Source organism: Heptranchias perlo, chromosome 7 (genome assembly GCF_035084215.1).
Source record: "Heptranchias perlo isolate sHepPer1 chromosome 7, sHepPer1.hap1, whole genome shotgun sequence".
NCBI classification, from domain to species: Eukaryota; Metazoa; Chordata; class Chondrichthyes; order Hexanchiformes; family Hexanchidae; genus Heptranchias; species Heptranchias perlo.
In genome coordinates this window covers 70962316-71093661 of record NC_090331.1, presented here as the reverse complement: position 1 = coordinate 71093661, position 131346 = coordinate 70962316, and the positions used below count along the sequence as shown (strand labels likewise).

Here is a 131346-nt window from a genome sequence, read left to right as displayed (position 1 = left end):
GACCTAAGGCACTTCACTGAAGAGTAATCAGACAAAAGCAACACTGAGAAGAGGATATTAGGAGGGGTGACTAACAGCTTGGTCAAAAGGGTGGCTTTTAAGAAAGAGGAAGGCGCAAAGGCAGAGGGGTGTAGGGAGAATATTTCAAAGCTTAGAGCCTAGACAATTGAAGGCACAGCCTCCAAGGGTGGGGGCGAATGGATTTTGAGATGGACAAGAAGCCAGAGTTGGTGGAACACCAAGTTTTCAGGGGGATGCAGGGCTGGAGAAGGTTACAGAGATGGGGAGGGATGCAGTCATGAGTGGATTATCCGAAGATTATCTGTGATCTGTACTGACTAAATGTACAGAAGAAGGGAGGAAGAAATTGCATTTATGTAGAACCTGCCCTTTTCAAAACACAACCAACTTTTGAAGTGCAGTAAGCAAAAACAGCAGCCAAGTCCCACAAATAAATGACCATATAATCTTTGGTGGGTTTTTTTTATTCGTTCATGGGATGTGGGCCTCGCTGGCGAGGCTGGCATTTATTGCCCATCCCTAATTGCCCTTGAGAAGGTGGTGGTGAGCCACCTTCTTGAACCGCTGCAATCCGTGTGGTGAAGGTTCTCCCACAGTGCTGTTAGGAAGGGAGTTCCAGGATTTTGACCCAGTGACTATGAAGAAAGAGTGATATATGTCCAAATCGGGATGGTGTGTGACTTGGAGGGGAACATGCAGGTGGTGTTCCCATGTACCTGCTGCTCTTGTCCTTTGAGGGTTGAGAGGAATATTGGCCAGGTCAATTCCTGTTCTTCAAATAGTGCCTTTGGATCCTTTTCAATCACCTGAGCAGATAGGCGGAGCATCTCATCTATTAGGCAGCACTCCCTCAAAGCTGCACTGAGGTGTCAGCCCAGGTTATAAAGTAAGTCTTTAGTGGCCCCTGAATGCATAGACTTTTGAGTCAAGAGGTGAAAGTGCTACCAACTGAGCTAAGCTGACACTGCCACTTAAAACCCAGTAGTACTAATTGTGCAAATTAAGGATCCCGAAACCTCTGCTCTTGCCAAGCTGCACTTGTGTTTTCTAGGCTTGGCTAAGTGGAGTATGTTTGTACAGAAAAGAGTGCACTCTCCATAGTAGGTAGATGAAAACTATATGGTTTTCTAAGTTGTTTGGTTTGGAGGCTAATATGTATGATAGGTTTATGCACATGTCAGTCACCTGGAGGACAAATAAAATCCACTTATAGACTGGCCTCATGTCCATGACTATGGGTAGGACACAAATCTAACAATACAACTGGCACCTTCTACTACTTAACCTTCAACAACTGATAAACCTAATAAGATTTTCTTCTTAGTCCCTAATTACTGGATTAAATAATCCACCTGAGTGCTGCTATTCATGCTTGGCAAGCCATATGGACCAGTGCTTGTAATTTCCACAAGGGTTCTCTGATGGAAGATTGGCACAAAAGGGCTAAAAACGGCTGTTTGCACCATTTCGCCAATGTTTCTGGCAAAGTTGTGGTGTGAGATTGGCAGATATTCTGCACCCCACCCTGCAATGAGAAGATCCTAAATTCAATCTGCTAAGTCAGATGATCTCAGCTAAGGGAGCAATTAGGATTGACCTGTGTCCTTGACCTACTGAAGGGAAACATTAACCAGCATTTGCTGTCCTTGCTGAAAAGCATATGTGGAAATTGATGGGAACAGGGTTTGGCTTTGTTGTGATACCGTCCACAGACAAATAGCCTACTTGCATTCACTGTCTAGGTTCACACATGAAGTATAATTACATGGGTCAGGTACTAAAGTGCCTGTGGAACTGTCCTCTTATCATGAGTCAGTATCTGCCAGAGACAGGAAAACACTGGAATTGTTTTAAATGTTACTGTGCTTGTATTATTAATCTGTGGTCTTATGGTATTATGAGACAGCAGTCATGTGCACAATATACTTGGAAGGATTTCCCCAGTCACTGTATCTGTTCTATCTGTTCATCAACATCCACTTGACAGAAGTTTCAGTGACCTGGAAGTGACATTGATTAACTTTTGACCCTGGACATATCTTAAAGCCACTAACAGGAGCATTAAGATCAGCCTTCCAATCTTTACCACTAACTGATGCACATTATATACAGTCTGATTGATTTTATACAACTAAAGCCACTGTAAAATGGATGTTAATGTGTTGGATTTATCTTCCTGACATAAAGATTATTTAAATGCTGAATGGAAACAGGAGGAGATCAGGAGTTACATCATCAATTCTCGCTATCTTCACTAGTTTGATTATCTAATTCCAGCTCGGGTCAGCTTAAAGCTTTGAAGGAGGTTCGGGTTATCAAAGAATCAGTCTGTCTTTCATCTCAATACATTGGGCCAGTGACATCAGAAAGTTTTCTGTAAGCGATACGATTGTATCACTGATGGTATATTTTTAGTATTCAGTCATTTTTGGGTTTTAACCCCATATGTACCATGGCATATTTTTCTTGTGCTCCATATCTCAGATCACTCTAATAGGCAAGGCATGACACCCCATGAATCAAACTGTCCCTTCACCTGTCCAATATGAAGACAATCTGTAGCCATCCCAGGGATCAAACTGAAAACCCTCATTACTATATTTTGACTCCTGGTTATATCACATGCCCTCATATGATTATCCATAATTTTAGAAGGCTATTCTAATTTTAGAATAAATCCAATTAATGGATAAGTGATCAGAAACAATGACACTAGATTTACAGACTTAACTATCCTTCCACAGAAAATATAAAAATAGCAGTTGTGTCTGCTGTACTAAACTGTGATGTAAACTGGATCAGACACAAAGTCCCTGAATGGTAACCTTTACACAGTGTTTTGCTGCTTACCATACATGGAGTCTCTCTGGCCTATCTCTCTCTGGTGGTTTCAGAATGACTGCTCAGTTTGAACAAGACAAGCTGAGAAATATTTTTCAAAAAAATGATAGGGACAAACAAAATTTACATTTCAATTTCTCTAACTGTCTAGGTCCAGTCGAAATGTGACGGAATCCTGGCAATGTTGAGGTCCAGACCATTTTCCAGCCCCCCCTCTTCTCCCACCACCGCACGCACCCCCACCCCGACCTCCACCTCCTCCCACCCCGACCTCCACCTCCCCTAGCCGTAACTGCTGCATATGTCCTCTCCAGCCACAGCAATCTCCAGGCCTAAGAGATTGCTCACAAGTTAGACTATCCTGCCTGAGGATACTCCATTTATCCTTCTCTCCTATCTTGAACAAGGGTGCTACATCGGCACTGTCCTGTCCCATAGCACAATTTGCATATTTCTATGAATTTTGGCAATGAACACTAAGAACAAAACATTCACAAATGACATGATGACGCATTACAGTGGATAGGCACTTAGAGTCTTGAAGGTTTAGAGAAGAACATCTGCCTGTGTGTTTAGAGGTCAGAAGCTCCTATCTGTTTCACTCCCTAGCTGCAGTAATGCAGGTGTCACTTACCATGCAAGCTACAAGTGACGTATTAGCTGGATACAGTGTCCATAAATGGATGTCTCAACAGAGCAGTTAAAAATGGACATCACTCCTACTTACTGTCTCTCATGTTCCCTTTTGTTACAGATGCAAACGTCCCTGGGTTTAATCAAATCCAAACCAGGCTTGTACTTTTCACCTCGATTTCTTTGTTCTAAAGTCCAGGAGGACTGTGCTAACCCAGTGGAGATTATAAAAAGATTAAATCTGTAACCTCTTAACAGCAAGTGACACAAATAGACTAAGTGTGTTAGGTGTACATTGAACCATTTATAACAACTTGCATTTAAAAGAACACAGGTCACCTATAGGTCAGATTTGTCTTGCTTAACATCTTATGGTTCAAGCACCCTTTCGGGATGATCTGCAAAGTATCTTCAGCAATAATAAAACACCGTGCAAAGCCCTAAGATAATTATTGCATTATATTTAGGATCTGATTAAATTGACTTTCAGGCACCTGACTGGTAGCACAAGCCAGAGGGTTAAGCCAACCCTAGAGTTTAGCACTGGTTTGCCTTTGCTTGGAGGCTTCCAACCACGGCATCACAAAGACAAATCAATCTGGCCCACAGATACCAGCCATAACACTCTCTACTGTATGTGACCTGGATCACACTGTAAGATTGACACATACTTAAGTTGTGTGAGAGCAGATTAAAATTTTCTTCTGCATTGCTGTAGTGTTACATGTTCAATTTTTATTTTTAAATCAAGTTTCTTTAAGAATGAAATATAGTTTCACTGTACTTTACTGTTGCTTGGGGGAGGACCATAGGTTTCTATGGAAGGATAAGCAGGATGAGCTGAATTGTCTCCGTCACCTGTATTGATCCACTGCGATCTCAATATCCTGAACAGTTTGCTGCATTGTTGTGATCATATAGCGCTGTGGGTAAAATTTGCAATCCGAACTGGTCTGAAGGTAAGTGATTAAATCCAAGGATGAATGATGCAGAAAACAATCAACTGTGTGCCACATTCCCCCTCACACTTTCCATGTTACACAGCTAAGTTGTTCACTATTTTTCTTAAAGTGTAAAAACTTGTGATCGGCTCATCACTATTACTTAAGGGGAGGTAAACAAAGCTGTACCTCTACATGTTTGCACATCATTATTACATCATTAATAACTTGTAAGCTTTAAAAGATGTGGGCCTAGAAATTGCATCTAAGGCCTGAAGGTCCAAAATGGCCAGCCGGAAGTGAGGACAAGAGGCATCCTTTACCCACGCCTGAAGCAGGTGTTTGGCTCTTTGCCTGCTTGAGGTCACCTCTCCAAGGTTGCCCTGAGGCAGCCCCCGCTATCTCAGCGAAACCAGCCCTAGAGATCGCCCACAACAAAGAAGATTGAATGTAACCTGAATGTAAACACTCTTGCTCCTCCCAACCCCACATTTATCCGGTCCTGATTGCCACCGCTCCTGTTCCCTCGAACCCCCCCCCCCCCCCGCCCCCCGCCCAGCCTCCTCTCTCAACCCCCGATCGCCCACGCTCCTGGCAATGAGATCCCCGACAGCTCAATCTTCCACTCCTGGCACCTACAACACTAGGCCCCCCCGATCTCCCAACCCCAGCCGCACAACCCCCAGCCCCCATGACTCCAGACCCCGTGATCCCAACCCCCGCCCTCCACGACTCCAGTACCCCCGATCCCAACCCCTGACCCATGCCCACGTCCCCACAATGTCTTACCGGCCCCATCCCTGACCCGACCTCGGACCCATTTATTCCTCCGGGCTTCGGTGGCGGTGCAGAACTGGTTCTGTTACAATGACGGCCGAGGCCCAATATCTGGGGAGCCTTGGACCTCTGCAAAGATGGCTGCTTCCGAATTTCTGGGCCGTGATGCTATTGTTGAATTTATACAAGACATTGGTTAGGCCACTGTTGGAATATTACGTGCAGTGTTGGATACTCCATTAGAGGAATTGTATTAGAGTACAATGAATGATGCCATGAATTAGAGGTTATAGTTACGTAAAACACTCAAACATTAGGAACAGATAAGGTTAAGAGTAGATATAATAGAAGTTTTCAAAATTAGGAACAGTTTTGAGAGGGCAAATAGTAAAAGTTTGTTTCCATTGGTTGGTGAATTGGTAACAAGGGGGCATAAACTCAAGATTATCAATAGAACAAAGGGGAAAATTAGAAGAATATTTTTCATACAGTAGATTATAAGGACACTGAATGCTTTGTCACACGTGTCTATTTTGGCAGAGACCATAAACATCATTTAAAAAAGAATGGGATGAGAATTCAAAAAGGGAGAATATAAAAGGATACAAAGAAAAGTCAAAGAAAATGGATTACAGTGGACAGCTGTATCACCAGCACAAGCATGATGGGCTCGATGGGCTCAATGGCCTTTTTCTGTGCTGTAATTTCTATGATTTTATAATCTGAACAGATAACCTAGATATTCTTGCAAATGGAGGTAATCTGATACTTAGTGGTTGTCTGTCAGCATTTATCAAAGCTTAAAACTATGCATTATTCTAATAAGTTATTTTTATTAGCTGGTAAACAACTTTGCTTTATCATATCTTTCTTATTTGACCAGGATTACAATTTCTTGACAGAGTATTTTAGCAAAGGTATTAACAATCATTATGCATCAAAGGCAAATCAGTGGATGCCAAGGGGGAAAAGTGTGAGAGGGAAGAGTTAGGCAGGGGCAAAAGAATCTACAAAAAAGGGTTTTTCAAAAAGATCTGTCCACTGCTTATGATTTGTCATGCTGCTTGTTCAACATCCAGTGTTGGATGAGCAGAAATTGCCTCCAATTAAATATTGAGAAGACTGAATCCATTGTCATCAGCCCCTGCCACCAACTCCATTCCCTAGCCACCGATTCCATCCCCATTCCTGGCCATTGTCTGAGGCTGAATTAGACTGTTTATAACTTTGGCATCCTATTTGATTCTGAGCTGAGTTCCCCACCCCTCACTAAAACCACCTACTTCCACCTCTGTAACATTGCCCGACTCTGCCCCGCCTCAGTCCATCTGCTGCTGAAATCCTCATCCACGCCTTTGTTACCTCAAAACCCAACTACTCCAATGCTCTTGTGGCCAGCCTCCCATCTTTCACCCTCCATAAACTTGAGCTCATCCTGCTGCCCATATCCTAACTTGCACCCAGTCCCATTCTCCTATCGCCCCTGTGCTCGCTGACCTACTTTGGCTCCTGGTCCGGCAATGCCTCAAATTTAAAATTCTCATCCTATGTTCAAATCCCTCCACAGCCTCACCCCTTCCTATCTCTGTAATCTCCACCAGCCCTACAATCCTCTGAGAACTCTGCATTCCTCCAATTCTGGCCTCTTGTGCATCCCAGATTTCCATCGCCCCTGGCAATGCGTTCAGCTGTCTAGGCCCCAAGCTGTGGAAATCCCTCTTTAAACTTGTCCGCCCCTCTACCTCTCTCTCCCCTCCTTTAAAACGCTCCTTAAAACCTATCTATTTGACCAAGCTTTTGGTCACCTGTCCTAATATCTCATGTGGCTCGGTGACAAATTTTGTCTGATAACACTCTTGTGAAGTGCCTTGGGATGTTTTACCATGTTAAAGGTGCTGTATAAATGGAAGTTGTTGTTGTTGGTTTTGAGAAGATTTTTGAAAGCAGAGCGTAGGTGTATAGGGGCTGAGGGAGCAGCTACTGATGATGGAATGGGGACAGGGAATAAGAAAGGAAACTAGTTAGAACAAAAGTCTGTAATATATTTTTGTGTATTGAGAAATGAATGTTATGCTTGCACCAGGCTCATATATCCAACACTATAAGTGCCAAAAATTGTCAGTTACTCTGTGTAAGAGCAGCTTATGATCCTTGACATTTTGGATTCCAATCCTGTTTTTACACAGGTGAACAAACACTGAAACAGGAGCTGCAGTTTGATCTGACTTGGGTCCACTCTCCTTTTCTGGTTAGTTTTAAATTTCCACTTTCCATCACAACATTCAGAATCTGAACTGTTCTCTCACATCTACCAATCCTAACAGACTGAAGGACTTACAACTTATATGAATGTTTAGAGAATGTCTTGTTTCCTCCCGTCAAAATTGATGTGACTGCTATAGTATGACCTCACTTCATTTCGAGTGGCCATTATTATAAATGTCGTGTTAACATGCCATGCGTTTATTTTACAATCCTAGTCATAAAAGGTTTGGAAATCTTTTTTGATTGTTTGCCAATCACTCAGTATGAGTGGTTAGCCCAATATAACAAAGAACTATCACTAAACAAAAACTGAAGACAGTAAAAAGTGGAGCAGAAGGCCTGTTGGTGCGATCAGTATAATAGTCTAAGATCAGTCGGCTAATGGTTTTGCTCCCATATTGTTTGTTTTAATCAAGGACATGTTGTTTGTAAGGGATTAATCTGGTTTAACTATGTTGTAGGGATGAACTAAATCCAGTCCACATATCTGGGTAAATGCAAATGTTGGCCCAATTGATCTGACCCAATGTGAACTGAGAGCTCTTCTCCGGTCGTGCGGGGATTTTCTTCAAGAGATTTGAAACTAAACCAAGTTCTAAGAAAAAACTTGATGCTCAGCCAAGTTTCACTTGTGTTAAGTTTAGTGCTTGGCAGTTATTAGGTTTGATAGGCTTGATGAAGTCTCAGTTAAGATTGGATTGAGTTGAACTGAATATCTGAATCCAAAGTGATTTGCTTCTCCTCTGCTTGGAATGAAAGTGTCCCTCACCATCTGTCTAAGACAGAGACTCATCACTGACACGCAAGCAATCGAGGTTCATAGCAACCGATACAGCAAAGCAATGGAACCGGAGATGTTGCAAGAAAACGATCTGCACATTGTAGATAAGATTTTGTTTTTAAAAAAGGACTTTCACCACGTTACAGTACGAAGTCATATAAACCAGAAGGTGCCAGGTTTAACTCCTGATTAATGCTGAATTAACTGATCCCAGTCAGAGCAGCAGTTGGAGGTGCTACAATTGGTCTTACTGCCCCCGGATTGGGAGGAGATAAATCAACCAAAGTACCTGCTCCTGAATGGTATTTAGTGACTGCTACTGGATAGTCTGCATGTGTGATTGTAGGGTGTGAACAGGAGCGGGGTTGGCAGTGATTCCCTGCATAGTTAAAAAGCCTGCTGAATTTCACTTGCCAGGAAAGGCAGACTGCGCCTGTGGAACTGCACCCCTGCAAGAGTCAGCACCTTCCAGGGAACAAAATGTAAATGACCATTTCCCATTAACATGAAGCGTGACAGTGACAATAGTCAACTGACAGAAGAGTAGGTGACATTAATGACATAAGTCCTTACATAGTGCAGCAAAAAAAATTACATCACACAGCTGTTCCTGAAGATGGATATTAGAAAGCAAAGACACTGATGTTGCATTTATATTATAAAAAAGTGGTTCGTATAGAAGTTGGAACCACTTCCTTTTAAAAAGTCAAAACTGCCAGCATTTTCTATTTTTATTTCAGATTTTCAACATTTGCAGTTTCCCTTTATGTTTTCCTTTTAAAAAAAATCTGGGATCAAACATAAACTGGTGGTTCAATTCAAATCTACATCCCAATCAAACACATATTTGAACAAATCCCACAAGATGTTCGCACTTGAACTGAATAGCTTGGCCCCTTCTTTGGACATCAGGCACAGACAAACTGACTAAAATCTTTAACAGCTGCATCAAGTTAAGCTGGAACATATTTCTGTGCCCGAGGTTGGTTTTTAGCCTCTTAAGTAGCATGACAGAATTAATAAAGCTAACACCATGCTAAATTTTAAACAAAAGTGCTTACATTTTAGTCACGTATTAACATCGATCTCTGACCTGAGACCTCACTCTGAATTGGCAATAGACCAACATATTCTTATAAGAATAATCTTCCAAGTCTCTACAGTTCAGTTTTAACTCTTCAGCAATAGTGCCAACTTGATTTTAGTCCTACATTGCACAGGCAGTGCCCTTGAGTTGTGACAAACACAGTAGGATGCGTGACTCAACAGCTTCTGCCAGCATGAAGAGCAGACTAAGCTTATGAAATAGTGGAGAGCTGCAGCAACATCTTAATGTTTTTTCTCCCTAGGAACACAGGTTTCAAAACATAGCCAAGGCCAATGCTACAAATGTTCTAAAGGTGTTCCTGTATTTTGCAAGAAAAACATACCCAAATTGGAACAAATAGGAAAAACTCCAGTTCCACAGGGTCTAGGAGTCCAAATGCTTTTATCAGATTTCAAAATAGTTGCCAGAAATGACACTACAGGTTGCATGTGCCACGCAAAAGGCATCACGCATTCATTAAGACTCGAGCAGACTTGAAAGGACACAGGGGGTAATTTTCAACTTTGGGTGGTAACCTGGCAGAGCGGATCGCTCGCTCAATAGAATGGAAATCGGTCCGAATCGGCAAGGGGCAACGAATGACTTTGCTAGTTTAATGCCCGGGCGGTGAAGTTGTAAATTACTTCCATTGTCTTCATGAGAAAATGATTCGAACATACGAACTATGACGGACAAGGAAAGACCCAATGGTCCATCCAGCCTGTCCCACACGACTGCGATGCCTCGTGCATCACCATATATAGACTCCCCATCCCACCAGAAAGCCATATGATCTCCTGGGAGAGGTGAAAAAAAGATTAAAAACTCAGACCAATTAGGGGGAAAAAATCTGGAAAATTCCTTTCCGACCTCCTTAGGCAATCAAAACTAGTCCAGGAGACTAGTGCTTTTACACAAGTTATTTTTTGTTTGCTCGTGAACATTTGACAATATATAGCAATTTCCATCAAAACACGACTTCATGTCACTTGTACAGGATATCGTCAAGACAAAAATCATGTATGGATTGTTTAACATCTCCCACCAAAAAAGCTTGCAAAATCACAAGACATATGCCCTTTAATATTTTTTATGAAGTTTTGTAAAATATTCATTCAATGTTTTTCTTGGGGTTTTTTTTCCCTTTATGGGCAAATATACGAAAAGTAATGGGAAAACAATCAAGGACTAACAGGAACCACAAGGAGAAGCTACAATGGTTTGCCAGACCAATCCTGATCCGGGAGCAAAGGCCTGACAAGGAGGGATGTCAATGGGCTAATGTCAATGAAGGTAGCTCCAAATTCTCATTGTTTTAGAATGTGTACTAAGCTTTGGATTCCTACTGAGGATGAGGATATGTTCTAAGCAGGAATGGTTCCATATATAAGAACATAAGAAATAGGAGCAGGAGTAGGCCAATTGGCCCTTCGAGCCTGCTCCGCCATTTAATAAGATCATGGCTGATCTGATCCTAACCTCAAATCTAAATTCATGTCCAATTTCCTGCCCGCTCCCCGTAACCCCTAATTCCCTTCACTTTTAGGAAACTGTCTATTTCTGCTTTGAATTTATTCAATGATGTAGCTTCCACAGCTTCCTGGGGCAGCAAATTCCACAGACCTACCACCCTCTGAGTGAAGAAGTTTCCCCTCATCTCAGTTTTGAAGGAGCAGCCCCTTATTCTAAGATTATGCCCCCTAGTTCTAGTTTCACCCATCCTTGGGAACATCCTCACCGCATCCACCCGATCAAGCCCCTTCACAATCTTATATGTTTCAATAAGATCGCCTCTCATTCTTCTGAACTCCAATGAGTAGAGTCCCAATCTACTCAACCGCTCCACATATGTCCGCCCCCTCATCCCCGGGATTAACCGAGTGAACCTTCTTTGTACTGCCTCGAGAGCAAGTATGTCTTTTCTTAAGTGTGGAGACCAAAATTGTATGCAGTATTCCAGGTGCGGTCTCACCAATACCTTATATAACTGCAGCAATACCTCCCTGTTTTTATATTCTATCCCCTTAGCGATAAATGCCAACATTCCGTTGGCCTTCTTGATCACCTGCTGCACCTGCATACTAACTTTTTGATTTTCTTGCACTAGGACCCCCAGATCCCTTTGTACTGCAGTACTTTCCAGTCTCTTGCCATCAAGAAAATAACTTGCTCTCTGGTTTTTCCTGCCAAAGTGCATAACCTCACACTTTCCAATATTGTATTTCATCTGCCAAATCTCCACCCACTCACCCAGCCTGTCTATATCCCCCTGCAGGTTTTTTATGTCCTCCTCACTCTCTACTTTCCCTCCCATCTTTGTATCATCTGCAAACTTCGATATGTTGCACTCGGTCCCCTCCTCCAAATTGTTAATATAGATCGTAAAGAGTTGGGGACCCAGCACCAACCCCTGCGGAACACCACTGGCTACTGGTTGCCAGTCCGAGAATGAACCATTTATCCCAATTGGAGAACTGCATTTGGATTTACGTCTTTTAAGTCAAATTGTGGGAGAAGAAGAAACCCGTTCTCCAAAATACAAAAAAGAATTTGTGAAACAAAAAAAAAACTGTAATACCAGGAAAATCAAAATTTTAAAAAAGGAAAAATTACATTGGTTTGAAATAGAAGTAGGAATTCTCAGATATTATGGAAAACACAAAGTTAAGCTCCACAATAATTAAAAAGATTGAAAAAAAGAATCTAAATCCTAGAAACTAGACAAAAGATTAAAGATTCTGCAAAATAAAAAATATTGAAGTTGCCAAGTTCATAAACAGCTTTAAATTTTCTCTACTCCACCTTCTGTGGCAGAACTCACCAGATCGTCCTCGGGTCCTGTTTGTCATCCTGAACATAATTTTTTTTTTAAATCCAGTAATTTCACTTGAATCCATTGGGGATCATTTTCATCTTCAACGCCACAAGTCACCCGCCCGTTATAGAAACGGCCCGATTTAATTTCCATTAAAATCAACGGAAACAAAAATCAGGCAGTTTCTATAACGGGCGGACAATCCGCCCCACTAGTTTACCGCCCAAGTGGTGAAAGGTGAAAATGACCTCCATTGTGTCTTTCTCTCAATTTTCTCCTCACGGTTCCGCAGGTGTCAGATGACAATGGTAGCTGGCCCACATGGTCATTATTTAAAGGTAAGCCCTGGCAATGAGTGTCATCAGGTAATTCAACCCAGTGGGGGTGCCTCACAGCCTAGCTGATCTTAACTTCACCTGATGTCCACGCACTTCCATTCGGGATCATTGGACAGCGATCAGAAGTCAGTAATGATAAGATTGATAGGAGTGTTAGGATCAACCCTGGTTGATTTTACTCTCCTTAATTCAGGAGTTTTGAGCCCAATTACTGCGCTTCTGTTGTCACCATGGCTAAGTTCAGCTAACTCAGTATAGGAAGGGGGTCAAAACTTAGATTTTCCTGATCTATACAGCTCAGACAACAGGAAATCCTTTTTGTTCCATTTTTAATATTGTAAAATAAGCAGATCTGTAAATATCTAAGTAGAGTATAACACAGACAGAAAATTAGAACAAAACAGTCCCTTTCTCATCAATTTTAATGATATTGTTTTTTATGACTATTAAAAATAACTTGAAAGCCCCCGTGCTGGCATAATGGGCAAAGGCACTGGGCAATGCAGCACCAAGGCATAGAGACAGAAGATTCCACTTTCAATTCTGGCCCAGAGTTAAGTAATTTCAGTTTCGGAGAAGGTAGATATGCTACAACTGGCCTCTGTGCCCCTTCGCTAGGGAGCTGAAAGATCAGCCAGGGTTTCTGCTTTTACTACCTATCAAGTGATTCCTGCTGGAAAGTGCGGGAATACTGTATTATATTTTTCCACATCCTTTGTTTATCACCACTGGCTTGTGCCTCAATCTTCCATCACCGTAAGTGAGCTCACGCCTTAATTTGTGCTGTGTGCCTCCACTGACTGTTCTGCTCCTACCCAAAGCCACCAAGTGCGACACCAGAAATACCTATGATTCTTGACACAAACAGTAAACTTCCAAAACAGTTTTAAAATTTCTTGTCAATATCTTGGTCATGCACGATTTGCCCTCTTTTTCTGAACTTTGATTGGCCTGGTTGTAAGATTATATATAAACACTGTAATGGTCTGTAAATTCTAGGTATGCAGCACATATTTTTGATTGTTAATATTTGAAGAAAAAAACAAAGACTAACCGTAGCTCAGAATCTTACACAGAATTAATGTATATATAAGGATGCACCGCAACTGAAAATATATATCACTGCACAAAAGGAAGAGTATATTATCAAGTCAATTAGTCATGGAACATACAGTTTTAAGCAACACAGTCATTCTTAAAGATCACAAATTATTAATCTACTGGAATGCGTGGGAGGAGGGATGTTTGAGTTAATATGTTTCTATATTCAGTTTTAATAAGCTTTGTAGAAAAGATTTGTTTCCCTTGTTATAATTAAGAATAAGAGTGGTGTACTTAAACTCCCAATTATATTGGTGAGATGTTTAGAATGTTTGCAGATGATATTGTTGCCTTTATGATGCAACTCTGAATACACATTCTGACAGTGCAATCTCTCAACTCTCTCCCACGCTATAACACCATCCAGCTGATGACTTGTGGTCCAACCTTGCAGGAATAAGTGCCAAAGATGACAGAAGGTACCACCCACACAAGGCATTCTATGAATGAAATAGTCCAACGAAGATGTAACAGGTTTCAATGCGTCACTATTTATTAACTTATTGATTTAAAAAAGTATGGTCCTGCCAACAATCTAAAGTTTTACAAACATTACTTTACTGTGACTCATTTTCCTAATAATCCTTGACAAATCCTGGGACATAAGTACTATACACACCTCCACCAGTTTTGAAACAGCATCATGAGAATACAGTGCTTGAGTTTTAAGCACCAATCCTGTTTTACTCTAACAGGGTGACATGGAGGAGGTAAGTACAAACCTAATTCATTTAAGCCTTTTCAGCCATAGTTTTACAATATTATATCTTATTAGCTATTTACCATAAAAGGCAGCACTTTTACAGTCACTATTATTTTTGGCAAATATGAATCATGGATTTTCCAGCTTTTTTAATGTTGTATCATCTCAACTGTAAATGTGGTGTTAAATAAGTTACTGTATACATTGAGTTTGATCACAGGAAGGCCTTTTTGTAAGTCTGGGGACCAATATTGAGGGAATCAAAATATGAGGTGCATGTGAACCAAGAATTGTTATCACTGCACTGGGCTTCAATCAAAGCGTTATCCCATGTTAATCCATGTGTGACAGCTGCACAAGCTGGACTATTATTTCACACAAGAATAAATGAAAAGTCAAGGACAAGAAAAGGCCATTTGACCCATCAAAAGACTCCTAATATCTTAACTCTTCCAATACAGCATCCAGCTGCATTCTTAATGTCCCTAATGTCTTTGCCTCCACTATTCTGACTGCCAAATTATTCCAGTTATTTATCACCCTTTGAATAAATTCTTCTTAATGTTGGTTTTAAATTCAGTTTTCACTCATTTAAGTTCACGCCCTCTGGCCCTACTATCTTGACTTACTTTAAGGTAATACTCTGAGTTTACTTTGGCCCTGAAATGACACCAAGGGATGCAAGTATATGAATGCTTAAAGCTTTTGGTTGAAATTCCTGTCTCCACTATTTCAGCAGAGACATTAATCCATTTAGTTTAAACAGACTGAAATAATGGTGAGAGGAATTTCAGACAAATACATTGAATGTTTGTCAGCTAATAGCCTGCAGCCTAACGTCAAACCTTTGTCTATATCATTCTGTACAGCTCATTGAGATTCCTCCTTTAACTTCCTTTTTTCCTCCTTTACACTTGGGATCAGCCTTCGTAGCTCGTCTGTGCACTCCCTCTAATTATTGTATATGCTTTGTGCAGAGTGATGAACAGAACTGAACATTGTATTCCAAATCACACCTCACCAGTGCACCACAAGGCCAGAGTATAATCTCTAGAGACTTGCAGTCTTTTGTTCTGGTTATATACCCACGACTCTAATAGCTTTTTAATTCAATCAAAGTAGGAAGCAAGCACTGTTAAATGCCAAATAATATCAGGGTAGAAATCGCTCGGAGAGGCCAACCAACACTTCTCACCACTCCATAGATTTATACTAACCCACAAACTTACCGCAGTCTTTTCTTCGGGCACTTTCTCGAATAGGAAACGGAGAAGAGCCCAGCATCAGTTCAGGCAAAGCTAGGACCCTGGGAGAAGTGAGAGGATCGATCTCTCTCCTCAACCAACCAGATCGCAGCATTCTTGACAGCTGTGTTCACTGTCTCTGCAGGCTTGGAACGTTAAACCAGGAAGTGAAAGGTACAACATTTTAAATCAATCAATGTAAAAACAGTTATAGACAGTGGAAAAAGGGTAAGAAATAATTTAATTAAATAAGAGACACAGAAGGGAAAAGTATAAAAAAAGTAATTCTTTAATTTTTTTTTTAATTACCAGAAACTATTAAAATAAGAAGTAATGAGACTCCACATATTTAGAAGTTAATTTTTAGTTGTTTGGCAATCATTAAGACTTACGCGCTGTTAAAACTTAGTTTAGACCTGTATTTTTAAGTGTACCTGTTTGGTGGTGTAATTTGTTACTTTCCAGCTGGGCAGATAAGCAAGTTGGCCCTTTTTTAATGATTTCTCTGATTGCAGCGTGCGATGGCCCTTTAATTTGAAGCTGTCATATCGCCGGCGAACCACCAGGAGCAAGTTCCGGAATTCCATGTTTCACTGAGCATGTGCGAACACCAGAACCTGCTCCTCCATTTCGTCATTAACAACGGAGAGCGCTGTTGAGCTCGCAAGTGATTTCTGCCCCATTGTTGTATTACCTACTCTTCATTAACCGATACTAAATATCCCCAAAAGCCCAATTAATGTTTTTTAGATTACATCATTCATTCTTTCAGACTAAATGTCCCCAAAACACACTACTGACGGAGGTCCTACATTCAGTGTTGTCAGTTATTCTATAGAATAATTCAAAAAAGTGAAAAAGAGAGAATAATGGGTGATTACAATTGAATAACAACCTGACTTCCTCATCTGAACTCCAAAATTACAGCCTTGAAATCATTTTTTGGTATCTATTGCAATTGATTCCAGTACACACACGAACACCAGTGGAGCTGCTCACAGTAAGTTAAAAGCATATGGTCTCTTTTACCTGTCTCTACAACTTGCATTTATATAGCGCCCTTAACATAGTAAAACGCCCCAAGGTATTTGATGTTCAATCATTCATGAAGGCATTCTTGTTTTCTGACATCCACTCCTCAAAGGATTTTGCCTTAGGATTTAACATTAACGTTAGGTCCTTGTTGCGATCAGGTTGTTTCATATAAAACTGGAACATTTTGGAACGTTCTTGTGCTCCTGGAAAATTCTTCTCGTAATCTTTGGCCGATATCTGAAATAATAACAGAAATTCTTTACCTCTATTCAAATCCATGCATGGTCCCCTCTCCAAGAAAGCTGTGCTGTACTTACAACCAATGTTAAATTAATACTGCACAACCCTGGATTTGAGCATTAATAGGACAAAGAATCTGTCACTAACAGTAACAAATTGCATTTATAAACTGGCTAAAGACAAGACGGTGTTTTAATAAAACAATTACATATATGTCAAATATGTTTTTTAGAAAAATAAATCAATGTTTGAATGTACTCTGATTCAATAGGATAATATAAAGCAGCTCTTCAGGCCTTCATGGTAACATGAATACCCCAGTTACATGGCAGATCTATTGATGAAATCCAGGCTTGTACCTGAAGCTGGACTGCATCAAACTACTATTGTACACATGCTCTGGGTTACACAACTGAGCAATCAACAGCTATTTGAATCAAGCTGTTTACATAAGTTCGGTTCAAATTACACAGTTTACTGTTGCTTTGAAGGAGCGTGGTTGCACGGATAAAAAGTCTTGCTAGACACTTTGCAATGATGATACACAGAAGTGGTGCTGAGATACAGTCGATAGGATGTTGGGGCCACATTAACCTAGCTGCTTTTGTATTAACAGGCTTAGAATCATAGAATGATACAGCAAAGGAGGAGAAGACCATTCGGCCCATCGTGCCTGTGCCACCTCTTTGAAAGAGCTATCCAATTAGTCCCATTCCCCTGTCCTTTCCCCATAGCCGTGCAAATTTTTCTTCAAGTATTTATCTAATTCCCTTTTGAAAGTTATTATTGAACCTGCTTCCACACCCTTTCAGGCAGTACATTCCAGGTCATCATAACTCGCTACATGAAGAAAATTCTCCTCATCTCACCTTAAAGCTTCAAATGTGACAGAAGCTGGATTAATTCATACCCCACTTACCTTACAGGGCTGTTTCCAACACCAAGTATGCTGCCAGAGGCAACACTGCAGTGCAAAGGGTAGCAATGCCAATCTCCTGGGGTGGTAGTTCCATTCTCTACTTTCAGAGGAAAACTGCCTTTGGCAGCAATGGTAAATTGACTCTCTACAGACAGACAATGCAGTTTGCACATTGCTGGCCTCTACTGACATTCCCTCAACACTGATACAGGGCGCTCATGTTCTAAATCTATACCCCAAGAAGTGGTAGCATGTGGATAGAAGTCCACAATTCCCCAGACAGATCCTAGCCCTGCCAGAAGTAAGGGAGGAGCAGACAGTGAGTGCTGGGTATTTCTCCTAGGGAGCAAGGTTCAGTCAGCATATTCCGACAGGGACAGTGTATTCAATCATATCCGAAAGCACACAATTAAAATTGATTTTATTTATTTAAAATATATACTTATTGATTTCGAAGTGTAACTCAAGCAGCAAGCTACACTGACTTTGGCTAATTTATACCAGAGGGCTTTCTAGAAACTCAGAGCTTGTGAGTTAAATCCCACCACAGCAAGTTGTGGGATAGCACCAGAAAAAAACAAGTGATTCACCAATGTCCTTCAGGGAAGGGACTTTGTCACCTCTACCCAGTGTGGCCTACATGTGACTCCAGTCCCAAAATATGTGGATGATTCTTAATGCCCTCTGAAGTGGCCTAGCAAATTACCCGGGTTGTACGCAATCACTACAAGTTCACTAAGAAGTTAAAAATCAGATGGACCTATCAGCAACAATCCAGGCATTGTATCAGGGTAAGACTAAGGCAATCTCAGCCAAGTCAACCCTGCAACGTCCTCCTCACTAACATCTGGGGGTGGTGCCCAAGTTGGGAGAGCTGTCCCATAGACTAGTCATGCCTGACATAGTCGTACTTATAGAACTATATCTATTAGCTAACATTCCAGACTCCTCCAGCACTCTTATTGGGTTGGTCCTGTTCCACCAGCAATCTCATGGCTTCAAGTCAAACAAGGTTAAGGAAAACTTCTGCTGATTCCCACCTACCACCTACCACCCACCCCCCCAACCCCACCAATTGATGAATCAATACTCCTCCAGATTGAACACCACTTGGAGGAAATGAGAGCACAGAATGTATTGTGGATGGGGATTTAACATCCATCAAGAGTGGCTCAATATTGCTATCACTGACCATGTTGACTATAGCTGCCAGACTGGGCCTATGGCAGATACATCTGTCCACGATAGCGCTGATAGAGGGACTACCCCACAGTCCTTGTGAAGACAAACTCTCGTCTCCACTGAAAGGACTTCCTCCATGTGTACCAGCCCTAAATTGGGGATCCATGAGGCACCGTGGCTCATCAGCAGCAGCAGAATTGTATACCAACAGCAGCAGATGTAGACAGAGCTAAGCGATCCGATAATCAACAAATCAGGATAAAGCTCTACAGAGTCAAGAACGGTGATGGACAACCAGGCAATTAACAGGAGGAAGTTGCTCTATGAACATCCCTATCCTCAACCATGGTGAAGCCCAGCACGTGAAGGTAAGAGACATGGCTGAAGTGTTTGCAAGCATCTTCAGCCAAACTTTACGAGTGGATGATCCTATTCGGCCTCCTCCCGAGATCCTCACCAGCATTGGTACCAGTATACCAGAGTCATTTGGTTCACTCCACATGGGATTAAGAAGCAACTGAGAGCACTGGACACAGCAAAGGTTATGGCTCCTGACAACATCCAGTTGTAGTACTCAAGACCTGTGCACCAGAGCTAGCCACTCCCCTAGCCAACCTGTTCCAGTATAGCTATGATAGCCGACAATATGGAAGATTACCCAGGAATGTCCTACCCATAAAAGACAGGGTAAATCTAACCTAGCTAATAACCACTCTATCAACCTCCACCCAGTCATCAGTAAAGTGATAGAAGGAGTCATCAATAGCGCCATCAAGCAACATCTACTCACAATAATCTGCTCACCAACACTCAGATTAGATTCTACTAGAACCACTTTGCTCCAGACCTCATCACAGCGTTGATCTACACATGGATGCAGCAGTGGAATGCCAGAGGACAGGTGAGAGTAGCTGCTCTTGACATTCAATTAAGTTTGGCACCAAGGAGCCCAAGCAAAATCGACCTCAATGGGGGTCAAAGCTGATTGAGTCACACTGATTGTTGAAGGCCTGTCATTAAAGTCCCAGGATATCACTGTATGTATTCTTCAGGGAAGCGTCTTCAGCTGCTTCATGAATGATACTCCCTCTGTCATAATGTCAAGAGTGGGGCTGTTCACTGATGATTGCACACTGTTCAGCTCCATTCACAACTCCTCAGCTAATGAAGCAGCCGATGTTATCCTACAGTAGAACCTAGATAATGTCTGGGCTTGGACTGACAAATGGCAGGTAACATTCGCACCCCACATAAGTGCCAAGTAATAACCATTTCAAACAAGAGAAAGTCTAGCCATCTCCCCATGACCTTCAGTGGAACCACCATCGCTGAGTATCAACACCATGACTACAAAGGCATCGTAGAGGCTGGACATTTTGTGACAAGTAGCTCACTTCCTGACCTCTGAAAGCCTATCCGCCATCTACAAGATTCAAGTCAGAAGTGTGATGGAGTGCTCACCACTTGCCGGGATGGGTACAGCCACACCAACACTTAAGAAGCTTGACACCATCCAGGACAGAGTAGGTTCACTTGATTAGTGCCCCTACCACTGAATTCAACATCCACCTCCTCCATCATTGGCACACTGTGGCTGCAGTATGTATGATGTACAGGAATGCACTGCAGTAACTCACCAAGATTACGTAACGGCCCATCCATATCCCGTAACTTCTGCCACTGTGAAAGACAAGAGCAGCAATGCCATGGGAACACCAAGTTTCCCTCCAAGTCATACACAATCCTGATATGGATACATATCGCTGTTCCTTCATTGTTGCTGGGCCAATACCCTGGTTTTCCCTACCTAACACCACTGTGGGAGCACCACCACCACCACCACAAGGACTGTAGCCAGTGTAAGGAGAAGGCCCAGCACCACCTACTCAATAAATGATGGATAATAAATGAGGCCTTGCCAGCATCGCCATATCTTGAGAACAAATATTTTTAAAAATCCAAACCTGTTACAACGTTAGGCATCACCAGGAAATTTTCTCTTCAAATAAACAAATTTAATTCTGACTTTGAACGTTAGTGTTTGTCTAGATCAGAGGTGTCTCAGCTTTTGGTACTCATGGGCCGCAAAATGCATACCTGCTCATCATACCTGCAGAGCTATGGGGAAAGAGCAGGGGTGTAAGACTTATTGGATAGATCTTTCAAAGAGCCGACACAGGCACGATGGGCCAAATGGCCTCCTTCTGTGTTGTATGATTCTATGTTCTTTTAATTTGCTTAGAACTCAAGTTTCTAACAGATCTTGATGATCTGATTTAGGATTTATCCACAACTGAGGCCAAAAATAGCTCTTTCCAAATTGCCAGGCCCACAACATTCAAACAGGACAAACCAGCAAATAAAAAATATAAGTGCAAACAGAACTGAATTGCCTGGGCCTCGACAATCACATGTTGTCAATGGACTGCAGTTTGGGCACTCTGGTCTAGATGCTCTTTATTACTATTGACCATTTAGCTTAGAAAGATTTCTACTAACCTTAGAGTCTCTGATTGTTTTCCCAGTGTGTTGGGACATGATTGCAGCATACTCCTCAATCGTAAGTTTGTCAGTGCTCAGGCCTATCTCCTTCCCAATATACTCCTCAGGGCTTTTCAAGATGGTCAGCACAACTCCACCTAAATCTCTGACTGACATCCCATCCATTGGAACTCCTTCCATTGGAATGTCTAGAAAATAATAATTCAATCACTTGGGATAGATAACAATAGTCAGTTTGATAACAGACACATTCAAAGGCTTCACAGGTATTAATAACAAATCTAACACCACCTAAAGAACTGCTGTCATCTGTTTACTTTCAAACTGTTCTCTGCAGTCTGATAGTATTCACCAGGATTTAAATTAGACTTTTTTTAAACATTAGCAGAAACTGAAATAAAAGAATCAGCAAATACAATCAATTAGTAAAAATTTTTTCATAGTATCATAGTATGGTACAGCACAGGAGGAGGCCATTCGGCTCATCGTGCCCGTGCCAGCTCTTTGAAAGAGCAATCCAATTCGTCCCATTCTCCTGCTTTTTCGCCATAGCTATGCAAGTTTTTTCCCTTCAAGTTTTTATCCAATTCCCTTTTGAAAGCTATTATTGAATCTGCTTCCACCACCCTTTCAGGTAGTGGATTCCAGATCATTACAACTCGTTGCCTAAAAAAATGTTTCCTCATGTGGCTTCTGGCTCTTTTGCCGATCACCTTAAATCTGTGTCCTCTAGTTACCGACCCTTCTGCCACTGGATAGAGTTTCTCCTTATTTACTCTGTCAAAGCCGTTCATGATTTTGAACACCTCTATCAAATCTCCCCTTAACCTTCTCTGTTCTAGGGAGAACAACCCCAGCTTCATATAACTGTCTCTCCATATAACTGAAGTCCCTGATCCCTGGTACCATTGTAGTAAATCTCTTCTGTACCCTCTCTAAGTCCTTGACATCCATCCTAAAGTGTGGTGCCCAGAATTGAACACAATACTCCAGCTGAGGCCTAACCAGTGTTTTACAAAGGTTTAGCATAACTTCCTTGCTTTTGTACTCTATGCCTCTATTAATAAAGCCCAGGATCCAATATGCCTTTTTAACAGCCTTCTTAAAGATTTCTATACATACACCCCCTGGTCTCTCTGTTCCTGCACTCCCTTTAAAACTGTACCATTTAGTTTATATTGCCTCTCCTCATTCTTCCTACCAAAATGTATCATTTCACATTTCTCTGCGTTAAATTTCATCTGCCAGTCTGTCTATGTCCTCTTGAAGTTTGTTACTATCCTCCGCATTCTTTACTACATTTCCGAGTTTTGTGTCATCTGCAAACTTTGAAATTATGCCTTCTATACTTCCATAAAGAACTTAACTCTCACTTAGCTATAAATGATTTCTCCTATTCAGCACTATTACAGTGAAACCTTGTTTGAAACAAGGCTTGGTAAAGTGAAATACTAGTGTCAGTTCTACTTGTTGCTCAGTAACTCCATTTCACAGATAGGTATCTTCACCTTGTTTCTATTGACTCTTCCCACAGGTTTTCAATATGGATTCTCAATACACCTTAACTGGAAGAATGGAATCAGCATTGGTATAAATCCACATTAGGAACATAAGGACATAAATCAACATCAACAACAAATCAGAAAATCTCCGAATTGAAGTTCTTATGGTATTGAGATAGAGGATCAGCCATGATTATATTGAATGGTGGAGCAGGCTCGAATGGCTGAATGGCCTACTCCTGCTCCTATTTTCTATGTTTCACATTAGAAAGTCAAAAGACTTATCACTTAAGTTTAGCTCAGGGGTAAGTGCACCACAGATCGGGATTGTGTTTGGTTCAATCCTGGCCATTACTAAGTTGGTTGATCTCAGCCAGTGCAGCAGTTAGGATTCTAAAATTGGCTTTATTGCCCCTAGCTAGAGCGGAAAAACCAGCCAGGGTTCTTGTTCCTGATTGTATCCAACGTCTCCTGAAGGAGCATATGTAAGTGTGGATGCCTGGTGAGGACGGGACTGTCTGGGGCGTCATGCCCTCCATAATCGAATAGGCTGTCAACATACACGGTCTAGACTCGCACATAAAGAACACCACTTAGGTGACCATGATGTGGAGATGCCGGTGATGGACTGGGGTGAACAAATGTAAGGAATCTTACAACACCAGGTTATAGTCCAACAATTTTATTTTAAAATCACAAGCTTTCGGAGATTATCCCCTTCGTCAGGTGAATGCCATTCACCTGACGAAGGGGATAATCTCCGAAAGCTTGTGATTTTAAAATAAAATTGTTGGACTATAACCTGGTGTTGTAAGATTCCTTACATTTGACCACTTAGATGAGGTACAGGAGAGCTGTTGGCTCCCATGGAATCGTAACCCAAGAAGAATCCATGGTTTCAGGAGAGGGGGAGGAAAACTGGGGAAAAAAGGAGCAAACTAATTCAAATTCTCTTTATTGCCCTGAGCAGAACAGAGTATTTACTTATAATATAAACCATATAGTTGTTGTAAAAGAACATTTTAGGCTTTCCATCAACTTACCTAAAACATAACAGCCTTTGTCTGATTTAACAGGTTTAAACACATTAAGGAAATTTTCAAAGTAGCCAGGCATTCTAACACTTGTCATGGGAGCACCAAGTTCCCTGAAGTACTCTTCTATCTCTCCCTTCCCATCAAAATGTGGCACATCCAGCTTGCCATCGGTCAGCTTTTTAACATTCTCAAGTCCACTGAATACAAGATGCTTCACTCCAAGGTAACTGGAAATGTCAGCTACTTTTTTACCCTGACAAAGAAAAATAGCAAAACATTACTTAAAGTATCAGTAGTCCATAAATTAAAATCATTCGTAATGGTCCAGAAAATCAATGGCCCAGGAGAGTCCCAGGTTCCATCCCTGGTCTGTGCCGAGTTAGCTGATCTCAGTTGTGATGGTCATGGTAGCCTGATCTGGGCAGGGGGAAAAATTAAACACGGTTCCCACTCCTGATTGCTTTCCAGTTGCCAATCTGGAAGTGCACATATGGGGCATCAGGTGAAGACTGGATCAAATTTAGATTTAATGTCTTCCAAGGTCAAGTAATCTTCCGACACGGATAGCCCTGCGGTCCCGCACATGAAGAATTGTTACTTAAGTGAGTGACCACACAATATGCAACTGTACCCAGTGTGACTCAACACCTTCATGAAAGGTCAGAGCGCATTGAGAAAAGAAAGAATTACTCATATAAAGACGATTTAAGGTATTGCTGTATAACTTCATAAATGAAAATAATTAACAAATCATACACTGAATATCTTTATGACAAGGCCTTAAACCAGTCATTCGAGTTGCAGGGCTGACAACAATAGAAAATCTCAGCAATACCTTATCATCTCTGGAAACAGCATTCTATACTTCTAGTAATGTACTCACAAAATCTCTTTTTCATTTTTCTTCTACAAAACTTTATGTTTGCTGAAACTAATTGCACACATAATAAATTACAATTGCTTTGTAGCGAGCTCCCAATTTCAGCTGTGCCATATGGGGAGAAATCAGAACATAAACCAAGGATTTTCATGTAGAGAGTGAGAGGGATAATCAGAGACCACAATTCATCCCAAACTTCCTAGCAGTTGCCTAGTTCCTACTCTCTAGAATTCCCTCCCTAAACCTCTCTGTTCCTCGACCTCCCTCTCCTTTTTAAAAAAACCTTTTCAAAATCCATCTCTTCCACTAAGCTTTCAATCACCCCTTTTAACCTCTTCCTTCCTGGCTCAGCATTAATTTTCCTTATACCCAATTGTAAAGTACCTTGGTGCGTTCTTAATGTTAAAACCATTATATAAATCTATATTGTTGTTACTGTTGAAGAGTGGCATTGGCACCCTTCATTGGAAAAGGCCTAAGATTAAGCCTTTCTTCTCCGCGTTTGGTAAAATCTGAAGAAAACAAAGTTGAGTGGGAGAAAAATAAAAATGTAAAAAAAAGTCACCAAAAATTAAAGAATAAAGTTCAGAGATGAAAGTAAGATATTTTTGGATTCTAATTTTATTTTTATAATATTCAGAATTAACAAAGCATCATTGTTACAGATGGTAAACAGGTTTATGTGTACACTTCAAATTCTGCTATGGTATTTCAGTAATCTGCGGGTGAAATCTAAACTGAATCAATACAACAGTGATGTGGCCATAGATTCTGCCTACTCTCTAGAGAATTTATTCCATGGATGGTAGTCAAAGATCCTTCCAGAACAACAGAATTAAGGCTAAGAGAGAATAAAGTTTTGACAACCTTAGTTTTGCTGAGCTATGTAGTTCTATTTTCTGAGCTCTAGACTGGAGCAAGTTTGGTGCTGGTTCCTTTGACACTAGTGTCCATATGGATTTGCATATATTTCCATTTCATCTCTATTTGCAACAAATGTACAGAGAACAATTTTGATTTTTTTTCAATAATACTTTGATAATGACATATATTCACAGTGTACATTGAATTGTATATACCACGCATTGTGATAATGGGTAGGTTTTGCTGAGTGATCAGGGTTACAGGCAGCCCTCGGAACTGGCAATGATGCTAGTGTGTAATGCTATCTCATCTGCCTTGTCAAAGCCCAGTGGGTTTTTGTGATGCTAACAGAGTTTTGGGGTTATCTTGTTTGGATGAGATGGTGTGCACAGTGGGTGCTTTGTGAAAAATATTATTTTAAATAGCTGAATTTCTGTAATAATTCAGCTCAACCTGACATTAACCCTCCTGATACCCATTCAAATATGAGAAATAAAATGGGGAAGATCCCCATAAAGACAGCCCCGAACAAGCTACCTGGTTTTGGCCAGCTAATGCCAAAATCTGGTAGATCCTTAGGATCAGCTGATATGTAAAAAGTGACTAATGATGAGGAGCACGAGCGACCAATCAGCAAGTTTTAAGCTCCCCGGACAAGGCATGAAATCTTCCAGCTGTTTACTGACCTCACAAGTTGACAAAACAAATACATTGAACCCCCTGAGTGTGGTGACTTCCTGCAGCTAAGCTTATATTACCTATCTGTTGTTGAAGTAGATCTGTAGTCTACAACGTCAGTATGTATAATTCTTTATGTTCAGCAATGGGTGTATACATTTAGAGAAGGATTGTGCAGGCTACTGAATACCCAGCTCATAGCACATGCACAAATGACTGCAGTACAAACATATGTGGATGAAAAATAGATACATCATCAAAAAGGTCCTTCATTTACCTAATTAATCCCCACCTTTGTCTCTCTCAGGTCAAATATTCTTCCTATTTTTGTACCTTGAACCTCTAACAAAAGTAGCATTTTAGGTTGAAGTTTAACCTCCAACATTTTTCCTACCCTATGAAATTTGATGGTAGGAAATCTGAATCTACATGTTGGATATGGGTTACATAGAATTACATACAATGAACAGCACAGAAACAGGCCATTCGGCCCAACAGATTCATGCCGATGTTTACGCTCCACCCGAGCCACCTTCCTCCCTACTTCATCTAACCCTATCAGCATATTTGGCGGAGCAGGCTCGAGGGGCCGATTGGCCTACTCCTGCTCCTATTTCTTATATCCTTCTATTCTTTTCTCCCTCATGTGTTTATCTAGCTTCCCCTTAAATGCACCTATGCTAGTCACTTCAACTAGTCCTTGTGGTAGCGTGTTCCACATTCTTACCGCTCTTTGGGTAAAGAAGTTTCTCCTGAATTCCTTATTGGATTTATTAATGACTATCTTATATTTATGGCCCTAGTTCTGGTCTCCCCCGCAAGTGGAAACATCTTCTCCACATCCACCCTATCAAACCCTTTTATTATCTTAAAGACCTCTATCATGTCACCCCTCAGTCTTCTCTTTTCTAGAGAAAAGAGCCCCAGCCTGTTGAAGCTTTCCTGATAGGTATAACCTCTCAGTTCTGGTATCATCCTAGCAAATCTTTCTTGCACCTTCTCCAAAGCCTCTATATCCTTTTTATAAGATGGAGTCCAGAACTGTACACAGTAAGCGTGGTCCAAGTGTGGTCTAACCAAGGTTCTATATAAGTTTAACATAGCTTCTCTGCTTTTCAATTCTATCCCTCTGGAAATGAACCCCAGTGCTTGGTTTGCTTTTTTTATGGCCTCATTAACCTGGGTCACTACTTTTAGTGATTTGTGGATCTGTACCCCCAGATCCCTCTGCTCCTCCACCCCATTTAGGCTCTTATTTTCCATGGAGTATGTGGCCCCCTTATTCTTCCTATCAAAATGTACCACCTCACACTTACCTATATTGAAATTCATTTGCCAATTACATGCCAAGTTTTTCAAGTTTATTAATGTCTTCCTGTATTTTGCTGCAGTCCTCCTCAGTATTAACTATATCCCCCAATTTGATGTCATCCTCAAATTTTGAAATTGTACTCCCGATTCCTGAATCCAAATTGTTTATGTAAATTGTGAACAACAGTGGTCCCAGCACCAATACTTGTGGAACACCACTTCCCACCTTTTGCCAGTCTGAGTAACTACCTTTAATCCCTACTCTCTGTTTTCTGTTTTGTACCTAGCTTGCTATCCATTCTGCTACTTGTCCCTGACTCCACATGCTCTGACCTTAGTCATGAGTCTACTATGCAGTAGCTTATCAAAGGCCTATTGAAAATCCAAACATATTACATCTACTACTTTACCCTTGTCTACCCTTTCTGTTACTTCTTTCAAAGAATTCATTAAGATTGGTCAAGCATGACCTTTTGAAATCCGTGCTGACTATTCTTTATTATATTTTTGGTTTCTAGATATTTTTCCATTACATCTTTGAGTAGGGATTCCATTATCTTTCCTATCACCGATGTTTAGCTAATAGCTAATAGGTCTATAGTTCCCTGGATTTGTTCTAGCTCCCTTTTTAAATAAAGGAATCACATGGGTGACACATATCTTCCATTACTGGGACGTGGGTGTCAGAGATGCAGCCGAGAATTATGAAACACATGACACAATGACTGGGTTTGCTAGAAATCCCAAGAGCAAAAACAAGGTTCCGTTACATGAAACAAAAAAAACTACTTGGCTCCTACTTGTGTCTTCCTCTTTAAAAACAAAAAAAAGTGTTAATTGTTAAAATAAACATCTGATGAGGATAATACTAGGCTTTTAAGATTTCCACAGAAACAATTACAATTAAAGATACAAAATAGAGGCATACCTCATGAGAGAATTGCTTGTTAATTTTGATGGAGTAAAAAGAAACAAGATTTAACTCCCTGTGAGGTAGTTTCAAATCTAAACTGGAGACATTCAGCATTGATGATGCTTTCATACTCTTACTGCTTTGTGCAAAAACTGAACTCCTGCCCAGCATTTTGTGGTGAGCAGATATATGTTGCATGTGAGTGAGTGGGAGGAGAAGGAAACTGCTTTGAAATTATTACAAAGAAGATTTAGCCTTGGAGGTGGGGATATTCTCTCACTATAAACAAAGGAGAAATACTATCTATGTCTCCTGTTTCAAAAGATTTTCAATAGGCAACGTACTGCCATGTAAAATAGTTTAAAAGACAGTGTTAAAATGCATAAGTTTTATACCGTACAATTAACAGGATTTAGCGCAGCAGACAATCATTTTCCTTTCTGATCATTTATGCCTTCTAGGGTGTCTAATAAGATGGCAGTATTTCTCTTCCCATAGAAGATTTGTTAGGACTACATCAAGATTTGGAACTAAGTAAAAGAACCGTGTCTGCTTGTCTTGTAATTTTAGTTACTATTTAAACTCAAACACTTTTCCTTTAAATGTTCTTTAAATGTAATTGCAGTAAACTCCTCAATTGATAAATTTGCTGCTTTGTACAAAACCAAGGCATACAGTCCAGGAAGCCCCGAGATGCAATCTGTGCTGAGTTACCTGATCTCAGTTGTGTGGCAGTAGGGATAATATATTTGGCCACACCATCCATGGACCAGAACAGAGAAATATGAGCCATGGTTCTTGCTTCTGATCGCCATCCAGTGACTGTAACTTGAACTGTACAGGTGTGACCATCAGATGAGGGTAAAATTATGATGTCCCCCCCCATCATTAAATAACCTACCCACGCTCAGTAGGCTCCCACATCAACATCAGCTCACTTAGGCGAGGTACAGAAGGAACCATAGCCCAGCTTGATACAGGAAGGAAAAGGTTTGTGGGGGGGGGGGGGGGGGGGAAACGGGGGGGAAGAGGAGAACAAAATTTTACGTAGTCATCTATTTAGTATTAATCAAAATCAGCTGGAGTATACAAAGATTGGTGTAAAGATCAAAATAATCTACCATCAAGTAGAAACGTACCAGTTTGAAGTTGCACCTACCAGTCATTTGCAAATTATTTGATGGTGATTCTCACACATTTCTCCAGACATTGGTATTCAGTCTCCATTTTCTGCTCTTTGAAGGAGTTGGAAAAAATGTACAGTCTCTACACATGAGCAGCTGCTGCTGCGTCTGCACAGTTTGCTACTTGCTCATTCTTTTGTTATATCCCATTTTTGTTGTCAGCAATGGGAGGTTACATTCCATCACCATTGTACAAAAATCATCAAAAGCCATTTGGAAGACAAAAATTATACTGCCAATTATTACCACAAGTACAAATTTATTGCCTATGAAAAATAATTAATTTGATTTCTGGAGGAGGACAAAACCTACTTTATATAGACTGAGACTGAGAGAGACAGAGGAGGCAGATAGAGATTGAGAGTGTCACTCTGGCAGTGATTTACAACAATAATACCATAAGCAAACCTGATCATATAACCGAAGCTCACTAATACCATCCGTTGGCTATATCTGTTGGTTTACAATGGTGTAAATATCATAAAGAACCAGTGACTTAATTGTGCTATTTAGCCAAAGGTGGGATCATCAAACTCCTCAGATAGTCACATTTGATAGCTTTGAACAATAAAGTATGTAAAATAGAGTAAAACTTTACTTCCATGACAGGTGTAATAGATGATACATGTTTGGATGAAATGGAGAAATTCAGTAGGCATATTCTAGAAGGGAGGTGGGTTTACTCGTGTGAACCACACATGGGTTTATCACCATATTTCTGCCATCGTTATTGTTACTTTCAATGGCTATCTTTAACACAACTTTGCTTGTATCTTAACAGCCGACAATAAGGAAATTCAATCCTGCTATCCATAAGCCCATTCCAAAAAAAAATAATCAACTGCAAAATACATTTAACCATGTCCTAATTCTCTGCTTTTACCTCAGGGTATCTGCCTTAGCAATGGAAAGTTAATGCTTGGTGTTATATTCAATTGGATATGTCACTTTTTCAGAGGATACAAACACCATATCGAGATAAACAAATGTTAGTCTTATTGCAAAACCTACAGATGAGTCTCTCAAGGACAGGTACCTGACCCCATTCTATTCCTCGTCTTCAATGATCTGTTGAGTGCTATAACAAGCCATGTTTTTAAAACAGCATTGTGACACAAGGGGTCAGGGCATCAGTGCACCGTGTCAGACAGGTAGGCATAAATAGAATAGAATCTTACAGCACAAAAGGAAGCCATTCGGCCCATTGTGCCTGTGCCAGCACTTTGAAAGAGCTGTCCAATTTAGTCCCACACCCCAGATTTTTCCCCATGACCCTGTATATTAGTCCTCTTCAAGTACATATCCAATTGCCTTTTGAAAGTTCCTATGGAATCTGATTCCACCACCCTTTCAGGGAGTGCGTTCCAGATCGTAACAACCCTCTGTGTGAAAAAATTTCTCCTCATTTCCACTCTCGTTCTTTTGCCAATTATTTTAAATCTTTGATCTCTGGTTACCGACTCACTTGCCAGAGGAAACAGTTTCTCCCTACTTGCTCTATCAAAACCCCTCTTAATTTTGAATACCTCTATTAGGTCTTCCCTTAATTTTCTCTGCTCTAAGGAGAACAATCCCAGCTTCTCCAATCTCTCCACATAACTGAAGTCTCTCATCCCTGGTATCATCCTGGTAAACCTCCTCTGTACCCTCTCCAAAGTCTTGACACCCTTCCTAAAATGTGGTGCCCAGAATTGTACGCAATACTCCAACTGAGACCTAACCATGATTTGTAAAGGTTTATCATGACTTCCTTGTTTTTGTATTCAATGCCCCTATTTACAAAGCCAAGTATCCCACATGCTTTCTTAACCGCCGTATCAAAATGCCCTGCCACCTTCAAATATTTGTGAATATGCACCCCCAGGTCCCTCTGCTCTTACATCCCCCTCAAAATAGTACCATTTAGATTGTACTGCCTCCCAAAGTGCATCACTTCACACTTATCTGCATTAAATTGCATCTGCCGGTGTTTGCCCATTTCACTAGTCTGTCTATGTCCTCCTGAAGTCTGCAACTATCCTGCTCACTATTTACTATGTTGCCAAGTTTTGTGTCATCCGCAAACTTTGAAATTGCATTTCCTGTACCCAAGTCCAGGTCATTTATATATAACAAGAAAAGCAATGGTCTTGATACCGACCCCGGGGGGATACTGTATACTTCTCTCCAGTCAGAAAAACATCCGTTCACCACTATTCTCTGCCTCCTATCCCTTAGTCAATTACATACCCAAGTTACCACTTCCCTTTAATCCCATGTGCTTCTATTTTCCAAATAAGTATGTTATGTGGTACTTTATCAAACGCCTTTTGAAATCCATATATACATCTACTGCACTACCTTCATCAACCCTCTCTGTCACTTCATCAAAGAACTCAATCAGGGTAGTCAGACACAATTTGCCTTTAACAAATCTGTGCTGGCTGTCCCTTGTTAACCCATGCTTCTCCAAGTGAGAATTAATTTTGTCCTTGATAATGGTCTCTCGTAGTTTTCCCACCACTAACGTTAGACTGATTGGCCTGTAGTTACCAGGTTTATCCCTCGCCCCTTTTTTGAACAGGGGTATAACATTTGCAATCCTCCAGTCCTCTGGCACCACTCCTATATTCAAGGAGGATTGAAAGGTTGTGGTCAGAGCTTTTGCTATCTCCACCCTAGCAACTGTAGTTCCCCATATGCTGAGTTCCCATTCTTAAAATGTGCCACCATGGACAGATGCCGAGCAGAGCCAAGTATTTCCTAATGGGGCAGGCAAATCATCCCTGGGCTATTTTGTGCCAGTCTTGTATCTGCATTTGCATTTGTTTAAAAGCCACATTTATGAATTTCATGTCCTGGCTATGGACTTTGCCTGATGCCAGAGGAAGGTCCATACAGATTAGGAATGCAAAGGTACCCCAGGTCATGTGCAGCCAGTAAAATGACAGCTACATTTTCAGTCCATACTTCACTAGCATCTTGGGGTTGTAGGCTCTGTAAGATAAATTCCCCTCTTACAGGAACTCCATCACCATCCCCTATGAAGCCTGGTCCAAGTTCGGCAGCACCTTCAGCAAGTACGCCGAGGAGATGAAGGAGATCCAGGACAAACATCGGGACAAAAAGGAAAAAGCAGGAACTAAGTGTCACAAAACATATTTGAAAGTTCTTTATCTGAATGCACGTAGCATTCGTAACAAAATGGACGAGTTAACGGCACAAATAACTACGTATGGGTACGATCTTGTGGCCATTACAGAAACATGGCTGCAGGGTGACAATGACTGGGAATTAAATATGCCAGGATATTTAACAATCAGGAAGGACAGGCAGGAAGGAAGGGGAGGTGGGGTGGCTATGTCAATAAAGGAAGGAATCACTGTAATACAGAGAAATGATATTGGGACAAAGGATGAGGATAATGAAACAGTTTGGGTAGAGATAAGGAATAATAAGGGGAAGAAAACACTAGTGGGCGTAGTATATAGGCCTCCTAATAGTTGCATCTCTGCTGGAAGAAATATTAATCAGGAAATAGGCGGGGCATGTAATAAGGGAACAGCTATAATTATGGGGGATTTTAACTATCATATTAAATGGACAAATCAAATTGGGCACGGCAGCCTTGAGGAAGAGTTTATTGAGTGTATTAGGGATGGATTTCTTGAGCAGTATGTAGCTGATCCTACAAGGGGGCAAGCAACCGTGGACCTGGTCCTATGTAATGAGCCAGGATTAATTATGTCCGAGTTAAGGATCCCCTTGGAATGAGTGACCATAACATGGTTACATTCCATATCCAATTAGAGGGTGAGAAGGTTGGTTCTCAAACAAGCGTACTGAGCTTGAATAAAGGAGACTATGATGGTACGAGAGCGGAATTGATCAAAGTGGACTGGGAAAATAGATTAAAGGGTAAGACGGTACATGAACAGTGGTGTTCATTTAAGGAGTTATTTCACAACTTTCAAAAAAAAATATATTCCACTGAGGAAAAAAGGGTGTAAAAGAAATGACAACCATCCATGGCTAAGAAAAGAAATTAAGGATAGTATCCGACTAAAAACAAGGACATATAAGGTAGCCAAACTTAGTGGGAGGATAGAAGATTGGGAAGTCTTCAAAAGACAGCAAAAAGTAACGAAAGGATTGATTAAGAAAGGGAAGATAGATTATGAAAATAAATTAGCAAAAAATATAAAAACAGATAGCAAGAGATTCTATAGTTATATAAAAAGAAAAAGGCAAACGTAGGTCCCTTAGAGGATGAGACCGGGAAATTAATGGTGGGAAACATGGAGATGGCAAAAATGCTGAACAAATATTTTGTTTCGGTCTTTACGGTAGAGGACACTAAGAATATCCCAACACTGGACAAACAGGGGGCTCTGGGGGGGGAGGAGCTAAATACAGATTAAAATCACTAAGGAATTGGTACTCAGTAAATTAATGAGACTCAAGGCGGATAAATCCCCTGGACCTGATGGCTTACATCCTAGGGTCTTGAGGGAAGTGGCAGTAGGGATTGTGGATGCTTTGGTAATAATTTTCCAAAATTCTCTGGACTCGGCAAAGGTCCCGGCAGATTGGAAAACTGCTAATGTAACACCCTTATTTAAAAAGGGTAGAAGGCAGAAGGCTGGAAATTATAGACCAGTTAGCCTAACATCTGTGGTGGGTAAAATTTTGGAGTCTATTATTAAGGAGACAGTAGCGGAACATTTGGATAAACATAATTTAATAGGACAAAGTCAGCATGGCTTTACGAAGGGGAAGTCATGTCTGACAAATTTGCTTGAGTTCTTTGAGGACATAACGTACAGGGTGAATAAAGGGGAACCAGTGGACGTAGTGTATTTAGACTTCCAGAAGGCATTCGACAAGGTGCCACATAAAAGATTATTGCTCAAGATAAAGAATCACTGGATTGGGGGTAATATTCTGGCATGGGTGGAGGATTGGTTATCTAACAGGAAGCAGAGAGTTGGGATAAATGGTTCATTCTCGGACTGGCAACCAGTAGCCAGTGGTGTTCCGCAGGGGTCGGTGCTGGATCCCCAACTCTTTACAATCTATATTAACGATTTGGAGGAGGGGACCGAGTGTAACATATCAAAGTTTGCAGATGATACAAAGATGGGAGGGAAAGTAGAGAGTGAGGAGGACATAAAAAACCTACAAGGGGATATAGACAGGCTGGGTGAGTGGGCGGAGATTTGGCAGATGCAATACAATATTGGAAAATGTGAGGTTATGCACTTTGGCAGGAAAAATCAGAGAGCAAGTTATTATCTTAATGGCGTGAAACTGGAAAGTACTGCAGTACAAAGGGATCTGGGGGTCCTAGTGCAAGAAAATCAAAAAGTTAGTATGCAGGTGCAGCAGGTGATCAAGAAGGCCAACAGAATGTTGGCGTTTATTGCTAGGGAGATAGAATATAAAAACAGGGGGGTATTGCTGCAGTTATATAAGGTATTGGTGAGACCGCACCTGGAATACTGCATACAGTTTTGGTCTCCACACTTAAGAAAAGACATGCTTGCTCTCGAGGCAGTACAAAGAAGGTTCACTCGGTTAATCCTGGGGATGAGGGGGCGGACATATGAGGAGAGGTTGAGTAGATTGGGACTCTACACATTGGAGTTCAGAAGAATGAGAGGCGATCTTATTGAAACATATAAGATTGTGAAGGGGCTTGATCGGGTGGATGCGGTGAGGATGTTCCCAAGGATGGGTGAAACTAGAACTAGGGGGCATAATCTTAGAATAAGGGGCTGCTCTTTCAAAACTGAGATGAGGAGAAACTTCTTCACTCAGAGGGTAGTAGGTCTGTGGAATTTGCTGCCCCAGGAAGCTGTGGAAGCTACATCATTGAATAAATTTAAAACAGAAATAGACAGTTTCCTAGAAGTAAAGGGAATTAGGGGTTACGGGGAGCGGGCAGGAAATTGGACATGAATTTAGATTTGAGGTTAGGATCAGACCATGATCTTATTGAATGGCAGAGCAGGCTCGAAGGGCCAATTGGCCTACTCCTGCTCCTATTTCTTATGTTCTTATCTCAGAGTGTATTGCAGAATTTGCTAATCTCTGTAATGTTATCGTGTTGCTACAAGTTGCAATATCTTTTAGCCACAAATTACATTATCTATTGGTGACATTTTGAGGGTAATTTTAATCTAATCCGCACAGACGGGAAGCTGACGCGATCGGATTGTCATCGACCATATCCGTTTACACTTGTCAGTGGGAGAATTGCTGTCTCCGAAGGATCCTGGAAAAATAAGACCATAAGAGATAGGAGCAGGAGTAGGCCATTTGGTCCTTCAAGCCTGCTCCGCCATTTAATGAGATCGTGGCCGATCTGATTTTTACCTCAACTCCACTCTCCCGCCTTTTCCCCATATCCTTTGACTCCTTTGCTGATCAAAAAATTATCTAACTCAGCCTTGAATGTATTCAACGACTCAGCCTCCACAGCTTTTTGGGGTGAAGAATTCCAAAGATTCACGACCCTCTGGGAGAAGAAATTCCTCCTCATTTCCATCTTAAACGGGCGACCCCTTATTCTGAGACTATGCCCCCTAGTTTTAGATTCCCCCATGAGGGGTAACATCCTCTCAGAATCTACCCTATCGAGTCCCCTCAGAATCTCACATGTTTCAATAAGATCTCCTCTCATTCTTCTAATCTCCAATGAGTATAGACCCAACCTGTTCAATCTTTCCTCATAAGACAATTCTTCCATACCCAGAATCAACCTAGTGAACCTTCTCTGAACTGCCTCCAATGCAAGCATCTCCTTCCTTAAATAAGGGCACCAGGACTGTACGCAGTACTCCAGGCGTGGTCTCACCAGCACACTGTACAGTTGTAGCATGACTTCCTTGCTTTTATACTCCATCCCCCTAGAAATAAAGGCCAATATTTCGTTTGCCTTCTGGATTACCTGCTGCACCTGTATGTTGACTTTTTTTGTTTCATGTACGAGGACACCCAGATCCCTCTGTACCGCAGAATTTTGTAGTATTTCTCCATTCAAATAATATTTTGCTTTTTCATTTTTCCACTTTATATTCCATCTGCCAAATTTTTGCCCATTCACTTAACCTGTCAGTATCCCTTTGCAGACACTAACATCCTAAGGGTCATTCTCGATTCCTCCAGCAGCAACAGCACCACTTCATTTATATTAAAGCATTGTCACCAAAGTTGGGGCTGCCACTGGCAACAGCACTAATATAAAATGCCACAAGGCTTACATCCATTCCAGCTTTCCAGAATGTGCATCTGCAGCATTTTGATTTAATGTGGAAATGGGAACATTAAAAGAAATGCCTGATCAAAGAACATCTAACTAGATTAAGAAAGCAATAATTTGCATTTATATAGCGCCTTTTACATCCTTAGGATGTCCCAAAGCACTTTACAGTCATGAATTACTTTTTGAAGTGTAATCGCTGTTGTTATACAGGGTAACGTGGCACCCAATCTGTGCACAGCAAGTCGCACGAACAGCAATAAGGTAAATGACCAGATAATCTGTTTTAATGATGTTGGTTGAGGGATAAATATCGACCAGAACACTGGGAGACCTCCCCTGCTCTTCTTCGAATAGTGCCGTAGTATCGTTTATGCTACCTGAGACAGCACCTGGGGCCATGGTTTAACATTTCATCAAAAATACAGCACCTCTAACAGTGCAGCACTCCCTCAGTACTGCACTGAGTGTCAGCCTACATAATGTGCTCAAGTCTCTGGAGAGGGGCTTGAACCCACAATCCACTGAAGCAAGAGTGCTATTACTGAGCCAAGGCTGACATCTAACTCTGCACACTAACCCCCAAATCTACACATTAAGACCATTTCCAGTACATAAATAACCCACAAATCTACACATTAAGACCACTACTAGTGCATATTATAACTCCCAACTTTACACATTGAGACCACTTCCACTGCATACTGTAGTTCCAAACTCTATACATCAAGATCACTTCTCGTACACACTATAACTCCCAACTTTACACATTGAGATCACTTCTAGTGCATGCTGTAATTCACAACTCTATACATTGAGGGCACTTCTAGTAAATAAAGTAACTCCAAACTTTACACATTAAGATCACTTCCAGTACATACCGTAATCCCAACTCTACACATTAAGACCACTTCTCGTACACACTATAACTACTAACTTTACACATTGAGACCACTTCCAGTGTATACTGCAACTACTTCTTCTCAAAAAAAGTCAGCAGGTGCTATTTCTGAAGCCCACTGCAGAGCATTAAGGTCCACCCATTATAGAACATCATCCTTTGCCATATTTTAGTTAGTACATATAGAAAAATTATCAGATGACACTTTTTGCATTCTGTAACCTGCTTGATTGCCTCTTGTCTCCATGTCAGATTGCAGCCTCACACCCCACCCCTTGCACACCTAACTGATACCAGCTTCAAAAGCCACTTCCAATCTGCTCTTATCTTTGCTGATAGTTGCTACGATACATGTCCCTCTCAGATCAATAGGGAACACTATTGTAACAAAAGAAAAATACTGCGGATGCTGGAAATCTGAAATAAAAACAGAAAATGCTGGAAACACTCAGCAGTTCAGCCAGCATCTGTGAAGGGAGAACACGATGGGGGTTTGGTTATTTAGAATCTTCAGTACCAGAAAGAGAAAGCTGCATTAACTGCCATTGAAGATGCCTGGACAGTGCCACTACAGGCAGTGAGGCTGCCTGGACAGTGCCACTACAGGCAGTGAGGCTGCCTGGACAGTGCCACTACAGGCAGTGAGGCTGCCTGGACAGTGCCACTACAGGCAGTGAGGCTGCCTGGACAGTGCCACTACAGGCAGTGAGGCTGCCTGGACAGTGCCACTACAGGCAGTGAGGCTGCCTGGACAGTGCCACTACAGGCAGTGAGGCTGCCTGGACAGTGCCACTACAGGCAGTGAGGCTGCCTGGACAGTGCCACTACAGGCAGTGAGGCTGCCTGGACAGTGCCACTACAGGCAGTGAGGCTGCCTGGACAGTGCCACTACAGGCAGTGAGGCTGCCTGGACAGTGCCACTACAGGCAGTGAGGCTGCCTGGACAGTGCCACTACAGGCAGTGAGGCTGCCTGGACAGTGCCACCACTGGCAGTGAGGCTGCCTGGACAGTGCCACCACTGGCAGTGAGGCTGCCTGGACAGTGCCACTACAGGCAGTGAGGCTGCCTGGACAGTGCCACCACTGGCAGTGAGGCTGCCTGGACAGTGCCACCACTGGCAGTGAGGCTGCCTGGACAGTGCCACCACTGGCAGTGAGGCTGCCTGGACAGTGCCACCACTGGCAGTGAGGCTGCCTGGACAGTGCCACTACTGGCAGTGAGGCTGCCTGGACAGTGCCACCACTGGCAGTGAGGCTGCCTGGACAGTGCCACCACTGGCAGTGAGGCTGCCTGGACAGTGCCACCACTGGCAGTGAGGCTGCCTGGACAGTGCCACCACTGGCAGTGAGGCTGCCTGGACAGTGCCACCACTGGCAGTGAGGCTGCTTGGACAGTGCCACCACTGGCAGTGAGGCTGCCTGGACAGTGCCACCACTGGCAGTGAGGCTGCTTGGACAGTGCCACCACTGGCAGTGAGGCTGCCTGGACAGTGCCACTGTCACAGTGTTCCCTGCCTGGCTGTGAGAACAAGGCCAAGAGGAAGTTGCAGCAGGTAGGTTTGACAAGAGACAGTTAAATAATTTGAGGTATGCGTCAGGCAGTGATGAGAGGGGGCTTTGATGCTAATTTTGTGGTGCCAGAAATAGGGGCTTTAGGAGAGACATACTGGGATGGACAGTTTTCAAAAGAGATAGGTGAGAAGGGGAGGAATTTCAGAAGTTTCGAAATGAAGCAGGATCTCCAAAGACATCGGGAGGATTTTAGGGATACAGAACATACTGTAGTTTAGCCAAGCAAAATAAATCTTCTACAAATAACCTATTCCGTATTGAGATTCATTGTATTTTTTATGATCCAGTTGCACTGGTCGAAGATAATCTCTTTAAAAGCCTACATTCCCATTCCAGCAAGAAAAAAAATGATTAACAAAAAAGATTTCTGACACAACTATAGGGCTGATTTCCCTGATGGCAATCTGCACATACTGTACATGACAGTTCTGCATAAGTTCCAGTTGCATAAAGTACTCTCTTGAGATGAGAAATCTGCCGTACAGCTGTCTTGGATCTAATGTTTAATTTAGTTTAACCCAAACTGACCCCAACCTATCACACTAATTGTGCGACTCAAACCACTATAAATGAAGAGTTAAAGTCAATGTTATAAGTAAAAACTTGGCTCTGCGCCTCATTTTCCATGGATTAGATTTACATTTCTTGTAAAATAGGCAATTCAACTATTGTGTTTTATAGGACACCTGACCCCCCTCCAACCAAATACGACTGACAAATCTTGGTTTAGATTTCTGCAAATCCCAAGTATTAGGCAAAAAACTACAAAAATGAGCTGTGTAAGAAAATCAGCACTAGTCACATAAGCCAGCAGGATCTATGACCACCAAGTCCCATGTCATCTTTGACTTATAACAGTGCTGGTTATAACATACCGTGCCACCAAATGGTAGAGTGCACTTTTGCTGCCACACACTATAATTTCCTGGTTTCAGCCATGCCATTGGGGGAAGACAGGCATTGCAGCACATTTCTTTACATAGGTCGTTGGAATGCGGAATTCTCTGCCACAAACTGTTGTTGAAGCTGAGTCCATAAATTCTTTTAGACGGAAACGAGATAGTTGTTTATAAGAGAGGAATATTAAAAGGTTATTGGGAGCGAGCAGGAGAGTAAAAACGGACTAGGGGGCTCATGTAGAGAAAAAACACCAGCACAGACATGATGGGCCAAAGGCCCAGTTTCTGAGGTGTAACACTCTGTAATTCTTGGTAGGAATGATAAATGGGGGAGTCTCTCCTGGTCCCTTCACACACGTCATAGAGTTCATCTCAGAAGGTGCATTGCAGAGTCCTGGCAGCAGATCATTTACCTCATGGCCAGACATCTGCACATGGCCCAGTCAGTATAAATTAGGGGACCAAATAAGGCAAAAATATTGGGGGAGGGGAAAATTATCATTTTGTCAGGAGCTGTCACATCTTGCTCCCTCAGGGTCATCAGCACACAGGAGCAGAATTTCAATCCCTTAATTGCAACAGGTTTTTTTTCTGCTGTCTCTTTTCTTGGCTGCAGGCAAAAAAAATATACAACATGCTGTAGGGGCACAGCTCAAATGCAATCAGATTGATGCTTAGGAACACTGTTCTGTACATCATTTCCTTCATACCTGCTGCACTTCTCTATCTTTGTCCATATGCTGCCAGAACTCGGTGACTAAGAAGACTCCATACACTTCTTTCAACGCATCAAACAGACTCTTCTCATTGTCCAGATCAGCTTTCACTATCTCAGCTCCAAGGCGTTTCAGTTCTTCAACTTCTTTTTTTCTTGGGTTCCTGGTAATAGCTCTCACCTTGAATGTGCCATCCCTTAATAGGGCCATCGCCACTGATCCACCTTGATTCCCTGTGCAAGAATAAAAACTTCTATTTAAAAACCACATTTGTGTCATTTATTTTAATTTTCCCAGTACAGAGTGTTTACATCTTGATCGATCTTTCTCAATAGGTATAAATGAATTGCCTTGGAGTTGTGTTTAACTGCTCCTGTACCTTTAAGGCCACAAAGTCTAATTGAACAGAAATCTGATCTTCTACCTGCTCAAGTACTCCCTAGGAGGAAGTGCTGTAAATAGACACATCTTGAGGTTTAGTAGAGGCTAATTACTGTTGTTCAGGGAAGTTTGCCTGTTTAAAAAAGTGAACTTGTTTTTTTATATATAAGATCCTATTTGTTCATTGGTAGGTTCACTATATGTTCAGTTATGATTTGTTAGTTTTATGAATATGATTTTTGAGCCAATAAGTGCAAATATAACATACACTTTACAAGTGTGACACTTCTGAGGTGCAATGGATGTGATAGAGACAAGACTTTTATTATATGTATATAAATTACCAATCAGATCTTTTCACTCAAGTTAAATACAAAAATTATCCAGATTATTTTACTACTTTTGCCTCGTTATTTATTTGACCCTGCATTGTGTGATCAGAGGTTGCTTTGTAATAATCACAGGAGATGAAATCTGTAGGTCAAGGTTTCACTGGATTATTTTAAGAATACAGCAGCAGATCTCTGGAATCACTGAGTATTGCCAGAACCAGAAAGGTCCCAGGTTTGATCCATGGGTAGCCAGGACAGCAGTGGGGCACTGCATTCAGCCTCAGTGCCTTGAGCTATCTAGGGTAAAAATCAGCCAGAGTTGCCACTACCGATCACTAACAGGTGGCCTATTTATATATCGGTGCCAGATAAGGATAGAATGTGACCAGCTCCAGCCGCCCGCCCCCCACCACCACAACTGGATGCTGGCAATCAAACCGTGTCCCAACATGAGTCTATGCTTTCAGAAGAGGGAAGAGAAAGGGAGAAAACTGGGAGAAAAGCAAAATTTCTGATTGATTTAAAATGAGTGAAATTGATAGGCAAATACATTTAAACTGTGCTAGTTTCCATTTTAAGTATATATTTTAATCACTAATTCTTCAGGATTTTCAGACTTTTCCTTTTCTTCAGAGCTGCTTGCCTCAGCTAAGATATTCAACAAGCTGCTGGTTTGCTCACTTGGTGAAAGCGGGGGACTCATTTTCAACAAAGATTGTTTTCAGTGTGATAACAACAATCAATAGCTCCTTGTCACATTGATTATATGATCTGAGTCACTCGTAGTGTTACACTGTTCATATCTCCAAGTGTAGTGACTGATGTAACTCCTCTGTAAAGCTATCGAAATAGTAACTAATTTACTCATTATCTCCTTGTGGACTGCATTTGCACTTCACAAAAATTAACAAGATTATATGATTTGGTTCATTCACTGAAAAGCTATGAATTAATAAATGTTGCATGATTGGATAAGTTGTGTTTTGTTTAACATTTACTTTCCTTTCTCTTAAATTTCCCACACTGTTTCTTGACTGAGAGGACAGTTAGATGTTAAAGCCTCTAACCATGTTGCCCCATAAGCAATATTGTGGTAGAAGCCTAATTGTCCAGCCTGAGGTGACTGTCACTCCTTAGAGGAAATACCTAGCCCTTGTTCGTTGCCTCTTCCTCACTTGCAGTACAGCTGTGATTTGTGTGGGGAATTGCTGGCTTCAACCCACCTGCTGCCACTTGTTGGAGTAATGCATTACAGCACTGATCCCTACACCTACTTGATATTACTGTACAACTAGTTTGTTAAGCGTATGTCACATATATATTGGTATCAAGATTATTGACTAAGAACATGATTACATGTCATTCTATCAATCTTCTTATGACATGGTAAGTACTCTCTTCCAAGAAAAAATGGGTTTTCCATTCAAACTATTACCTCGATGTGATAAAATATCCTCCCAGAAAATACAAACAAATGATTTTTTAAAATATTAAGTCTTTTTTATAGATATATTGTAAAAGCAGAATCATACATGAATATTGTCTTGAATCTACTCTGAAGGAGGCCTTCTTTATTTGTGCAATAAAACCCACTTTCTAAAAAATGACAAATATTCTCTCCATGGGGAGATTCCACAATGTGTAAAGAAAGAAATATTTGTATTTATATAGCGCTATTCACGACCTCTGGATGTCCCAAAGCGCTTTATAGCCAATGTTGGAAACAGTTAATGTAGGAAACACGGCAGCCAATATGTGTACAGCAAGCTCCCACAAACAGCAATGTGATAATGACCAGATAATCTGTTTATTAGCGATGTTGGTGAGGGATATATATTGGCCAGAACAATGGGGAGAACTCCCCTGCTCTTCTTCGAATAGTGCCATAAGATCTTTTACGTCCACCTGAGAGGGCCTCGGTTTAACATCTCATCTGAAAGACGGCAAGTCAGCCAGTGCAGCACTCCTCAGTACTGCACTGAAGTGTCAGCCTAGATTTTGTGCTCAAGTCTCTGGAGTGGGACTTGAACCCACAACCTTCTGACTTACAGACGAGAGTGCTACCACTGAGCTACAGCTCAGTATTACTAGTGCTGATCAGACAAGCAGGGCTTATATAATTGGACACACAGCGGGAAGAGAAAGTGTGATGGTTGTCTGCTGGGTGTCAGTGTGTGCTTCTTGGGATGGAGGTGGTCCAGTACCTCCTTACACTGGGTCTGTAGCTGGCCCTGCAACTATTGACACAGCATCTAATGCTGTGGTGGCTGCTTGGATTTGCATGCTATCTGGCACATTTGGAGTCATTTGAGCAGAGCATCTGGATGGTACAGATTTGTCATTGTCCTGAGAGACAACTCCATAATCTGTTCCAATGCCACTTGCTCCAACGTACTTGTAGTCTGAGATTTACTTAATGCTCCCTCTTGAAATTCACTAAATGAATCCCCTGGATTGTTTGTCTCTGTGCTTGTGCATGCCATTGTTGGAGTGAGTAGCACAGGTTACTGTGAGGTGTTGGGGAGACGGTGGACAACTGCTTCGGTAGACTCCTCCTAGGCACCTATAGGATCAAAAGAAAATCATATTTTACAATGCACCACAGTAAGACACCATTTCGAACACAACTTACATGGCAAGGTATTGTGTGTTATGCTGCTGCACCACAGTGCACACCAGTGTTTTAGGAAATGAATGAGTAGGTAGGTGGAGAAAGAATAAAATGCAAAGGAGTATACTAGCCCTCCCACTATTGCCTACTGCCCTTTTCTCATCGGGAGTCATTGGGGACAAGTTGGGAGGTTCCCCTCCCATCCATCTGTATCTACATGCAACTGCTATTTTAATTTATCTGTTCTCGGAATGTGGGCAACGCTGTATTTATTGTCCATCCCAACTTGTCTTGAGGAGGAGCTGGTGGGCCTTCCTCTTAAATTGCTGCAGTCCACGTGGTGATTGTGCTCCCACACTGTTGTTAGGTTGGGAATTCCAGAATTTTGACCCAGTAACGGTGGAAGTACAGCGACATATGTTCTAGTCAGGATGGTGTGTGACTTGGAGGAGAACTTGAAAGTGATGGTGATGCCATACTATTGCTGCTGATAGAGGTCACGAGCCAGGGAGGTGCTGTCAAAGCAAGCTTGGTGAGTTCCCACAGCGCATCTTGCAGAAAGCATATACTGTGTGTCATGAACACTGCTCAGAAAACAAGATTTAACTTGCATCACTTTTGCTAGTGGTGATATACCATCTGAGCTTTGGTAAAAGGGGTGGCCCTACATGCAGGTAGTCAAATTTAAGAAAAGGAAGAACTTGCATTCACAGGTACATGACACCTTTCGTGTCATCAGAATGTCCCAAAGAACTTCACTACTAGTGAAATACTTCTGACATGTAGTCACTATTGTTACGTAGGCAAACACACCAGTCAATTTGTGCATAGCAAGATCCAATAAACAGCAACATGATAAATGATCAGATAATCTGTTTTAGTGGTGTTGGTTGAGGAATAAATATTGGCCAAGACCCGGAAGAACTCTCCTGCTGTTCTTCAAATAATGCCATGGGATCTTTTATGTCCACCCTGAATAAAGGTGGAAGAGAGTAACTACTACCTCAGTGATGTCTCCAGATGGGGCCTGTAAACAAGCTATGACGTTGAAGTTGAGGTGCCATCCGAATGTTGCTCCATTGCTGCATATCTGTTTCTAGGAGCTGACATCACTGTTCCTTGCTGAGATCCAGGTCGGTGACAAGGTGGTAGTACCTATGCTGCATCAGGTAATACAAAGCGCTGAAAGCCCATCTCCTATACCCTGAAACATCCTTGGGCTGTGGCATTCTCTTGCTGTTGTTGCTGCTGCTCCACCTCCAAAGCATCTAGGCTGAATGCAACACCCATGCTATAGAGGTCACTAAAAGAGTCCTTCTTTAACTGAAGTCTCATGGTCCACTCGCCACTGGAACTCTGCCAGCTCCCTCTGCTGCTTTAATACTAGCTTTAAATTAGATAAATGAATGCAATATTGGAAATAAGTAAATCCTAAGTAAATGTACATGCTCCACGTTAATTGCTATTTAAATAGATAATAAGCGAAAAATGCATTAACACCAGTTCATCGTGTTATAGTAGGTATAGCACAGTAGGAGGCCATTTGGCCCATCGTACCTGTGCTGGCTCTTTGAAAGAGCTATCCAAGTAGTCCCATTCTCCTGCTCTTTCCCCACAGTCCTGTAAATTTTTTCCCTTCAAATATTTACCCAATTTCCTTTTGAAAGTTACTATTGAATCTGCTTCTACCACCCTTTCAGGCAGTGCATTCCAGATCACAACAATTTGCTGCGCAAAAAAAATGTTTCCTCATGTTGCCTCTGGCTCTTTTTTCGATCACCTTAAATCTGTCTTCTTGTTTACTCTGTCAAAACCGTTCATGATTTTGAACACCTCTATCAAATCTTCCCTTAACCTTCTCTGTTCTAAGGAAATAGTTCTATAATTAACACGCATTAGAAATATTTACTTCTGGGAACTGGTTTAACAACATAGGTGGGAGTTAATGGGAGTTAACAGAAAATCACAAAATTACTACCCACTAACACACATTAGCGTGTAGGCTAGCACTAACACACAGACTCCACAAAATAAACCCTCAGAACGCTGATATTCGGTTATCAAATAATAATGTTGCTTCCAAACATGATCTCAATGAACAGAAAATAGCAATCAGGGTTTTTTTTTTAAATGATATAAAATTATACCTATCAGTTAAACAGTACTATGATTGTTTTGGTGGAAGTTAAATGAGGTTTGTAGCCATACTGAGAAGTTTTTGACTAGGCTACGGTCAAGGAACAGAAATAAAAAAATCTCCAACAGTCTGTTATTTGAGATCCTGTTTGAAAAGTCTGAAAACAGCATCAAAAGACCACCATGGTGACTTTCACAGCAACGGCACACTCACACTCACACTCCACGAGTTTAGTACTGATGCAAAGACAAAACCATTTTGCATCAACTCTAAGCTTGGAATGTAGATCAGGTGTGAAAGTGCACACCAACTCCGAAGTGAAGTGGAGTGAGACTTCCTCTTCCAAGGAGCGTTATTCCACTTTCTTTTGGCCTCAGGTCAGGATCATGAATGACAAGTCACAACTGAATCACCAAATGCATTCTACATACCTTTCTATGTACAGACATTATAAAGTGTCTTGGAAGAGTTGGCAATGTCTTTTAAAAGCAGGATTTTGGTTTTGTTCTCAGCAAATATGCAAGCAGGCAATATAGTGCAATCTAAGCTTAAGACTAAAAAAGGTAAGTCTTCAAGCCCAATACACATATTGTTTTTTGTTGCGAAACCAAAATGAAGGCCCAGGATCCATACTGCAAGACACCATCAACATTTAACACAGTGAAAGGGACGACAAGACAAATCAGGAAGTAATGATTGAGTGATATTAATCTTAGGTTTAAAAAGTCTGAAAAATGTTGTTTAGGGGAAATATTCGGGGGAGATAAGAAGTTCCACGGTTTTAAGGCCCTGACAAAGAATTTGAGTAGGAGAGGAGTCTTGTTTTCAACACAGTAGGAGGAGGACGAACACTGCTGTATGACTGACCAAAAGTCTCCTTGCAATGCAATACATCTCAGTATAACCTAAACAAAATGTACTTTATGGAAAGGACAACACACGAAAAGCAAACAGTCATAAATCATCATAATGCCAAGTTAAGCTGAAATATCTCTAAACTTTTTTTTTAATTCTAAAAATAACCTCCATTCATACATTTTCTTTCAGGTAAGGCACTGATAAAACTGACTTAAAACATTAAAAGCCTCTTAATGGGAACGCCCTAAATAGTGAGCAGAACATTGCTTTTACCCACTTGTTTATGGTTGGTAACCACCATTAAATCTCTGTGCACTGATCCTGATTGTGCAATAATTTTGTAAATGCTCAAGGATCAACCATTACCTTTTTCCTAACAGCAGGATTATATATCATACAAAAGTTTAATACTATTACACTGAGCTCCTTAGGAATCAGTGCACAGAATAGCAACAGGACTCTGATTATGCTATTTTTACTTCATCTGTTTCTGAAAATCTAATATTTATTCCAATGGGTGATGAGTACAGCTTCATACGAACATACGAATTAAGAGCAGGAGTAGGCCATTCGGCCCCTCAAGCCTGCTCTGCCATTTGATAAGATTATGGCTGATCTGATTGCGACCTCAACCCTACTTTCCCATCTACCTACTATAACCTTTGACTCCCTTGTTAATCAGGAATCTATCTAACTCAGCCTTAAAAATATTCAATGACCCTGCCTCCACCGCTCTCTGAGGAAGGGAGTTCCACAGACTCACGACCCTGAGAGAAAAAAATTCTCCTCATCTCCATCTTAAATGGGAGACCCCTTATTTTTAAACTGTGGCCCCTAGTTCTAGTCTCTCCCACAAGGGAAAACATCCTCTCAGCATCTACCTCTTCTAGACCCCTCAGAATCTTATATGTTTCAATAAGATCACCTCTCATTCTTCTAAACTCCAGTGTATACAGGCCCAACTTGTCCAATCTTTCCTCATAAGATAACCCCCTCATCCCAGGAATCAGTCGAGTGAACCTTCTCTGAAACGCCTCCAAAGCAAATATGTCCTTTCTTAAATAAGAAGACCAAAACCGCACACAGTATTCTAGATGTGGTCTCACCAATGCCCTGTACAACTGTAGCAAAACATCTCTACTTTTACATTCCATTCCCCTTGCCATACCTGCATACTCACTTTTTGTGATTCACTTTTTGTGATTCATGTACTAGGACACCCAGATCCCTCTGCACCTCAGAGTTCTGCAATCTCTCTCCATTTAAATAATATACTGCTTTTCTATTCCTCCTGCTAAAGTGGACAAGTTCACATTTTCCCACATTATACTCCATCTGCCAAATTTTTGCCCACTCACTTAACCTATCTATATCCCTTTGCAGACTCCTTATGTCCTCTTCACAACTTACTTTCCTACCTACCTTTGTGTCATCAGCAAATTTAGCAACCATACATTCAGTCCCTTTATCCAAGTCATTGATGTAGATTGTAAATAGTTGAGGCCCAAGCACTGATCCCTGTGGCACTCCGCTCAATACATCTTGCCAACTCTCTGTTTCCTGTTAGCTAACCAATCCTTTATCCATGCTAATATGTTACCCCCTACACCATGAGCTCTTATTTTGTGTAGTAGCCTTTGATGTGGCACCTTGTCAAAAGCCTTCTGGAAATCCAAGTACACCAAATCCACAGGATTCCCTTTATCCACGTTGCTTGTTACTGCCTCAAAGAACTCTAATAAATTAGTCAAACACAATTTCCCTTTCACAAAGTCATGTTGATTCTGCCTGATTGCATCGAGATTTTCTAAGTGTCCTGCTATAACCTCCTTAATAATAGATTCTAGTATTTTCCCTATGACAGATGTTAAGCTAACTGGCTTGTAGTTTCCTGCTTTCTGTCTCCCTCCTTACATTCACTATTTTCCAATCTGATGGGACCCTTCCAGAATCTAGGGAATTTTGGAAAATTAATACCAATGCATCTACTATCTCTGCAGCCACTTCTTTTAAGACCCTAGGATGGAGTCTGTCAGGACCTGGGGACTTGTCAGCTTTTAGTTCTAATATTTTTTTCAGAACCCTTTCCCTGGTGATTGTAAATATTTTAAATTCCTCCCTCCCTTTCACCTCTTGATTCACAATTTTTTTCTGGCTTGTTATTTGTATCCTCTACAGTGAAGACGGACGCAAAATATCTGTTCAATTCATCCGCCATTTCCTTATTCTCCATTATTAATTCCCCAGACTCACTCTCTAGAGGACCAACGCTCACTTTACTTACTCTTTCCCTTTTTAAATACCTGTAGAAACTCTTCCTATCTGTTTTTATATTTCTAGCTAGCTTTCTCTCGTACTCTAATTTCTCCCTCCTTATTATTCTTTTAGTCATTCTTTGCTGTTTTTTATATTCTGTCCAATCTTCTGACCTGCAACTAATCTTCGTGGCATTGTATGCTTTTACTTTCAATTTGATACTATCTTTAACTTCCTTAGTTAGCCACAATTCCATATAAAGATTCCATATTTTATAACCAGATGAAGCAGGATTAAGTCATTTCACAACATGCAAATTAAATTCCCAACTAGCCTTCAGGTTGCTAATCAAATAACACTAGTCTAAATTGTGCCCATAAACCAGCATTTCTTGCTGACACGTACTGCCTAGGCTTCCACAATAGTAATGGATACAGCGGCGATTGTGGGAGCACCTTCACCATGAGATCGGCAGTGGTTCAAGAAAGCGGCCACCACCACATTTAGGGATGGCAATAAATGCAGCCTTGCCAGAGTCACCCACATCCTGAGAACAATTTTTTTTTAAAAGTCCCAGAGGGTGACTGGTCATAACCCAGCTAGGAGTCAACACCTTCAGGAAGGAAAGGGGGAAACTGGCAAGGGAAAAAAGAATATATATTATGTACATACACACATATTTGTAAAAAAAATATATACCCAATACACAGTAACTAGATTGTCATTGAGTCTCATTAGAGCTATAAATGGCCTATGACATTAGCAATTTCTCCACTCTTCTAATGATCTCATCAGGTTTCATTTTGTGCATCAAAAATCTTCATTAATGATTGACTTTTGGCAGCGAGGTATTACATGCACACATTGTATCCATGATGCTTGTAATATGAGCCATTACATTCTTTCCTAAGTGCCCCAGATGGATGTGGCTTTTTAAAACTAAATTCGTATTGATTACATCACAATTAAAGCCTATCATAACAATCTACAACTGCAATCAATAACAACAACACTACTTAGTTGATCAAAAACCAGCTTTCCTTTATTAGATTACATCTTAAAATTCAGCTGGAGACATACAGGATTAACACCCACATGTGAATCATTCTATCCATTTTAACATTACTCCTCAGACACCACTGATAATAGAACGGTTATTTTGATGCTAATTATATTTATTGTCAATAATGCTATCTTTATTGTAATTACCACAAACTTGAATGTTCCAAGGTGAATGAAATACAGTGCAAAAAAAACAGTATATGGAGAGGGCCTAAATCGCTGATTCTGTCATTGTTCTCATAAGTACAACGGGTCATGAGACCCTAAACCCACCTGCCATATAGGGCCAACCACCCAATCGGCTGGTATAAATGGTGACGGAAACTACCAGTAGAAATCAACCTGAACGGATTACTAAGGATACATGACCCCATGGACTGGATCTACGATGTAAGAGTTGGATATGGGTAGGCCCATCGAATACTCAGATGCCCTGCCATACTACGCCATGTTCTCCGCAGAGAAACTACGCGGAGAAACTACGCCATGTTCTCCGCAGCCTTCAACATGTCATCAATGACGACGAACACCTCGCTATGGCCATCCCCACACCTCCACTACTCGCCTTTAAACAGCCACCCAACCTCAAACAGACGATCGTTCGCAGCAAATTACCCAGCTTTCAGGAGAACAGCGTCCACGACACCACACAACCCTGCCACGGTAACCTCTGCAACACATGCCAGATCATCGACACAGATACCACCATCACACGAGAGGACACCACCCACCAGGTGCATGGTTCATACTCCTGTGACTCGGCCAACGTTGTCTACCTCATACGTTGCAGGAAAGGATGCCCCAGAGCATGGTACATTGGCGAGACCATGCAGATGCTGCGACAACGGATGAACGGACACCGCGCAACAATCGCCAAACAGGAGGGTTTCCTCCCAGTCGGGGAACACTTCAGCAGTCAGGGACATTCAGCCACCGACCTTCGGGTAAGCGTTCTCCAAGGCGGCCTTCGAGACACACGACAACGCAAAATTGTCGAGCAGAAATTGATAGCTAAGTTCCGCACCCATGAGGACGGCCTCAACCGGGATCTTGGGTTCATGTCACGCTACACGTAAGCCCATCAGCGAACAAAAGCTATCTGTTTTTAATATAACGGGTCATTTGCTGGCTTTCTCTGCCTTCCGGATGTTTCTGCCTCTCTCTCTCTCTGCTTTTTTTCCTGTTTGTTTTTTTTGTTGAATGTATATTTGGGGGTTCTGTAGGTGACACCTCTCTGTCTGAACACGGTGATTGCCTTGGCAACGGGCAGTTGCAGGGGCAGTCTGTAATCACCGTTCTCTGATTTATAAATGCGTAGGCTTCGAGGAATTCCTGACATTTACCTGAGGAAGGAGGAAGCCTCCGAAAGCTTGTAGATTTCAAATAAAATCGTTGGACTATAACTTGGTGTTGTAAAATTGTTTACAACTGCCATACAGGGTCAGTGATGCTTCTGTCGTGGAAACTGACACCTTTAATAGTCAGTATAACAGGCCTTACTGAGGTTAGGTAGACTGGACACGGCTCCACAGAAGTGGGTGGATATACCTATGCTCACTCAGGCAGGCATGATGGGCAACATCTCCAAGATGTAGCTTTTGCCATGGTTTACCAGCGAACCAAAGTGCTTATCAGTTGGAAATCAATAAATTAACACCTTCTTGCAGCTCGTTTTGTTCATAAATATGGGTATATCAGTAATTATAGCATATGCCCCAACAAATGTGGCAGACTCGAATGATAAAGGCAAGTTCTATTAGATATCTCCAGGCAGCCATCAGATTAGTACCCCAGCGGGACCTGCTCTTCCTATTGGGAAACTTTGATGGTGAAGTAGGAGCCAACAGACCAAACTTGGCTAAGACCACTGGAGGATATGGCCACGGACAAGAAAATGAAATTGGTGAGCGACTTGTTAACATCTGCGTTGCTCACAGCCTCATGATATGGGGCATCTTCTTTCCCAGAAAAGACATCCACAGATAAATATGATATAGCAATGATAGAACGACTAAAAAAGTAGACCACATTATTACGAACACTCGTTGGCATGTAGTGGATAATTTTCGGGTCTTCTGAAGCGTTGAGTGTGGCAACTCCGACCAATGTCTTCTTGTAGTTTATGTAGCTTCTGAATTTGAAGAAAAATACTGATCTCCCCAGCACCTCGTCCAAACGATTTGCTGTTAAGAAGCTGAAGCCACCATCAGTAAAATTCAATTTCAAACTTGAACTGTTCAACCGCATGCGCCACCCCGACTCTGGCCCTGCTAGAGCATTCACCACCAAAGCACCACCAACATGGCAGAGGCCATGAGGCTGACCAAGAACAACATGGGATGACTACATAAAAGTGCTCCTTAACAGAATGGGCCTTACTGCCGATGAGGAACAAGTGAGAGCCCTAAACCGTTAAAGTTGTAGAAGCTGGTAATGGCAACGTCCTCTTATGGATAAGCCCCTAGACGACATCGCTAATAAAATGCATTGCCGAACAATGATTAAAATCACAACAAAACCCATAATTAAGGGATGTACCTGACTAAAATAAGCCGTCAAGTTACTTTCAACAAGTCTCTTCATTCTCTAAACCATGTATTATAAAGTACATTTGAATTAGGATTTGATACCTCCTACTCAAACAAATCCTGTCACAAATCTACTGTATGTATTCTGTCATGTATGAGGCTGCTGTTTATTTAGAGGGCTTCTGGGATCCACTGTAATTCACCGTGAATACAAGATAAATGCAGACGAGGAAAACATACGGCACATCTTAGCCAACATCTAGCAAATAAAAACCTACAGTCCCCCATCATACCATGCAATTGCCTCTTAATGGCACCACTATCCTACCCAGAAGTCCTTTTCAAAATTTGATCACAAGATACATGAAGAATTTTATGACATCAGTCCCAATTAAGTGATCATTTACAATTTTTAAGCATTCACAGCTTATATTACAAAGTACAATGATTATATTAAATTATATTGATGACTAAAAAGGAAAGTAACAAAGTCTGACAAAATTGAAAGCTGCATTGTATCCAAGTATCTTTATAAAATATTATGTGGATTAAAGCAAATCATTTTCCACAGCACACAGTAAGCAAATGAGAACTTGAAAAGACACAGCACATGTGCCAGACTCTTAAGACAGTGAAAGAGTAGGATACAGCAAGTGTTTTGTTCAGTATTTTAATTTTAAATGGTAATCAGACTACCAAGTATCATACAGAATAGGAACAGGAGTAGGCCATTCAGCACCTCAAGCTTGTCCCATCTGTCATGGCTAATCTGTACCTCAGCTCCATTTATCTGCCTTTTCTCCATATCCCTTGATACCCTTACCAAACAAAAGTCTATTGATCTAGTCTTGAAAAGTTCAATTGACCCAGCATCCACAGCCTTTTCGGGGAGCGAGTTCCAGATTTCCACTATCCTTTGTATGAAAAAGGGCTTCCTGATCTCACTCCTAAATGGCCTACCTCTAGTTTTAAGATTGTGCCCCCTTGTTCTGGATTCCCCCACCAGAAGAAATAGTTTCTCTCTATCTACCCTATTGAATCCCTTTATTATTTTAAACACCTCCATTGGATCATTCCTCAACCTTCTAAATTCAAGGGAATACAAACAGAGTTCATGCAACCTGTTCATATATTTTAACCCTTTAAGCCCTGGTATAATTCTGCTGAATCTGCACTGTATGTCTTCCAAGGCCAATATATCTTTCCTGAGGTTCGCTGCCCAAAACTGAACACAGTGCTACAGATGGGGTCTGACCAAGGCTTGGTACAACTGAAGCATCACTTCTTCACTTTAGTATTCCCACCCCCTTGAGATAAAGACCAACTAGCTAGCATCAACTGCTTTATGTGGGAAGAGAGTTCCACAATTTTACCACCCATTGCGTGAAGAAGTTTTTCCTAACTTCTCTCCTGAATTGCTTGGCTCTGATTTTAAGGTTATGTCCCCTTGTCCGAGACTCCCCCACCAGCAGAAAAAGCTTCTATCTACCCTATCAATTACTTCCAAAATCCCAAAAACCTCAATCTAGTCACCCCTTAACCCTCTATATTCCAGAGAATACAAGCCTACTTTATGTAATCCCTCCTCATAATTTAACCCTAAGAGCCCTTGTAGCATTCTGGTGAATCTGCACTGCACTCTTTCCAAGGCCAACATACCCTTTCTAAGGTGCGGTGCCCAGAAATGTACACAATACTCCAGATGTGGTCCAACCAGGGCTTTGTATAGCTGTAGCAAAACTTTCTCCACTTTATATTCTAGATCTCTAGTTACAAAGGCTAGCATTCCATTAGCCTTATTGATTATTTTTTGTACTTGACTACTACATCTTAGTGATCTTTGTACATGAACCCCTAAATCTCTTTGGACCTCTGCTGTTCCTAGCTTTTCACCATTTAAAAAATACTCGGATCTATCCTTTTACGGTCCAAAATGGATGACCTCGCACTTACCTGCTTTGAAATTCATCTGCCATTGTTTTGCCCACTAACTTAATCTATCAATGTCTCTTTGTAATTTTATGCTCTCGTCTACACGACTTACTGTACCGCCAATCATTGTGTCATCGGCAAACTTGGATATATAGCTCTCTATTGTTATCTAAGTCATTAATAAATATAGTGAATAGTTGAGGCCCCAGCACAGATCCCTGTGGGGCACCACTAGTCACTTCCTTCCAATTCGACTACATACCCATTATCCCTACTCTCTGTCTTCTACCGCCTAACCATTCTCCAAACTAGGCCAATAATTTGCCTTCAATTCCACGAGCTTTAATTTAGGTAACAGTCCCTTATGAGGAACCTTATCAAATGCCTTCTGGAAGTCCACATAAACTACATCCATAGACATTCTCCAGTCTACTACTTTAGTTATTTCCTCAAAAACTCAATTAGGTTCGTTTGACATGACCAACCCTTTACAAATCCATGTTGGCTCTCTTTAATCAGCTTAATTTTCTCTAAGTGCTCAGTCACACTTCCTCACAACAGATGTTAGACTAACAGGTCTATAATTTCCTGGTTTCTCTCTCTCACCTTTCTTAAATAACGGAGTTGCATTTGCAATTCTACAATCCAAAGGGGCAATTTCTGAATCAAGAGAGCTTAGGAAGATTATGGCTAAAACATCTGCTATTTCCTCACCTACTTCCTTTTAAACCCTGGGGTGGAAATCATCAGGTCCTGGGGATTTGTCAGTCTTTAGTGCCATTATTTTTTCTAATACTGTTTTCTAGCTAATGTTAATTTTAGTTAGTTCCAATCCTTGATTCATTATTGGTTTCCATGCTGACTCTGATTAGCTTATACTTGTCCAAGTGCACAGTCACTGTGGCTCTGAAGATAGATTCCAGTAACTTGCCCACTACTAATGTTAAACTGACAGATCTGTAGTTACCAGGTTTCTCCCTCCCTTCTTAAATAATGGAGTGACATTCGCAATTTTCCAAACCATAGGCACAATTCCTGAATCTAGAGAGCTTTGGAAAGTTATGACTAATGCATCTACAATTTCCTTCCATATTTCTTATAATACCCTGGGGTGGAAACTATCAGGTCCTGTGGGTTTGTCTATCTTAAGTCCCATTATTTTCTGCATTACCATTTTTTTTTTACTCATATCAAATCCACTAAGTTCCTCCCCTTGACTTATTCTTAGATTCCCTTGTATCGCCAGTAAATTTGTCCTCTTTCTGCAAAGGGAAAAAAGTACTTATTTAACAAGTCTATCATTTCCTTATTGTCCATCATAATCTTGCTTGCAAATGTCTATAATGAGTCCACATTTCCCCTTACCATTCTCCTCTTAATATATTTGCAAAAAACTTTGCTGTTAGCTTTGATATCACTTGCAAGTTTTTTTCATATTGTCTTTTTACATCTCTTATTACTTTCTTTGTAACCCTTGCTTTTTATAGCTCTCTTAATCCGCTGGATTTCCACCTTTCCTTGCATTTGTGTAAGCCTATTCTTTCAGCTTGATGCAGTCTCTTATCTTAACTGTTGACTGTGGTCGCTTAACTACTCAAATGGAACCGTTACTTTTTAGCGGTACGTACTGGTTTTAGGATCATAGAAAGTTACGGCACAGAAGGTGGCCATTCGGCCCATCGTGTCCATGCTGGTCAAAAAAGAGCTTCCAGCTTAATCCCGCTTTCCAGCACTTGGTCCATAGCCCTGTACGTTACGGCACCTCAAGTGCATATCCAAGAGCATCTTTTAAATGTGATGAGAGTTTCTGCCTCTACCACGCTTTCAGGCAGTGAGTTCCAGACCCCCATCACCCTCTGGCCGAAAGAATTTCTTCTCAGCTCCCCTCTAATCCTTCTACCAATTAATTTAATTCTACGCCCCCTGGTCACTGACCCGTCTGCTAAGGGAAATAGGTCCTCCCTATCCACTCTATCTAGGTCCCTCATAATTTTATACATCTCAATTAAATCTCCCCTCAGCCTCCTTTGTTCCAAAGAAAACAACCCCAGCCTATCCTATCTTTTCTCATAATTAAGATTCTCCAGGCCTGGCAACATCCTCGTAAATCTCCTCCGTAGCCTCTCTAGTGCAATCACATCTTTCCTGTAATGTGGTGAACAGAACTGTACGCAGTACTCAAACTGTGACCCAACTAGTGTTTTATATAGTTCTAGCATAACCTCCCTGCTCTTATATTCTATGCCTCAGCTAATAAAGGAAAGTATCCCATATGCCTTCTTAACCACCTTATCTACATGTCCCGCTACCTTCAGGGATCTGTGGACAGGCACTCCAAGGTCCCTCTGTTCCTCTACACCTCTTAGTATCCTCCCATTTACTGTTTATTCCCTTGTCTTGTTTGCCCTCCCCAAATGCATTACCTCACACTTCACTGGACTGAATTCCATTTGCCACTTTTCTGCCCACCTGACCAGTCAATTGATATCTTTCTGCAGTCTACAGCTTTCCTCCTCACTATCAACCACATGGCCAATTTTTGTATCATCTACAAACTTCTTGATCATGCCTCCTACATTCAAGTTCAAATCAATAATATATTCTACAAAAGCAAGGGACCTAGTATTGAGCCCTGCGGAACCCTACAGGAAACAGCCTTCCAGTAACAAAAACATCCGACCATTACCCTTTGCTTTCTGCCACTTTCCCTTGGATCCCATGGGCTTTTACTTTTTTGACCAGTCTGCCATGTGGGACCTAGTCAAAAGCCTTGCTAAAATGCATGCAGATTACATCAAACACGTTACCCTCATTGAATTTTTTGAGGAGGTAGAAAGGAGGGTCAATCAAGTTAGTCAGATACAACCTCCCCTTAATAAATCCATGCTGACTGTCCTTGATTAACCCGTGCCCTTCTAAATGACGATTTATGCTGTCCCTCAGAATTGATTCCAATAATTTGCCCACCACCGAGGTTAGACTGACTGGCCTATAATTACTCGGACTATCCCTTTCTCCCCTTTTAAACAACAGTACAACGTTAGCAGTCCTCCAATCCTCCGGCACCATGCCCGTAGTCAGGGAGGATTGCAAAATGATGGTCAGAGCCTCCGCTATTTCCTCCCTTGCTTCTCTTAAGAGCCTGGGATACATTTCATCCGGGCCTGGCAATTTATCTACTTTCAAAGATGCTAAACCCCTTAATACTTCCTCTCTCACTATGTTTATCCCATCCAATATTTCACACTCCTCCTCCTTAACTATAATCTCTGCATCGTCCCCCTCTTTTGTGAAGACAGACACAAAGTATTCATTAAGAACCGTATCCACAGAGAACCATAGAAAAGATACAGCACAGAAGGGGGCCATTCAGCCCATCATGTCCGTGCCAGCTCGAAGAACAACCAAGTGCCCATTCTAATCCCACCTTCCAGCACCCGGTCCGTAGCCCTGCAGCTTATAGCACTTTAGGTGCAGGTCCAGGTACTTTTTAAAAGAGTTGAGGGTCCCTGCCTCTACCACCAATTCGGGCAACGAATTCCACACACCCACCACCCTCTGGGTAAAAAAGTTTTTCTTCATGTCCCCTCTAATCCTTCCGCCAATCAGCTTAAATCTATGTCCTCTAGTTCTTGAACTCTCCCCTAGGGGAAACAGGTACTTCCTGTCTACTCTATCTGGGCCCCTCATAATTTTGTACACCCCAATCAAGTCACCCCTCAGCCTCCTCTGCTCCAAGGAAAACAACCCCAGCCTATCCAATCTCTCCTCGTAGCTGCAATTTTCAAGCCCTGGCAACATTCTTGTAAATCTTCTCTGCACTCTCTCCAGAGCAATTACGTCCTTCCTGTAATGTGGTGACCAGAACTGCGCACAATACTCCAGCTGTGGCCTTACCAGCGTTTTATACAGTTCCATCATTACATCCCTGCTTTTGTATTCTATACCTCAGCTAATAACGGAGAGCATTCCGTATGCCTTCTTCACAACCTTATCTACCTGTACTGCCACCTTCAGGGACCTGTGCGCATGAACTCCAAGGTCTCTCACTTCCTCTACCCCTCTCAATATATTCCTGTTTACTACGTACTCCCTTTTACTGTTTGCCCTCCCTAAGTACATTACCTCACACTTCTCCGGGTTGAATTCTATTTGCCACTTTTCCTCCCACTCCACCAACCCATTAATATCTTCTTGGTGTCTACAGCTATCCTCTTCACTATCAACTACACGGCCAATTTTTGTGTCGTCTGCAAATTTGCCAATTATGCCCCCAACATTCAAGTCCAAATCATTAATATAAACCACAAACAGCAAGGGGCCCCAACACTGAGCCCTGTGGCATCTTCTGCCTCCGCAAATAGGTTATCTTTTTGGTCTCTAATAGGCCCTACTCTTTCCTTAGTTATTCTCTTGCTCTTTATGTATTTATAAAACATTTTTGGGTTTTCCTTGATTTTACTTGCCAGTGTTTTTTCATGCTTTCTCTTTGCTTTCCTAATTTCCTTTTTAATTTCATCCCTGCACGTTCTAAACTCCCCCAGGCTTTCTACTGTATTGAGCTCTCAGTATCTGACATAAGCTTCCCTTTTTTGCCGTATCTTACCCTGTATGCTCCTGGTCATCCCAGGGGCACTAGATTTGGCAGTCCCACCCTTTTTCTTTGATGGAACATATTTGTTCTGAACCCTCACTATCTCTCCCTTGAATGCCTCCCACTGCTCTGACATTGAATTACCTTCTAGTAGCTGTTTCCAGTCCACTTTTGCTAAATCACTTCTCAGCTTAGTAAAATTGGCCTATCCCCAATTTAGAACTTTTACTCCTGTTCTACCTTTGTCCTTTTCCATAACTATGCTAAATCTAACTGAATTATGATCACTATCAGCAAAATGCTCTCCCACTGATACTCCTTCCACCTGCCCAGCTTCATTCCCTAAAACTAAGTCCAGAACTGCCCCCCCTCTTGTTGGGCTTGCTACGTGCTGGCTAAAAAAGTTCTCCTGAATGCAATTTAAGAATTCTGCGCCCCCTATACCTTTTACACTGATTGTATCCCAGTTAATATTAGGGTAGTTGAAATCCCCTATTGTTTTTGCACTTCTCAGAAATTTGCTTACATATTTGTTCTTCTATCTCTCTCTGACTGTTTGGGGGTCTATAGTACATTCCCAGCAGTGTGATTGCCCCTTTTTTGTTCTTTAGCTCAATCCATCTGACCTCATTTGATGATCCTTCTAACATATCACCCCTCTTCACAGCTGTAATTGTTTCTTTAACCAATATTGCCACCCCACCCCACTCCCCTCCTTTTTTATCCCCCTCTCTATCTCATCTGAAAACCTGTCTTTATGGTCACTATTTCCAAGATGTTTCCTTACCTTCAGATTATTAACTAATTCTGGCTCGTTACTCGTCACTAAATCTAGTCTGGCCTCTTCCCTTTGTCGTTTCTAAAACACATTGTTGTAGAAAACTGTCCCAACTATACATTCTAGAAATTCATTGCCGTTACTACTTGAGTTGTTTTGCTTATCCCAGTCAGTGTGAAAATTAAAATCTCCCATTATAACCACATTGTTTTTGCTGCATGTTTCCCGATTGCCATGTTTATACCCCCCCACCACTACATCACTACTATCAGGCAGTGTGTAGACAAAGCCTGCCAGGGTCTTGAGTCCTATGCTGTTCCTTAATTTTACCCCTAGTGTTTCCAATGCCTGATCACCTGTATTGAAAGCGCTTCCTTCTACTGCTATAATTGTGTCTTCTATTAATATTACTGCTCCTACTCCTTTCCCAATTTGCTTGTCCTTTCTAAAGATCTTACAGCCCAGAATATTTAGCTCCCAATCATGCCCAGCTTGTATCCAGGTCTCTGTAATGGCTACTACATCATACCCTTTAAGCTGAATTTGTGCATCTAACTCATTTGTTTTATTTTTTAATGCTTTGTGCACAGAATTCTTATTGGGGTAACTAACCCCCACCCTGCCCATATGTCCTGCTCGTCTTTTTCTCTCACTTTTTGACTTTCAGTGGGAGAAAACTGAAATAACAACTTATATTTGTACATTCCCCCCCCCCCCCCCCCCATTGATTAGCAGTGACCGATAAAAATGCAAGATACAGCTCCCCATAGGACTCTTATCTGGTAAGTAAGATGGAGCTATAGAGACTAGGAAGGTCCCGGGTTCAATATTTATACTGTGCTGAGTTAGCTGGAGCAGCTGTAGAGGTGCTATGGTTGGATCAGTGTTCTTGGGTTAGGGAGAGGCAAAATCATCTAGTCCTGATCACTAGCCAATGATGCCTGTTAAAAAAATGCATATGCATGTCATGTCAGGTCAGGACAAGATTGGGCTTAATGGTGATACCCCACCATGGTAGAATGACCCCCAGACACACACCATTTAGACTCACACATGTAAGAATGGTCACTTTGGCAAAGTACCAAAAGAGAGCAGGTGACAATGGAACGGAGTCACAACACCTTCAGGAGAGGAGGTGGGAAAATTTGCAAAAAGAACACTTGCTGTCGACAGTAAATTAGCGTGCCGAAAAGTGAAAAATGATATCCTAATAATTATAGCACAGATACCACCTAAATAGCCTAAATTACAGATCACATCTTTTAAGGAAAGAATTGAAACTGTACAGGCAGCTAACAAAATATTTTGTATGAATTTTTAATACTTTCCTCATCTATCAATCAGTCAAGGCTGACAGAACATCACTGTTCTCTAAAGGTTTGGTTAGATAACCCCCAAAAAGTGCAAAAGAGATAAATTTTTGGATCCTCTTCACAGTACGTTATACATACCTGATACTGACAGAATGTCTGATTCCCTGCATAAACAATGACCCATCAGTTAAACTACATATTTCAAAGCCACACATTCCTGCATTTTGTTAGCAGGTTGTTAATTGTGGAGAGAAACAGATATTCTTCTGTTTTCATTATAAGAGAAGTTTCAAGTACCCATCTCAAATTATTTAGCATCTGTGCATGCTCACTGATTCTTTTTATAAACATATTTTTAAAACTCACCTTTCTTCATCCGTTCCCCATGCAGTGGCTAACTGACACTGGAAACAATCACAGCAAAGCCAACTATGAAAGGTCACACATTAATGCTGATCATGTTTTTACACATGCAGGATTTGGGAGTGAGTTTGATTGGGTTACAGGCCAAGGTCTAAAGTGGACCTCAACAAATTTAAAATCTAGGTCAATTTGGCAACTTTGGGTCACTTCGTATCCCAGGAGGATATCAGATTCAGTAACAGAGGGATACAAGTACATTATCTCTTTGAAATACTAAACAATGTATGAAATAAAAATGAAAACAGCATGAGGGACCATTAGGTTCTCTTTAAATTCAATGGCCTGTGGCGCAGAGATTGGTGCTCCAATGTGTTACACAGTCCTTGCGATTGCCTATGCTATGACATCTCAATGTTTGCCACGCTATTAAACTGACTGGCAGTTGGCTGCTTTCACACAGAGGAAGAGCCCTCTCGGCCCACAGGCAGATGACAGGCAGAGACTTGGGAGGAGGTCACCTGCCAGCTACTCATCCACAGGGTGAGGCATTGTCCAGAGAGTCTTCAAGAAAGTGATAGTAAACTGAAGTAACAACTTACATCTATATATTGCTCCTCATGTAGAACGTGTCAGAGTCCTTTACAAAAGGATAGATAGATACCAAGCAGGAGGTGAAAGAATCTGGGGATGAAGAATGAATGGGGGTAATTTTCAGCTTCGCTGCTTGGGTGGTAACCTGGCAAAGTGGATCACTTGCCCATTGTAGAAGAGCCTGCCCGATTTTCATTCCATTGAAATCAATGGAACAAAAATCAGGCAGGTTCCATAAAAAGCGGGCAATCCACTTCATCACGTGACCACCCAGTTGAAAATTACCCCCACTGGTTTTAGGGCGCTTTTGAAGACAAAACAGAGATGGCAAGGCAAAGTAACTTTGGAAGAGAATTCCAGAGGGCAGGGAAGCAGTGGCAGAGAGGGTAGAATGAAGTAATCCAGAGTCAGAGAAATGAAGGAAGCAGCTGAGGTGTATGGCGAGAGAAGATTTCCCAGATTGGGTTCAAGAATCAATGGATGCTGTCTTCAACCATTATCATGCTTTCTTTTCACAACTGATAACTTTGTTTACGTTGTACGCAAGTAACAAAATGCTATTCTATCTTGTTTTTACGGAGTCCAGGTACCCTAATCTGGATTAAGTATGTGAAACTTTGTTGATGGATTGAGTATAGCTGCCTTCTTTACACAAAGGGCAGAATCTGCTGGAGCCAAGTGAAGACAGATTTGAGTATATATCAACTTCTATCTGATCCCCAACTGTCAGTGTTAAAAAAAACATATATGAATTATAAAAATGAAGACAGTTATAATCCTCCCCCAATAGCTCAGTGAGTTTATCCAGTGAATAGCTGAGCTATACAGGCTAGAAGATCCCAAGTTTGATCCCTAAACTGTGCTGAGTTTGCTGATGTCAGCCATGTTCAGATACTGCAAATGGCCTTAGCACCCTGGGTTTGCAGGTGAAAATTAGCCAGGGTCCCACTCCAGATTGGTATCCAGTGCCCTTTACTGGAAGTGCATGTACTTTGTATAAGAAATGGATCAGGCTTGATGGATCAGGGTTGGCCCCTATGATTTACTAGCCTAAAGACACTCACCGTCGAGGTTCGCCCAGGAATAACAGTTGACTGGATGAAGTAGCTAAACCTAAAGTCACTTGTTTGTGATGACATGCAGAATAGATTTGAACATACTAGTACTAAAATAAGATTTTGGTACAGGAAATTGTTATTAGATATTAAATTATTCAACGACAATTTTTATTGCTATAATAAAGAATGGTGTCTTGGATGGTGCATTTCTCAGTAAGTGAGAGACGCTTCATGTAAATGAGTAACGGTCATGGGTGGTTGAGAATGTCTGGCTGCCAGTGGGATCAATGCCATCACTAGTTTCTCTGAAAACAGATAAAAAGGCAACTCCAGTCAGGAGGCCAACTAGAGGTGAGATAATAGTACTTACTATTTTTATACAGTATATTAAGTGACAAAAATTGTTTTGGTTAGACAGACTCACTCTTCTAGTCTACAGTTGTTTTTGGAGGGGAAAAAAAACTCGAACTCATACTAGTGTTTAAATCACTTTCCTATATTTGAATGATATAAAACATATGTAAATGTGTTACACGTATACAAGGTTTTACAGTGTAGACATTTACATTTTTAAAATTTTTTATACTGATATAGGAAACATAGTTGGTAGGTATTTCTTGTGCTGCTCCAGTTTTATACCTGGGCATTTAGTCTTTCCCATATGCCAAAAAATCTGGTGTCTCTTTAGTACTACCTGTTAGAAGCACCTGTCTTCTTCCTGACTGTGTGGGCATGTATCTCGACATCATACATGGATGGTGTGCAGCAAGTGAGGGTAAAGAGGGAAACATAATTTTTGTTTAATCTGTGCTAGTCCCAATGTATATTCAAGGCAGTTTTTTGGCCACAAAACCCATGATGATGTACAATTGGAGCAATTTCACCCACATTGGTTTTATTCATCCCTATATTCCCGATTGGGTCCGAGAACAAACGAGGTGTAGGTGGAGGGATTAGTGAACTGAAGCAAAGTCATGAGATCAAGGCATGGAAAATTCCACTTACAAACTAACCTGGGTCAGCTACTATGTAGGTTTGGCAAGCTGAATGAACAAATCAACTCCACAGCTTGCAAGCATAGCGTGTTTCTCCCTCCAAACCCTTCATTTGATTTTCTCTTTTCCACTATCTGATCCTTTGTGGCCCATCCCGCTGTTTTCCTGCCTCACTCATTAACTCGTTTATACCAGCGCAGTGCTCCATTTTGCTGGAATCTTCTGATTAAAGTTCATGGGACAGGTTAGTTTGCAACAGAATGCATTAACCAGTCTTTTCTCTTTCTAGATGCTGACAGACCTGTTACATGTTTTCAGCCTTTTGTTTTTGTTTACTGTTTTCTAACTCGCACCAAGTCCCATTCACCCATCACACCTGTGCTCACTGACCTACGTTGGCTCTCGGTCCAGCAATGCCTTGATTTTAAAATTCTCATCTTTGTTTTCAAATTCCTCCATAGCCTCATCCCTTCCAATCTCTAACCTCCTCCAGCCCTACAACCCTCCATAACTCTGCGTTCCTCCATTCTGGCTACTTGTGCATCCCTGATTTCCATCGCCCCACCATTGGCGGCCGTGCCTTCAACTGTCTGAGCCCCAAGTTCTAGAGTTCCTTCTCTAAATCTCTCCATCACTCTCTCCTCCTTTAAGAAGCTCCATAAAGCCTCCATCTTTGACCAAGCTTTTAGTCACCTGTCCTAATATCTCCTTGTGTGGCTCGGTGTCAAATTTTGTTTGATAATGCTTCTGTGAAGCACCTTGGGACATTCACTACGTTAAAGGTGCTATATAAATGCAAGTTGTTGTTGTTTTCATTTCAGATTTCCAGCATTTGCCATTTGTCTCTTTTTAAATGTGGTATTCACAAAAAAAGACAACTTAAAGATATTTTAATAACAGCTGAACATTTGTAACCATAATAATAAAAATGTCCTTATTTAAAATTAGTGTTGGGAGAGGTCACTGATTAGCAGATACCCATTTAGTAACTGGCAAAGGTACCACTGTGCTACTGGTACTCTGCACTGATATAGTTTTAAGCAAATGGCACTCAAACATATATATATATATGTCAGCATCATCTTCAGTGTATATTATTTAAATGTACATGAAGGTAATTAAAGTCTCAACAGAAAATATTTCTTGGCCGCTGTGCAAGTTTGACAGGTCACAGCTGCAGAGACCTGGGTTACTGTGGTCATTTCTCATTCTATTAAAGGGAAGAGAAAAAGTGATTGACACTACAGGTATACTTTCAGAATTAAAGTACACTAGTTAAAGTGTGTGAATTTACTTACTCTTGTCTTTAGCTTGGAGTGTGAACTGCCACATCTGGTTATCAGTTCCAATGGCACTACAGCAGAGAGGGTGGGGTGACAGAATGATCATATGCCTTTTTAATTATATAATTGCTAACACTGCAATTCTCTCACCAACAATCTGCTAATTAAAAATATCAACATTTTTATGGACAGCATCTGCAACACGTAGAGGGGGGAGGCACATTCATCTTGATGTTGCGCACACTCGCCAAAAGCAAGATTGGCAGACTGCTCCTCACTTTAGATGCTGGGGAGGGAAGGTATTGGTTTTCTTGTAAAGTTTTGCCACAACTAACATGCCTGCCTTTTTCCAGACAAAGCGTTTGGCCTCCAGTGCTAGTGCTGGGAACTCTTATGAAAGAGCCACACCCTGGCTTGTAAGTTGACCAAATATTTTAATGGTCTGAAAGGTGCTTTATTTAGATTGCTGGATCACTTCAGGAGGCAATCCTACAATACCAACTCCATATGCCAAGTGCTGTAGAAACCAGCCAGTCTCACTTCCAGACAGATGCTCAAGCTTCCATGAGAGCAGTTGTTTTAAAGTGATGGTTTTTGACTGTGTAGCTAGCAACCATATCCCCTCCAATCTCTGGGGATAGTCAGTGCAGGTTAATTAAGGACAAAACTGCTTCACTGAGCAATTCAGGTGAGCTGAGTCACTGAGCCCAACTGTGGCCAAAAAATATAATCTCCTCCAACAGCTAGAACAACAACAACTTGCACTTACATAACACCTGTAACATAGGAAAACGGCCCATGGTGCTTCACAGGAGCATAATCAGACAAAAATTGACACCAAGCCAAAGAAGGAGATATTAGAACAGGTGAAAGAGGTAGGTTTTAAGGAATGTTTTAAAGGAGGAGAGAGATGGAGAGGAGGAGAGGTTTAGGGAGGGAATTCCAGATCTTAAAGCCTATATGGCTAAAGGCACAGCTGCCAATGTTGCCAGAGGAACCCACAGAAACTGCCTCATGTTGTGGTGTGCATGGCTCCAGGTGTCAGCTGTGGCATCTCATTTATACTGTTAGTTTGCCAGCAATAACAGAGCTGCTGTCAGCACCAAACCAGTGACGTAAATGCAACAGAAAAATTGAATTTAACCTTGGTGCACCAGTTGATTTGCACCTATAATTTGTTACCAGTGTAAATGTTTGGTAGCCCACAGGAGGGAAGGGAAAATAAAGGATCTGCTGTGACACACCTCCAAGGAGCCAGTTCAGAATGGCAATCGGGACATCTTGGAAGCAGATTAGCCCTCTGTCCTTTTGAAAAAAATTACAGACTTGTTTGCACCTATTTTTAAATGTCCCATATTGTACAAAATTAACAAAAAAAAAAGTAAAAGGACAGTCATTTTGCTACTTTATGCAGCTCTTCAAAGTCTGTAGCTGGAACAGTTTATATCATTGTCTGGGTCCCATTTCACAAATCAACGACAACTTCCATTTATATAGCACCTTTAACGTAGTAAAAGATCCCAAGGTGCTTCACAGGAGCGATATCGGACAAAATTTGATATCGAGCCACATAAGGAGATAATGGGCCAGAAACCGCTCACGAAAGAACAGAGGAGCTCAACAGCGCTCTAGGTTTTTAGTGATGAATTGAAGGAGTAAGTTTCCGCATTTGCACATGCGCAATGAAACACAGAATTCCGGAACTTGCTCCTGGTGGTTCGCCGGCGATATGACAGCTTTGAATTAAAGGGCCATCGCACGCTGCAATCAGAGAAATCATTGAAAAAAGGCCAACTTGCTTATCTGCCCAGCTGGAAAGTAACTACTTAAGTCACCAAACACTTAGCTTAAAAATATCAGGTCTAAACTAAGTTTTAACAGTGCAGTTAGTCTTAATGACTGCCAAACAACCAAAAAATAACTTTTAAAATAGTTTTTGGTCAGTAAAAAAATGTTTTTTTAAATAAAAAAATTTAAACTTTTTTTTAACCTTTCCCTTCTGTCTCTTTAATTTAATTCAATTATTTCTTTGGCTTTTTATTAAAAAAATGTTTTTTTTATTTACAATGGCATATAGAATACTAATTTTAAATGAATGAATGGTGACCTTGCAACTACCGGATTATCATAAAAACCCATCTGATTCACTAATGTCCTTTAGGGAAGGAAACGTGCCGTCCTTACCCGGTCTGGCCTTTATGTGACTCCAGACCCACAGCGATGTGGTTGATTCTTAACTGCCCTCTGAAATGGCCTAGCAAGCCCGCTACAGAAAGTCATAATAAGAATAAAACTGGACGGACCAACCGGACCACGAGGCCTTCATCGTCGCTGGGTCAAAATCCTGGAGCTCCCTACCTAATAACTCTGTGGGAGAACCTTCATCACATGGACTGTAGCAGTTCAAGAAGGCGGCTCACCACCACCTTCTCAAGGGCAATTAGGGATGGGCAATAAATGCTGGCCTTGCCAGCGATGCCCACATCCCATGAATGAATAAAAAAAGTCTGCTTGCCTGCTTGAGCAATGCAGCCCGAATCTGTGGGCGTGACTTCTTTTCCTGACAGATTTTGTGGGCGTGTCTTCTCCTCACAGACATTTCCAGCCGTGCGGCAACTCATGCTGCTCAGAGGCTGGGTTGATAAGCGCACCTTTTGCCTAAAGTTCAAATTCAAGCAATTCAACTCTCAGAGCCTGCAGTAACTATTTACTCAGAGCGTTGCCTTGGCAGTCTGCACGATTTCCAGCCCATTAGGACAGGTGACCAAAAGCTTGGTCAGAGGTAGGTTTTAAGGAGCACCTTAAAAGGAGAAAGAGAGAGAGGTGGAGAGGTTTAGGGAGGGAATTCCAGAGCAGACCTGAGAAATAAGGGGATTAAGGGATTTGGCAAAACACAAATCAAACTAAACAAGCTAACAGCTATTAAAATGAAAATGAGTAAAATTTATATTCAGTCAATTGTTAAGTGATCTGAGAAGTTAGATATCTATTTCACAACTGCATACAGTGACAGAAGCAGTTTCTTTATTGTATACAACAATTAGCGACATGCTTCAACATAAAGCTTCCATGTTAGGGGTTGACACCTGGGATCTCATTTCTTGCTGCTTCCTAACAAGCAGTTTCTACGACTAGCAGATACTGCAAACACAGGGAGGCGAAAATCAGTATCCAAGGGAACCAATGCACCCAATTCATCTGACCACCGCTGCCATAGTAACAAAACTGGTCAACAGAGTGTGTGCTGAAGGACGATCAATGGGACTGAGACGCTGAAAGGTCTGACATCTGTTTAAGAGCTTTTATTGCTGCACATTTCATTTTCTAAGATTTAAAATTCGATGCATTTACTATGTACACCTGTGATATAAAACAGTTGTAGACATAACTGTCATTTAGCCATTTAAGGCCTACCAAAACCTTCCTAAAGTACACCAGGCACTCAACACTACGATCAATGAACAGTCAAATCTCAGCAACAACTGAAAATCACATAACTCACTTCAACAATGTGTGTAAACCAATAAGCAGCATCTAATCCAGAGCTTTTAAATTATGCTGTGTACGAATGGAGATTTCACAATCTGGAACTTTTCTTTACCATGGCAGTAGTGAGTGAGGTAGTTGTAGCTGGCTGATGGGTGGGGGAAGAAAGATATGAGGTGTATTTGGATTTACCATATGTAACATGTAAATAGCTCACCTATCCTTTTACATAATATAGATTCTATATACAGTGGTATTAGCTTTTGCTCATAATCAAATGGCTTTTAAAAAATTTAGTCAGGGAGCAACTGGAAACAAGAGTCTCAAAAATTGACCCTGGTGATAGGTGAGTGCACAGAAGATTTGGGGAAACTGTATTCTGGTACCAAAGGACAAGTCATTGATTTTCCATACCAAATGTTTGCTCTAGTAAACCTAGTGATGGTTTACTATGCTAGTTTATACTTTTATTGTTGCTTTGTGATGGAAAATACTTGTTAAATTTCAACTTTCATCTTCTGCTCAGATTCATATTCTAATCTCAGGCCATGTTGTCAACCAGATGTTAGAGCCAGCCCATAAAACTCTTAACTTTCAAAACTCTATTTCAATGACAGTGTTCAGCAAGTTCTACTCAAGTGCATCTTCAAGGTACATTAGGGTGCATACGTAGAGCATATCCCATCCAGACTGACCTAAGTACTAGAGCAAACTTTGTTTTACATACAGGTCTATCAGCTTCAAAGTAGATTGCAAGACAATATGAGAACTACTTAGACACGCTGGAAATTTAGAGATAATTGGGCCTTTTGACAGCTGCAGATTTTTACATTGCCATTATACTACATTTCTGTAATATCTTCAGATTCCTGAAGATTATTGGGACCATGGCATCATCCTGAACTAAACTGTAGCAATACAAACAAGTCGACACCACGTGGCAGTTTAGCATTAGTTTTTATTCATGCTGGCTACAGTGCACCTGTAAGGTCAGCACTCACTGAACCTATCAAGAAGCACAACACCCTCTCTGCACTACTTCCTCCAATAATGAGAGGATAATTCTCCATAACTCAAGGCTACACCCCAGAGAGAGCCATGATCCACAATCCACAAGACCAGGGGAGTAATCTTACACCGTTGCGGCCTGGGCAGTAACCTGGTGGAGAGGACATTTCCACCCATTGTAGAACCCGCCCGGTTTTCATCCCTTTGGATAAATCTGCAACAAGATGTTCTGACATTAAGCAATTTTAAAATTGTAGCACTGTGAAAGCACTCAGGCTCGCTAAAGTAGAGCCACTGCCCATTAGCATACATTTTTGCAGAACTTTTTATCTGCAGTTTAAAGTGGTGTGTTCATATCAAGTTATCAGCTCAATTACCATTAAATATTTCTGCCCAAAATAATAGATAAATGTCTGTCAAAAATATTCTGACAGCTATTACCTTCTAGTACTTCTTATATGTGGAGTATCACATATAGGTAGTTGCAAAATTAGTGTGATATCACATGTAAATTAACACCCTGACAAACCGGTAACAAATTCTTCTCATATTTTTACTGGTAACTTTTTTCACCCAGAACTTCCATTTTAAAGTATGCGATTGCATTATTTTATACTGCTTTTAAGAGCTGTAAGATTTTTTTCCTCAGTACTGTCATTATCTTCACTAACAAACTTCACCTTAGAGTAACAGAGATGAAATACTTTTTAAATAAAGTTTAACATTTACTTTTTGAAAAATCTAAACATAAATTTCAACAATGTTCAGATCAAATTTATAAATGCAACTGTGCATGAATTTTTTTAGAATTTCATTTTTGTCTCAGCAGTTTTTTCCCCTTCTAGACCTCTCCTGAAACCGTTGACTCCTTGCCCTCCAGTAGCTTGTACCAAATGGCCATTATCCATGTAGGAGTCAAGACAGTGATTGTCAGCAGGGTATTCAGTGCTGGGAGACTTCACCGCTGAGCCTAAACTTGTCCTCACACAACCTCAACACACCCGCATGCACTTCCAGCAGGGGCCACTGGCTACCAATCTGGAGCAGAAATCCTGACCAATTTTCCCTCCCTAACGCCAGGGCACTGAAGCAACTTGTAGCATCCCTGCTGACGCCCTGTCTGAGATCAGAGAACTCAGCACAAACCAGGGATCAAATATGGTCTATGTGGTTCAGCTACTCACTACGTAAACTCGCTCAGCCATGGGAAAGGGAGGGGCTCCCAGTTATGTTTTCATGGCTTGCTCAGAATTAACTTTATCCTCCTAGGACATAATTTTAATTATTATATTGATTATTTATTACCTCTCCCCACACAAATGCTGCAGTAAGGTTTACACTAAATGTTTTATAATTTGCATGCAGTATTCATTATATTCAAAAATCTTCAATGAAAAGAAAGGTAATAATAATGGTAATTTAAATTACAATGATATGGCAATATAAAGATAGGTTTCAGCAGGATGGTCGTAAAAAGTAAAATAGGTCTACACTCTCAACAATAACTTGCATTGCTATAACACCTTTATTGCAGAAAAGAAAAAATTTATACAGCGCCTTTCACGACCTCTGGACGTCCCAAAGCGCTTCACAGCTAATAAAGTACTTTTGAAGTGTAAACGCTGTTGTAATGTAGGAAATGCGACAGCTAATTTACGCACAGCGAGCTCTCACAAACAGCATTGAAATAAGTGACCAGATAATCTGCTTTAGATGTTGGTTGAGGAATAAATGTTGGTCAGGAGCGTCCCAAGGCAATTTAGAGGGAAGAACTTAATAAAGGAATAAAGGCCGAGTCACGGCGGGAGAGTTAGGAGAGGTGACTAAATGAGTGGTTAAAAAGATGGGTTTTTGGGCAGCTTTTAAAGGTGAGGAGAGAAGCAGATAGGCTTATCAATGGAGCTCCAGAGACTAGGGCATGAGGTGGCTGAAGTTCTGTGTCACCAAAGGTGGAGCGAAGGGAGCGGGGTGATGCACAAAAGGCCATCATTGAAGGATCAAATGGTGCAGGAGGTTGGAGAGATAGGGTGGCCAAAGTGTAAAAGAATTTGAAGATAAGAACTGGAAGCTTAATTTCAACATGATGAAGAACATGAGGGAGCATTTTTTTTTATTCGTTCATGGGTTGTGGGCGTCGCTGGCAAGGTCAGCATTTATTGCCCATCCCTAATTGCCCTTGAGAAGGTGGTGATGAGCCGTCTTCTTGAACCGCTGCAGTCCGTCTGGTGAAGGTTCTCCCACAGTGCTGTTAGGTAGGGATTTCAAGGATTTTGACCCAGTGATGATGAGGGAACGACGATATATTTCCAAGTCAGGATGGTGTGTGACTTGGAGGGGAACGTACAGGTGGTGTTGTTCCCATGTGCCTGCTGCCCTTGTCCTTCTAGGTGGTAGAGGTCACGGGAGGTGCTGCCAAAGAAGCCTTGGCAAGTTGCTACAATGCATCCTGTGGATGGTACACACTGCAGCCACGGTGTGCCGGTGGTGAAGGGAGTGAATGTTTAGGGTGGTCAATGGGGTGCCAATTAAGTGGGCTGCTTTGTCCTGGATGGTGTCGAGCTTCTTGAGAGTTGTTGGAGATGTACTCATCCAGGCAAGTGGAGAGTATTCCATCACACTCCTGACTTCTGCCTTGTAGGTGGTGGAAATGCTTTGGGGAGTCAGGAGGTGAGTCACTCGCCACAGAATACCCAGCCTCTGACCTGCTCTTGTAGCCACAGTATTTATGTGGCTGGTCTAGTTAAGTTTCTGGTCAATGGTGACCCCCAGGATGTTGATGGTGGGGGATTCAGCGATGGTAATGACATTGAATGTCAAGGGGAGGTGGTTAGACTCTCTCTTGTTGGAGATGGTCATTGCCTGGTACTTGTCTGGCACGAATGTTACTTGCCACTTATCAGCCCAAGCCTGGACGTTGTGCAGGTCTTGCTGCATGCGGGCACGAACTGCTTCATTATCTGAGGAGTTGCGAATCGAACTGAACACTGTGCAATCATCATCGAACATCCCCACATGGAGATCAGCAAGGACAGAGTGAAAGGGAAGGTGGTCAGGATTGGGTACCTGAGTTTTGAATGAGTTATAGTTTATGAAGGGAGGAGGATGGGAGGCCAGTAATGAGGTCATATATAGAAATCAAATCTAGAGGACAGTAGCAATAAGTTGCCAGTACAGGTGAAGTAGGAGTAGAAGCATCAGTAAGCAGTTTTGGTAATGGATTTGAAGCTCAACTCTGGGTCGAACAAGGGGCAATGTTTAGCATGATCTAATTCAGTCTCTGCCCTCTGATAAGTTGGATGTGCTCATTTACAGAGATGTCTTGGCACTAGAAGCAATCTTTGCTCTAGTGCTGCGTGAGGTTGTTCCAAGGAAGATAGGCTCAGGAGTAGGCCGTTTAGCCCCTCGAGCCTGTTCCGCCATTTAATGAGGTCATGGGTGATCTGCGACCTAACTCCATAGCCGTAGCCCCATATCCCTCAATATCTTTGGTTAACAAAAAACTATCAATCTCAGATTCAAAATTAGCAATTGAGCTAGTATCAATTGCTGTTTGCAGAAGAGAGTTCCAAACTTCTACCACCCTTTGTGTGTAGAAGTATTTCCTAACTTCACTCCTGAAAGTCATGGCTCTAATTTTTAGGCTGGTCTCTTAGTCCCAGACTCCCCAACCAGCGGAAATAGTTTCTCCCTATCTACCCTATCAGTTCCCCTTGATATCTTGGAAACTTCGATCAAATCACTCCTTAATCTTCTAAATTCCAGGGAATACAACCCTAGTTTGTGGAATCTCTTCTCATAATTTAACCCTTGGAGTCCAAGTATCATTCTAGTAAATCACGCTGCACTCCCTCCAAGGCCAATATATCCTTCCTAAGGTACGGTGCCTAGAACTGAACATTGTACTCCAGGTGTGGTCTAATCAGGGCTTTGTGTAATTGTAGCATAACTTCTACCCCCTTGTATTCTAGTCCTCTAAATATAAAGGCCAGCATTCCATTAGCCTTTTTGATTATTTTCTGTACCTGTCCATGACATTTTAATGATCTATGTACAATGGACCCCTAAGTCTCTTTGGACCGCCACTGTTTCAAGCTTTTCACCATTTAGAAAGTACTCTGATCTATCCTATTTAGGTCCAAAGTCGATGACCTCACACTTGCCTACATTGAAATCCATTTGCCAGTGTTTAATCTATTACTATCTCGATAATTTTTATGTTTCGATCTACACTGCTTACAATGCTGCCTATCTTTGTGTCATCGGCAAACTTGGATATGTGGCTCTCTATCCCATCATCTAAGTCGTTAATAAATACAGTGAATAGTTGAGGCCCCAACACAGATCCCTGTGGGACACCACTAGTTACATCCTGCCAATTTGAGTACCTGCCCATTATCCCTACTCTCTGTATCCTGCTGCTCAGCCAATTTCCTAACCAGGTCAAGAATTTGCCCTCAATTCCATGAGCTTCAACTTTAGCTAACAGTCTCTTATGAGGGACTTTATCGAATGCCTTCTGGAAGTCCATATAAACAACATCCATAGACATTCCCCTGTCCACTACTTTAGTCACCTCTTCAAAAAATTCAATCAGGTTTGTCAGGCAAGACCTACCCTTTACCAATCCATGCTGGCTCTCTCTGATCAGCTGAAAATTTTCAAGGTGTTCAGTCACTCTATCCTTAATCATTGACTCTAGTAATTTCCCAACAACAGATGTTAGGCTAACTGATCTATAATTTCCTTCTCTCACCTTAAATAGCGAAGTGACATGTGCAATTTTCCAATCTAAAGGAACGGTTTCTGAATCAAGAGAACTTTGGAAGATTATACTAATTTGTAAAAGCACGTAGGATACTTTCACTTTCGTTTAGTTTGAATTATTTATTTTATTTTAAAAGTAAAAAGTTCCATATTAGCACTTTGTGCTTGTTGTTACCATCTTTCAAATATATTTTAGCATTTTAAGATGAACAGGTAATACTAGCAGTAACGTTCTAAATCAACTTGTGATTTGATATTAGACTTTTAGGCACTGGGACTATCTGCAAGGAGACCACGTGACATTCACTTCTATCAGGAAGATACTCTGTTCCAAAGTTTCCTGCATTTTGGGAAATTTGTGCATAAGTATATCATTCTCAAAAGGATGTAATCATTAAAACAACAACAACTTGCATTTATATAGCACCTTTAACAAAGTAAAACATTCCAAGGTGTTTAGTGATAGTTTTAAACAACAGACATTGAGATAATGTGTGAAATTTTAAATGTCTACGTGGTCATACCCATACAGTTATTATAATCTTTAGTGGTCATATTATAGTCCCATATGAAATGTTATCAAGGCAGACAAAATTAATTTTAAATTATTTTGCGACTTGTGCGAGTCGACTAAGCAGCTTGTGTGCTGATTAAATATAGTGCTCAGTGCCCTCAGGTGTCCCCTTGCCTGCTTTATGTTGCCAGATATTGGGAGGTGTTTAATTTCTCCCAAATGATCATCTACTGGATAAAGCCCAGTTTAGTTTTCTGGTCTATTACTATTATTATAATCATGATGTGGAGATGCCGGTGATGGACTGGGGTTGACAATTGTAAACAATTTTACAACACCAAGTTATAGTCCAGCAATTTTATTTTAAATTCACAAGCTTTCGGAGATTTCCTCCTTCCTCAGGCAAATGTTTGAGGAAGGAGGAAATCTCCGAAAGCTTGTGAATTTAAAATAAAATTGCTGGACTATAACTTGGTGTTGTAAAATTGTTTACAACTATTATTATAGATCACTCTGAAAAATAAACTTAGTTCCAAGTGTTTACAGGGGTTCCATCTGCTGCTCTCTCATTCCCCAGATTTTTCAAAGTTGACTTGGGGGGGGGGGGGGGAGGGAGAGAGACAGGGGACCCCGCGGGGGGGTGGGGGAGAGACAGGGGACCCCGCGGGGGGGTGGGGGAGAGACAGGGGACCCCGCGGGGGGGTGGGGGAGAGACAGGGGACCCCGCGGGGGGGTGGGGGAGAGACAGGGGACCCCGCGGGGGGGTGGGGGAGAGACAGGGGACCCCGCGGGGGGGTGGGGGAGAGACAGGGTACCCCCCGGGGGGGTGGGGGAGAGACAGGGGACCCCGCGGGGGGGTGGGGGAGAGACAGGGGACCCCGCGGGGGGGTGGGGGAGAGACAGGGGACCCCGCGGGGGGGTGGGGGAGAGACAGGGGACCCCGCGGGGGGGGGGGGGGGGGGGGGGGGAGAGACAGGGGACCCCGCGGGGGGGTGGGGGAGAGACAGGGGACCCCGCGGGGGGGTGGGGGGGGGGGGGAGGAGAGAGACAGGGAAACCCCGGGGGGTGTGGGAGACAGGGGACCCCGCGGGGGGGGGGGGGAGAGACAGGGGCCCCCCCGGGGGGGTGGGGGGGGGAGGAGAGAGACAGGGAAACCCCGGGGGGTGTGGGAGAGACAGGGGACCCCGCGGGGGGGGGGGGGGAAGAGAGACAGGGTCCCCCCGGGGGGGTGGGGGGGGGAGGAGAGAGACAGGGAAACCCCGGGGGGTGAGGGAGAGACAGGGGACCCCGCGGGGGGGGGGGGGGGGAAGAGAGACAGGGTCCCCCCCGGGGGGGTGTGGGAGAGACAGGGGCCCCCCGGGGGGTGGGGGAGAGACTGAGGCCCAGACTGGGGCCCCGGGTTCGGCTCCTCTGATATCCAGTTGCTGAGCCGTGTGGGCGGAGACACACCCAGCGCTGACGGGCCTTAAAGCGGCGCCATATTCGCAGCTGAACGGCCGCCCCCTCGGGTCTCGGGCCCGCGAACAAACCGGCAAAGATTCACACTCACCTGAAGCGCCGAAAACAGCGATCGTCAGCGGAGCAGCCATGGCCGAGTGCCCTCCCGCCCTCCGATTCCCGCAATCTCCTCCCTCCTCTTTTTCCCCTCCCCCTCCCTCTCCCTCCCTCCTCTTTTTCCCCTCCCTCTCCCCCTCCCCCTCCCTCCTCTTTTTCCCCTCCCCCTCCCTCCTCTTTTTCCCCTCCCCCTCCCTCCTCTTTTTCCCCTCCCCCTCCCTCCTCTTTTTCCCCTCCCCCTCCCTCCTCTTTTTCCCCTCCCCCTCCCTCCTCTTTTTCCCCTCCCCCTCCCTATATTCCTCCGCTCCACTCTTTTCCCTCCAGTTCTCTATTTTCCCCTGTCCCCCTCTATTTATCTCTACCCCCTTCCCCTCTCTATCCCCTTCCCACTTTTCCTCTTCCCCAACCCACCTTTCCTGTTACCTCTTCCTTACCTCTCTTCCCCTACCCCCACTCTTCCTCCAATCCCCGCTCTCCTCCCCCCTCTGTCTTTCTCCCGCTCACCCACTCCAGTCCTCATTGACCTAGTCCCCCAATGCCTTCAATTTAAAATACTTCATGATCTTGTCCCTCCCTACATTTGTAATTTCCTACAATTCCTCCCTCCCGGAACTCTGCGTTCTTCCAACTCTGGCCTCTTGTACACCGCCCCCTTCCCTCCCCTCCGTGCCTTTAGCTGTCTAGGCCCTAAGTTCCAGAATGCCCTCCCTAAACCTCTCCTCTTTTAAGACCTTCCTTACATAGAATTGCATAGAAACAGGCCATTCGGCCCAACAGGTCCATGCTACTGTTTATACTCCACACAAGCCTCCTACTTCATCTAACCCTATCAGCATATCCTTTTATTCCTTTCTCCCTCATGTTTATCTAGCTTCCCCTTAAGTGCATCTACGCTATTCGCCTCAACTATTCCTCGTGGTAGCGAGTTCCACATTCTAACCACTCTCTGGGTAAATAAGTTTCTTCTTAATTCCCCATTGGATTTATTAGTGACTATCTTATGTTTATGGCCCCTAGTTCTCATCACCCCTGCAAGTGGAAACATCTCTACATCTACCCTATCAAAGCCTTTCATAATCTTAAAGACCCCTGTCAGGTCACCCCTCAGTCTTCTCTTTTCTAGAGAAAAGAGCTCCAGCCTGTTCAATCTTTCCTGTTAGGTATAACCTCTCAGTTCTGGCATTATCCTAGTAAATCTTTTTTTGCACCTTCCTCAGTGCCTTAAAACTTCCTCTTTGATCAATCTTTTGGGCTCCCCTCCTAAAGTTTCCTTTTTCTCGGCATCCATTTTTATCTAATTACATTTCTGTGAAGCATCTTGGGTGGTTTTTTGCACGTTAAAGGTGGTATATAAATGTAAGTTCTTGTTATTGTCAAAGAAAGTGTTACTGTATCTGGTCCAGATTAAGAGAAATGATTGGTGTACAGCATTTTATCATCTGGTCTTATTTTTAATTTTACATTAAACACATAAAGTACATTCATTTTAGACTTAAAGAAACTGTAAGAAAATAAATGAAGATTTTGATATTTAAATGTGACACAGATAAGCTAGAAATATGCATAGCTGGTGACACCATAATACTTATAAAAACTGACAAGATAACCATGTCATGGATCACTAAAACACCTATGATACATTGTCCACACAATTTACAAAACATTCACTTTAAATAATACTATAGAGCAATAATGTTCTTTTGCTGGCACTATACGTAATATGAAATAATAATCCACACTTTTAATGTTAGTGTACAAGATTATCACAATACATAATAACCATGATGTTTGTACAGTATGTTGTGGGAAGACCACCAAAAGGATTGTAGCAGTTCAAGAGAAGGCCCAACCACCACCACCTCACAGCAACTGGGGATGGGCAATAAATGTGGCCTTGCCAGTGTCGCCCCCATCCCAATGAAAAATAAATAACAAATATGTTTCTCTTCTCTTGACAACTGTACGTTATTCCTATCTTATCACTGGTAACTCACAGCAAATGTGCTAAAAAGGCTATAATGAAAATTTTAATTGGGTAGAAATTGTTTAATACAAAGAAAATATCAGTAATTATAGAACCATAGAAGTTTAGAACACTGAATAAGATTATTTGGCCCATCGTTTCTGTTCTCCCTGTTTGCTACAACAATCCAAAACTAATCCCACTGCCTCAGTGCTCTCCCCATTACCCTCTACCTTCCTGTCCTTCAGATATTTATCCAATTTTCCCTTAAAAGATGCAGTTGTCTCTGCATTAACCATTTGCTGTTACAAAGCATCCAATACTCCAACAACTCTATATGTAAGGACATTTCTCCTAACCTCACTCCTCTCTCTGAGTTATAATTTTAAATTGATGACCCTCCATCACTAACTGCCCAACCAGAGAAATAATCTTTCCCCATTCACTCTTTTAAAACTGTTCATAATTTTAAAAACCTCTATTAAATATCCTCCCAGCCTTCTCTGACCCAGTGGAAACAGTGCCAGTTTGCCAAGTCTCTCTTACTATAGTTTCCCATCATTGGCACCATCCTGTTTATAATGGGATGTCCAAAACTGCGGGCAGTATTCCAACAGTGGCCTAATCAGTGTTTTGTAGAAAATCATCATTACTTCTTTATTCTTGTATTCTATGCCCTATTTATAAAACATAAAATTGTATTGGCCTTTTTTATGGCTTAATCTACATGCACTCGCAATTTCAGGGATTTGTGCATTTGAACCCCTAAGTCTCTCTATTCATCCAATCATTTCGGTGTCTTTCCATTAAGTATATACTTCAATTCCTTATTTTTCCTCCCAGAATGTCTTGCCTAACACTTATCCACATTAACTTGCATTTGCCAACTGTCCGCCCATTACAATAACCTGTCAATGCCATCCTGAAGTCTTTTACAGTTCACCTCACTGTTTGCCAAACCTCCTACTTTAGTATCATCATCACGATTGTGCTCCCTAAGGTGTCAGTTTTGGTTCAATGGTTCAATGGTAGCACCCTTGTTTCTGAGTCAGAAGGTTGCAGGTTCAAGTCCCAGTCCTGTGACTCGAGCACATAATTAGGTTGACACTTTGTTACAGTACTGAGGGAGAGCTACACTAGGGGAGGTGTTGTCTTTCACTTGAAATGTTAAATCAAGGCCCACTCTCTCAGGTAGTTATTAAAGATCCCATGGCACTATTCAAAGAAGAGCATTGGTGTTCAATCAACATCACTTAAAAAAACAGATTATCTGGTCATTTATTTCATTGTTATTTGGGAGACCTTTCTATGCACAAATTAGCTTCCATATTTCCCTACATTACAACTGTCACTACACTTCATTGCTGTGACATTCTTTGGGATGTTGTGAGGTGCTATATAATTGCAAGTTTTTTCTTTCTGTTTGAAATATTTGAAAGAGCATACCGTGGGGTGAATAATGCACCATTCTATCATCGAAAAATGCACCAGAAATAGTATCCCCATGTCCTCCAGATTTCTGTGAATTGGCAGAAAACACCACACTGACAAATCATATAGTTCAGGTTAAAACTGATAATCAAGATCATTATAAGGAGCAAAGTTATACAGAAGCAAATAACCAAATCATTAGATAAAAAGTAGCACAACTCTTAATTCTCAGTGGTACTTTAAAATTCTCACTGGTCTTTTTGTGTCTACATAATAAATGTTTCAGAATCTTTAAATTCCTTCTTCAGAATCCTTATACCTGTGTTTTAGAAATTCACAATCAAGGTTGCTTCAAGCTCCATGGAAGCCCAGCTCACTATGAGCAGCCTGTCATATATTTCTCTTTGCTTTGAAGTCCAATTGGCATAGGAAGATATAAAGGCCCTTCCTAATTAATTAAAGGCACCCCACATTAAAAATATTCTTTGCAGCGACCAGGGACAAAAGGAGTTCACAGATGGAAACAACTTCAAACAGCACTAAGCCATGGAAAACATTAGACTTAATTAGATGTGGGTCCCAGGCAGTTTGTGTAGTTGCCTTTTATGACTTAGAAACCAATCACTTTTTAACAATGCAGTTGACGGTGCCAATTTAAATTTGTCATTAATGTACAGTACTCCCAGAGAGAAATGTATACTTCAATTTGCCTGCCAACTCTAATTCTAAGACATTCCAGTGCTCAGGTCAGGTTACAAATTCATATAAATGGATAAAATCTAGATTTGAAACTGGACAGGTCCTAGGATCTGTTTCCATTACAATGCCGACAATTTTTGTATGTCTAGGTTTAACGTATGGGTACAACTGCAATTTACATGTACTTCCTCCAATGTGGTATACTGTACTCACTGTTCCTGCTGCAGTCTCGTCTCCATTAAACCTAATGCAGAATAGATGATCACTTTGCTGAAAACCTCTGGTATGTCCGCAAGTGTGATTCCAATCTTCTTGCCACTTGCCATTTTAATTCCCTGTCCCACTCCTGCTCTGACTTCCCTATCTTTGGCCTTCTATATTGTTGCAATGAAACTCAATGCAAGCTCAAGGAACAGCACCGTATCTTTCTATTAGGCATTTTGCAGCCCTCTGACCTTACTATTGACAGTAATAACTTCAGACTTTAAGTATAGCTCCCACTTTCTCTTCGCTGGTGATATGGGATGGTTGTATTAGCCCTGACGTCCACAATCTCAACATTTGAGCAGACCATGCCAAAGTAAGTTAGAATAAATTCTAAAACAATTGAACTGCTCCAAGCCAGGTCTAAATATAGGAAAGTTTCAACTTTTTAAACAATCAGTCTTACAGATAAGAAAATTTACACTTTCTATCTCGTGCACCTGGCTCGCTGCAAAGCAGTCTTAAAATGCTGTGTGTTTCAGTTCCCTTTCTCCAAGAATATACCAGTTCTGCGATATCTATAACTTCTTAATTGACCTGTCAATCAAACAAAACCACTGTTCTCATCTATAATCTAACCTCTAAATGAACCTAGTATTCATTCCAAGAATCTGCAGCAATTACACCTTCCAGCCTTCAAGAAATACACACCTTCATTTGATTTTACATTGTTTAATGTTCCTGTCCTTATGCACGTCCTCTGACTTGCTGTGAGCAGTGCTGTGGGAGATTCATTATAATATATTAGTGAAGAGAGGGATTACAATAAATTAAAAATCTTAAGTCTACATGGACTTTGCCATTATAAATTCCAATGTCCACATTTATAATGGAAATTACCTATGTAAACTTGTCACGCTGTAATTATGCCCTTCTGCCAGTGGTGGCACTAAAGCACCTCCGTTTTGGGTCTCCCGGTTCCACAACCTGTATTACAGAAAAACTCCAATAACCAACTAATTCTCTGCTCCCAAATTGCCATAAGTTTTGCTATTTAACTGTAAATAATAACAGAAAATCAAAGTTGTAAATAAAAATGAGAACAGAATGTATGACCTCAAAATGGGTACTGAATTACATCTGTGTGCCTGGTCCAATTATCCTCCGCTCTCTAACCCCACTTCACCTGAAGACTGCACTTCATCAGGACCCCCATGTGCAATATCACGGGAGATTGACTAATATACATATACATATATGCAACAATATATAATATACATACACAGACATTGCATTTGATACATTTTTTTTCATCACACTTTGGACATCGTGCCTGTTTATATGCCTATTTATCACACTTGCACCCAATATCTCAAATTTCATATTCATAAAAAAGCAACAAAGCACAACTGAATAGATAGGGAATGTACCAATCAGTGAGTATCCAATAATTCCAATAGTGTAACACATTCCTAGAATCCAACCCAACATAGAGAGCAAAATCCACAAATTTGTGGAGCTACTTTCTAACGCATCTAGTGGATGGTTGCACAGATCTTTTCTATTCCGTTCACTGCCATTTAAACAGATCAGAGCTGCTAACTGTAATACTGATATTTGTCTTTGAATTATGGATTCTATGTTCAGAATAGAGGAAAGATTCAGCACAGATCTAGCAGCTCAAAACTGGGCATCCATGAGGCGCTGTGGGCCATCAGCAGCAGCAGAATTGTATTCCAGCACAATCTGTAACCTCATGGCCCGGCATATTCCTCACTCTACCATTACCAACAAGCCAGAGGATCAACCCTGGTTCAATGAGGAGTGTAGAAGAGTATGCCAGAAGCAGCACCAGGCGTACCTAAAAATGAGGTGCCAACTTGGTGAAGCTACAACACAGGATTACATGCATGTCAAACAGCGGAAGCAACATGCTATAGACAGAGCTAAGCGATTCCACAACCAACAGATCAGATCAAAGCTCTGCAGTCCTGCCATATCCAGTCATGAATGGTGGTGGACAATTAAACAACTGATAGGAGGAGGAGGCTCCGTGAACATCCCCATCCTCCATGATGACAGAGTCCAGCACGTGAGTGCAAAAGACAAGGCTGAAGCGTTTGCAACCATCTTCAGCCAGAAGTGCCGAGTGGATGATCCATCTCAGCCTCCTCCCGATATCCCCACCATCACAGAAGCCAATCTTCAGCCAATTCGATTCACTCCACGTGATATCAAGAAACGGCTGATTGCACTGGATACAGCAAAAGCTATGGGCCCCGACAACATCCCAGCTCTAGTGCTGAAGACTTGTGCTCCAGAACTAGCCGTACCTCTAGCCAAGATGTTCCAGTACAGCTACAACACTGGCATCTACCCGACAATGTGGAAAATTGCCCAGGTATGCCCTGTCCACAAAAAGCAGGACAAATCCAATCCGGCCAATTACCGCCCCATCAGCCTACCATTAATCACCATTAACCTGCTGACCGATGTTCAGTTTGGGTTCCGCCAGGACCACTCGGCTCCAGACCTCATTATAGCCATGGTCCAAACATGGACAAAAGAGCTGAATTCCAGAGGTGAGGTGAGAGTGACTGCCCTTGACATCGAGACAGCATTTGACCGAGTGTGGCACCAAGGAGCCCTAGTAAAATTGAAGTCAATGGGAATCAGGGGGAAAACTCTCCACTGTCTGGAGTTATATCTAGCACAAAGGAAGATGGTAGTGGTTGTTGGTGGCCAATCATCTCAGGACATTGCTGCAGGAGTTCCTCAGGGCAGTGTCCTAGGCCCAACATCTTCAGGTGCTTCATCAATTACCTCTCCTCCATCATAAGGTCAGAAATGGGGATGTTCACTGATGATTGCACAGTGTTCAGTTCCATTCACAACCCCTCAAATAATGAAGCAGTCTGTGCCCGCATGCACCAAGACCTACACAACATCCAGGCTTGGGCTGAGAAGTGGCAAGTAACATTCACGCCAGACAAGTGCCAGGCAATGACCATCTCCAACTAGAGAGAGTCTAACCACCTCCCCTTGACATTCAACGGCATTACCATCGCCGAATCCCCCACCATCAACATCCTGGGGTTCACCATTGACCAGAAACTTAACTGGACCTGCCATATAAATACTGTGGCTACAAGAGCAGGTCAGAGGCACGGTATTCTGCAGCGAGAGACTCACCTCCTGACTCCCCAAAGGCTTTCTACCATCTATAAGGCACAAGTCAGGAGTGTGATGGAATACTCTCCATTTGCCTGGATGAGTGCAGCTCCAACAACACTCAAGAAGCTCGACACCATCCAGGACAAAGCAGCCCGCTTGATTGGCACCCCATCCACCACCCTAAACATTCACTCCCTTCGCCACCGGCACACCATGGCTGCAGTGTGTACCATCCACAGGATGCAATGCAGCAACTCGCCAAGGCTTCTTTGACAGCACCTCCCAATCCCACGACCTCTACCACCTAGGAGGACCAGGACAGCAGGCACATGGGAACAACACCACCTGCACTTTCCTCTCCAAGTTACACACCATCCCGACTTGGAAATATATCATTGTTCCTTCATCGTCGCTGGGTCAAAATCCTGGAACTCCCTATCTAACAGCACTGTGGGAGAACCTTCACCACACGGACTGCAGCGGTTCAAGAAGACGGCTCATCACCACCTTCTCAAGGGCAATTAGGGATGGTCAATAAATGCTGGCCTTGCCAGTGACGTCCATGTCCCATGAATGAATAAAAAAAATGTTAGGAATGGTGAATTTAAAACAACAAAAGGGTGGACTGAAAGCTAGATCAAGTGCCTATCTTACCTTTCCCTTGTTTATTGGGAGATGTGCTGAACTTATGAGCCTGAGATACCCTGTACCTCCATTCACTATAAAGATAAGATAAATCTGTTCAAGCAGATTTCAGTAACTATATCTGTTTAATGGTGCAGAGTTATTGTTTTCACTGAACTGAGCTGACTTGGCAGGATAACAGTATTTGCTTATTCTTTTATATCTTTTTGTGGAGCCTGCAATAATCCCAGTGTAAACAATATTGTCTGCAGTAGAAACACATGCTTTGAACAAATATTTGGAATTTTACCCACACTAGTTAACGACAGGCCAACACCGTTTTCTTTAATGTAGATGTTTGCTCTCTTTTCTGACACCAAAACCAATTGTCTTTGAAACCGAGATTATCAATCAATCACTTCTTCGTGCTGATGCAATATTTTTTGTACCTAGCATCCAAATGGTGCAGGATTTGATCAGTATGTATAGAGTGCAATGAAAAAGAAAATCTGAAAGAAAGATCATTAGAGAGATAAATAGGCAGAAGGGCATTTACACACTTGAACTTGACTATCCTTTGCTGATTGACCAGACCCCATGACTGTGCTTCTTCATTTGGCTATTGAGAACATTTTACATTGCTATTTCGTTACAGGATAAAGATGGATATCTGCATGGATTCACCACACACAGCTCAATATCCTGAATTGCAGCCTCTGAACTCCTGTTGGCATTAAATTTTCCACTATTCAGGGGTAAGTATCGTGCATGTGAAAATTTGAAGGCGCCATGGTGCAGATAAGACATGGATCACAATGTGATGACTGAGTCCCAGCATGTCTCATTGTTTGGCACTGTGTGTGCCTGATACTGTAATAGAAAAATAGTTAAGAATTCCTTTTTGAGTTGCTTTTTCCTGCAGTCACCAGTTCTACTTTGTCATTCTATGAAATACAAATAATGTGTGTATTGGGTAATACCTTGTTACAATTTTATAATATTTTCTGCTACAGTATTATCACTTAGTTGAGTGTAACTTGCATGCAAATGATAAGTACAAACCACAGTAATTCAAAGGACAGTTATGTGGTTGGGACATGGATACTGAAGCCTAATACATATTCATAGCCAAATTAATGCAACATTTAGCTCACGTTTGTCACTGTAAGTGGAATTTTTGTTGTCTGGCATCTGTGATTTTCAGCACACATGGCAGCACACGCCATTTTTCTGGAAATATAATCAGTGACAGACAAAAAATAAAAAGTGACCGCAGTGCTCGCCTGATATCCGTTAGAAGCTGAGCCATATAGATGAGAAAGGTTTCGGACTCAATTCTTGGTCAGTGCAGAATTAGCCAGGGGCAACACTGAAATTGGCCTCATTACCCCCGGGCTAGGGAGGAGAAAATCAACCAGGGCTTCCCACTTGATCACTATCCTGTGAGTGACCCTGTAGGAAAGTGAGTGTATGTGGATGCCAGGTAGGGGTACAATTGGGCTTGGCTAGAGTGGAATTGCAATTGAATGGCCTGACAATATGCACTTCAAGGTTGAATAGGGTTGACCAGGAGCGAAGTACTGGAGGGCAACCAGTGATGTGGAACCATATCCCAGCAAGGAGCCAATACCATCAGAGGGGAGGAGACAAACTTGGGCCTAAATTTTAACCCCACGAATGAATGAGTTGGGAGCGGGTGGGAAGGTGCAAATTGTAAAAAAACTAAAACCCGACCCCAACTCGCCTGCAACTCGCCCAATTCTGGTTTTAATGGAGGCGGGACGAGGGGCTCTTAGAAGGCGGGTAGGTCAGTGAAAGCTTTCAAGGAGGCTGCGGGCCTCCATTTTTACAGCTTTGTTATTTTTAACTTCTGGGGGCTGGGATTCCCGGACCTTCTGCTTCACGCCATGTGAGAGGAGGCTAGAAGGCCTGAAACTGCAGGTAAGTGCCTTTATAGCACAGCTTGTAGGCCCAGAGGAGCAGGAGTGCTTCCCCCAGGCCCAACAAGCCTACCTGGCAACCCCCTCACAACCCCCCGCGATCTCCGACCCCCCCACAATCTCCAATCCCCCAATGACCCCCAACACCCCAATAACCGACCCCCTAATGACTCCCGACCCCCTGTGACCTCCGACCCCCAATGACCGACCCCCCGATGACTCCCGATGACCGACGCCCGATGACTCCCAAGCCCCACCGATGACCGACCTCCGATGACTCCCGACCCCCCCGATGACTGACCACGATGACTCCCGACCCCCGATGATCGACCCACAATGACCCCCGACCCCCCCGATGACTGACCCCATTGACTCCCAAAAGCCGATGGCCCCCGAACCCCCCTCCCCTCATCTAAGACTTACTTAGTCCCATCCGCTTTCTGGCTCTTCTCCCGTCCGACTGACGGCTGGCCAGTCGGGCGGAAAACCGACAAAAAAACTAAAAGACATCCTTCCGTCAAAATCGTAAGAATGTCCGGGAAACCCATACTTCCGGGTTTCCCGACAGGAAATCCACCCCTCCCCCACATCCTGGCACTGGGTTAAAATTTACCCTTTGGTGAGGAAAAAAAGGGTATTGCTAGGCTGAATGCCTGAAGCCCTCCCATTACCTCGATAACAGTAGTGCTGGGGTTTTACTAGCACTCCACAATGGTATTCGATCTCAGTGAAAAATTCTGAAGAAAAAGTATAGTTACAAATTGCTTTTTAAAAACTGTGCACAAACACACCATATGTGGCTGTGCATATGTATAGATTTTTTAGCTGCCTTTTTTTTCCTCTCCTTTCCTCCACACACGAAGGCATTCACTCCTTGCTAGGGTATTGTTGCACTCTAACACATCACACAAGGGGCCATTCTTCATGTGCAAGCCTGGCAAGTTATTCAACCATGGGAGTGCACAGGTGAGCCTGATTCTGTCCTCAGCATTTTCCACAAGAGTCACTAGATAGTCAATTTTCCCTCCCTGACTATCCCACCTGTGGTTTGCTTGATTAGCAAAGAGATGTGATTGAACCTGTGACTTTCCCTGTCTGTATGGATCATCTATTCATTGCCGTACCCAGCTGTGCCATTAGGAGAGTCATATGTATATTTTTTTAAATCACCGTGTATTTGGAGGCAGTAATACGAGTATGGGTGAGCAGGAGAGCTTTGGGCAGTCAGGCTAGCTACTAACTGTTTTTCAGTTGCAGCTTTTGCCCTCCTACTGGTAAAACTTCCTGCTGCCTTCTGATTGAAAGTGGCTCTTTAAACCAAGTCTGAATTTAGAAATAATGCCAGCACAATCAAAGCATGCCATAACTGTGCCTATCTAACAATCAATTACAGAATGGCACTGCCTCATGGGAGTGGGTAAAGAAAGCAAGAACTCGCATTTCTATAGCGCCTTTCACAACTTCAGGACGTCCCAAAGCGCTTTACAGCCAATGAAGTATTCATGAAATGTAGTCACTGTTGTAATATAGCACAGTGGGTCAGCACACTCTCCTTTCAATACTAGAATCTGGGTTTAAATCAAACCCAGAATGATGTGCAGAACGTCTCCTCTCCAGGTTATGAGAGTTCTAAGTGAAATGAGTTTTCCCAGTCTCTGGTGGGTCTACAGTACAAATAGGGCCATAATTTACCAATAGGGTGACAATAGAGACTTTTATATTGAGTGAGTGCTGTCAAATGCATAGTTCTCCTGCCATTAGTGACACTCTCTAGTGTAAAGCTGATGACCCCCAGAGACCTGACAGCCTCAGAGACCTACATTTTCGTGAATGCCGCAAGCTGCCATCGGTCTCCATTTACCTTTTAATAGTAAGGTTTTTTTGAGAGCAGCACATGGAGGCCACATGTCTAATTTACCATCACTTTCCTGGGGCTGTATATATTAAATATAAAAGTGGCTGTCGTCACCAACATTACAGCTACTTTCTGCAGTAGTGGAGGGAGCACAAATTATTCCCTGGGCAATAACAAAATCATCCTGTTTCTTTTTTATAACTTGAGGCTTATGGATATAACATGGTATTTGACCAACCATTGTAATTAGTGAACATGCAGTTATCCAGTTTATTGCATTTTATTTTAATGAGCTGTTATATTTATCGTATTGAGTTACTTTTAGGTTTTGTACAGGATACTTCTTAATAATATGATATTGCTAATTTAGAAAATTAAACATTTTTGAGAACATTAATTTGTTGTTTATGCACTATACATTCAACATTTTCATTGGACATGTTACAATTTGCTAAACGTACAAACTCTTTTCAGAACATGGAAGATCGGTGCACGGGTTCAAATCGGGAAGGGAATGGTTAGGAAAGATCCAGCTACATTTCTCACCCTGCACAGGGAACACCGGACAGGGTAGTCCTCCTTAGGCAGCAATTTCTACTTCCTAGAAAGTGGCCATGAAGGCGTTGGGCAGAAGTCTGGGAGCAGGTTACCCATAATCCTTTTCAGCATCAACGGTCCAGGTGAATTGAACAGTGGGGATGACTTACTAGCATTGGAAAATAGAAATGAGCAGAAACATGAAGGAAGAATAAGAGTGAATGCAAGTGTTTTGAGCTAGATTAGATGAGAGCAGTTATTAAAAATTTGTTCTTAGGATGTGGGCAGTGCTGGCAAGGCCGCATTTATTGCGCATCCCTAGTTGCCCTGAGAAGGTGGTCTTCTCCTTGAATTACTGAAGTCCTTGTGGTGACGGTGTTCCCACAATGGTGTTAGGTCGGGAACTCCAGGACTTTGATGCAGTGACCATGAACTTATGTTTCTAAAGCATTCCTCATGTAAAAGAAAATGGGCATCATTTTAGCACCCGCTATCGGGTGCGTTCCTGGCGGGGGGGCCCCGAAAATGGGGAAATCCCGGAGCGGGACCGGAGCCCGCCTCGAACCCGCGCACTTCCGGGTTCCCCAGTGACGCGCCAGCGTGCGCGCGCAGCCCCCGCTGGTGGGAATCCCGCAGGCAATTAAAGCCAGCGGGATGCTACTTGACGCTATTTACTTTGCTTGTTCAGGTCATTAACTGACCTGATTAAGGGATTATGTGAGGAGGGGTAGGATTTTAAAGCAAACTGGGACTGTTTCCCACACTGGGGGAAACACTCCCAGTTCAAATGGACGTGTTGCAGCTGTCAGCCTGTGGCAGCTGCAAAGGTCCATTTGACAGGTGGTGGGGGGGGAGACCCTCACTCATTGCAGGAGGCCACTCTGTCACTTGGGACAAAGTTTGGCCTCCACCACCCTCCTCCTGACAATCAAAGTCACCAACCTGCACACTTACCCCGGGGTCCAGAGACATGTACCTACCTTGCGGACCCCCTCAGATGTACATCTTCCGGATGGGGGCCGCCGTAGCTGCAGTCATGACCTCCTCGGAGGGCGAACAGCATCACCAGCCTCACCAGCCTCGCCATCCACGCCGTCCACCTCTGACATGTGGAGCTCCACAACAGAGCGCTGTGACACATCCACCTGTACAGCGTGAGGGAGGGCTACCGCAGAGAGAGATGCGTCGCAGAGGGCACTATCCTCGCCACAGGGTCCACAGAGGCTCAGCTTCCTGGACCTCTCTGAGCAGCAGTGCACACGGAGGCTCAGAGTCACTCGACATGTAGTCATGGAGATCTGCAGCCTCCTTCATGCCAAGCTGCTCCCGGCTGGCCCGAGCACCATCTTCTTACCTGTCGCTGTCAAAGTCACCAGTGCCCGCAACAACTTCTCCTCTGCATCCTTCCAGGGTGCAACCGGGGACATCGCCGACGTCTCTCAGCCGTCTGCACAAAAGAGCCCTGCAAATACACCTACACCCACTCTGCAGTGACACAATGGGTGTCATCAGTTGTGGGTCTTCATAGTGACCCTCAGGAAAGGGCATTATTACACAAACCAGACAAGATTCACAAAGACATGGCAGTAGTGGTGCCAATATAATATGTGATGTGAGTTGGTCAGAAATTCAATATAAGTAACAACCATGACAAACCCTCAAACCCCTTGTGCATCCCCTTCATGCTCACGACACGTTTGCCTTACGCTGCCTACTGCACATATGTGATGCATGCCCTGTGGCTGCAGCACGGGTAGTGGCAGGTTGAGTGAGGCTGACCGTGAAAGAGATGCACGAGAGGGTGAGTATGAGAGAGAGCCATGAGATTGATGAGGATTGGGTTGAGTGGTAGTGGCGGGATGAGTACTGGCGAGGTGAGTAGGTGCAGGTAAGATGAGGATGAGGTTTGCATGGGTATGAGGGGTGATGTGACAGAGTAGTGTTGGCAGTGCAGAAGGAGATGTGGGGTGGGGGTGGTGATCTGGCAGACGGAGTGTAGGGGAAAGAGTAAGTGTACTCACTTTGGCTGACCTACTGAGGTCATTGGAGCGCCTCCTGCATTGTGGGCGATATGTTGGTGGTGCTGGTGACCTCCTCTGCCACCTCGAGCCAGGCCTTCCTGGTGACAGAGGCAGGCCGCTTCCTCCCGCCCGCCGGAGGGAAGATCTCTGTCCTCCCCCTCCTCCTCACCCCGTGTATTGATACCTGGAGTGAGGCATCATTAAACTGGGAGCAGCCTTCCCCCTGGGCTGCTCCATGCTGTAATTTTTTCTATTTGTTGCAGCATCTGTCAGTGGAGGACTGCCCCTTTAAATAGAGCTCCTCAAGCTGACAGATCTTACTGCGCATGCGCAGCCCGCCCGACGCGCAGTTGGGAACCCGGAGGACCAGGTAAGTGGATGCAATTAGGCTGCGATCGGGCGGGGGGCAGACTGATTTCGCCGGGCGCGTTACCCATGTGCCCGATAGCCCCCCCGCCGAGAACCCGCAGCCCTGGTAACATCGGGCCCAATATTGTGGAACACTTTATAAGGAAGAAAATGGTGGACAATGAGGGAAAATTTGGGAGGGAGGCTGAAGAGAAGGATTTTTAAGAGGAAGGGAGGGGGATGATGGGATGAAGTGCTTTTGGGAGATAATTCCAGGAAGCTTGGTTTATAGGAGATGGTATACAATGGCTATTATTGCTATTCAGCAGTTTGTATCCTAAGCTGTGTGTCACAACAATAAAGGAAACTTACAGAAGTATCCCGCAGTATGCTTTTGTAAATGTAGCAGCTTTCTGAGTCTCTGCCAACAGCAATGTTAAAGAGACATGTCAGGTCCAAATCCAATCTCACTGCCTTAAATAGCAATTTTCTAAATTGACAAGGGAGGTGATAGATACATTATGTACATTTTAATGCAGTAGCTTAATGCATAATAGGTTGACTACAATTTATCTCTAATTTTGTACTTTTCAAACATGACATGTAGGAAACAATTTGTCAATACATCTAACAAACTTGGTGAGTATTAGCAGATGTGATTTGTCTATTTCTGTGGTAGTAGCACTTACACTAGGGAAGCTTAAACGGCTGCTTCTGAACAATTCACAGTGCCCTCTTACCAGATGGTCTGCATCAAATCTAAGCCTTGATCAATTTTAAAAAATCAAAAGGAAGACTTAGCCATTTTTTTTTACTGTTAATGTCTGTTCATTTGAAGCTGTTAGTGGACATTAAAATAAATTTTTAATAGTTATTCATTTGCTACTTGTGAGAGTTTGACCTGCAAGGTCAAAAAATACCATTATCAGAAAAGCCTACTGGGAGTGAATAGTTTTCATTCATCAAAATAATAAGACGTCTTTTAAGGTCTCGCTTTAACCTTTATTTATCATGGACATTTATAGGCAATTACCAGCTTTATCAGATTAAGTATCATTTTCTGCTCACAAGAAAATATGGTAACCATATTTCTTTAAGGTTTTTTTATTTATTTATACATTAGGTAGAGCTTCCCCCACATGCTGTGTTATTTAAATGTACACAAAACAACAGAATATAAAGTATATTGGACCTATATTACATCAGAGTTATGTCCTGTTTCACTGTTTCTTTCCTGACTCATAGACTACAGACGTGCAACACCAGTGATATTCATTGTTTTGACTTAAAGAGTAATTCAGTACCGTATTTGTGGAGATTTTGGACCTGAACTCTTTTGACCCATTTCAAGGGACAAACCTTCACTTGGGGTTGAACAAACTACAATGAAGATGAGATTAATAATCCATTTTTTCTCTTTGCTTTGAAAAAATAAATATGAATGTTACAGAAATAGTCAGCAGTTTTAGGATTTAAAATGTCGCAGTGGTGTAATATTCTTGAATTAAGTGTACATAAACTGTGGGGGGGGGGGGGGGAACAATTTTAACCCTATCCACCCAGGGGAAACCGGGCGGGTAGCCAATTAAAAAAACCCAAGTTACTTACCAACTCTGGAGCCTCCGGGAGCTGACAGATTCTCCTGAGCTGGCAACAAGGACACCTGGCCAGTCCCAGGAGGGGCCCTGTTTAACATATCAATGTTGGGGCCTGATGACATCATCGGGACCCGGCAGCAACTTTTACTAGGCGGCCTGAGCAGGAGGCAGCAGTGAATTTGCCACCAAGCCGAGCCAGCGGTGAAGAGGACTGAGGCTAGAAAAGGCCCAAAAAGGAAAGTTTTCAAACATTTTTTTCTCCCGGCCCCAGAAGGAAAGCTTAGGACTCACCTGCCCCGATTTTGCCCTCCCCCCTCCAATCGTGGGATCACCCACACAGGACAGCCTGGCAGCCAATCACGCCACCTACTTGCTGTTGGCGGGCAGCCTCTGAGCTGTGTGACTTTCCGCCTGGAATGGGTGGTAAATCATCGGGCAGGAATTAAATATGAGGCCCGGCCGTTTAAATCTGTTGCAGCAGACGAGACATTAACTCACCAGAAACCATGCTGGCAGTTAAAATCCATGCCTAGATGTCATTCAACAGGACTTGTCAGTAGTCAACAGGAAAAAAGTAACATTCAACATTAACTTTATTCAGGATGCCATTAAGTTCTTCTAATCAAAATTTGTCAGTGCTGACCTCTTCCAAATGGAAAAATGTTGTAAGCATTCATAAGTATTCGTTAATGCACAGAAATATGTGTGTCGTCCTCCTGGTGTGTGCCCTTGGTGCGTGAAACTGTATGCCTGTTCAAAACTAGCTTCCTATTTCTCCTTAGTGCTCCTCTATAGCTGGACATTCTGAAGTGACCAGCTGGTCCTTAACAGCAGGAGCTATTGGGATTGAGATGGCCATGGGTAGAGGAGGTTTCAGAGGAACTGAAGGCTGTAGGTTGTATTTCTAACACTGCTGCACAGGCAGCCTGGCCCTAATTATTTTCTCCTGTGTGTGCAGGCATCTGAGGAGATGGGGGCGGGGTGGGAGGAGGGGCATACACATGATACTGTCCTAAGTGACAGCATCATCATGCATGTGCACACTTGCCAGGCCATTAGTATTGGGATCCAGCTCTACGTGGCCACTAATCAGTGGAAAAGCAAACTGAATCCCTGAAAGATAGCCTTATCCACTCTGGTGCCCAAAGAATCTGTCGCTCCAGTTACTGCTGCCATGCCAGATGCTACAACTGTCTTTGGTTCCTTTTTGGAAGGGGGCACTATTGGGAATATATATATATATATATATATATATACACACACAGTCTACGTGACCACTCAGGGAGCCCCTGCTCCGCTACTCACTTCCCAGTTCCAAAAGATTCGAGTCGACCCCAATTGGTTACGGTGGCACATACTTTATTACAAAGAACAGTTTAATACACTCAGTATTTAAGCAGCAGTTTACAGGATGGAAACTGGAGATATATTACCCATTTCCACTCTGGGTAGAGCTCGCACCTTGGCCTCTCGCCTCCTGGATCCTGCCTTTTGCAGACTTCTCTCCTTCTTCCAACATGGGCGTTGGGCTTTTTTTTTTGCGAGGATTTCATTTCCAACAACATTCACCTGAGGAAGGAGGAAGCCTCCGAAAGCTTGTGAATTTAAAATAAAATTGCTGGACTATAACTTGGTGTTGTAAAATTGTTTACAATTGTCAACCCCAGTCCATCACCGGCATCTCCACATCACATCTTCCAACACGGGCGTTGGGCTCCTGCCAGCACATCAGCCTTAACAACTCTATCTTGCTGCTGCGGAGAGATCCTCTACGTTGAACCTTTGTTCGAGCTGTGTTTTAATACACTGTTTAGCAGGAAGTCCTGTGGTGAGCTGACTAAACATCCTCAGCATAGATAGTGAGGCCAGACGTAGCCCATCAGCTTGACAAAAGGGATCCCGACTGGGCGGCACCTGACCTGACATCATCGACTTGCTGAGACAATGGCAAGACACTTAACCTCAACAAGAGGAGATGGGCTAATGATGCTACATTGCTCAGGACAATGGCAAGGCAACTAACCTCACTATGGATGATCTCTTGTCTCTCTGGGGGAAGACGGCTCGCCTGTTCCCAGTCGTCTCAAAGATTGAGCTGTGGGTTTAGAATACACAGCTTCCCTGCTGACCACCTTAATATACATGATGTGGAGATGCCGGTGATGGACTGGGGTTGACAAATGTAAGGAATCTTACAACACCAGGTTATAGTCCAATTGTTTTATTTGAAAATCACGCTCGGGGGTCGCGTAACTATTTAGCATGGAGGAGTCTCGTTCGTTATCGGACCCCCGAGCGTGATTTTCAAATAAAACAGTTGGACTATAACCTGGTGTTGTAAGATTCCTTACACCTTAATATACTGAGTGTCCGTAGCTATCCCCAGTAAAAGTCCCTGATACAGACTTATAACTTGTACAATATGTGTAGTTACATACTAAATGTACATACTATTTCATGACACATATATTGCGTAAAAACAATTCTTTTATATTTGTTATAGTTTTAGCACACACCTGCATAGTCTAACAGCACCTCTGCTGCAGCTCGTTCTAGACCTGCTACCCACTCCAGGATTGACTGCACGACTCGACTTACATTCATCACAGTGCCACAGATGCAGTTAATAGACTTCTCCAACCGAGCCACCATCTGCAGCACCTTTTGGGAAACTGTCCTAGTGCCTGTACATATGTTTGATGCTCCACAAGCCTCCTTCTTTTAAATGCCAAACCCCTGAGATCTGGGTCCCGAGGATCCTCAGCTGAGACTGACATCTCCTGACTCTCCAGCCACTAATTACTGCATCCTCATCTTCCATCTCCAGCACCTCCCAGCCACTCATGCTCAGTGGGTCACCGTGTGCACTTGCCTCAGTCTCACTAGAGGTGGGTATCTCTGTACTGGTGCGTGGTAGGGAAAGACTGAATGGTGGCATGTCTGGGGTGGCCCAGAAGCAGAGGGACTAGGTTCCCCTGGGTGCTCTTCATCAGCTTGTTTCTGTGACACACCTAGGAAGGCAGAAAAAGAAGATAGGTTAGCATGGGTGGATGAGCGATTCAATGGTCATAATGCATTCAGAACAAGCATATGCATTTGTGATGTATAGTCAGGTTGCATTTGAGCAGCAGGAACTGAGAGGAATTGGAGGAATTTCTTATACCTGCAGCTAAAACCTCTTCTCTGACTACCCATTTATGCCTGCCCATGAGTTTCCAGTTTCCTCTTCATAAGGGGTGAGAGGCTGAAAGTTTAGGTTCTTCCACCGTTAGCAGTTCTATGCTTTTGGTTGTGGGTCTCTTTCTCCTTTAAGAAGAAAGTAGACAGTGTGAAGGTGCTGCAGTAAAGCCCAGAGCATCTGTAGAGATTTTATTGTCTGAAATTTAACAATAGAGACAGCAAATATTTGGCACCAAGAGAAGGACGTCAATCAAAGGCATGCTACAGGCCCAGTGGAAGAAGATGGCCTTGGCAGTGAGGGCCACCTCCAACAACCCTCACCTGGCCTCTCACTGCAGCAAGAAGTTCAATGACCTCACAATATAGAGCTTCTGGAAGAAGGAGGGGGGGCCATGAAGGGTCCCATGGGAATTTGTGCACATTTGATGTTAGTGGTACATGGTGTTCAATGCAGGGAAGGCAAGGTGGTTGGAAATGTGAAACATACTTACGATATCGCATGCATGCTAAACAGCAGAAGCAACATGCTATAGATAGAGCTAAGCGATTCCACAACCAATGGATCAGATCAAAGCTCTGCAGTCCTGCCACATCCAGTCGTGAATGGTGGTGGACAATTAAACAACTAACGGGAGGAGGAGACTCTGCAAACATCCCCATCCTCAATGATTGCGGAGTCCAGCACACGAGTGCAAAAGACAAGGCTGAAGCATTTGCAACCAACTTCAGCCAGAAGTGCCGAGTGGATGATCCATTTCGGCCTCCTCCCGATATCCCCACCATCACAGAAGCCAGTCTTCAGCCAATTCGATTCACTCCACGTGATATCAAGAAACGGCTGAGTGCACTGGATACAGCAAAGGCTATGGGCCCCGACAACATCTGTAGTGCTGAAGACTTGTGCTCCAGAAGTAGCTGTGCCTCTAGCCAAGCTGTTCCAGTACAGCTACAACACTGGCACCTACCCGACAATGTGGAAAATTGCCCAGGTATGTCCTGTCCACAAAAAGCAGGACAAATCCAATCCTGCCAATTACCACCCCATCAGTCTACTCTCAATCATCAGCAAAGTGATGGAAGGTGTTGTCAAAAGTGCTATCAAGCGGCACTTACTCACCAATAACCTGCTCACCGATGCTCAGTTTGGGTTCCGCCAGCACCACTCGGCTCCAGACCTTATTACAGCCTTGGTCCAAACATGGACAAAAGAGCTGAATTCCAGAGGTGAGGTGAGAGTGACTGCCCTTGACATCAAGGCAGCATTTGACCGAGTGTGGCACCAAGGAGCACTGGTAAAATTGAAGTCAATGGGAATCAGGGGGAAAACTCTCCAGTGGCTGGAGTCATACCTAGCACAAAGGAAGATGGTAGTGGTTGTTGGAGGCCAATCATCTCAGCCCCAGGGCACTGCTGCAGGAGTTCCTCAGGGCAGTGTCCTAGGCCCAACCATCTTCAGCTGCTTCATCAATGACCTCTCCTCCATCATAAGGTCAGAAATGGGGATGTTCACGGATGATTGCACAGTGTTCAGTTCCATTCGCAACCCCTCAAATAATGAAGCAGTCCGAGCCTGCATGCAGCAAGACCTGGACAACATCCAGGCTTGGGCTGAGAAATGGCAAGTAACATTCGCGCCAGACAAGTGCCAGGCAATGACCATCTCCAACAAGAGAAAATCTAACCACCTCCCCTTAACATTCAACGGCATTACCATCGCCGAATCCCCCACCATCAACATCTTGGGTGTCACCATTGACCATGGACCAGCCATATAAATACTATGGCTACAAGAGTAGGTCAGAGGCTGGGTATTCTGCGGTGAGTGACTCACCTCCTGACTCCCCAAAGCCTTTCCACCATCGACAAGGCACAAGTCAGGAATGTGATGGAATACTCTCCACTTGCCTGGATGAGTGCAGCTCCAACAACACTCAAGAAGCTCGACACCATCCAGGACAAAGCAGCCCGCTTGATTGGCACCCCATCCACCACCCTAAACATTCACTCCCTTCACCACCGGCGCACTGTGGCTGCAGTGTGTACCATCCACAGGATGCACTGCAGCAACTCGCCAAGGCTTCTTCGACAGCACCTCCCAAACCTGCGACCTCTACCACTTAGAAGGACAAGAGCAGGAGGTACATGGGAACAACACCACCTGCACGTTCCCCTCCAAGTCACACACCATCCCGACTTGAAAATATATCGCCATTCCTTCATCGTCACTGGGTCAAAATCCTGGAACTCCCTTCCTAACAACACTGTGGGAGAACCTTCACCACACGGACTGCAGCGGTTCAAGAAGGCAGCTCACCACCACCTTCTCAAGGGCAATTAGGGATGGGCAATAAATGCTGGCCTTGCCAACGACGCCCACATCCCATGAACGAATAAAAAAAAATTGCAGAGTTCAAACTGTGCCTCCCTTCCTCCGTTCAAAAGCCTCCCAAAAATCCTTCTTTTTGGCTTCCCCCAAATGTTCCCTCTTTATTTTCCTGCTCATTGTCCTTTTACTTTGGCTAACCTGGTGAGGTCATTGGACATCTTTTAGTACTGAGTAGCAATTGCAGAGATTGCAAAGCATGGTGTAGACCCAGGTGGCCATTATTTCTTCTACTGCCTCCAGTATTTTGTGTCTCTCTGTTAAATACAGTATGTTGCCAGTTAGTTAGGGGACTGCAGTAATAAAGGACTTGGCTGCTGCAATTCTCTGACTGACAAATGGTGACACTATAGAAATTTAGAAGAAAGAAAAAACACTTATTAAGAATATTTATATATTTGTATATATATGTTATAAATATTGAATATTCTCCAGTCCTCAAACACGACATTTCATTTCTTTGCAAATACTTGTCTTATAATGTAATCATTCCAGATTAATTCAAGAACAAAAAATGTCTGCAATGAAAACTATCACCAACAAGATCAGCAAAAGTTTAGACATATAAAATTACTGGCAAAGTGCTCAATGACAATAACCTAATGTAGATTAAGAATGACAAACTATTGTGAGACAAGACAATGCATAGTCATGATTCATTGGAGATGTACAGATAAGTGTGTGGATGTAAAACATAAAATCCAGTTGAGAATGAAGCTCTTAATTATTGCTTTAGTTTCCTCTATCCTGCTGCGAGGAACTATCCCAGTGTTGTATCTTAGCTTCTTTTTTGCTTAGATACAAAGTATTTGTCCTTAGCTGATTGCTTGTGTAATTTTGCACGGTTTTCCTGGAAATGGTCTAATAAATCTCTAGATTCATTGTTGTTCCACCATAGCAACTGTATCACCTGTCAATAAGGTGAACCATTCTCATTCCTTCTAAAGATTTGGAGGCAAAGGGTTATTGTCAGTTGTATTGATTTGTCAATTGGTACATACAGGAGGATGTCACTAGAATGACTGTAATCAGGGGATGCGCTTTCAGTTTAGATTTCAGTAGTTTGGATTCACAGTAAATGCATTAGTTATTATGCTGCTTCCAAACAAAGTCATTCAAAATTATGAAGTCATTGTTGCACCATATGACTCATTCAGCTGTTTAGTTGGCATTCCTTTCACTTTGGCATTTTTTAACTGAATGGGTATCAACAAAGAATTTTGATATGAAAGGATATTAGCGCCAGAGACAGGCTACACACAATGGCACAATGGCAAAGCTCAATGGGCTGTGCAACCAAATGATTTCTGATACTGTGTTTAATACTGACTGCTAGTGTAGTAATCCAAGCTTATTATGCGATTCCATGTCTGCATGGTCCATTGGAAGCTGTTATCCTTTTCTTAGTCTGTGGTTTACTATGTTCTTATTTTTTGCTTTTTTGTTTTATGGGAATATGGATAGCACAGTTCCTCAGTTGGGAAGGATCTGATTCTTGGCATAAACAAAGAATCAAGTCATGCGTGCCCATCAATCTCATTGTACTATTATTCAATCAATTGCTTAAATAATATCCCAAAAGTGTGGCTTGTGTTTCACATTTTGTCAGGGCGCCATGTTCTTTGCTATCTTCATTCCCCAAATTTCCAATTCTTTCTTACTTTTTCAGGTACACATGAACAAATAAGAGTCATCACTAATTTACCTTTTAATTTCCGAATGCTGATACCTCCAGATTACATATTTGCCACACATGACACGATAATAGCAATCTCAGCATGAACAGTATAGGGTAGATTTTCCTCTGTCCAAAAAGTGCCTGAAAAATAGGGGCACTGCAAAGGGAAAAAAGGTGATAATCCTTTGCCTTTGTTCTGGTCTTGAATAATACTGCTCCTGAACTTTCTTTAGGGTTTTTCTGGTAGCTGTGCCTGACTATGCCTGAAGAGGCCACAGCAATGTAAATTACATGCAAACCAAGTCAGATGGCTGTGCAGATCAGGGGCAGACTCCCTCATGACAAGCTGGCACTATTGCTTCCTAAGCTGCCATTTAGGTGACATCTGTACCAATGGACAGGATGGTATTGTCAAGAAAGGTCTTCATTTTTGACTTTTTGAATAAAGAAATAGCTTTGCTGCTTCAGTACATGTTGCAGAATGCTGTTAGTCTTTCACATTTAGGGATGGAGGCCATGTTTGTTAGTGTGCCATCCCCCTATCTTTTTGCAATATGGCTTATTTGGAGTTGGACGGCTGCTGAATTTATTCACCTGGCCCTCTCCTGAGCCACTAGTAACTGTTTCCCTACCGGACAGCAAGAATTTCCCCCCTGTTCCCCTGACTGTGCAGCTAACTAGGTATCAACTGTGGCTCAGTGGGTAGTACTCTTGCCACTGAATCAGAGGGTTGCAGGTTCACGTCCCACTCTAGAGACTTAAGCAAAAATTCTAGACTGACACTTCTGTGCAGTACTGAAGGAGTGCTGCACTGTTGGAGGTGCTATTGTTCGGATGAGGTATTAAACTAAGTCTGTCCTCTCAGGTGGATATACAAGATCCCATGGTACTATTTCAAAGAAGAGCAGGGAAGTTCCTTCCAGTGTCCTAGCCAACATTTATCCCTCAACCAACATCACTAAAACAGATTATCTGGTCATTATCTCATTGCTGTTTGTGGGACCTTGCTGGGTGCAAATTTGCTGCTGTGTTTCCTACATTACAACAGTGACTACACTTCAAAAGTACTTAATTGGTTGTAAAGCACTTTAGGACGTCCTGAGGTTGTGAAAGGTGCTATATAAATGCAAGTTCTTCCTTTCCTTCATCCCACCTGGAATAAAAAGAGAAGCTTCACAGTCAAACCAGTAACGCTCCTTCTATCCCTGCAGCTTTATCCTTCACACCCATGCTTGTTTTTCCCTGTTCCTCCGTCTACTGCTCAGTACTACGGTGTTGCCCACTTGCCAAATCCCTCCAAGGCAGACTGTGGGGATACCCAGACTCCTGCTTGGAGTTCACTTTCCACCCCAGCCATGGCACAGATATTCACGAGGTCATCTCAATTCACTAAAGGAGAAGACCACGGAAATTAAAATCACAACCTTTTGGTTGAATATAATTTATTGCAATGCTCACCCATGCTATCTGCAGCTGCCACTTTAAGTATTTAATGTTTCATTTTCCCCCCAAAAAATTCTCTTTTATGGTGCTTCTATTGTGTCCCTTTAATGTTACTGCTGCCTTCAAGGCCTAGGAAGCACCCAGACATCCTCCTCTCTTCATGGCTGTGGCTATTAGTGCACCTCAAACTGTGCCTATGTGCGCCCTTCATGTTAATTATGCCTCAGAAGAAGTTTGGACGCTGAGCTTCGGGTCTTGGTTAAGCTAATTTCTGATGTGTTCTGCAGTACTTACTGCCGGGCAGTGCCGGGAGATGAATATCGGTCCTTGTTTTTCTAGCCAAAAAGTCCTGCAGACTGAACAAGCCTGTTTTAATCACTTTGTGAAACAATATAAGCTGCCAGGCGGTGGTTGAAGCTGTTTGTCGCCTGGTCCTTACTGGCAGACGAGTTTCGTCAGTCAGAGGTTCTTCGTAGGTCGGATTACAGTTTTAAAACCAGCACAGCACAAACCGTGCTTCATTAAAGCAATTCACTTTCTCAACCGCTTGAAACTTCTCAGTAAGGAAGAACTGTCATCAGCACAGATTATTTACTGTGAATCATTTGAGCAGCAATAAAATGACGGAAGCCGCTCCTTCCCTGAGCAAACTAGAAATAAGAAATAGGCAATAAAATGACCTCTGATGGCATGTGCGTAAATTAAATTAGTAATACCCCTAACATGAAAGCAATAGACTTTCATTGTACTCTTTAGTCTTTAGTAATGGACTGTTCTTTCAGAAAGGTTGCTAGGTATTTAAATGTTGTTTAATACTCAAAATATTGTCCATTCGCATTTCGGAGCCTAATTTAAATTTAACCCTATTGGTACTTACGTTTTTTTTTATTTTCAAAGTCTTAGGTGCGAGCGCACTACAGATATGCCCCAAACTGCCGAAAGCTTTCTCCTCCTGACCCCAACACCTGGCCCCATGCACTACAGGGGAGTCAGCAGCAGAGTTCAGTAGCAGACACGATCCAGCAATAACCGCTGGGATCACATCCCCGTGGATTTTACAGGGTCCCAGTGGTCTCTTTCCGATAGTTATTAAGGGCTTCCCACTGATGATCATTCAATAGCTGATATTCATTTCAAAGGATCTGGAACTTTTATCTCTCAGTCACCAATATTTTCAAATCGTAATTCTTGACCATTGGTGGCTGAGAATCACTACAATTGTCCCTTGGAATCACTATTATTCATACGGCCAGGGTCTGCTTGTGCTCTCCTGAATGTTGCCACACATGCTCAATTTATGGCAAACTGTTGTCTGTTTTTTCACTTACCATCGCAAAAATAGACAATATAACCAGTCTGCTTCCGAACAACAATCTCAATCTCACCTATTGAATGGGAGTGGTCAGGCACGGAGCGACATCATCCCACACCACTTGCATGTACTTCTCGCAAACTGATTTAAGCAACAGCTTCAGCAAATGCCCAGTAGCAGAATGTGAAATGGAGTGTGGCCCAAGTGTTAAAAGAGGGAGAGAAACAAACAGTCTGTTTATATGCCATCACTATACATCAATGCAAACATCAATGTGTTTGATATGTCAATATTTCAGGATCATCCATCTCTCTGTCATAATTACATATACAGATATTTTGTAAAATTAAAATGTATTCAATTTTCATTTTTTCGAACACAAGATATATGGCAAATGTAAGAACATATCTAGTTATCTAGCAGCGTAAAAGGACTAGGCAGGTAGAGCAGGAGTCCCCTGGGGCCATATCCCTCTCAAACAGATATTCTGCTTTAGATACTGTTGGGGGAGATGGCTTATCAGGAGAAAGCAGCAAGAGCCAGGTTCGGGGCACTAGGGTGGCTCTGCTGCACAGGAGGGGAGGAAGAAGAGTGGCAGGGCTATAGTGATAGGGGATTCAATTGTAAGGGGAACAGATAGGCGTTTCTGCGACCGCAAACGTGACTCCAGGATGGTATGTTGCCTCCCTGGTGCTAGGGTCAAGGATGTCACGGAGCGGCTGCAGGGCATTCTGGAGGGGGAGGGTGAACAGCCAGTAGTCGTGGTCCATATTGGTACCAACGACATAGGTAAAAAAAGGGATGAGGTCCTGCAAGGTGAATTTACGGAGTTAGGAGATAAATTAAAAAGCAGGACTTCAAAGGTAGTGATCTCAGGATTACTACCGGTGCCACGTGCTAGTGAGTATAGGAACAGGAGAATAGACAGGATGAATGCGTGGCTGCAGGGATGGTGTAGGAGGGAGGGATTTAGATTCCTGGGACATTGGGACCGGTTCTGGGGAAGGTGGGACCTGTACAAGCGTGACGGGTTACACCCGAGCAGGACCGGGACCAATGTCCTCACGGGGGTGTTTGCTAGTGCTGTTGGGGAAGGTTTAAACTAGAGTGGCAGGGTGATGGGAACCTGAGCGGGGAGTCAGAAGGGAATAAAGTTGAGAGCAGCAAGAGAGGGGAAGACCCAGGGGAAATCTACAATACAAATAGTACAAACAGTTGTTCAAGAACAAGTGAAAGGGAAAAGCGTAGAGCAGCGGAAAGAAAGTGTACTTTAGGCACGACAGATAAAATAAAAACTAGAAGGCATAAGGCGATTAACCCAGTATCAAAGCTGTGGCAGGGGGTTGGGAACCTGAGCAGGAAGACAGAGGAAAGCGTGTCAGGAAGGGACAGAAGGTATGGAGTAAAAGGCAAAGTGTTAAAAAAGGAAAAAGCAGGAACTAAGTGTCACAAAACATATTTGAAAGTTCTTTATCTGAATGCACGTAGCATTCGTAACAAAATGGACGAGTTAACGGCACAAATAACTACGTAAGGGTATGATCTTGTGGCCATTACAGAAACATGGCTGCAGGGTGACAACGACTGGGAATTAAATACGCCAGGGTATTTAACAATCAGGAAGGACAGGCAGGAAGGAAGGGGAGGTGGGGTGGCTATGTTAATAAAGGAAGGAATCACTGTAATACAGAGAAATGATATTGGGACAAAGGATGAGGATAATGAAACAGTTTGGGTAGAGATAAGGAATAATAAAGGAAGAAAACACTAGTGGGCGTAGTATATAGTCCTCCTAATAGTTGCAACTCTGCTGGAAGAAGTATTAATCAGGAAATAGTCGGGGCATGTAATAAGGGAACAGCTATAATTATGGGGGATTTTAACTATCATATTAAATGGACAAATCAAATTGGGCAGGGCAGCCTTGAGGAAGAGTTTATTGAGTGTATTAGGGATGGATTTCTTGAGCAGTATGTAACTGATCCTACAAGGGGGCAAGCAACCTTGGACCTGGTCCTGTGTAATGAGCCAGGATTAATTAATAATGTCCTAGTTAAGGATCCCCTTGGAATGAGTGACCATAACATGGTTGCATTCCATATCCAATTAGAGGGTGAGAAGGTTGGTTCTCAAACAAGCGTACTGAGCTTGAATAAAGGAGACTATGATGGTATGAGAGCGGAATTGATTAAAGTGGACTGGGAAAATAGATTAAAGGGTAAGACGGTACATGAGCAGTGGTGTTCATTTAAGGAGTTATTTTACAACTTTCAAAAAATATATATTGCACTGTCGAAAAAAGGGTGTAAAAGAAATGACAGCCATCCGTGGCTAAGAAAAGAAATTAAGGATAGTATCCGACTAAAAACAAGGACATATAAGGTAGCCAAACTTAATGGGAGGATAGAAGATTAGGAAGTCTTCAAAAGACAGCAAAAAGTAACTAAAGGATTGATTAAGAAAGGGAAGATAGATTATGAAAATAAATTAGCAAAAAATATAAAAACAGATAGCAAGAGTTTCTACAGTTATATAAAAAGAAAAAGGGTGGCTAAGGCAAACGTAGGTCCCTTCGAGGATGAGACCGGGAAATTAATGGTGGGAAACACGGAGATGGCAAAAATGCTGAACAAATATTTTGTTTCAGTCTTTACGCTAGAGGACACTAAGAATATCCCAACACTGGACAAACGGGGGGCTCTAGGGGGGGAGGAGCTAAATACGATTAAAATCACTAAGGAATTGGTACTCAGTAAATTAATGGGACTCAAGGCGGATAAATCCCCTGGACCTGATGGCTTACATCCTAGGGTCTTGAGGGAAGTGGCAGTGGGGATTGTGGATGCTTTGGTAATAATTTTCCAAAATTCTCTGGACTCGGCAAAGGTCCCGGCAGATTGGAAAACTGCTAATGTATCACCCTTATTTAAAAAGGGTAGTAGACAGAAGGCTGGAAATTATAGACCAGTTAGCCTAACATCTGTGGTGGGTAAAATTTTGGAGTCTATTATTAAGGAGACAGTAGCGGAACATTTGGATAAACATAATTTAATAGGACAAAGTCAGCATGGCTTTATGAAGGGGAAGTCATGTCTGACAAATTTGCTTGAGTTCTTTGAGGACATTACGTACAGGGTGGATAAAGGGGAACCAGTGGACGTAGTGTATTTAGACTTCCAGAAGGCATTTGACAAGGTGCCACATAAAAGATTATTGCTCAAGATAAAGAATCACTGGATTGGGAGTAATATTCTGGCATGGGTGGAGAATTGGTTATCTAACAGGAAGCAGAGAGTTGGGATAAATGGTTCATTCTCGGACTGGCAACCAGTAGCTAGTGGTGTTCCGCAGGGGTCGGTGCTGGATCCCCAACTCTTTACAATCTATATTAACGATTTGGAGGAGGGGACCGAGTGTAACATATCAAAGTTTGCAGATGATACAAAGATGGGAGGGAAAGTAGAGAGTGAGGAGGACATAAAAAAACTTACAAGGGGATATAGACAGGCTGGGTGAGTGGGCGGAGATTTGGCAGATGCAATACAATATTGGAAAATGTGAGGTTATGCACTTTGGCAGGAAAAATCAGAGAGCAAGTTATTATCTTAATGGCGAGAAACTGGAAAGTACTGCAGTACAAAGGGATCTGGGGGTCCTAGTGCAAGAAAATCAAAAAGTTAGTATGCAGGTGCAGCAGGTGATCAAGAAGGCCAACAGAATGTTGGCTTTTATTGCTCGGGGGATAGAATATAAAAACAGGGGGGTATTGCTGCAGTTATATAAGGTATTGGTGAGACCGCACCTGGAATACTGCATACAGTTTTGGTGTCCATACTTAAGAAAAGACATACTTGCTCTTGAGGCAGTACAAAGAAGGTTCACTCGGTTAATCCCGAAGATGAGGGGGTGGACATATGAGGAGAGGTTGAGTAGATTGGGACTCTACTCATTGGAGTTCAGAAGAATGAGAGACGATCTTATTGAAACATATAAGATTGTGAAGGGGCTGGATCGGGTGGATGCGGTAAGGATGTTCCCAAGGAAGGGTGAAACTTAGAATAAGGGGGCATAATCTTAGAATAAGGGGCTGCTCTTTCAAAACTGAGATGAGGAGAAACTTCTTCACTCAGAGGGTGGTAGGTCTGTGGAATTTGCTGCCCCAGGAAGCTGTGGAAGCTACATCATTAAATAAATTTAAAACAGAAATAGACAGTTTCCTAGAAGTAAAGGGAATTAGGGGTTACGGGGAGCGGGCAGGAAATTGGACATGAATTTAGATTTGAGGTTAGGATCAGATCAGCCATGATCTTATTGAATGGCGGAGCAGGCTCGAGGGGCCGATTGGCCTACTCCTGCTCCTATTTTTTATGTTCTTATTATGTTTTTTTTATGTCTGTAATAGTGTTAGAAGGTATAATTATAGAATTATTTCTGGCTTATTGATATGTCCATGCTAACCACACAGGAGAAAGATTTTCACTCTTCACTATTGCAAAATTATAAACACTTTGTTTATACGTGAGCTTATGATTTTGCTGGAAATAGCAAATGATGAAAATCCTACCCCTTAGTATTATTGTTCACATGGTCAGTGGCATCCAATAAGCTCCAAGAATCAATTGCACAGAAATAGAATGTTGCAAATGACACATACTGCTCTCCATCAGAAACACTCTCCCCGTTTATCTCTGTGTAACTCAATAGACACTTTTCATCCTGCCTCTTTATGTTTCTACTCCCTCCATGCCTTCCGACCCAATTTTGTGCCACTACTTCACAATTTTAAAATGTATTTTCTCCCCAGCCCATTCCACTTGCCCCTCCTCCCCCTCCCCATCCTTCACAACAACAATGAGCTAAATGCATAATAATTTTTATTTCTACTTTTCTTCCCACACACGCCTCCTATCAATGGCCTCTTCAAGCAGGATGAGAAAGCAGCAATTTACTTACCGCTGTGCATGTCTGACCCCGGCTCAAAGTGCATGCATTCCACATGTGCCATAACAGGAGAGCGGTGCAAGATTCGGGACTCAGCTTTAGAAACTGCCTGTGACACTTGCAGTTTCCTCGATTGTGAAGGAATAGGCCGCAAGCCTGCATGAGGAGGCACTCAGCAGGAAGGAGCAGCTCAGAGCACTGCAGATGCAGCAACTGCAGTGAGTGCGCCAGGCAGCTCCATCACAAGCATGCCGGACAGCTTCAGAAGGAGCACAAGGAGTAGCTGGTTAGGAAACAATGGCTGAGAATGTTGAGAAAACACCAGGTCAGTGAGGCCGGTACTTCAGTGTTTACTTGTATATTGGACTTTGACCCTAAGGCAGAAACATTGAACCTTTTTATGTCCTGGATAATGGATATCTCTGTTTACAACCTGGATAATGGCACCCATTGAGACAAATTCACTCATATACATAATGACCCTGTCACAGTCATACAATTAATATCAATATTCAACAAAAACACTTCTCTGGCTTACCTCACATAAAAGAAGATGCCTCAAAGAAAAGAAAAAATACAGTGGTTGCTGGGCAGGGGAAAAGAAATAAAAATGCTTGCGATGGGAGTTGGAAGGCACGGTTGAAGAGAAGACTTTTGAAAGCAGGGAGGGAGGCGGCAAAGCAGAGGCAATTTGTCAAAAGGATTCCAGAGGACAAGAGGATAGTGGCTGAAAAAATAGCTACCTATGGTGGAGCAGAGGGAGTAGAGGACAAGAAGTATCCCAATTCTGGAGGAGGGAAGGATGCATGCAAGGACATAAGGCTGGAGGAGATCACAAAGGTAAGGCGGGACAAGATCACAGAGGGAGTTGAAAGTGACGACAAGAATTTTGAAGTTGATTCGCAGTGCCACAGGGAGCCAATGGAGTTTGGAGAAGATGGGAAATACAGGAAAGTGTGTGGGTAAGGATGCAGGCCGGACATTGTGAATAATTCATACGTTGTGGAGAGATGAGGCAGGAAACCTGCCAGGAGCATGTTAGGGAAGTTGAGACTTGAGGTGATGAAGATTTCCATGGCAGTTAGGGAATGGTAAGGGTAGAGATGGGCATTGTTATGCAGGTGGAAGAAAGCAGTCTTGGTAATGGAACTGATGTGGGGCAGAAAGCTGAGCTCAAGATCGAGCAGTGCCCCAAGATTACGTACCTTCTCGCTCAGCTGAAGTGGTAGCCGGGAGGGTGATGGGAAAAAAATCCAGAGGAACAGAAGCACTGACAGAGCCAAGGAGGACGCCTTTGGTTTTGCCAACTTTAAGATGGAAGAAATTTTGGCTTGTCAAGGTCTCAAGGTCACACAGTCAAATGGGAAGTATAGCAACAATCTTTGAATCGACAGAGGCGGAAGGCAGATAGGGATGGGTATTTTGAGCATACAGATAGGTGTTCTGAACCCATTTTTTTGTATGATATCACCAATGGGTAACATGTAGTTGGCAAAAAGGACAGGATGAAGGATGAACCTTTTGGGTACACCAGAGCTTGGACAGGAAGGATTGAGGGCACAGGTCATAGGCTATGTGGACGAGGTGACTGTGATGAGGGGGGAAATGGAAAAAAAACATGGAGAATGGGATGAGTAAGGACTCAGGTGGAGGGCAGGATAGAAAGCTATGAGTTGAGGGGCAGTTAGCTGAGCCAGCAGCAGCTTTGTAGATACCTTCAATTTTGGACATGAAAAAATCCACAGATTCCTTGTATTTTGAATCTGAAGTGAGAATGGGAGGTGTGGAGGAGACAGGTGCAAGGAAGCCTTTCTCTTGATGTGTGTATGTATTTAATGGTTTATTTACATCAGTAGTACTCATATAATTTATATTACTACTATTCACACACTTTAGGGGGCAATTTTAACCTAACTCACGTGGGGGGAAACCAACGGGATCGGGTGGAACGTTGGATTTACACCCACCTGATATAAATCTTCACTGACTTCAATGGAGAGTAAAATCGGGCGGGGTGCAAAACCAGCATTGCACCCGATCCCGTTAGTTTCCCATCAGGCAAGTTAGGATAAAATTGCCCCCATTTATGTCAGCAGTGTTCTATATACCTATACTGTTTCTGTGTGTCCAATTTTTGCCATGTCATTTGTCTCAATGTGTTTCATTATACAGGTACAGGTGTCAACCTGTGAGGTATAGTATGTCATGGTGCCTGGAACAACAAACATGCCGCCTTTAATAAAATCAAACTGGATAAAAATGCTTGTTGCTGCGGTTTCATTTCTTACAGCCGTGCCAGTTATACCAACAGGTCCCCACAGTTCATTCCTTGTTATCCCAAGGGACCCAACTGTTACTGGTTTTTGGTTTTTACTCCAAATATTATTCTTAGGTTCAGCATCTGAGACTAATCTTGTAGGCTAGTCTGACTTCCTACAGACCGGGATGTGCCTTTATCTGCCAAAACATCTAGGTGATTTGTAGCAAGATCAGGGGTTGGACAGAAAAGGCTTTTCACTGTATTTTGGCTTACTGATTATATCCTTGGCCCTCAAAGTGATCGCCCTCAAATTTGGAAGATAGTAGAATGAACACTTCAATAGACCGTGCCGTAGGCTATAAACTGACAAACAGGTTTATTAACCAGTAAATGGATAAGTGAAAAGTAGCCATAATATAGAATCATAGAATGGTTACAGCACAGAAGGAGGCTTTTCAGCCCAATGAACCCACGCTGGCTCGTTGTAAGAGCAATCCAGTTAGTACATATGTAGATTTATAGTAGTTACAGGCTTAACTATCCCTTTTTAGAAGATGGAAAATAACAGTCACATCTAAATTTCAATGTGAACTAAATTGGCACAATGTCTCTTGCATCACAGTTAACTGCTTACACTTCACAAAGTCTCTCTGGCCTATTGTATCTCTCTGATGGCTTGAGATAGACAACACAACTAGAACAAGGCAGGCTGAGATATACATTCAAAATTTGACTGGGACAAAGGAAGTTTAAATATTATCTCTTAAATTCAAATAGGGTTACTAATCAAACATATATACAAACAAAACCCACAAGACATTTGTATTAGAAAAAGAACAGCTTGGCCTCTCTCTTTGAAACCTGTCACAGACATAACAGGGCAGATTTTCCTCTTTTGCACTTGAGTGTAAATAATCACCTGGGAGAGGTTTGAATGCTCATAACAGAGCCCACTCACTTTTTCGTTCATGGGCAGGAAATTGGGCAGGCTTCACTTCATGTATAGGCTTCTCCCCACCTGATTCTCCTCAAAACATGCTGGGCTCATGTTCTCAAAGTGAACCTAGTTTTCACCCCCATCGTCAGCTACCACGACACAAAGAAATAAACTAATAACATAAGACATCACAGACACACCAGCCCAAAAACATCATCCACTGCCTCCAATAGCACCACTACAAAAGGCACAGGCCCATTGAAGTCTGACAGGTAACCCGTGTTCAAACAAATGATTAAAGGAGCTGCACCTTGACAACCCATGACACAATTTATTGTGAACAGTGACACTGGAGATCAACTAGTATGTGGTTAAAATTCCCTGTGACGCTGGTGAAGCTGTGGAACATAAGAGACTTTACTGCCGAGTACTAATGAAACTAAAACAGTCCATGCTCCTCTGATGTCAGGTGGTTATTAAGGCAGTGAGTAGCTGAGCTATAAAGACTAGGAATATATTGGGTTTAATTTCCAGCCTGTTAGCTGCTCTCAGCTGGGGCAGGAGTATGGGTACAAAGGCTGGCCTCAGAGACCCTGGCTGAAGTTGCCTCTCCTGTTGGAAGTGCACATATGCTGAATGAGGCTCAATTATCATGCCTATTCCCCCATGGTCAAATAGCTTACCAACATTCACTGTCCACGTTCATATATTAAGAATGGCTACTTGGGTGAGGTACCGGAAGCCCCGGCAAGGTAGCAATGTCTGCAGAGAGGAAAGAAAAGGAGAAAATTGGTGGAATTTTCTTAAAATTTTGCTCCTTTTGGTATACTTCAACATATATTGACAGAGATTATCTAGATTTAAGAGAATAGATTTTTCCCGCCGGTGGGGCAGCGGGGGGTTGAGGGAGTTTCTGACCTACCACTGCCACATAATCAGAATATCGCAGGCAAGTTGCCTACAATTTTTTGTCTGTTGATTGCAATAGCTGGAAAATTGTGGTCAGTGCCCACAGTTCTCAGAATCAGTCTGACAGTGGGCAAGCTACCTATCTCGCTGTGGGCAAGGATTCAGAAAATCTATACAAAGACTGAAATGAACTGCAAAAGCAGAAAGGGAAAGCTAGATAAACACGTAAGGGAGAAAGGAATAGAAGGTTATGCTGATAGAGTTAGATGAAGAGGGGTGGGAGGAGGCTCGTGTGGAGCATAAACACCGGCATGGACCATTTGGAACAAATAGCCTGTTTCTGTGCTGTAAATTCTATGTAATTCTATGTATTCCATAAATTGTATCAGTCGTGATCTGTGTGGTGAGCTGTTCATATCATGTTTATTTTTGTGAGGGCTTTTTTGGGGGGTTTTCACTTTTTTAATCTCTCTATTCCCGAGCAGTACTAAGTGGTCTGTAGACGAAGAGTGACTGAGCTCATTTCTCACGTTGAGTAAACATAGAAAACAGATCAGGATAGCAATGCATTCAGGAGAGAAAAAAAATCAAACAATAAAGTAAGTGAGGAGGAAAGCTAAGTAAGGCATATGGAAAAGTAATTGAAGTAACAGCAGAGGAAGAAGGATGAATGAGATCAGAGAGGGATAGAGAGACTTTGGCCTTGTTTATACTGAGTCTGAGAGTGGCTGCTGCAGGATAAATCTGGTTCTGTCGCAGTTCAATTGAAGCAGTTTGTAGAATTCACAACAGTTGTACTCACCACAATCTGCAAACTTGCTCTTCCTGTCTGGAAAAGTACACATGTCTGTCTGGCTTACATTGTTGTTACTGCATAAGTGCTATGGCTGGAACATTGCCTTGTAATCAGCCTGAATCTAACAATTATCTGGCTCAAATTTCTGGAGTGAAAAAGTGAAAGTTCCCCTAAGGTAACTTTTTGTTTTGCCTTGTGCCTGTTTATATTATTTGGCAATTGAAACACCTCCCGCTTCCTGCAAATCTGGTTAGGAAATTATAAAATAAACACATCAGACTCTTTCTAAAGTGAGGTGGATTCTTACAGACCTGCAATGATTGATAATCTACAGAGTTCACTATGGGTGGATCCAAAAGAAAACTGAAATCCAGCCATACCATGAGCAGTAGGAACAAACATGAGAACAGGTCCCTACCATACATCTTCACGTGGTCCGAGGGCTTCACCATGTGGCCGGAATTAGAAGAGCAGGATGTTATTGTTAGATTCCATACAGCAATCAATGTTCAGTGCAACACATACTTCACTTTCAATCAATGTACTTTCGATGTACTTTCCAACCTAGAAACCTGGCAAAAATTGACCAAGAGTTTCAAAAAAAGTTGACGCTTTTAAGTACATGAGGGAGGAAGGAATAGAAGGATATGATGATAGGGTGGGAGGAGGCTCGTGTGCAGTATAAACACCGGATACGGTAGCATAGTGGTTATGTTACTGGACTAGTAATCCACAGGCCTAGACTAATAATCTGGAGCTCATGCGTTCAAATCCTGCCATGGTAGCTGGGGAATTTAAATTCAATGAATTAAATAAAATCTGGAATAAAAAAACTATGTATCAGTAATGGTGGCCATGAAATGACTGGATTGTCATAAAACCTCACTAATGCCCTTTAGGGAAGGAAACCTGCCATCCTTACACCGGTCTGGCCTATATGTGACTCCAGACCCACAGCAATGTGGTTGATTCTGAAATGACCGAGCAAGCCATTCAGATGTACAATCTCGCTACAGAAAGTCACAATAAGAATAAAACCGGACGGACCACCCGGCATTGGACCACTAGGTACCGGACAAGTCGACCCAGCAAAGTCCCCCTCACTAATATCTGGGTACCAAAATTGGGAGAGCTGTCCCACAGACAAGTCAAGCAACAGCCTAACATAATCATACTCACAGAATCATACCTTTCAGCCAACGTCCCAGACTCTTCCATCACCATCCCTGGGTATGTCCTGTCCCACCGGCAGGACAGACCGACCAGAGGTGGCGATACAGTGGTATACAGTCTGGAGGGAGTCGCCCTGGGAGTCCTCAACATTGACTCTAGACCCCATGAAATCTCATGGCATCAGGTCAAACAGGGGCAAGGAAACCTCCTGCTGATTCCCACCTACCGCCCTCCCTCAGCTGATGAATCAGTCCTCCTCCATGTTGAGAAGCACTGAGAGTAGCAAGGGCACAGAATGTACTCTGGATGGGGAACTTCACATGTCCATCAACCAAGAGTGACTCGGTAGCTCCACTACTGATCCGAGTTGGCCGAGTCCTGAAGGACATAGGCTGCCAGACTGGGCCTGTGGCAGGGGGTGAGCGAACCAACACGAGGGAAAAACCTACTTGACCTCGTCGTCACCAATCTACCTGTAGTAGATGCATCTATCCATGACAGCATTAGTAGGAGAGACCACTGCACAGTCCTTGCGGAGATAAAGTCCCATCCTCACACTGAGGACACCATCCAATGTGTTGTGTGGCACTACCACCGTGCTAAATGGGATAGATTCAGAACAGATCTAGCAGCTCAAAACTGGGCATCAATGAGGCGCTGTGGGCCATCAGCAGCAGCAGAATTGTATTCCACCACAATCTGTAAACTCATGGCCTGGCATATTCCTCACTCTACCATTACCAACAAGCCAGGGGATCAACCCTGTTTCAATGAGAAGTGTAGAAGAGCATGCCAGGAGCAGCATCAGGTGTACCTAAAAATGAGGTGCCAACCTGGTGAAGCTACGGTGGAAGCAACATGCTATAGACAGAGCTAAGCAACTTCACAACGATCAGATCAAAGCTCTGCAGTCCTGCCACATCCAGTCGTGAATGGTGATGGACAATTAAACAACTAACAGGAAGAGTAGGCTCTGTAAACATCCCCATCCTCAATGTTGGCAAAGTTCAGCACATGAGTGCAAAAGACAAGGCTGAAGCGTTTGCAACTATCTTCAGCCAGATGTGCCGAGTGGATGATCCATCTCGGCCTCCTCCCAATATCCCCACCATCACAGAAGCCAGTCTTCAACGAATTCGATTCACTCCACGTGATATCAAGAAATGGCTGAGTGCACTGGATACAGCAAAGGCTATGGGCCGCGACAACATCCCCGCTGTAGTGCTGAAGACTTGTGCTCCAGAACTAGCCAAGCTATTCCAGTACAGCTGCAACAGTGGCATTTACCCGACAATGTGGAAAATTGCCCAGGTATGTTCTGTCCTGTCCACAAAAAGCAGGACAAATTCAATCCGGCTAATTACCACCCCATCAGTCTATTCTCAATCATCAGCAAAGTGATGGAAGGTGTCATCCACAGTGCTATCAAGCTGCACGTACTCACCAATAAACTGCTCACCGATGCTCAGTTTGGGTTCTGCCAGAACCTCCAAACCTCATTACAGCCTTGGTCCAAACATGGACAAAAGAGCTGAATTCCAGAGGTGAGGTGAGAGTGACTGCTTTGACATCAAGGCAGCATTTGACCGAGTGTGGCATCAAGGAGCCCTAGTGAAATTGAAGTCAATGGGAATCCGGGTGAAAACTCTCCAGTGGCTGGAGCCTTACTTAGGACAAAGGAAGATGGTAGTGTCTGGTGGAGGCCAATCATCTCGGCCCTAGGACATTGTTGCAGGAGTTCCTCAGGGCAGTGTCCTAGGCCCAACCATCTTCAGCTGCTTCATCAATAACCTTCCCTTCATCATAAGGTCAGAAATGGGGATGTTCGCTGATAATTGCACAATGTTCAGTTCCATTCACAACCCCTCAGATAATGAAGCAGTCCGTGCCCGCATGCAGCAAGACCTGGACAACATCCAGGCTTGGGCTGATAAGTGGCAAGTAACATTCGTGCCAGACAAGTGCCAGGCAATGACCATCTCCAACAAGAGAGAGTCTAACCACCTCCCCTTGACATTAAATGGCATTACCATCACCCTATCCCCCACCATCATCATTCTGAGGGTCACCATTGACCGGAAACTTAACTGGACCAGCCACTTTAATACTGTGGCTACAACAGCAGGTCAGAGGCTGGGTATTCTGTGGTGAGTGACTCACCTCCTGACTCCCCAAAGCCTTTCCACCATCTACAAGCACAAGTCAGGAGTGTGATGGAATACTCTCCACTTGCCTGGATGAGTGCGGCTCCAACAACACTTAAAGCTCGACACCATCCAGGCCAAAGCAGCCCGCTTGATTGGCACCCCCTCCACCATCCTAAACATTCACTCCCTCTCACCACCAGCACACCGGGCTGCATTGTGTACCATCCACAGGATGCACTGCAGCAACTCGGCATGGCTTCTTTGACAGCACCTCCCAAACCTGCAACCTCCAGCACCTAGAAGGACAAGGGCAGCGGGCACATGGGAACAACACCACCACTAGTGATAGTGTTTCCCGATATCAGGTTGGGGTGCGAATTGGGGGAAGTTGCGGGGGCAGCGTAGTCACATCCACCCACCCCTATAGGGCGTGCAGCGATGCAGGTTCACGGGAATGGCAATTTCTAAACTAGTAAAGTTTTGGTGGTCATTTTTTGGGGCAGGACATTGTGACGGTAAGCCACATCATCCCATTTTACTCTTTATACCGCCTCCCCTGCAAAACCTGCAAAACACAGAGAGCAAGTACTCCACGTCCATTTGATAAGATCATGGCTGATCTGTGATCTAACTCCATATAACTGCTTTGGCCCATATCCCTTAATACCCTTGGTTGCCAAAAAGCTATCTATCTCAGATTTAAATTTAGCAATTGAGCTGGCATCAATTGCCGTATGCGGAAGAGAGTTCCAAACTTCTAGAACCCTTTGTGTGTAGAAACGTTTTCTAATCTCGCTCCTGAAAGGTCTGGCTCTAATTTTTAGACTGTGCCCCCTACTCCTAGAATCCCCAACCAGCGGAAATAGTTTCTCTCTATCCACCCTATCTGTTCCCCTTAATATCTTATAAACTTTGATCAGATAACCCCTTAACCTTCGAAACTCCAGAGAATACAACCCCAATTTGTGTAATCTCTCCTCGTAACTTAACCCTTGAAGTCCGGGTATCATTCTAGTAAACCTACGCTGCACTCCCTCCAAGGCCAATATGTCCTTCCGAAGGTGCGGTGCCCAGACCTGCTCACAGTACTCCAGGTGTGGTCTAACCAGGGTTTTGTATAGCTGCAGCATAACTTCTGCCCCCTTGTACTCTAGTCCTCTAGATATAAAGGCCAGCATTCCATTAGCCTTCTTGATTATTTTCTGCACCTGTTCATGACACTTCAATGATCTATGTACCTGAACCCCTAAGTCCCTTTGGACATCCACTGTTTTTAACTTTTTACCATTTAGAAAGTACCCTGTTCTGTCCTTTTTTGATCCAAAGTGGATGACCTCACATTTGTCTACATTGAATTCCATTTGCCACAGTTTTGCCCATTCACCTAATCTATCAATATTGCTTTGTAATTTTATGTTTTCATCTACACTGCTTACGATGCCACCAATCTTTGTGTCATCAGCAAACTTAGATAGACTTTCTATGCCTTCATCTAAGTCGTTAATAAATATTGTGAATAATTGAGGCCCCAAGACAGATCCCTGCGGGACTCTACTAGTCACATCCTGCCAATGTGAGTACCTACCCATTATCCCTACTCTCTGTCGCCTTTCGCTCAGCCAACTTCCTAACCAAGTCCATAATTTTCCCTCGATTCCATGGGCTTCTATCTTAGCTAACAGTCTCTTATGTGGGACCTTATCAAATGCCTTCTGGAAGTCCATATAAATAACATCCATTGACATTCCCCTGCCCACTACTTTAGTCATCTCTTCAAAAAATTCAATCAGGTTTGTCAGGCACGACCTACCTTTCACAAATCCATGCTGGCTCTCTCTGATCAACTGAAAATTTTCAAGGTGTTCAGTCACCTATCCTTAATTATAGACTCCAGCATTTTCCCCACAACAGATGTTAGGCTAACTGGTCTATAATTCCCCGGTTTCTCTCTCTCTCCTTTCTTAAAAAGCAGAGTGACTTGTGCAATTTTCCAATCTAGAGGAACAGTTCCTGAATCTAGAGAACTTTGAAAGATTATGGTTAGGGCATCTGCAATCTGCTCACCTAATTCCTTTAAAACCCTGGGATGGAAACCATCTGGTCCTGAGGATTTGTCACTCTTTAGTGCTATTATTTTCTTCATTACTGTTGCTTTACTTATATTAATTTTATCAAGTCCCTGTCCCCGATTCAACATTAGTTTTCTTTGGGTTTCCGGCATGCTATCCTCTTTTTCGACTGTAAATACTGACGCAAAGTAATCATTCAACATGTCCGCCATTTCCCCATTGTCAATGACAATATCCCCACTTTCAGTTTTTAAGGGGCCAACACTGCTCCTGGCCACCCTCTTTTTCCTAATGTAACTATAAAAGTTCTTCGTATTGGTTTTGATATCCCTTGCAAGTTTCTTTTCATACTCTCTTTTTGTAGCTCTTACTATCTGTTTTGTGACCGTTTGTTGATCTTTGTATCTTTCCCATTTGCCAGGATCTGTGCCATTTTTTGCCTTTTTGTATGCCCTTACCTTATGTCTTATACTGTCCCTTACCTCTTTAGTTGTCCATGGCTGTTTTTTTTGGCAAATAGAGTTCTTGCCCCTCAGGGGTATAAACCGATTCTATATCACGTTAAATGTTTCTTTAAACATTTCCTACTGATCATCAGTCGTTTTACCCATTAATAGATTTGCCCAGTTTACTGTGGACAGTCTCTGTCTCATCCCATTGAAGTCGGCCTTACCCAAGTCTAGAATCTTAGCAGCTGACTCACCTTTATCCCTTTCAAACACTACATTGAACTCGATCATGTTATGATCGCTATTGGATAGATGTTCGCGTACAGTTAAGCCGTTAACTAAATCTGGTTCATTACTCATTAGTAAATCTAGTATGGCTTGCCCCCTTGTTGCCTCTAGGACATACTGCTGCAGAAAACTATCCCGGACACACTCAAGAAATTCACTCCCTTTCTGACAGTTGCTAGTCTGCTTTTCCCAATCTATGTGAGGGTTAAAGTCCCCCATTAAGACCACTATGCCTTTCTTACACGCTTGTCTAATCTCTGCATTTATACAATCTAGCACTTCAGAGCTGCTGCCAGGGCTCCTATACACAATTCCCACTATAGTCTTAGATCCTTTCCTATTTCTCAATTAAACCCATAAGGTCTCTGTTGGCTGCTTACCTCTCGTTATATCCTCTTTTATCATTGAAGTGATTTCATCTCTAATCATTAAGGCTACTCCCCCCGTCTTCCATTTTCCCTGTCTCTCCTGTAGAACTTATAACCCGGTATATTCAGTTCCCAATCCTGCCCATCCTGCAGCCATGTCTCTGTAATAGCTATCATGTCATACCCTCCAAGTTAACTCCTGATAATCAATTCCATTATTTTACATGGAATGGAATTAAGATTAATGGGTCTGTAGATGCCTGTATCTTTTTTGTATTCCTTTTTGAACATATGCATGTGATAATTTTCCTCCAATACTAGAATTACATAGAATTTCCAGCACAGAAACAGGCCATTTGTTCCAACTGGTCTAAGCTGGTGGTTTTTTTTTATTCGTTCATGGGATGTGGGCGTTGCTGGCAAGGCCAGCATTTATTGCCCATCCCTAATTGCCCTTGAGAAGGTGGTGGTGAGCTGCCTTCTTGAACCGCTGCAGTTCGTGTGGTGAAGGTTCTCCCACAGTGCTGTTAGGTAGGGAGTTCCAGGATTTTGACCCAGCGATGATGAAGGAACGGCGATATATTTCCAAGTCGGAATGGTGTATGATTTGGAGGGGATAAGTTTTAGCACTGGGGATGGATTTCTCAATGGAAATTCCTTTCTTCCCATGTTATGAAGAAGAGGAGGATGAGGAAATGGAAGAGACTAGATTGGAGGAACTTAGAGTGACGCATTACATGAGACACTTGGGGAGGTATGTCATCTGCTGGCTTGAGGACCTGCAGCCTACTTCAATAAGAAGCACAACATTATCTGTTGTAGTGAAAGTGGCCACTGTCATGAATTGTTTTTGGCACTGCGGCATTCTAGGCAGCCTTGGTTGACATTTGTCACAGTCAGGTGGGCCTCAAAGTTCATAATCTTCTCAATGGGACCTGCAAAACACATAGAGCAAGTACTCCACTTCTATAGAATGGCAGGGTTTTCATGAGTGCAGGGAGCAACTGATGGAAAAAATGTAGCCTTGCAAGGTCCGTACAACAATCCCCTCAGTTTCATTAATAGAAAAGGGTTTCTTTCTATCAATGTCCGCCTAATGTGTGATGCCAATCACCTTATCCTGCATGTAAAACCCTGGTACCCAGGAAGCTGTCATGATGCTTTTATCATGCAGCAATCCACCATATCAGGCCTGATGATTGGTGATCAGGGATATCCCCTGCAGTCATGGCTAATAATTCCAGTGCAGCATCTGCAGATAGAATTGGGAAGCAAATATAATGAGGCCCATGGGACTACAAGAAGAGTGATTAAGCATTCTGAAGTCTTGCTTTAGCTGGCTGAACAAACCTGATGGAACCCTGCAGTACAGTAAAAGGTGCACAGAATTATAGGGCGGAACCTTTAGCTTCCATGGAGGGCAGGAGTGATTAAATGCAAAAGTGATAATGACCAAAATTTCAATGCTCTCCTGGCCAGGTTACCACTTGAGCTCATCCAAAACTGCTGCCAGTATCCTAACTTGCACCAAGTCCCGTTCAGCCATCACCCCTGTGCTCGCTGACCTACATTGGTTCCTGGTCCGATAATGCCTTGATTTTAAAATTCTCATCCTTGTGTTCAAACCCCTCCATGGCCTTGCCCCTCCCTATCTCTCTAACCTCCTCTAGCCCTACTACCATCCGAGATCTCTGCGCTCCTCCAATTCTGGCCTCTTGCGCGTCCCCGATTTTCATCACTCCACCATTGGCAGCTGTGACTTCAGCTGCCGAGGCCCTAAGCTCTGGAATTCCCTCCCTAAATCTCTCCGCATCTTTCCCTCTCCTCGTTTAAAATGCTCCTTAAAACCTACCTCTTTGACCAAGCTTTTGGTCACCTGTCCTAATATCTCTTTATGTGGCTCGGTGCCAAATTTTGTTTGATAACACTCCTGTGAAGCGCCTTGGGACGTTTTACTACGTTTTACTATGTTAATGGCACTATATAAATGCAAGTTGTTGTTGTTGGTGCAAGGCAAAAGGGGGTGATAATGGGCATTCCTTGCACCATCAACACTTTTGTCATTTAATCACTCCTGCCCTCTACCCTATAACAGATCTCTGTTTTGTTCTTTCCCTGCCCCCTTTTCCCTGGTGCTGCACTTGCTTAAAATCTCTAGCATCTTCCAGTTCTGATGAAAGGTCGTTGACCTGAAACGTTAACTCTGTTTTTCTCTCCACAGATGCTGCCTGACCTGCTGAGTGTTTCCAGCATTTCATATTTTTATTTCAGATTTCCAGCATCCACAGTATTTTACTTTTATTAGTGATGAAAGAATCTGAGTGCCAATTACACATCACCAAGGTGTCTGCATCCATCCCATGATTATAATGATTGCAAGTGCAAGCTCCCTTTAAACACCTCTTCTTCAAGACTAACACAACCCCCTTATGGAAGGCAAGCTGGGTTTGGATAGAGGTATGGAGTTAACGAGACGCAGGAGTCACTTGTGAATAGTGCAGGTTTCCATTCACCCAGTAAAAGGCATAGGAGGAGTATGATAGGTAAGGAGGAGTCATGCCTCTATCATCCTCACAGGATGTGCGTGGGGAATAATTGCTTCACCTACTTTGTCAAACCATATGAAGCCATTAAACCTCTCTCTGCATTATGTGACGGGCCGTGGGGTGCTGGAAGTTGCACTGATTGCCTCAGCCATCTCCCTCCATAATGTTTGTACCACCATCTTAATCCTGTTCTCAGTCCCCAAGAGTCCATCCCTTCTAATCCTCACTTCAGTGAGTAGGAGACATCTTTGGAGGCATCAGAAAGCCTGGAGGTCCCTTTCCTGCTGTTGAACCCCCCTCCCCAGAGGATGCTCCTCCCTCGGTCATTTTGTATTCTTTCACTTCCTGTGATGTGGTTCCAGAATTCACAAAATTTGTATGGCCCTTTAATTAGCTGCAGCACAACTTGTGTTCCCTCCCTGCCACCCCAGGAAAAAGCAGTGGGTTAGCAGCATTGCCATGTGGGCAGGAAGTGGTCACACCCAGCTGCTAACCCACCTGTTGGAAGACAATTTAACCCATTCTCTTCTCCCTCAACCTTCCAGTTCATATTGGCACACTTATTTCTCCCCTGTCAGTTCAACCTAGCACTCTTCTCTTTCTCTGAATTCAATGTAGCTCTCGTCTCCCATCTAACCCAGTTTAAGCTGGCACTCTCTCTACCCCCTCAGTTAATGCTACAATTCTCCCTTCCCACTCCCTCTCAGTTAATGCTCCCCCCCCCATCCCAAAGTGCTGCTTCTGACTTCTGCCTCTTTCTCTCTCCCCTTCATTGCCATCCATTTCCCATCCCTTCTATATCCCCTTCATTTCACCCATTTCCTCTCCCTTTCATTGTCAACCATAATCCCTTTCCCTCAGCCCTTTAATGTCACCAATTATCCCTGATGTCCCCATCATTTTCCCTATACTTCTCCCCTTTATTTCTCCTTTCTTCTCCCTTTCATTCCCCCTTTCCTTTTCTCTTTATAGGCGTTGATTTACCCTTTTCCCTCTGCCTTCATTCATCTTTCTACCCAAGTGCTGCTGTGAATGAAAATAATTCCAACCACTTCATACTGTAGGAAGGAATCCCTGTTCTACTGAGAATTCCTGTCTACAGTATGCAGAAACTACTTCACTTCCATTAGCGGCAGCACTCTGATTGGAATGGCACTGATGGGAAAAAGCCTGGTTTACACTGATTTTTGTCAGCACACTTTTCTGACAGTCTCTGCGATGTGATACTAATCATTTTTAACAACAGTGACTAAAGGAGCCTCAGGCCCCTTGAACATCTTTGTGAGAATTAGAAATGTGTACAGCTGCTTTTATAGTAGATTTTTAAAAAGACTTGCATTTATATAGCACTTTTCATGACCTCAGGATGTCCCAAAGTGCTTTACAGCCAATTAATACTTTTTGAATTGTAGTCACTGTTGTAATGTCTGAAACGTGACAGCCAATTTGCACACTGTAAGGTCCCATAAAGAGCAATGAAATGATAATCTGTTTTACGTATTGGTTGAGAGATAAATGGTGGCCAGGACAGGAGGTAGAACTCCCCTGCTGTTCTTCGAAATAGTGCAAAGGGATCTTTTACATCCTCCTGCAAGCAGATGGGGCCTCAGTCTCACGTCTCATCCGAAAGACAGCACCTCTGATGGTGCAGTACTCCCTCACCACTGCACTGAAGTGTCAGCCTAGATTTTGTGCTCAAGTCTCTGGACTGGAACTTGAACCCACAATCTTCTGACTCAGAGATGAGAGTGCTATCCACTCAGCCACAGCTGACACCTATAATGCATTAACCCAATGTACAATCGTTAAATTTGCAGATGATAAAGGGAGGTAGTGGAGGTGAGAGGGAGTAATCTGAACATGGGTGAATCTGTATACATGCCTCACGAGCAATAAACCTCACCTCAAAACAGTAATTAGACCTCATGGCCTTAAAGGGACAGGCTGACTCAGAGGCAAGAGTGCTACCACAAAGGAAGGAAAGCATTACAAGTGCACCGCGGGTGGATTTCTGTATGTGCGCTGAGGAGGACTAACACTATACTGGAATTGTGCACCTGTTGATTACTCTTGTTAACTCAAGGGCAGGGTGCATGTCTGCCCTGTTCATCTGCAGCAGAAGGAAGGGACTGGACTGACCGCTGGGACCGGACCGGACTGGACTGGACTGAGGCGTGGATTCTGATGTTGCTGCTGTCAAGCAGTAGTTTTCACAGTACCTTCTGTTCTCAAGTGTGGTATTATCCCACAGATTAAGAGAAATGTTTCATGGAAGTGACATTACATATGCTTTAAACTTTATTTCTAGATAGGTGTATCTGAGTTTCTGAGTCTTCCAATGCTGCTATTTGAATGACCGTGTTTTCAACGACCCTGTTTTATTGCTAGATGACTGCAGAGGTTTATGAGAGTCGAAAGTTCTCAGACGGTGAGGAGATGGCCAACATGTTCTGTTTCTACTTGCTAAATCCTGAGATAACACGAAAGCTAAACCATAATGGCCAAACGTTCGAGCAGTGGATGCAAAAGAACAAAGGTTCTTTTGAAAGCCTCTTGAGCCAACGGTAGAATACCACGGCTGACGCTGGCACCAATAGCACACTCCACACAATCTAATGTGACTTGTATGTACAAAACTGGCTGCTTCATTCAACTTTGTCTATGTGAACATGGATCATTCAATGATTTTCAGTTATTTATTACTTCGTTTTTTTTTATTAGCAATATTAATGAGCAACAGACATGGCCATTTAAAGTGATATTGTTGCATAGCACCAAATTCCACAGAGTTTTTATTGAAATCGTTTAAAAAGTTACAAAACTGATATATTAACAAGACTCTGAAGGAAAAACAATGGTATAAAAATAAACACCACTTTCATGTGTTTCTCATATCACAATGTACCGTAGCCTCTCACTAAAACTTGGATGTCTCGCAATGTTGCACATTGCATTGATATAAAACACTATCTCAATACAATACCCATTACGGTCTACTATACAAGTCCCAAAGACAACATTTATAGAGAAGTTCCACTGTGGCTGGTTCCCTTCCTGTTCATTGCTTTAAATTTTGCTGGTCTTGTCCTGATTTTAAGTATTCTACCGTTGGCTCAAGAGGCTTTCAAAAGAACCTTTGTTCTTTTGCATCCACTGCTCGAACGTTTGGCCATTATGGTTTAGCTTTCGTGTTATCTCAGGATTTAGCAAGTAGAAACAGAACATGTTGGCCATCTCCTCACCGTCTGAGAACTTTCGACTCTCATAAACCTCTGCAGTCATCTAGCAATAAAACAGGGTCGTTGAAAACACGGTCATTCAAATAGCAGCATTGGAAGACTCAGAAACTCAGATACACCTATCTAGAAATAAAGTTTAAAGCATATGTAATGTCACTTCCATGAAACATTTCTCTTAATCTGTGGGATAATACCGCACTTGAGAACAGAAGGTACTGTGAAAACTACTGCTTGACAGCAGCAACATCAGAATCCACGCCTCAGTCCAGTCCAGTCCGGTCCGGTCCCAGCGGTCAGTCCAGTCCCTTCCTTCTGCTGCAGATGAACAGGGCAGACATGCACCCTGCCCTTGAGTTAACAAGAGTAATCAACAGGTGCACAATTCCAGTATAGTGTTAGTCCTCCTCATCGCACATACAGAAATCCACCCGCGGTGCACTTGTAATGCTTTCCTTCCTTTGTGGTGATCTAACAGCTACTCTATGGAAGCAATGCATTCCCCAGTAGGAAACTAACTGACATTCATCTACGTGATAAGCTTTTGTAATGCTGGATGCTCAAACATAGGAAGAGAGGAAACAGTGGTGGTGAGTTGGGGGTGGGGGAGGGGGGAGGGAGGAAAAGCAAGGATTGGGGGAAAAGGTGAGAGGTGTTCCCTCATTAGTGTGGTGACTATGGTACTGGACTAAGAATCAGTTGTTGTGAGTTCACAATCCTACCATGGTAATCATAGAAAGGTTACAGCACCGAAGTAGGCCTTTAAGACCATAAGACCATAAGAGGTAGGAGCAGGAGTAGGCCATTCAGCCCTTCAAGCCTGCTCTGCCACTTAATGAGATCATGGCTGATCTGATTTTTACCTCAACTCCACTTTCCCGCCTTTTCCCCATATCTTTTGACTCCCTTGCTGCTCAAAAATTTGTCTAACTCAGCCTTGAATGTATTCAATGACTCAGCTTTTTGGTAAAGAATTTCAAAGATTCACGACACTCTGGGAGAAGAAATTCCTCCTCATTTCCATCTTAAATGGGCGACCCCTTATTCTGAGACCATGCCTCCTACTTTTAGATTCCCCCATGAGGGGTAACATCCTCTCAGCATCTACCCTATCGAGTCCCCTCAGAATCTTGTATGTTTCAATAAGGTCTCCTCTCATTCTTCTAAACTCCAATGAGTATAGACCCAACCTGTTCAATCTTTCCTCATAAAACAACCTTTCCATACCTGGAATCAACCTACTGAACCTTCCCGGAACTGCCACCAATACAAGTATGTCCTTCCTTAAATAAGAGCACCAAAACTGTACGCAGTATGCATTCGGCCCATCGAGTCCGCGCCTGTACGCAAGAGCAATCCAGCTAATCCCACTCCCCCGCCCTTTCCCCTAGCCCTGTGAATTTTTTCTTTTCAATTCCTTATCCAGTTCCCTTTTGAAGGCCGTGATTGAATCTGCCTCCACCACCCCCTCGGGCAGTGTATTCCAGATCATAACCACTCGCTGTGTAAAAAAGATCTTCCTCCTGTCACCTTTGGATCTGCTGCCAATCACCTTAAATCTATGTCCTCTGGTCCTTGACCCTTCCACCAATGGGAACAGTTTCTATCCACTCTGTCTAGACCCTTCATGATTTTGAATACCTCTATCAAATTTCCTTGCAGCCATCTCTGTTCCAAGGAGAACAATACCAGTTTCTCCAGTCTATCCACTAAAGCCCCCTCATCCCTGGAATATTCTAGTAAATCTCTTCTGCACCCTCTCTAACGCCTTCACATCTTTCCTGAAGTGCAGTGTCCAGAACTGGACACAATACTCTAGTTGTAGTTGAACCAGTGTTTTATAAAGGTTCATGATGACTTCCATACTTTTGTACTCTATGCATAAGGCCCAGGATCCCGTATGCTTTTTTAACCACTTTCTCAACATGCCCTGCCACCTTCAATGATTTGTGCACATATACTGCCGGATGTCTCTGTTCCTGTATCCCTTTTAGAGTTGTGCCTTCTAGTTTATATTGCCTCTCCTCGTTCTTCCTACCGAAATGTATCACTTCGCATTTTTCTGCATTAAATTCCACCTGCCACGCGTCCGCCCATGCCACCAGCCTGTCTATATCCTCTTGAAGTCTAACACTATCCACCTCACTGTTTACTACCCTTCCAAGTTTTGTGTCATCTGTAAATTTTGAAATTGTGCCCTGTACTCCCAAGTCCAAGTCATTAATATATATCAAGAAAAGCAGTGGTCCCAGCACTGACCCCTGCGGAACATCACTGTACACCTCCCTCCAGTCCAAAAAAACAACCGTTCACCGCTACCCTTTGTTTCCTGTCCCTTAGCCAATTCTGTATCCATGTTGCTACTGTCTCCTTTATTCCATGGGCCGCAATCTTGATGATAAGCCTACGGTGCAACACTTTATCAAACGCCTTTTGAAAGTTCATATACACCACATCAACTGCATTGCCCTCATCTAACTCTGTCTTACCTCATCAAAAAACTCTATCAGGTTAGTTAAACACGATTTGCCTTTAACAAATCTGTGCTGGCTTTCACTAATCAATCCACCCTCGTCCAAGTGACTATTAATTCTGTTGTATTAATTCTGTTAAAATGACCATGAAAGCTGCTCAACTCTTGATGACCCTTAAAGTGGTTTAGCAAGTTGTTCAAACCATCAGTAAGAACTCAAGATAACTATAGCTGTGCAATAAATAAATACAGCCTTCCCATCATTGTCCACACCCCAAGAACAAATAAAAGTAACAAATTTTGTTTGCGTTTTACTTTATTGAGTAAGGAAGTGCTGGAAATTCAACTCCCATTCAACAACCAATGGAGATGCAAGAAAGAATTTACATTAATGTAGTGCCTTTCACTACCTCAGGACATCCCAAAGTACTTCACAAACAATGAATTTCACATTTGAAGTGCAGTCACTGTTGTTATGTAGCCGAACACAACAGCCAATTTGCACACAGCCAGCTCCCACAAACAGCAAATGCGAAACGACCACTTCATTTGTTTTGGTGGTATTGGTTGAAAGAGGAATGTTGGCCAGGACACTGGGAGATCTTTCCTGCTCTTCTTCAAAAAAGTACTCGGGGACTGTTTACATTCACCTGAACAGGCAGATAGAGCTTCAGTTTAACGTCTCATTTCAAAGACGGCATCTCCAAAGACAGTGCAGCACTCAGTCAATGCTGCTTTGGAATGCCAGCCTAGATTATGGCTGGGATTCCCTTGCAGCTGCTCCCGCTCCGCCACCATACTCTTCACCAGAAGTATTGCAGAAACCCCGTTTATACACTAAGAATATGGTTTGAAACAAGCATAGGAAATACCAGCTCACAAAGTGCCATGCGTCTTAGCAAGAGGGCAAATGTACAAAGGAAGGCTCCGCATCTCTGATGAAGGTAACTTACAGAAACCCAAGGGGTCATTGAAAGAATGCTGAGGCATTGGAATAGTGAAAAACAGTAAGATTCAAGAGACAGGTCCTAATAACATATAATAACTATAAGTATAAACATATTGAGACCTGATAACAGTGAAAGGCTATGTAAACAATAAGACATCAAGCAAGGCCAAGGTGGAACAAACTGTTTATGCAGCAGATAGTATAAACCATCCTTGGTGGTTTTGACAGTCAGCACAGTGGGATGATTTCCAAACAGGAAATAAGGATAGAGGTGCGTACATCCAGAACAACACAGTTGAATAGTATAAAGATAGGGCATGCTCACTCCCAAAAATTAGAGCTTGAGAGGGGATGGTTGGAAACCAATTGCCACAGGAAGTCTGCAGAAGTCAGATCTGATCATCCTGAATTCAGAGGAATCAGTTTGTATTGATTGCTTGTCTTTTAATGTAATCGGAAGACAGTTATATTACTGTTGTGAGTCATCTATTAAAGCTTGCTATTTTATAACCACTTGGACCAGAATCAAGCGGAAGTTATTGTTGAAGGATTAACAGCCCTTTTGTTGCCCGACAGTAACGGGATAAATCCGCTAACACACACTTAAACAGGGTTTCTGCCACGGTCTCAGCAATGGAATGGGAGCAGCTTGGAGAAAAATCCTGGCCTATGTGTTTAAGTCCTGGAGTATGACTTGAGCCCTCAATCTCCTGACTCACAGGTAAGAGTACGACCAACTGAGTCAAGTTAACACTATGCGTAGGAACATAGGAACAGGAGTAGGCCATTCAGCCCCTCGTGCCTGCTCCGCCATTTGATAAGATCATGGCTGATCTGTGATCTAACTCCATATACCTGCCTTTGGCCCATATCCCTTAATACCCTTGGTTGCCAAAAAGCTATCTATCTCAGATTTAAATTTAGCAATTGAGCTAGTATCAATTGCCGTTTGCGGAAGAGAGTTCCAAACTTTTACAACCCTTTGTGTGTAGAAATGTTTTCTAATCTCGATCCTGAAAGGTCTGGCTCTAATTTTTAGACTGTGCCCCCTACTCCTAAATCCCCAACCAGCGGAAATAGTTTCTCTCTATCCACCCTATTCATTCCCCTTAATATCTTATAAACTTCGATCAGATCACCCCTTAACCTTCGAAACTCCAGAGAATACAACCCCAATTTGTGTAATCTCTCCTCGTAACTTAACCCTTGAAGTCCGGGTATCATTCTAGTAAACCTACGCTGCACTCCCTCCAAGGCCAATATGTCCTTCCGAAGGTGCGGTGCCTAGAACTGCTCACAGTACTCCAGGTGCAGTCTAACCAGGGTTTTGTATAGCTGCAGCATAACTTCTGCCCCCTTGTACTCCAGTCCGAGATATAAAGGCCAACATTCCATTAGCCTTCTTGATTATTTTCTGCACCTGTTCATGACACTTCAATGATCTATGTACCTGAACCCCTAAGTCCCTTTGGACATCCACTGTTTTTAACTTTTTACCATTTAGAAAGTACCCTGTTCTATCCTTTTTTGATCCAAAGTGGATGACCTCACATTTGTCTACATTGAATTCCATTTGCCACAATTTTGCCCATTCACCTAACCTATCAATATCGCTTTGTAATTTTATGTTTTCATCTGCACTGCTTACAATGCCACCAATCTTTGTGTCATCAGCAAACTTAGATATGAGACTTTCTATGCCTTCATCTAAGTCGTTAATAAATATTGTGAATAATTGAGGCCCCAAGACAGATCCCTGCGGGACTCCACTAGTCACATCCTGCCAATGTGAGTACCTTCCCATTATCCCTACTCTCTGTTTCCTTTCGCTCAGCCAACTTCCTAACCAAGTCCGTACTTTTCCCTCGATTCCATGGGCTTCTATCTTAGCT

The 131346-nt window shown here is 42.7% G+C and overlaps 1 protein-coding gene and 1 long non-coding RNA gene across 2 annotated transcripts; both read right to left on the bottom strand.

Moving 5' to 3' along the window:
* Positions 1-15818: 15818 nt before the first annotated feature.
* Positions 15819-77627, bottom strand: LOC137323844 (nmrA-like family domain-containing protein 1). The gene is made up of 5 exons (XM_067987844.1): positions 77519-77627; positions 41120-41358; positions 23971-24217; positions 21423-21613; positions 15819-16819 (listed from the first exon to the last, which is right to left on the bottom strand). The coding sequence occupies exons 1-5, from the start codon at positions 77556-77558 to the stop codon at positions 16643-16645; spliced, it is 894 nt and encodes a 297-aa protein (XP_067843945.1). The 5' UTR covers positions 77559-77627; the 3' UTR covers positions 15819-16642.
* An 18613-nt stretch (positions 77628-96240) lies between these two features.
* Positions 96241-114262, bottom strand: LOC137323346 (uncharacterized). Its single transcript, XR_010963360.1, has 3 exons — positions 114175-114262; positions 112735-112813; positions 96241-96928 (listed from the first exon to the last, which is right to left on the bottom strand). It is a non-coding gene; the product is annotated as an uncharacterized lncRNA (long non-coding RNA).
* Between the last annotated feature and the right edge of the window lie 17084 nt (positions 114263-131346).

What these genes read in the sequence shown, in the direction of transcription:
- LOC137323844 (XM_067987844.1), bottom strand. Translation starts at nt 77,558, where the DNA reads ATGGCTGCTCCGCTGACGATCGCTGTTTTCGGCGCTTCAG. An exon ending in AAGATAGAGAAGTGCAGCAG is followed by an intron (nt 24,218 to 41,119) that starts GTATGAAGGAAA and finishes TTTCTTTGTCAG; the next exon opens with GGTAAAAAAGTAGCTGACAT. An exon ending in CAAAGGCTGTTATGTTTTAG is followed by an intron (nt 21,614 to 23,970) that starts GTAAGTTGATGG and finishes ATTATTTTCTAG; the next exon opens with ACATTCCAATGGAAGGAGTT.